The sequence below is a fragment of the Streptopelia decaocto genome (assembly GCF_964273445.1).
Source record: "Streptopelia decaocto genome assembly, chromosome: 12".
Classification (NCBI taxonomy): Eukaryota; Metazoa; Chordata; class Aves; order Columbiformes; family Columbidae; genus Streptopelia; species Streptopelia decaocto.
This window is the reverse complement of record NC_138667.1, coordinates 5,907,270-6,049,928: the sequence shown is the minus strand read 5'-3', so window position 1 is coordinate 6,049,928 and position 142,659 is coordinate 5,907,270. Positions and strand designations below refer to the sequence as shown.

The following is a 142,659-nucleotide window of genomic DNA, read 5'->3' as shown; positions in this document are numbered from 1 at the left end:
AAATGGATTTGGAGCCAGACCCATCAATTCACTTTTCTGGGAGAATGAAACAGTTGCAAACTCATCTGTTCAAAGGAGCAGAGCCAGGCAGCCAGAGCATCCCTGCTAAGCTGGCCACACCGGCCCAAACCAACTTCCAGCCCAAGAAAACCTTCAACCCAAGATGAAAAATAGGAGATCATGTGGTGTAAACACAGACCCTTCTGTACAAAATCACTCTGGCTGGACTTAACCAAAAATGTGTGGTTTTCTCCTGTCAGCACCACGCCAGCAGGCAGGGCTGGGCAGGGATGCTGGCTCTGGCAGCCAGGTTGGGACCCCACTGGTCCCCAAGACCTGCTGTGCTGCTGGGGCTGCCAGCAGATCAGTCATTGCTGGGTAGCTGATGTCGGAGCGACAGCTTGCATGGACAGTGTGTTCAATCCACACTGTTTAGTTTCCATGTCTTTTTGACGCTGTCAAAACACAAGACGCTCCTGCTGCTTCTGCAGCCTTGCTAATTGGCTGCAAAGAGCAGATTTCTATTCAAAATTGCAGCTACTTTTGAACTCCGGACTTGCCTTTAAAATACAATTCCTACGTGGTTCCCGCTTTCCCCTCCTAAACACAGCTCTACTCCTGCTCGCAGCACTGCCACACAGCACAAGCGGCATCGCACTCCCATAGCCCTCCCTGGAGGATCAAGGGCAGGTCACACGCTCTGCAGGGACCTCACAAGGGCTTTTCTACTCCTTTGCTCATTGCTCTGGGCTCCCCCAACCTCTGGGGCCTCTGGAAATAGAGATGGCTGCAAGCAAGACCCTTCCTGGGGAACATCTCTTGGGCCAAACCTCCAGCAGATGCTGCGGTGTCTCCAGCACTTTGTGCACCATCCTCATGGCTCTGTTCTCCCTGCTCCAGTGGCTGTTTATTCCTCCAACAAGCCTCTTCGATGGCATAGGCGTGGGATAAGACTGTGTGTTGGGTGCTGTGTGAAGCACCTGCATGAGTCACAGCAATAACTGCACTCTGTGCGGGTCCTCCGCCCACACCCCAGCTCAGTCACCTCTGCAATCCAGATTTTTCAGCTCCTCTGAAGCCAGTGCCGGTTTGAACTGCACACAGGGCTGGAGCCTTCCTATTGCCACACTGCTGGTGGGCTCTGGTTTTCCTTCGCTGGGGCCAAACGGGAGCTCTGGAAAAGCCCGAGTGAATCCAGAAGCAGCCTTTGAAGTGTTGCTGAGCTGAGACATCTCCAGGCTCAAAGGCAATCTTCTCCAGGGAGACTGGGAAAATCCTATTACAAGGCTGGCCCAAGCCCAGACCCTCAGCACCAGCAACACAAGGAGGAATGGAGGAGATGAACAAAATCCCCTGAGCCCTCTTTGGTCATCCCGCAGTCTGTGCTAATGAAAACCTGGGTGATGTTCACGTATGCAATGCCAGGGGGGACTTGTAAGGTAAGTAGTTGTGCCAGGGGAGGTTTAGATTGGATATTAGGAAAAAATTCTTCCCGGAAGGGGTTGTCAGGCATTGGAACAGGCTGCCCAGGGCAGTGGTGGAGTCACTGTGGGAGTTTAAAAGGCGTTTAAACAAGGTGCTTATGGACATGGTTTAGTGCTAGAGTTTGGTTAGGTTATGGTTGGACTCGATGATCCTGAGGATCTCTTCTAGCTGAAATTATTTTATGATTCTAAAGGTCAGTGGGGAGGACAAACGTTCGGGGATGGCATCTGCACTAACACACACACACGTGAAACACTTGCCAAGACCCTGTTGCTCAGGAAACAGCCTGAAGCTCGCAAGGAGCTACTTGAAAAGCAGAAAAGGTTCATCTCCAGCACATCCTTCTCTCAACAGACGTGTTTCAGGTCCTGCTAAGCTGTAAGGAGACTGGCCAAGAGTCCCCAGTAGGTGCAGATGGGCTTAGCTCCATTAGCCGTCATTAACTGGCCAAAATGCATTGTCCATCACAGGCCACAAAACCAACCTGCTGGAGGCAGCCGTGACCAGATCCAGCCCTGGAGTCTGCTGGACACAGGGGATGAGAAGCTGGACTTGCACAAAAAGTCATGGTGAAAGCACAGTCAGTGGGAGCAGCTGGAGCAACTCTTTGGGGTTCCTACATTACTTGATAATTTCAGATCACAGATGGAAATATCCAAGAGAAGCATCTCGTAAATCACACGGTCTATGGTTTTTCCCTTTTTCCTTGCTGTGTTATGATGGAAAATTGCAGCTGGTGTTTCCAAAAGCCATGAAATACCATGCAGGCCCTGGCAAGTTCCCATCCAGCTGAAGCAAACTCCAGCTTGTGGCTCGCCTTTGGAAAGGTCATGGAACCCAACAGCTTCATTTTGCTGAGTGTAATTTGCACCTTTCCCTGAGCTCATCTGGCTGCTCTGACACCTTTCACATCAGCTTTGATTCAACGTTGTTCTCACATGAGCTTTGCACCCCTGGAACACAACTGCAACCAGTGGATTTCTGAAAGGAAACATGGAAAAGGGCAAGCAAAAAGGGATTTTTTTGATATGATTCTCCAACAAAAAGAGAAAAGACAGAGGCTTTGCTAAAAGTTACCATGCTGTATCTAGCAAGATGCTTGGGCTAAGAGGACCTTCTCTGCGGCTGCCTTCTTCTGTGACCCGGTGACAGCACAGTGAGCGCTGTGGCAGACACTTCCCAGCACCTGGCACCTCAGCTTTGCCTTCAAAACCATGTTCTCCATCTCCAGCAGTGCAGAAGTAAATTGTCACCGTCCTTTCCCCAGTGCTGCCCCGGCTGCCCTCACACCCCTGTGCCTGCGGGCTGCCCCACTTTACCCTCAGGGCTCTTGGCGAGCATTGTTCAGTCAACTGGGAGCAGCAACAGCTTGGTGTTGCAGCCCAGGGCATGCTGGGGTCCAGGATCTGGCCCCCTGATTACCCTGGAGCTATGCTAATGGCTTTCTATTTTAATTACATGGAAGTCTAAACGTGCTGCAGGGTCTGGGTAATTCTGCACAGCACAGAGGAAGGCCTCTGCATCATCCGGCAGCTTATTTTTTTGCATAATAAATGTAAAGTGACACGGGGGACTTGTGCCTTTTATGGTCCGACGTCAGCCATCTGCGGGTCCGGAGAGCTGCGAGCGGGAGGGGAGAGGGGGGGAAGGCAGGCAAAATAAACAGATAAATCCCTGGAACATATGGCTTGTGCTCAGTACCTTTACGCATGAGGCACCCCACTTAATAAAAGTTTAGGATGGAAAAGCCAAATAAAATTGATAATCTGCCCAGGGAGGGTGATTCAGATGAAGTAAGCACGTTACAAGGGGGTGACTGATTTACAGTTTTCTTCTATTTGCAGTTTTATGACTATTACAGTTATTCTTGTGAATATAATTCATTACCATGCTATTATTCCCAGAAGTGAAAATCAAAGGTTTATCAGCTGACACCAGGAAGCATAAAGTACTGCCCTAACATGCAGCTCTACACTGAAATCAAAACTCCAAACCACCCAAGGAGGCAGGAGCCGAGTGCTCACCTCTCCCCATCCCCAAGTCCCTTCCCGGGATGCGGGCAGGGGCAGGCAGCCCAAACCCAGCAGCATCTCCCAGCTGGGCAAGGAGGAGATGGTGAACCAAACTCTGTGGCAGCCCTAGCCCAAAGGCACAGCCCTCCCCAGCTGTATCCCATGGCCTGTCAGGCTTTGTCACTTTTGCACAACAGCCTCAGCCGTGAAAACCAAGACAAATATCTTCCAGCCTCTCTTTGCTCCTCTTTTCAACAAGTTTTTGTCTGCATAGCCACCTCCTTCTTTCCCCTGTTTGACTCCATGATGGATCCTCATCCCAAATGCTTTTTTGCAGTGCTCCAGATACTCCTGCCATCCTGCTCCAATGCTGACAGATATCAGCTCTTGATTTAAAAAAAAAACTCCAGAGGTTAATGGCAAAGGGAGCCCTGCACAGCATGGAGACCCTGCAATAATGGCCTGTAAATAGAGGAGAAGGAGCCCAAGATCATCATGTCTGGGTCAGACCAAGGTCCCCTTCAGCCCAGCATCCTAGTGCTGGTCCTGGCCAAGAGCAGGTGTAACAGAGAGAGCAGGAGGCATCAGGTAGATCTGAGGGACACTTCCCTGGCGTCTACTGATACGGGTCCCAGAGCTTGTCTTGGTACATAATAGCTCTTGATGGATTTTTTTTTTCTTCCTAGAATTTGTCTAATCACTCTCCAAAGCCTTGCAAAGTTTTGGCATTCTCAGTATCTTCTAGTAATAAGTCTCTGGCTGAAGGGCACGTTGCAGGAGGTCTGTGTGCTTTAAAAGGCTCGGTCCGTGGTGCTGGGATCTAAGTCACGTATGAGGATGTGAAACATGAACTCAGAGGCAAAGAGTTTACTGCTCATCACTGCAAAGTGCCACAGTGGGAACAGAATCTCTGAAGTCTGAATTGCTCAAAAGGAAATAAAACTGTCCCCAGCTGCATTGCCAGAGTCTGTCCTCAGCCCTCTGCTCTGCCTGGGGCCCTAGAAATGGCACATCCCAGAGCAGCCAAAAACAAGCCACCAGGATGAGTCGCAATTGATGTTTATCAGCTTTAGACCAGGAAAAAAACAAACAACAAAACATTTAAACAAACATGCCCATAGCACTGAAGTGAGCTGAGCCTCTGCCCACATTCACAGTGAAGAATGTCTCAGCTCTGCTGAGAAAGGGTGGTTTGATGAAGCCAAGAGCTGTGATAGAGGGATGTGACCAGACCAGCAAAGGCTCAGCCCAATGACAGCCCCTCCTGCAGCCCCTCAGACTGGCAGAGCCATCTCAGGACACTCGTCCCTATCCCACCAGTCTGGGGCCATCCTCGGCTTCCCCAGTGCTGCCGGCACGGTGGCTTCCAGCCAGTGTTTCGTGCAGCTCCAGCTGGACATGTGCAAAATAAATCCTATTAGGCTGCAAACAGCATGAAGTAAAGGCAAATCAGCTGCAGCAATAACCAAGTACTTTCCCTGCCAGAGTCTGGGGACAAGGGGCAGTGGGGACCTGAAAGTGCCGAGTGAGGACATAGCTCCAGACTGAGCTAATGGCACATATGTGGCCGAGAGGCTTTAGCATCACAGTTAATTGTGATGAGGAATAAAATTCCAGCTGGGGATGAAGGTCCCAACGCCTGCCAATTAGTCCTGGCATCCTGAAGACAGACTGTAATGGGATTATTGAACTGGTCCTATTATGTACTAAAGTGTTCAGGGAACCTCGCCACTGTGCCGCTGCTGAGCTGACGAGAGCGATGTGCACACCAGCACACACTGGGAAGGGCTGTGCAGGGAGCCAGGATGGAAACCAGGCACCCTCCCAGCCCCTACCACAAAAAATAAACAGTTTCCTGACTAAAGCACTCATCATGCCAAAGGCGTTTGAGTTGACAAGCAAGCGGTAAAGCTGGGCAGTGACCAAGATTTTGCTGTTTAAGATCAAAATGGATTTGTTTTCTCTCTTGAAAGACAGACTCAAAGAAGCTGCATCAGCCCCCAGCTGAGAATATTTAAAAGGTAGTGCTGATGCAAGAAGCTGTTTGCTTGGCCATCTTACTATAACGGCAGGTATTTGTGAGTTGGAGCTTTTTCCTTGGCAGCCCTGCTGAGATTTTGTGTGTAGAACATGACAGGGCATTTCAAAAAGATGGACTAGGTTTCAAATGTATAGTGATTTCAAATTGGGTCCATATTTTTGAAACACCCTGCACAATTAAGGGCAGGAGGGTGGGCTCAGCCCGCCAAAAGAGCCACTGCCCTCCCAGGCTCACAGGTGACATTTGGAGCTGGAGGGTTCACCGTGGCAGACGATGGAGAGAGCATCATGCAGGCTCCTCCAGGACCTGGGGACAGGAGCTCAGGCATGTTGGGGACGGTGCCTGCCCCAGGGGAGCACCACAGCCATGGCAGCTTCACAGACAGATGATAGAATTGAATCAGATGCCATTTATTAAAATGGCAGACTAAGTGGAAAACAGGGGAGGTGGTAGGGGATGGGGTCTGGGCTGTGTCTGCAGGAGACATGGCTTACAGGGATGAAAAGCCATTTGATTACTAGAGCAACATTTAGTGGCTGTGGCTGCAGGAGAGGAAATGCTGCTGCTTTTCCCCCTGGTCAGCGCAGCTCAGAGCCAGGACTCACCCAGCCGTGCCCGAGGGCTGCAGTAAGGTGGAGGAGAGCAGCCCCCACAGCCAAGGCTGTGCCGTGATCCACGGAAAGGTCAGCTGCCGAAGCAAGAATGCTCTGCCCACGCTGGGCTGCAGTCAGTTTCTCATACAAAAGCATTGCAAATGTCTGAATTATATATCCAATCCATAAAGAGCTTTGCTTTTCTACCTGGGAGCCTGGTGTGAGGTGCCTCAAGGTGGGGATTCATTTCACCTTTATCATCCAGGCAGATGCCCCCAGGCTCTTAGGAAGGTTCTGCCAAGGTGATCTGCACATCTCAGAGCCCAGGGGGTTGTAAGAAAATGCCCTGAGAGCCACCTGGGGCACACAACCTTCCCTGCTGTCCCCAAGAGGCCAAGTGACACTGACAGCAAACAGCCACACTCCGAATCTACTCTGAACCCATCTTTTCCACTGCATTAATTTCTACTTATTATTGATCACCTTGTAACACACTAGGACCATGCTGTGCTCCACCAACCATGAGTTATGAGCCCATCAATATCTGGCCATGGTAAATGGTGTATGTGCCCTTAGGAGCCACCCTCCCCTCACCATATGGAGAGGACAGGCCAGCAGCCAGGATTTATCCTGTGTTAGAAGAGAGCACCCATACACTGCATTCGGTTTGCCTGGGGCCAATTTGCCACTGGTGCGACTCAGACCCACATACTGGAGCCACTTCTCAGCCCCTGGTTGTGTCCCAGAAGCCACACCAGCATTGCCCCAGCCACAAGGACTAAAAAGCACACAAAAAACTCTGGAGCTCCTTTTGCAGATTGGTGCTGTGACCTCTTCCCAAGGATGAGTTTGATTTATTTACTGTACAAATTTTCCTGCAGTCCCCAAGGCAGGAGAAGGCTCCGGTCAGGCAGAAGCAGGAGCAGGAGTTTTGCCGGGAGCAGCAGCTGCAGGGCAGGGGCGTCATGAGCAAATGAGCAGGTGCCAGACTGGTCACCATGAGCATCCGGATAAAACCCGCTGCTCATTTATCCCATGGTGAAGCAGGGGCTTACGACACATGGGAGCACCCTGCAATCCCACTTTGGCACCCAGCCGCTGCCTCCAGCCCTGCTCACCCCACAGTACCCTGTGGGGTCTCCTTACCACACTCAGCAGCCTTTGCACCTGCTCCTTAATGAGACATGCAGGCAGCAAGGGGAGAGGGGGGAGGCTTGGTGCTGCAGGGTCTCCCAAAAGCAAACAGTACATTAATTTGTTAAAAATTAGATGCTCAAGGGCTCAGTTCACATTTGGGACTTGGGTACAAGAGCCATGTGCATGCTGTGAACAAGTGGGCACCTGCAACAGGGGAAAGTGCCCTCAGGGCAGCCTCTGCAGATATTGGAGGTAGGTGTAATGTCAGAGGAGGGGGTTTGTTGCTCATGTTGCAGGGCAGGGGTTGGGTGACAGCAGAAACTGTGCCCCTCAGCAGCACCTTGTGTGATCAGTTGCATTAAAGCACAGAGCAGCTGCAGCATCAGCTGCCTTGGAGATGCTGGGAAGGAGGGATGGAGCATTGATCTGTTCTCTAATGATGGTTTCTGTGACCAGCAGCAGCAATTAAAGCAACTCCATGGAGGATGTGGAGCCACCACAGAGCACAACCGACAGCAGTAGAGGCAAGACAGGACTCGGTCCCGGTCATGCTGGTGATGCTGCAAGCTCACAGCTTCATGCCCAGGGGATCTGAAGTGTGCACCAGGAGCCCCAGGGCTGTCACTTGTGTCCCATGGCACCAGGATGGCTCCTGACCCAGAGCAGAGCACACCAGGATGTCTCCAGCTCACTAATGGGGTCCCTGCACGGGGGAGAGGAAGGGAGAGCTGGTGGCCTCCCCCAGGACAGGCAGGAGAGGAGTGGAGGTTGCACTCAGGATAAGGGCAAGATCAAATTGCTCAAGCAGGCAGTGAGCAGCAGCATTTCCTCCCACTGAATTTGTTCTCATTTGGCTTTGAGTTCCCCTTTTACCCTTTCTGCTGCCCTGAAGGGCTTTATGCGCACAGGAGGGAGCTCTTCCCAAAGCCCTTACCTTGAAATACTGTGTTATTGATCCTCCCAGCATGTCAAGACACCATCTCCCTGCCACACCACAGCAATCACAAGATCAGCCTGAATTTGAAGAGGAATGGCACACAATGTCTGAGTGCACAAGGGAGCGAAGGGACATCAGACGTGGACAGCCAAAACAGGGACACCCAGGGAGAGAAGGAGCTTGAGTAAGGTCCCCAGAAAGCATTGGGAATTGCAATGTTGTCTGCACAGACACATTGGTTTGAGAGGGGTGATGGGTTTCTTTACCTTACAAGAGCTAACATACCTTCAGATGACCTGCTGCAAGCTGGGAGATGAGGGACAGGAGGGCTGGGTCTCCTGGCTCTGGGACCAGCACAGCCCCGTAACACTGCTCCTCCTGCCAAGCTCATACCCGGCTCAGCGGCTGGTCCAGCACCAGCCAAAGCTGCTCATGCCTTTGGAAACCTAAGCTTATCCTCCAGAAAAGCAGAAATCCCCTGGTGTGGGACACCGTGCTGATGGCATGGCTGCACACACCAGCTTCCTATAGGCTATATTAATAATTTTTGTTGTTATGAGCTGCAGATTTGGAAATTCTAGTTTTTTGCCTTTGTCAAAAACCAGAGCAGGTCTACATAGATATTAAAACCCAGCACATGCGATTTATCTCAGATCACCTGAACTTCTTGTTCTGTTATTTTATCTGCCAGCATCCACCCTGGGAAGCGTTATATGGCTCTGCATGGACCCCCACTGCATCAGAGCCTCGCTGATTTAGATCATGTTTCCTCAATAAGACATAAGCTGTTGGAAAAAAAGAGCAAACACACCACAAAAATGACAGGGAGCCTGTGAGCACATATGGAGAAAAGACAAAGCAAGTTTTGGGTTTCCCATCCATGTTCTCTAGAGTGTCCTATTAAATTGCAAACCAACTGGAGGCAGAATGATCCAAAGCCCAGCTGTTCCGTAGCCGTGCAGCGGGAATTGCTTTCAGCCCCATGCTGCAGTTTGTCAAATGACATTTTTATCTTTAGAGGCTCTTAATTAGTCCCTTCATCATTCACTAAAAATCTCCTTGGTTTTGCAGCCTGCACATTGAAATGGAGTGATACTGAGTACAGGATCCCAGCATCCTGGATTACGCCGCCCTATTCCCACAGGACCATTCCAGTTCCCTCTATAACCTCTATGGAAATGCACAGCAGCACGTCCCTCCAGCCCCCCCAATATTTTTTCCAAGCACTTTATTTATAAGAAAATTAGAAATAGGCTTAAACCCCTCCTTTTTAGCTCTGTTACTCTAGAGCACCAATGCTATAAACAAATGTCAACAGCCTCAAACCTCTGGGCAGGGGTTTCTCCCTTGGGGGTGACCTCTTCTGAACCAGGCTGCTCCTCGGGGCTGTGATGCTGCTCCCCAAAAAGAGCATGGGGCAGCCACAGAGCTCCAGGGAGGCTCAGAGGGGGCTGTGTTGTGCCCACATCCTCTGCCAGCCCGTGTAAGAGGGGGGACCATGATGTCCCCTTCCCACCAACCTCCAGCTGAGGAGGGAAAGTTCAGGACGAAGCAGGATGAAGCAGGACCTAAAGCATTGTGGGGCTCCTAAGTGATTCAGAGGAGGAGCAGCGAAACAGCGCTCCCTTTATTGATTTATTTATAGAGAATGAGATATTAATGCAAGACCTGTTGTTTGAACTGGTTTCTTCTCGTCGTGCTGGGAGAGAAGCCCTGCAGTGCCTGGGGGTGTGTGTGTGCACGCGTGCAGGCGTGTGCAGTGTGCTAATCCCTGCCCGGTCCCCTCCTTGCTCCATCTGTTCCTTCAGATGATTCGCTTCGACTTCTACACTTCTGTTCCCTTTCCACACCCTGAGCAGGGAGCGGCTGGCAATTAAAATACTAGCAGGGGGGAAACGTTTCATAATGCACATGATTATTCCTTAGTCCAAGGAATTTTAATTAGCTGAAAATACAGAAGAACAAGTTTTGCAGGTTGGACCCTGCAGCCTGGTGGTGAGACCTCACTGGCTGCTTTCTCCTGCCCACAATGTGCCTTGGATGGTCCATTATTACTCGGTCAGAGCTTGTGCCTCCAGATTTTCCTTCAGCTTTATTGTCTTTTTTATTACCTGAGTTTTATAATAGACAGGCTTTACAGCAGGGTATATTTTGTGATGGGTTTTTATCTTGGTTTTGGTTTTTGCTCAGTGGCATAATGAGATGATGGGATTTATGGGCAGCTCTGGGTTTTTTGTTACAGCTTTTCTTAGCAACATCATCACTTTTGTCACTATCCTTGCTGGCCTTCCTCTCTGGCGTTGGTGGTCCCCAAGAGACGCAGCCCACATTAGTCTCCAGCTGTTGTTCAAGCAACACAAACAGTGATCACACAGGAGCTGTCGTAGCTAAATAAAAGTTTCAAGAACAGAAGGGTTTTAAAAATGTTCTGAGATTTTTCTTCTGTCATCCGTTAACATCAACTTGGGCAAAGCCCCAGTTTTAGGGGACAGCAGCAAAAAGTATCTGGAAGGCTGAGGACTGATGGAGCAGTCTCAAACAACCCACCAGGGACTGAGAAAGCATTCGAGCGCTGCAGCAAAGCCAGGACCTATAAACTGGCAAAGGGGTAAAAAACAACAGGGATGTTATTTCTTAACGATGCCGAACTCAGGACCCAGGGGGGGAAGGTGTGAGCCAGCTCCAGCATGTGCCCAAGCTGCTCCAGGATGAGCTGCCTTGTGGCCCAGGAAGCAAAGGCTCTGCCCAGCCACCAAGTTGGAGCTGTGATTTTGAGTGCAGTGGCTGTGAAGGCTGAGAGATCCCCAGAGGGCATAAGCCTTCCTGCAGTTTTGTGATGAAGGGAGAACAAAGATCACTCTTCAGCTGAGATTGTGGTAAGAATTTGGAAAAGCCCCCGCTGGGCAGCCAGCAGCCTTTGCAGACTGGGTCTCAGTCCAGCCCCATCTCAGAAGCAGGGATCTCAACACACAGCATCGACAGGGTTTTAGCTCAAGTGGGCTAATGAGATTCACTCGTTAAAAAACCCTCCAGCTCACCCACACATCCAGCAAGAGTGTGAGGATAAAGATCCAGCAAAAATCTTCTCCGCCTTGATTTTGTGGGGTTAACACTTGAGTCTTGTGATTTCCTTTAGCTGGTGCCCCAGAGTAGGCACCGAATGGCAAAGGGATGCTGGTAACACAGGCTTGCTCCTTCAGCATCTCTCAAGGAAGGACAACATCAACATTCCCCTCCTTGCCACTCAAAAAAAATTTAAAAGGAGGAATTTCTAGCAGATCTGACTGCCTCAGCATAGAAAGCCTTTCCCATAGCAGGAGCTCTCCTCTCCTTGTCTCTGCATCAGCCAGGGCATAACAGGGCTGAATCTGCCCTCTGGCAAGATGAGAAATTGCTCATCAGGTGGTGCAAATATTTCAGCCATGTCTCTCCCAAGTTTAAGTGCCCTGTCCACTCCTGCAGACTTGTTGCTAATTGCCTGGGGACCTATGCAGAAGTAAAACTGAGCCCCCAGCCCTGAAATGAATGCAACCAAATCGTCACCAGTTTTCAAGGAAACGTGAAGAAAAGGTGAGTTCGTTCATGCTTTACATGTTCTAAAGCTGTGATGGCTGTGATTTGCTCAGCTCTGCATGAGGCTGAGGCCAAGCTGGGACAAATTGAAGTGAACACAAGCCAGGATAAAGTGACCAGCTGAGTGGCACTTTGCTCTGATCCAGCCCCAGAGGCATGGCCAAGGTGATGTGTTCAGACTCTTGATCTGTGCAGCACCAGAGAGATGGACCTTCGGCGACATCATAGACCCGTGTCCCTGGGGATGGCCACCATAGACTCTCATGGCTATCCATCATCAGAGGGTGCCTGGGGCTGGCAGCAGCACAAAGCATCGCCCACACGCTGCCCTGTGGGACCTCCCAGTGGCCAAGGGCTGTTAGAAACCACTGCAGGGACACACACAGCCTTGGTGGGCTGGAGGCACTTGCCCACAGCCCCTGGGCAAAAGAAAACCAAAACAGCTCAGCCTGGAACAGAGGAGGTTGAGAGAAGATGCTGGGGTGTGTGTCCCAGCTCCAAGGGTAGCACAGATGGAGGAGGATCAGGAGTAGGGGAGACCAATATAAATCAGAAATGGCATTCTTAGAGCTGGTCCTGCCCCAGAGATGAGAGAGGATCTAGTGATCCTTTCCTATGAAATCTGCCTGTGAAAAATAAAAATAACGATACTCATCCGAGATTCACCAGTGACATATAACCTACAGCAACAAAGCATTACCACTGCTTTAGCAAAGCCTCCCTCCCTGGCACTGCCAGGCCTGCAAGACATTTATATTAAGACATCCATTCTATTTGGGAATGAGATAGATGAGAATCTTGTATGGCTTCCCTGCAAGAGACAAAGCAAATAGGGACGGTTTCTTTGGCAGAGCCGCAGAAGTCAGAGGAGAGGTCGGGCTTTGCAGACACTGGGTGATGTGGGGAGGTGGTGAGGGATGCTGATGGTGCATGGCCAGGGCCATCTCCTCCCCAAGCTGGGCATCTGCGGGACACAGCTGCTGCAGGAGCAGAGCCAGGCTGGGCTGGTGCTACACAACCCCAACCCAATCTGTTAAGCAGGGAGAAATTATACCAGCAAAATGACATTTCCAGCTTTAGGAGAGAGAGTGTGTTTGACAGGAGGAGTTAGCAGAGAGACAAGATGCTCAAAGGGGTGCTTGCTATCAGCAAGCAATTAATAAAAAGCGGGGGGGAGAGGATGTGGGGTAAAAGCAGAGTTGCAGATGCTGATAAAAGAAATCTCTGTCAGAGGCACAGATCAGTATTCATCTTTCTCAGACTGCTGAAGGACTCAGGCTGACCTGGGCATCTCTATCTCCATCCCACAGGAGACTGGTAGCAGCTCCAGGAGGAACAACGCTTGTCCTCAGCAGCCTGTGGTCAAAATAATTATAAAAAGAGGAGGCAGAAGACAAATGAAGCCCAGGAGGGTGAGGTGAATTTAACACCAGGTAGGAATTTCCCAGGAGACCAGTTTGCTGACTGAAAACGCCACTCTCACAAAAATGAAAATTTTTCCTTTGGGAAAATCTCAAGATTGACGACAAATTATGAGTTTCTTCTGGGGGAAAGGGTGGGAGAACCGGAGACATTTGCTTAGTCCCATGTCTGCCTTCAGGGAGAAAACAAAATTAATGGGCACTGGTTGACCAGTCACGCGTCAAGCCAAGAAACCCCACTGAGCTCTCCTAAAGCTTTTTCCACTCATTCTGAATATCTCCTCCTATGAAAAAAAATAAATCTTATACTGCATTTTGACCCAATTCAGGTCAAAAAATGGCTTAAAAATCACATTCTTGAGTATGGTATGGGATTTCATTTTCCAGCTGGCAGCAGTGAACCTGCATCAGCGAAACCTGTGCTCTATGAGGCATGCTCTTCCCGGCCTGCCCCAGTGTCACCAGTTTAATTAGCAGCCATCCCCAGTGCCTGCGGCTCAGCTTAACCTCATGTGAACAACCCCGCTGTGCTGGCTGAGCTGGACTCCTGTTCGCACCAGGGAGAAATCAGTGCCTTTCTCCCCCTTTTTTTCCCCAAAACTTCATACCTGGCAGAAATCAAAACTTGGAAGATGACCCCAGGTGGATTCATACCTGCCTCAGTCACTCAGTCTTTTATCTGAGGAGGTAAATAGGATAAAGGGACCTAAGGGAAATGAATCCTTCACCAAGCCTTGATGTGCGACTTGCCAGGCTGCTGGTGCCTGTCTGGGAGTGGGATTAACACCCATCATGGGCACTCATGGAGGTGAAGAGCATCCTCACCAGATATGGGAAGGTGCAGAGAGGGGCCAGGAGGGCTGTGTGGAGGTAGAAAACACAAAGACAGGCTGGCAAAACTGGGCTTTAGCCTCAAAAAGAGCAGGTTGTAACAAAGCAATAATGGGAAAAGTGATGGCAAGGAAGGTAGGTGTTGGTTCTTCATCCTCTGCTGGGTAGGACAAGGTGTGATGGGATGAAGCATCAGCAAGAACATTTGGGGTTAAACATCAGGGAAACCATTTAAGGGCAACAATGAATTGTGGGGCAAGCTGGTCAGGGTGAAGACAGACATGCTGTTATGGTGAAGAACACACCAGAGGCACATCCCTTTGGAAAGATGCAGGTGGAGCTTGTCCAGCCTGGATGCAGTGCTCTGGGCTGGACAAATTGCTGAGGTTTCTGCTGCTCCATTTTCCACTGGTCCAGCCCAGGGTCTGACCCTGCCCGACTGCCCAGGGGGATCAGTTTACAGCCACTTTTTGTCACTTTAGCACTTGTTTTCCCAAATGAGAGCAGCACCCACCGATGGCTTGGGCTCCCAGGTGGGATGCCATGGAGGGAATTGGCTTTACAGAGCTTCAGGGTAAACTGTGCATCCCCGTGTGAGCCGAGGGGGCTGGCAGCACTCACAACTGGACACAGCGAGTGAGGACAAGGACATCCACTTGCAAATTTTGCAAGTGGACTTGGAAAATACCTCGGACAGGTTGGTTGAAGAGAGTTTTTTCTTGGTTGTCTCCATTGACTGGATCAGGAACCTACGACTTGTATCTCAAAGCACTAAAGTTATCACTTGTCCTTTGGATACATGATCAGGGGCTTCTCCAAATAGATAGTAGAGGATGGCTGGGATATTTTCTCCCAAAAAAAAAGAAGCAGTGCTGGTGGGCAGGACTGCATCTAACCAGGCTGACCTGCATTGCATCTCACAGCTGTGTCCTGCTCCTTCCCCCGTGGCTCAGCCACCAGATAAACCATCCATGCCAAAACCATCTCCCCATGGCAATGAGCAGCGGTGCATGCAGGGACAGGGCCTTATCTCCCTCTTGGGGTAGAAGAGGGGAGCGGGAGGGGATGCACAGGAGGGGGTAACCCTGCTGCTACCGAGTTTACCAGCCTTTTATGGTGCCTGATTTTTGTCATCTGCAAAGCTATCAGCTGAAAACGTCAAATTAGTGCTGTTATTCCACTGCGTGGCTCTTATCTGCGCCTCTCAGGATGGAAGACACTTTAAGATGATTATTGTTCCCCACTGCTCCTGAAATGAAATCGGCCCTCCTGGAGCACTAAAAGGGGACTGAGAAATTGTTTGCCTGAATTTGCATGAAAAGCCTTGGAGACATAATGGAAGGGGGTGACAGGCCCAGTGTCACCTTCTATCAGCTAAACGACAGAAGAAAAATTTTCCTTTGCATTTCTGCTTTATTTTAGGGTCCCTTTCCCCCACCCACCCCTGAACTCCTCATCCCTGCACATCTGCCCACCCTGTGACTGCCATGGGGGCTGCCTGCTTTGGAGCCTGGGTGAGATTTTGCCACTCAAAGAAGGATGGTCTGTCCCTCACAGAGACACGGACCCTGTTCCCAGCACCACAACAACGCCTGTGTGCCCAGGGACCAGCTCTCCCACCTTCACCCCAGGGGCAAAATTGCTCTAATTTTTCCCAGATTTAGGACATCTGTAGACTGGAAAGGGGTGCAGTGACACAAATTCAAGTTCCAGCCACTCCATCATTGCAGCTTAATATTTTTCTTTTGATGCACTCACTTGACTGTGAGTGAGAAACACTGACACCAGCTCACAGGACAGACAGACATCTGTGTGCTTCCAGGGCTCCTCCTGATTGCCATGGGATCATCAACCCAAACCTGCAACACCCTGTATGGACAAAGAGCTTTCCTGGTGAAACACAGAGGATGCGAACATCCTCTGCCATGGGGCTGTGTTCAGAATGTTTAATCTTGGTACCTCACTGGTTGTGGCTTTGTAAGGGACCCAGCTGGGTCTGCCAGCCCTCATATGTCCCATTTCCCCACCTTCCTGCCCAGCTGGAATTTGTGCCTCAACCTTCCCTTGGGTTTGGGGAGCTCTGAAAGGGCTTTAAAGCACAGCAGCACCTCCCCAGCCGCAGTGAGGGGTTTGCAGGGCTGGCCTGCGGATGCATTGTGGCAATAAGAGGGATGGGCCAGCACTCGTGTTACATTGCACTGTTCCTGGGGAAGGGATTCCATCCACAGCAGGGCTCCAAGTGACAAAACACAAGGGAGCAGACAGCATGTGCTGGGGCATCCCTGCGGGAGGAGAGCCGATACAGGGCTCTCACCACCGGGACCCCATGGGACAACACCGCGTCCGTCATTCTCCCACAGCCCAACACATCTGTCCCAGCCCCAGCAGGGCAGCACCATCCCCTTTTCCCAGCTAGACACCTCCTGTGTGCAACATAGGCAGCAGCTGTAGCAGACACAAAGTCCCATAGGATGTTTCCTCCATGTCTCTGCCTGCTTTGGAATCCCTGCAACAGTTTTTGCCTCCCTTCACAGGGACCAGGAGCCCACAGCCCATCTGTGCCGGCAGCATCCGCCCCACGCAGGGTCACAGGCAGCCTGAGGAGCATCTGCACACAGGAGAAAATACAACCGGAGTCACGTGAGTGTCCTCATGCTGCTGCCTGGAGAAACCGTGCTGGCACATTCTTCCCCTTCCTTATTTTTTCTGCCTCCAGCAGTGCAGTGGGAGTTTTCTTGCTGCTTCAACTCCCGCAGCCAAATGAAGGTGGGATGTTGCGTAATGGGCACCCCCAGGAAGGGAAACTGAGTCACAGCGTGGGGTTCATGGTCCATCCCCTCACTTTGCTGGAAGGGGACAAGGGAGGGCAGTGAGTGAGCCCGCGGCTACACGGCCAGAGGACCCAACCCCGACGCGGGGCTGGGGCACAGCAGCTGCCCCCCGGCAGCAAACCCTGTTGCTATGGTGGGGAATAAACCTGCCTGGAGCAAGAGAGAGGAGAATATGTAAACAGTCATCATATCCCCGGGAAGGCTGGTACGCTGCTGCTGGCTGTGGGGGGAGAAACTCAGATGGAAAAATATATGGCTAGGAATTAAGAGGGAGCTTTCAGAGTCAAACAGAGGGATCAAAAAGCCTGGCTAGAGAGTCAGAGAAGGAAACGATTAAAACACTTGTGGTTCAATGGTGAAATGAAAGCAGCTATTACAATGGAAAAATGTATATATAGCCGAGGAAAACCAGATAGTGGTTCTTATGGTATGGATGATGTGAAATGTTAAGAATGCAAAAAGCAAGAAAATGTCAGGGAAAAACCATGCCTGTAAGGGCTAAAGGCAATAAGAAAGGAGGTTTTTTTCATTATATTTGTATTATTACAGACAAATGCTTTATAGAGATGGCAAAATTGCTAATGATGATACATAACAGGCAGAGACAGGCAGCAAATATTTCTGTTTGGTATTTGGAAATGAGCAGACAGCTATATTTGTCTCACATTGGGCTGCTGAAGCACTTTCTAGTTCATTAATGATGTGACCTTAATAAATATCATCTGCCAGGAATAAACACTGGAGAAGTGGTAGGCTGGGGTGGCTCAGCTCTGTCCCCTGCCCGAGCCGGGTCCTGGGGCAAAGCCCAGAGCCAGAGGTGCTGCAGGAGGTAAAGGGGGTGGTAAAGGTGAGTTGACTCTCAGAGAGGGGATGTGGGGTGACACAGATTGGTGCTGCCAGCTCAGCTTTGCCTTTAATCCTGGTAAAAATAAAAGAGAAGCTGATGTAAGATTCAATTAATAAAGAATTAAAGGATAGAAATCTAATTAATGCCAGTCCACGTGGTTTATGGAAAACAACATCTTGTCAAACAAAGCTGGTTGGTTCCATGACGGGTGATGAGTCGCGTTAGCAGACGTGACTGCATGATGTACCAGCACTGGCTCTGAACCAGAGGGTATCCTGGTCCCCCCAAACTGGTGCAATGCCTGTTAGCAAAAGGCACATGGCTGGGATGAAATCTGGGCTATGAGGAGCTCACAGCATCGCAGGGATTCTTGCCCTGCACAGCTGGGACCGGCCTGCAGCTGCAGCGGGCACATGGGGACCTGCTCAGGGACTGCTGCTCCGCCAGCATAAAGGTCGGAATTTCCGTGCTAATTGAGGCAGAATAAGACCCTTGGCGGCTGTCCTGCCTGGTAGGATATACACTTGCTGTCCCCCTTGACGGTGAGTGAGACAAAATGACCTCTATCACCTCCTGCTCTTTGCACAGTCAACACACCAGCTCATTTCCCCCTTTCCTTTTTCTCATTATTCCCATACTGACTGATTCCCCACCCACCTCCACCCTCCTCCCCCGCTTTTGTTTAATCAATAGCTTCTTGGGGTCAGATTTTGGAAGCAAACTGAATATTGTGGGTGCCTGTCCCAGGGGAAGGGGCTGTGTGTATATCAAGGCCAGAAGGATGAGTTCAGCCCTGCGAAAAGAAGGCTTAGGAGAAACCTCGCCACCATGTTCCTTTATTTAAAGGGTGGTGACAAGACGGAGACTCGATTTACAAAGAACCACATAGAAAAGATGAGGGGCAATGGGTACAAGTTACTCCTGGGGAAATTTCAATTGGACACGAGAGGGGACATTTTTCATGTTGAGAAAACATCAGCCATAGGAATAATCTCCCTAGGGAACTGATGGATTCCCCAACATTGGGCACTTTTAAGATTCAGCTGGACAGGGGGCTGGGCCAGCTTGTCCAGAATGTGCTTTTGCCAAGACCCTTCTAATCTGGTATTCTATGATTCCATGACTTCACAATTCTACTGCCCCCACTGGGGTGTGCAGGAGGATTTGGGGGGCTGGAGGGGAGCACTCCTTCTCTGCATGAAGAGCTGGGCTGCAAACAGGTTCTGTCTGCAGGGATGTGGGCTGTGACACTGGTGGCAGAGATGCCTGTCCACAGGCAGCGGTCAGTCCGTCCTCTCTCCTTGCCCCACTGACACACGCATCCATTTGCAAGGGACTGCACATTTCTGGCACTCTGCACGTCACTATGCTTCACTCTGGAGGAGGAATTATCCTTACAGGAAAATACAAAGATATGCTATACCAGCTGGTCCAAATACAGCTGGCACATCACCTTGAGGCGCAGCACCGGAGGGGGACTGTGAGAGCTGCTTGTAGAGCAGTGCAGGCTAGAAAAGTCTCTTTATTGATGGGAAGGGAATGGAGAGAAGAGCTTCTGTTCAAGGCATGTGAGCGGAGGAGAAGAGGGAAACATCGTGGAGGTCCCAGTACACCTGGGAGCATCCTGGTGCCATGAGCCCAGCCGGCCGTGAGCTCCGTGAGACGCTGTCCCCATAAGCCTGTCGCCTCTGGGGGAGCCATGTCCCCAGGTGGGGAGCACAGAGATACATCTGTGTTGGTTTTATCTGCGCTCCAAAGCTCAGCCCATTTCAGCTTCATTGCAATTCCATGTCCTCATGGCATCTCCTGACACTGGATCATTTACAACGCCCAGGAGGCAAATACAATGAGTCATTATTATTAGTTAATGAAGCATCCAAGCACTAAACCCACAGTCTGCCGAACGGATAAAGAGCCCAGGCTGAATCCGATTTATCACACATCTCGCTGGCTCCTCTGGCAGCAGCAGAGGTGTTGCCCTCTGCAGCTCCCCAGCCCATTCCCCACCACTGGGAATGCAGGCAGGAGCCTGGCGCTGGCAGGGAGTGGGGCTGGGAGCATCCATCCCACTGTTGGAGCTGGTGAGTGGTGCTGGCTGTCCCCACTGTGTCACCTTGCAGACCAGGGACCACCAGTAAGGCGCTGGTATCTCACCTCCTGCAGTGCCATGCGCTTACAGGGACAAAGTCCTGACACAGCACTGGGGATAAGGAACCCCAGGGGACGAGGGACCCCAAGGGGCAAGGGACGCCACTCTGCATTTCACACCTGCACCAAGGGGGCCAGGGAATAAGGGCAGGGGGAGATGTGAAGGACACAGCACGTCCTTGGCTGGCCGCATGGATAACACAGAATCTCTCAGGCAGCTTCTCCCTTCCCAGAAGGATAAATATTTGATAATAAATTACTTTGAAGATAATCCACTTAATCCTTTGCCATGTCTCCAGGTTTCACTGTAATTAAAGTGTGATTAATTTTCTAAAGAAAAGCTAAAACTCCATGCGTCTCCTCGCTCCCCCTCCCCAGGGCACAAGGGATGGGCTCAGCTCTGTGACAGCGACGATGGGGTCTTGCCGAGCCCACTGCTGGTAGGCCAGCAAAGCCTGGAGTTGGACCCGCACACATTCTGCACGGTTCAAACCAGGCCCTTGCAGCTGGGGCATGAGAAAAAGTCATTCCTCTGGCATCAGGAAGGGCTGACACAGGCACACAGCCCCCAGGACCTGCTCACCCACATGTGTCCCTTGACTGGAAAAGCACTTTTGACCCCATGTCAGCTCCCTCCAAAGTCTTTCCCCAGCCCCTCAGCTCCCTTAGCCCTTGTCACCTTCCCAGACCAGATGATGTCCCACTGGTGTCCCAGTTTTAAGGCTGCGGTCTGTAGGGTTGGTAGGATACCCACCGCATGCTCTTCTGCATCTCCCAAGGGCCGGTGCAGCTCTGCACTGGGCGTTTCAGATGCTCAGCCCTTTAACCCCCCAATTCAGAGAGGCAAATGTATTATAGTGGGTTTGCTCGTGGTGGGGAGCTGCTGATGCAGAGCTGGTGTGGGCTGGGAGTAAGGCAGAGGGGAGGTGTGTGGGTTGTGCTTCGCTGATGGAGCAGCATCACCTTTCCACTCCTTGAGCACCAAACCCAGGGTTGACTCAGCTGATCAAAAATAGAGAGTGAGGGGAGGTGTGAAAGCCAGAAAAAAAACAACAAAAAAAATTCAGCTAACCTGACTAAGGCAATTTGCATCAGGCTTCACCTCCTCCAGGGTTCTGGAGCCTGGGGAGGGGGACTTGGCTTGTGTTGGGGTATTTCTGAGCTGAGTGATACATCTGGGGAGCCATGCTGATGCCCCTGGCTGCGGCAGTGCTGGTCCCCATGGGGGTCCCTCTCTCCCAGGAGCATCCCTCGTTCCCAGCTGTGTCTCTTGTTCAGGAGGCAGCAAAACCAGGTTGGGTTTTCTGGCTTTTTCCTGGTTGCTGTTAAGTGAAGCGACCCAGGAACCCTGAGCTTCCCTACAGACCACTGCTGCCTGAGATTCGAGCAGTGTCCCTGGGGCAGCCCCAGCCCCATGCATGTCCTGTGGCCCTGCTGTCCCCTGCCACTGGGGCAGAGCAGAGGAGAGGACAGAAGCAGCCCTGGCTCCTGGCACTTAAATATTCCCCTTCCCTGGGGCAGAGCAGATTTCCCGCCAACACTGGGGGAATGGACTTTGCTGCATGCAACTCTGACTCTTTCTCCTGCATGAGTGGTGTCACCACCTCCCTGTCCCCAGGGAATTTCCTGGGGAAATGTGCTGGGCCAACTCCTTTCAGCCCAGGGTTTGAAGCTCGATGCCCTGAATTGTTCCCAGCCCCAGCACAGGCCAAGAGGAGACAGACAAGCAGCCAGGAGGGGTTTTGATGGGAGCTACCCCTGCTTGGGAACATCACAGCACAACACGAGCATGAAGCCACAACCCCTGGTTCCAGGCAAGCCAAGCTGTCTGTGCTAGCCAGGGGAAAGTTAATTTGCTTTGCCCATATATAATGAGGACATGAATCCTGGCTAAAATTAACACCATGCCTTCATTGCATGCATCTGGGGAAGGGCTTTCCTCACTATCTGTCCCAGGATAGCTGGGTCTTCAGATCAACCCTGTGAAGAGAATCTTTGGAGCTCAAGACAATTTATCTTAGAGTAAAACCCCTCTGAGCACAGGGAGCGTGGGAGAGCATCAAAGAGCCGCACTTACCAGATACTTCAGCCCAGCACCGTCTCTAAGGACGCAGGTAAAGCTGCATTATTCATAATATCAGGTTTTGCTATTGAATCCCAATAGCTGGCCAGAGCTTTTGAAGCAGCAGAGTGGACACCTCACTTCAAGTCGGTTGTTGCCCTGGAGCTGCTTCTGCAGCAGGCACGTGTGCATGGACGTGAAAATTTGCTGAAGAGCGGGAGCCAGTTGGCGAAGGCTGCCAAATTGTCAATGAAAAAAGAGTTACACCGCTGAAGGCTCAGTTATTCAACAGAGATGGCAGCTTCATTGCTGGGATGAATCAAAGAGCCGTGGCAGCCCATGGCAGGGCGACTCTGTGCAGCTGCTGGGGTATGTGCTGCTGGAGCAGAGAGTTTTTCCAATAACACACCACTAGCTTTTGCATCACGAGGTCTGGGGTTTTCATTAAATTATAACACTAAGGAACAAAACTCAGCACATTCCCAGTTTTTCAGCACGGTGCAGTCTGCAAGGCAAGCGAGCTCTGTGCTGTGGACTTTGCCTTTGCTGTACCCCAGGGAAGCCCTGAGAAAGGGAAGAAACAACTGCTTTCACAAGCTTTCCTGCCTTCCTCTTTGCTCCTCTCCTTCCCCCCGCGGAATTCAGATTCCCAAGCAAAACCAGGGAAAGAAGCTCCCATGATGGTCACTCCCTTCCCCCGGCCGCAGCAAGGAGCTGTATTTTAGGAGCATCCCGCTGGGCTTTTTGCGTTTTTCTCTCGCCTTACAGCACCTGGACAAGCCTGCAAAAGACCATGGGAAAAGGAGTTGAAATCACCATCTGCCTCAACCAGCACCTCCAAAAGCCACTCAGCAGCACAGGAACCCCAAAAGCCCTTCCCTGGTGACATGCAGGGGACAGGCTGAGCGTCCCCGCTGTCCCCTGAGTCCTGTGATGCCCCCGAGGGCTGTGCCCATGCTGAGGCACATCAGGGTCCACCCGAGGCAACACCAGCCAGCAAGTTTTGTGTTTATTTCCCTCGAAAACATCTCCTTAACAGGCACTTAACATTATGCTTAAGTGACAACGAATTGCACATTTTATTTAAGAGTAGGCACAGGGAACAGCGTAATTCCCTGTAGACTAATGGTGCATTTCTCCTCACAGACAGCCAATTAAATATTTAATCAGCAAAATAGCCAGTTAAGTATTGTATATGGGCATAAATACAACCCAATACATTTCCACGCCACATTAAGTTGAAGCTTGTAGACACTTTTCTCCCCAGCATCAGGCATGACAACTTGGCCAATACATCCTTCAAAAGCAGATTCTATTTATTTTCTGTCATATTAAGTAGGCATCATTTCTATCCTGTCCCAGCCAAGTAAATTAACTCTTCAGCAGCACTATACGAATAATCTGCATCAAATTGTGGATTAGAGGAAGATTGTTGCCGTCCTGTTCAGCAGCTATCTGTGAGCTGACTACAAATTTACACTAATAATTTCTCTTTGGGTCGCATATTGGAGTTGCAGCAGTGGCTGGAGAGCCATTGTGCTCCACGGTCCTCAGATGCTTTAGAAGAGACGGAAGATTTAGCGATTACAGACACAAGCTAGAGAAAAGGGGAAAAGAAAAGGATTCTGCTTCTTCTCATTCAATGGAGAGGGTTGAGGTTAACAAGGCATTAAAAATCAGGTTTTCAGAGAGGACATGACTACAAGGAGGGAGGGACAGGGCTTACTACACCCTGCAGGGACACACTGGGGCTCCCAGCACAGGGTGACGGAGCAGCACGGGCTGTGGCTGTGGGACAAGTGGGGTTTCCCGTGAGGAGCACCCCAAGACCCAAAGAGGAGGCAGCGCTGGATCCATGCATGCAAGGCTATGCCGACTGCAATGTACAGAGAGAAACACTCATTCTGTTTTCCAACCACCTAGGATATGTATTCATTCCACGAGTGTCTTCTTTCAGGCTTGATTTCTGTTCGGCTTTCTTTCACAGCCTCCACTTTCCAAGCTCTCATCGGCTCGATTATCACTGTAAAAATAAATCTATTTACGGCGCATTGTTGCAAAGTGAATCAATAAACCCAAAGCAAACACAAATCCTCAACAGCTCGAGTGGGCAGCTTTGTGTTGGCTGCAGTGGGTGCTGCCTCCCGCATCTCCCCTGCATTTCTCAGGATCTTTCCTGGTACAGAAAGTTAAGCACAATGGATAATTGACAGCTGATTTTCTCTCCTGGTTTCTGAGTGATTTCAGATATGAATCAAAATCCTCTTCTGAGTTCTGCAAGCCATGGTGATCAGTGCTGTTAAAGTACACGGAGCAATATGAGACCCTGCTTGCAGAGATAAGCTACTCTTGGAATAAGGGTCTTTGCTTCATTTCAAGCACATAACACAAGGCATGCAGTGATACAGCACCTAAACACAGCAAAGACCGAGCAAGAATGGGATATAGTGTTAGACAGCACCTTCCCTGCTCAGGGCATTTCTAGGGCTTTGCAAAGCACCAAGCTGGCAAAATGCTGGAGGTGGAAGCAGATGCCGACTGCTGGCACTAGGATGGAGCTCCCAAACACCAGAGATCATCTAACTAGAGGGGTACAGGGTAAATCCTGCAATATGTCCATGTAAAAAGGCTTTTCAAGATTTGTGAGTTGCATTTTGGAGAACTAGAGACTGTGAAAGGGTGGTATGGAGGGAAAGATTAAGCTACAGGAGGGACACCAGTTTTTGGTTAATTTTTATCTTAGAATAGTTTTTATAGAAATCTGTTACATTACAGACAGGTTTTGGGAAAGCGAAGGCTGTGTGTCTTGCCGGAGACCAATGAACAGACTGAGCAGCTCAGAACCAGTCTGGCCCCATAACCAGCACTGGTGGGCTTGGCTGGGCTGAGCAGGTTCACACCTTCCCAGTGAGATGTCATGGCCAGACGGGGCCATGACTACGGGCTTCATGACCTCACGGTGCTTTAATCTGACATGTTATTCCACCCTTGGCCAGGCTATGAGCATGCTTCTGCCAATTACATCATCTCGGCTGAAGCACGGTAAGGCTTTAAGCCACATGAATGCCCTCACTTCTGCGCTCATTGCCTTAATTACAACCTGTATTTCCTCAAAGGTTTATTTGATCCTAGACCTGGGGAGCAATGCAGCTGGGAATCTGCCTCCAGTACCCCCAGCCACCTCCATTGTCTTCCTACTAATAAATCTCCTCTATTAGGAAGCAATAGGCAAGTGCTAAGGGTGGTTTCCACTTTTCTGTCTCTGTTGCTCTTAGTTCAACCTCTGTAACAGCTGCCAGGAGTCATAAATCACTGAGCAAAATCCTGGAGCTGGAGATCACTGTCTTGTAAAACAAATATCTTCCAGATTTTGTAGTGCCTGATGCTGGTTACAAGCTGTTGGTTGTCAGGTTCTTCCTCTTCTCTTCCATTTATTTCCCAGCCCCGCGTCTCTGCTACTTCTTCTCTGCTATATATTTCCTGTTTATTGTTATTTCTTTCCCCCCTTTGTTTTAATAACTCTTTTACTGTGGATTCTTGTAAAAACAGCTGCTCTAGCCAGTAAAAAAAAATATTATAATATCTGGAAACAGATGCCCTGGCATTGCTTCAGCTGTAATCTTCTAGATTTATAATTCCTCTTCAGTTCAATATTGATTCAGAATAAAGCAAGTCAAAACACACTGGCAGCTCACAGCTTTTTGTAGTTGTCTTCTATATTTCTTTTTCTCTGCCGTGACATTTCTTTTCTCTTCCTCCACACAACTAAAACATACGGAGGAATGCAAGCTGACATGGGACACCCAGGTGCCTATAGAGAACAGGGTTTATGTCTGTGGAAGCTCAAAGAAATGTTGTCAGCTCATTTTTTATTGTTTTAATGTACTTTCCTCTTGTTTGGCACTATCTACCTCTTCTCAGCATCCTCCCTTAAGTCACTCCCCTGTGTTTACAGGGTCCCTAAGGCTCACAGGGAGGTGATGGCAGCCCAGCAGCCCTGAGACAGGACATGGCATCTGCCATAGGATGTGGTTGTGTCCGTCTCCCTCAGGTTCTGGGTGCGGGACCCTGGGGACTTGGTTCTGCGGCTCCTTCTCAGCCCGCCTGCTGCTGAATGGCAGTGCAGGGGTTAGCGAGCCCCTCGAAAACACGTAGAAATTGAAATAATAGCATTTCCCTTTGGTAAAGAGCCCTCAGAGAAGAGCAGGAGAAAGTTATTAGCACACTCCTTTTGGGTCTAAAAAACCCATTTAGGGTGCATGTAGTAAATATGTACTTATATCCCCACCAGCAAGCACAGGCACCAGGAATGCCTGCAGCCTGCCTGTAAGTGGCTCGAAGGCCATACCAATCATCCACCAGTGTACAGACATCTTCTGACCTACCCTGTGCCGATGAGACTGCACCTGAGTGCAGAGCAAAAGGCTTTTTTGGAGTGTAAAGGAGGAATCTGCTCCTTTGAACATTTTCCCGCACATCAGAGGGTGCCATCACTCTTCAATGTCTCAGTTTCTCTCAGGGCTATCTAGTTTGAAAGGCTGGGGCTATTTATGCCCAGTTCTTTTCTTCCAAGCCCAGTCCCCCATTGCTTTCTCCTGACAAAGACTCTGCCAGACCTACAAGTGGTGTCTTCCCGGCAGAGCTCTCATTTGGGTACTGTAAATTAGCCTTATTGATTTCTCCTTCAGCAGAGGAGGTAGCCTGGGCTCTCTTTAGCTTGCAAAACCCCAGGTGGTCTCCAGTTATCACACCTTGCCCAGACACAGTACCATCTGCACTCTCCAAGGTCAGCATAGCCCTTTGGGTTCCTTCCAGGTCCACCCCCAAACTCTGTCTGCCTTCACCTCTGAGGAGAAGGGACCAGCTCAAGGACAGCACACAAAAGCCAGCAGCCACATATCTCAGTGCTCACCTAAAGCCAGGCACTAAGAGGCACAAATTTAGGAAGTGGAAGCAAAGGATTGGTCCTACGATAGGCTGAGAAACATCACTTCTAGCAGAACTACACTGTTGCGGGCCATCTAATTTGGGGAAACAAGCTCCAGCCCTCTCAGCCAACAGCCAGGCTGGCTGCCTCAGTTAAGAAAGAAGTTCATCAATTCCCTGGGCTCTGCCACAAGTCAGCCAGGAACTGGGAAACCGTCAAGTGATCGTTTACTTCGCTGAGCCCAGAACGGCAGAGATGCTCTGTGAGATGCTCTCAGAGATCCTCCCAGAGGCTCCACATCAGCAGAACAGCTGCTCTTCATGCTGTCTGCCTGTGGACAGGGGTGTCCTGTCCTACTCCATGACGAGTGGGGCAGCATGGGGAGGGTTTGTACACCCCCATAGCTGCCGTGCCAGGAGCTGGCAGACCTGCTGCCAACCAATATGGGGTTGTCCTAACTTGAAACATGATTTCCCAGCTGAGAGCATCTCTTCTCCGGTGCAGGACACATTTACTGTGTGTTGATGAGGTCCTGCTTAATCGGCAGCAGCTAAAACACTCTCCAGAGGAAGGAAGGGCAGATCTCTCCAGCTCTGTGTCAGCAGGAGTGAGCAGTGCTGGGGCTCTGCCAGGAGCTGGCAGGGACCCAGAGTGGCTCTTGAACCTTAGTAAATCATGGCAACTCTTCTCCCTTCTCAGACAGCCCAGCAGCAAAGCAAGATGTGGCTCTCTGAACTCTGGTTCACCTGGTTCTACCCTCACTTGCTCACCTGAGCAAACCCATGTGTCAGCTCCAGGTTGAAAAACAGGAGTTCCAGAACTGAGCTTTTTTTGTTGTTGTTTCTTACTTTTTTTTTTTTTTTTTTTTTTTTTTTTTTCCCAGTTTCCAACAAATTTATCAAGCAAACACCAGATTTGCAGCTGGGTGTGCTGGGGCAGCACAGACCATGAATGCCTCCCCTTTGTCTCTACCTTCCTAATAGGGGGACCCTTCCGACCCTGGCCAGCCATGATGGTGACCACACGGCTCAGGCCAAGGGGCTTCTGTGGCTGCTGTTTCCCCTCTGTTCCCTATCCATGACACAGGCAGGGCTCAGCCTCGGGTTTTCCTGGAAAGATGAATTTTCCTGACTTCTCTGAAGCTTTAAGGTGTGTTTCCCAGGAGGGAGAGTCTGAGGGAACCCCAAGGGAAGCGCTTTGTCTTGCAGTGCTATGTACTGCAAGATGATGGTTATTAGCACACTCGAAGAAGCTGCCAGTTATCTTTCATCCTGCTGTATCTCCTGGGAATAAGACAGAAACCTCTGCACAGCACCTCGCTCAATAGGCTCGAATATTAACCACAGGGCTGCTGAATTACAAATCCTCAGCAACAGTACAGCGATGTGATACAACAGCCACAGCCTGGGATGTCTCTGGTGTCTCACGTCAGCCCTGCAGACTCACCTTCTAAGTAACACAGCTATGGGATATGCAGAGTTTCACTTCCCAGGCTTTCTCCAAAGGCAGCATCATCCCTCCTCCCTTCCTAGCCTCTCCCCAGCCCAGCACTGGTGCCTCCATGTTCTCCTCCCTGCAGAAGGAGCCCAGGCAGCGCAGGCACATCACCTGCACTGAGAGATTGTCACAGCGAGTTTTCCTGATGGCCTCAGGTTAATCCCTGTCTCTCACGCAGTCACTCAAGGTTGTTCTTTGTTGCCACAGGAGACTTGTGACCAGCTGGGCTACATCATAGGGCAGAAGGAGAGGAAGGAGAAGGAGGAATATGGGAGGGATAGACTGCAGAATGCAGGAGGAGGAGAAGAAAGGATGTTTGGGACCTTCAGGATGAAGGCAGCACTCTGCATGCTGAGCTTCAGCTCTCCAAGTGTGAACGTCTCCAACTAAGCCATCGTGACATCTTCTGTAGTCAAAAAAGGAAAAAAAACACTTCAAAGGAGCATCTGGCTGTTAGAAATACCTGTCAGGACAGCATCTGCCAGGGAGACGACCGCCTCTTCATTGACATCCAGATAGTCTGTGTGTACTTCCATATATTGGAGTTAAAGAACAATGGGATTTCAGTTGAACTATAAGGTTCAGCTGATGGGAGGGGAGCTGTATAATTCCTTACTCAATGCCTTTGTGTGTCTCAGAGGCCAGAAGCACTGAAAGGCTCTGAAGCAACAGAAAGGACGAAAGCAACCCTGGGGACACTGGGCAGGAGAAAGGAAACAGGACGGTATCCAAACCTGTGGCTTTATGATATGAGTTCATTTCTAAAAGATAAAAAAATGGGAAAAAACACCAAGTGGCTGAGCAACTCCATCACTCCCCGATGGTTACCTAAAGCCACACAACAGGCTGGAGGGAGACATGAAGCTCCTTGAAGATGAGGAGGACCATGTCTTTGAGACATAACAGTAGTGCTGACCTGACATGGTACAAGTGATCCCGTGGGCCAGGGCAGCGAGGTCCTGGTGACACAGAGCTCTCGGCTCTCCTGGTGCATCGCCACGGGTCAGCACTGCAACACCGGCAGACGCCTGCCCTCACAATCTCATCTTCTCGTCCCATCCTGCACTGCGTCTGCCTTGCTTTTCTGCTTCTCAACCACTGTTTTTTCAGCCTTTCATTTTAAAGACAGAAAATAAAGGACAAAGGACCTGGTTTCCTTCTGGCTCTTGAACACAAGAGCCCTTGGAGAGGATGTATTTTAAGAAAGGAGAGCCTTCCCCCCGCTGGAAAAGCAGCTCAGCAAGGGTAGGCTCAGCGCCGTGGGCACTTGAGACACCTGCTAGCAGCCACTTCAGCCGCCAGACGCTCATCCAGCAGAAATCAATGTCTGCAAGACGTGCTCCATCAGGATTCATGCGTAAGGTGGGGAGATTCATGTCCTGGGGAGAAGCCCTCCCCACATCCCCCCTGCACCGGTTCACTGCTCAAGTGACATCAATGTCACCTCCTCCCTGGGGTGGGCATCCCATGGGCCATGGGCAAGGGCACCTGCTGGATGGTTTGAACCCCCTCCAAGGCTGAACCTCTCATGCTTTCAATACATGGAGCTGAAAAAGCAGGAGGTTCCTATGAGAAGAGCTGCCCAGGTTCCCCTTGCAGCTGGCAGTCATTTTTTTGTTCAGTATGAAAAATCCTGAAGCTGATTTTATGGCTAATGTAGAAGGCAGGATTCCACAGGGGCCATTTGGCGCATCTCACTCTGTGCTTCACCTCAGGCTTGTGCTCCAGGGACACAGCTCACCTTGGAAAGCTCTGGTGTGACTGCTCCAGCCTTGCCTGGCAGGTCATTCCCTGTGATTTTGATTCTCCAATGGGGAAGGTGCTTCTTGACATCTGTTCTGAATTTGATTCTCCTCTATTTACATTTTATAGCCCTTGCACCTCTCCACTTGGTGGAGCTGAGTGCAGTAACTCGAGATGATTTTACCTGTATCACTTAAGCTTTTATGCACTTCACTTAAATTTTCTCATAACCAGATTTATTTTTCCCTTTCTCCCAGCTGTCTTCAGCACTAGATACTATAGTGCTAGGTTAAGCACCTTTATCCTTCTTTCCCCTTTCCATAAGGTTATTTTTCAATCTTACGAGCAGAGTTTATCACACTTAGCAAATACCTTGTTAAAGGAAATTTTGAGCACATAAGTGTTCTTGATTTGTTGCAGAAGAAGACCTTGGACCCAAGTGGTGCTCCTCTCATCCCAGGCTGCATCTAGTGAGCTGGCAGAAAAGCAGACCTTTCCTCCAGGTTCAGCTTGGTAATGCACAGACTATTCATGTTCATAGCAAAGCTGCAAACCCTCCTCAAAATCAGCTCTATGTTGCTCTCATATGTGCATTGGAGAATCTGCTTTAAGTTTTGCCTTGCTAAAACCACGCAAGCTCATGGCAAGCACAATTTGAAAGCTGATACCTGTTCCAAGTGCTAATGGCTGCTATGGGAAATAGTCAGAAACATAAGGCTGAAGGCTAAGGTGTTCAAAGCTGCCTTTATTAGAGCGTGAGCTTCCAAACCCCTTGAGAAGAGCAGAAATTGTTGGCCTCAAAATCCATGGTGTGCTCAGGCAAGTGGGAGCCAGGGAGTTTTGGGGACATCTTGACTGCAGTCTGCCTGGCTGGCTCCACCGGACTTGGAATCAGTCCGATTCATTGCAGCAGCTCTGAGTTCAGAGCAGAGGGAGCAGACAAGGCTCATTGCCTATTCCAGCCAGAAAGACTGCAACAACATTTGCCGTTTTCATTCTTTTTAAGTAAGGTTCCTTGAACAGATGGCCAGCAGTAGCCCCTCTGTCACCTCATCCCCAAACGGAGCCCCGCTGATAATTGAGCTCAAACTATGAGGGCTGCTTCAGGAAAACACTGCTAGAACTAAAGCGTCCTGATGTGGTTTTGTGCAAGGGCTTGCAAGGAGAATTGGGGTCCCTGCCGACCACCAAAGCCCAGGGGGCAGAGCAGGGACCATTCCAACCCTGCAAAGTGCAGCAAGGGCTTTTTCTCCTCAGCCACTGATGGTTCTGGCCCAGAGATGGGCAAGGGAGTCAGGCTGATCCTTGGGAAGAAGCACATTCCCATGTCAAGCGCATCTCTGGATATGTTGGTGCAACTGCTTGCAATGTGGAATGCATGAGGCTCATATCCCTCCTTGCTTCACATTCTGTTCCAGTATATATCCTCGCAGCAAGCCCCCGCTAGCTCATCCTCCAGGACTGTGCTTCAACTTAGACATCAGCAATTTCCCCTGCCACAGACCATCAGTGAAATTACCCACCTGATTTGAGGCCAGGGGAGTTAAGAGAGTGTTACACTCTGGGAAACTCTGCCAACAGCTTGGTTGCTTTTGCACCCCTCCAGGGTACAGATGTACCCAGCTGCTCCTTCCAACTTTGCACCAGGCTGGAGGAGCGACCACCAGCAACGGCACCACTTTCCAAGCAAGGCCCTGGGCATCCTCCACCAGCATCCAACTTCAGCCGCCTTCTCCTACCCCACACTGCTGGGCTCTGTCCGAAGCAAATGCAGGCAGATTTCCCTGTTGACTGTGAGGATTTTGCTTGCTGAGGTAGATCCACTGGGAATATCAGCATTTTAATTTTATTTATTTTCCTGCTAAAAACTGTGCATAGGTCTGTCCTATGCAGATAAACTCCGTGGTCAGTCACAACACAAATAACTCCCTGTCTTGCTTTCCAGCCAGGGGACAAGGATTCATAGATGTTGGTGCTGTCTCTCTATCCCTGACAGACACAAGAACACGGTTGGATGCCCTCCTGCAGTGCCAGGGCTTGCAATTTCTTTTTAAAAGCCTGTAATCATCCTCACTTCTGTGAGCTATTTAAGCATTTGCATTGTTTCACAGCATCTCAAGTGCCAGCCAGAAGCAGATCCCAGTTTTGGGGGAGCCCAGCAGGATTGCTGGGGGGGCCATGCCAGCAGACACCCCCCGCCAAGCAGCAGAGGAGGGTTGTGCTCCTGCCAACAGGGGAGCCAGGTCCTGGGCATTGCTTTTTATCGGGAAAGAAAAATAGAGGAAAAAAAAAAAACAACAAATCAATTATGTCCACATGATATTTGAGCTGAACTTCAACCAATAAACACTGCAGGATAAAGAAATGCTGTGGAAAAATAAGTTCTGTTGTGACACAGCCACAGCTGAGGCTCATTCATTTTTTAAAGATTGTTTTTGTTTTTCCCCTCCTGGTCAAAAATGAGATTTAGAGAAAAGAGAAAGCATCAACAGCATACACACATCTGTCCAAAAATCCACCCAAAGTGTAAGTGGAGGAGTTGACTTCCCCTACGGGTGCAGCCATCGGACACAGGGCACAGTGTGAACACAGAAACCTGGACCAGAGTTTCCCACTGCATCCCCTGTAGCAGCAACATGTATCTGTGGTATCCACAAACCCAAGAAGAAACATAACAGGCTCTCATGTGGTAGTTTAGTTCCCATTTGCCCCTTGCTATTAGAGGCAAATATGTCCTCCCTCCAGCCATGTCTTCCCGCCCTGCCAACCCATGTCATTAGGCTGGCACAGCAGCTGGGGGCATGCAAGGCCAGGTCTTGTCTCACTCATGAGCACTTAGCAGGAGAGAGGGGATCCCATAACTGTTCAGCTCTCTTGCAGGGATGGAAAGGACCCACTGCTTTCCATTACCCACCCCTGCAGGAGTCCCAAGGTCAGAATCTGGTCCTTCTCACAAATCAGTCCTTGCCCTGAGGAACTGAAGACAGAGGCACCAGAAGGCAGGAGAGCTCTGATTCCCGACGTCTTTTCATGCTGTCGTGCCATCTGTGGGCTTCATCTCAGGAACTCCTGTCACATCCACTCCTGTTAGCATTTTGCAATGCTCTCTTGCCCTCCTAAGCATCTGCTGACCAAGTGCCCCTGGCCACCCCTGTTCCTCATCCTTCATCCAAGGCTTCATCACACCGCTACCCACTTTTGCTGCACTCTGCCCTGCAGCATCTCAACACATGAGCTGCAAAACAGGCAACCCAGCTTTCTAGCAAAGAGCTTCCAAGTGGGGATTGAGATGCTATTAATTTATCCTATGTTTGTTTTGAAAAAATGCCTGGGAAAGGTACACCATTTCCCTTTCCAGTTAGAGGCTTAACAGCCACAGGCTTTCTTTGTTCTCAGAAACATAAATCCGTATTTATTTTGCATGTACCAAATTAATACCCAAGGCATTGCATCCAACAGGCCAAAATCAGAGCTTCGTCTCTACCAGAACACTTCAGGAGAAAGAGGAGAGGGAAAACTGCTGGAGCTCTAATAGAAGAAACATTTATTTATTTAGGACTGAGGCAGCTCACGGGGTATAAACTATTTTACTGGGTGACACCAACAGGATTCAATTAATCTTAAAATGTGTAGGAAGGACCTGGAGCATCCATTTCCAGCATGATCACCAAGAAGTAGCCAGACTTTAATTCTTACAAGGCTCTTCAGAGAGTTTGATTGTTGAGGCTGTTCTCAGATACGAAATACTGGTCTACCTGCAGCATCGGCCATATTCTGTTCGCAGTTAAAACTTGTGCACCTCCGCTGAAGTCAATTTACGAGGCAAACATTTAATTTAGCAAGCAGGCTCACAATCCTAAATTTAAACATATGTCAAGCCAGCTAGTAGCTTTGTTTTAATTAACTCTCAAACTTTGTGGCTGTCATTTCTTTATATAAATGAGTATATTCTGCCAAGAGCAGACTGTAATCCTATGTGCATACCTACAAAACCTCCTGCTATTTCACAACCACTTCTCAAAGAGCTCTAGCAGAGGCAAGAGGATGTGCGTGTTATTACAAGGGTCCATATGGCAGCACGTTGGCACTGCAGTATTAAATCAGAGATATTGTAGCTTTCCAGCCTAGATTCTCACAGTACCAGGTAATGTATATGTAGCTTTATTGTTGTACAATTTAGTGGCTATGCATTATTCAACAGCGGCCAGAGTCTATGCTGGCAGAGGCGATTCAGTGATGATAAAGGGAATACGTTTTGCTCTAAAGGCACGAGCAAAGGGGTTTCACAGGTCAGTATCTTCTCCACCCACAGAGGAACAATGAGAGCACTAACATTTCTAGTAAATAAATCAGCTGCTGACAAATTCTCATGGATAATCAAAATTAAATTACAAGCTGCCTTAACATGTAGTTAGACATAGGAACTGGAACCTGCTCTCTAAATTAAATGCTTTCCTTGATAATTTGGCTCTCGAAGCCAGCACTGAAATCTGCTGGAAGATGCCATCTAGTGGGTTATGGAAGTTTATTTAAGTTTAAATTCACTCGCTGATGCGGGGCAAGAGTGGCAACAACTGCGAAAACTAGCATGTGTAATGCTTCTCATAGACGTTCTGTTGTTGTTTTTCTAGGAAATAAAAATTTCCCTGCGGGGGTTTACATTGGAAGAAACCTAATATTTATTTTGCCAGTTTCCCCAGCAGGAGACTGGATTGTCACAGCTTTGCTGCTGGCAGTAGCCGAGCTACATGGCTGTTCCCCTGGCAGGGCATCCTCTAATCACTAGGGATGTTCGCTCTTCTTTTAAGAAGTTAATCCACTCCTCATTTCTTTTTGGAAAAACTGTAACACTGTTTTTTCCTTCCTAAAAAAACCGAACCAAAACCAAAAAACAGCAAAAAACAAACACAACATCCCGTGCCTATAAGTCATCTAGTTTATGGTACAGTAGAAACCACTTAATCGGTACCCAAATGAATAGCATTCCTTGCTAATGGGACCCATCGCTGGGGAATGGATTGGGAACAATCCCGCCCGCGGGTAAGGCCAGAGGAGACCGATGGCATCGCCATCCACTGAGCCTTGTCCCCCCAGTTGCCGTGTGTCCGTGGGGCGAGCTGCAGCCCCTTGGGGAGCATCCACAGCCCTTCACGTTGCTCTGACCCCCACGCCAGTGCCCGACCCCGGGCCCCGTTTAACCCCGGGTGTCGATCCACTCTCGCCGCCGGTTCCCTGCGGTGCCAGCCCCTCCCAACGTGCTTTGTAAACCGTTGATGTTTTTAGGGAGAGCATGAACCAGCGCTGGGGCCCGGGCAGCCCCCACCGCAGAGGCCAGCGCTCAACGGCCGCGGGTACCGCCGCCGGGCCGCTAATTGCCGGGCCGCTAATTGCCGAGCCGCTAATTGCCGAGACTCCCCCAAGCAATTAACCACCTGCGTTCTCCCACCGACGGCCGCTTCGGAACCCGCTCCCTGCCGGTTCCCGCGGCGCCCACCCAGACCCCCGCCGGTGGCACGGCATCCTCTGAGAGCCGTTATTAGAGAGTCATTAAGGGAAAGTCATTAGCGGGGAGGGGAAGCGGAGGAGGGGTCGGGCCGCCCCCCCGGCTGCGGTGGGCGTGGCCGCGAAGGCCCCGCCTCCCCCCTCGCGCGGAGCGGAGCGGAAGTGCCGGAGTTGCCGCCCGGCGCTGCCGCCGAGCGCGGGGGAAAGTTGGGCTCCCTCAGCGCGGCGGGGGCGGCCGGGCCGCGCTCCCTTCTTCGCCGCTCCACCGTTTCCTCCTCCCCGGCGCCGGCTCCGATGCGGCGGAAGCAGAAGCGGCTGCTGCAGGCGGTGGGGCTGGCGCTGGCCGCCCTCGTCTTCTTGCCCAACGTGGGGCTCTGGTCCCTTTACCGTGAGCGGCAGTTGGAGGGCGGCGGGGCGGCCGGCGGGGAAGGAGCCGCCGCGGGTCTGCCGGGGGCAGCGGCCGGCGAAGCGCCGGTGAGTGGCGGCGGGGGGGGATGCGGGCACGGGATGTGGATGTTCCCCGTCTGCATGCGGGGAGCGGGAGGTGCCGCGTGGCGGGGCCGGAGGGGGTGTCCCCTGCTCCCGTGTCACAAGAGCGAAGCCTCGGCGGAGGCTGGGGCGGGGGGCGAGGAGCAGCAGCCACCCGGTTGCAGAGGAAGGCTGGGGGTGGCCTTCTGTGCCCCTCTTCTCCGGCGTGTGTTGGGTGCAGGGGGAACGCGAGCACTTTCTTGGCGGTTTGGAGATGCAGGCGCTGGAGGGGCTGCTTGCCTCTTTTCTTCTTGGCTGAGCTTGGGAAGAGAATAAAGCGAGGTTTTGCCCCTTGCTCCAAGGAGTAAGGAAGGGGAGCTTGTCCCATCCTTGCGAAGAAACTGACAGTAATTCTGTCTCCCAAGGGTGTGCCTTCTGTGCCATTTCTCTTTACCTGCCTTGGAAAGGTACAGGGAAGGAATAAACATCACCCATTACCTCTGGGTCCTTGCAGAGCCTAAGGCCAGGGCTGGCAGAAGGTACCAGGGAGAGCCTGAAGATTATGTCTGTGTGCTGATTGTCCTTTGGGAAAAGAGGAGTGGAGAGCTCTCCTGAAGAGAGGCAGAGGATGCCTGCTGGATACGTGGCCTGACTGGGGTTGCAGCACATGACCATGCTCCTTTCTCATCCCACTGGTGTAGTGGTACATTTACAGACAAACCATCTGGTTAGTGTGTGAGACAGGAAGGTTAGATCACCTAAATTAGAAGCTCAGTTTAGCCGTGTTTACTTTTGTCTACATAATTGCTTTATCCCCTTCTGGGTTTGGCTTTGTACCATTAAGAATGATTGGGACTTGAAAGCCTGAAATGTCAGCTGTTGGTTCAGCTGCCACTCTACAAGGCTCTGCTTGTTCAAAACCACTTAAAACTCTTAGTTGTCTAATTCTTTCCCTCCATGGAGACTTGCGGCTATGAATGCACCATAAAGGTGGAGAAATGTACTGTGGTGATTTCTGCTCGAAGGGAGAGAAGGCTCTCAAAAAGAGGTGTAGTCTAAGGCTGAGCTCTTCCTTCCCTGAGGAAATGTTTTCTTTTCCAAATTCAAGCATTAGTGCAAGTCTAGGTGTAAACATGATCATATCCTTGTAATGTCTCATGCTGGTAGGCAAAGAGGTCAGCTGTTATCTGCCATAACACATACATTTGTAGCAGATCCTTAACCTGCCCAGAAATCCTTTAATATACACAGTGATCGTTACGTGCCTGGAGTTCCTAATGTTACTGCCTTTTGCTTGTATTTTTCGGTTGGATGCAGTGAATCTATTTTCCACGATTGATAAAAATCAAGCCCTTTAGTCCACTGCTCCACAGCTTCACATGGTAGGATGTTATGGTGAAGTAAAGACCATGGTAAAATCACGTGTCTTTCAGAGGTTATAAGGAGAAAGTTGGTGAATATCCTTAGGATGCTTAGAAGTTCCTTGCTGTAAGGAGCAGTTAATTCTGATTAAATCTATAAAGCATGGAAAAACAGTGACAAGCTGACTTTTAAATTTTGGTCTTCCAAAATTGTCCTTGTTCTGTGAGCTTTGGGCAGCTGTAAGCCAGGTAGTTCCTGCGGTGCAGTGCATTACTGCTGATTTCTGTGTATGTTCAGTGTTCTCAGTGTTTAGGTATCCTATATTGCCCATGTTGTACAAAATGTTGACTCTATTTTTCTATCTGTTTAAAGTATGGCAGGTGTCAGTAAAGTGAGATCTGCTTTTGTTTCGATGGTGCGTTGAGCTGGGCAGGAAACCTCTGTGCAACTTGCAGGAGAATTTGCAATAAAACCTCTCTGCACTTGTGTAAATCAAAGTTACGCGGTTTGAGGCTGAAGGCTTCATTTTCCAGTCTAATTAACGTGGAGTTATGGGACACAGTGGATCTGGGAGTGAAGATATGCTTGTATCATATGCCTATTTTTTTTGAAGGATTGGGCACTGAAATGATAGCTCCTGTTACACTGAGCAAGGGAAAACATACCCTAAAGGACAACTGGCTGTCTCGATAGAATTAATTTCAGATGAAGCAGAATACAAACCAAATGTTTTTGTGGTGTGTGTGGGGGGTTTTGGTTTTGTGTGTTTGGGGGGTGGTTTTGGTCTCATTTTGTTTGTGGGTTTTGTGTATGTGGTGTTGGTTTTTGTTTGTTTGTGGTTTTTTGTTTGTTTGGGTTGTGTTTTACTGTTGTCATAGAGTTACCTGCCAGCTGACTGCAGAGAGTTTTTTGGGCATCCTCACATTCAGTGTTTCCAGCCTCTCTTCCTTGGTCCTGACAAGCATTCATGAATTTTGTATTTAATAATCAACTTCCAGCTTGTAAATGAACGTGCTGTTTGTCTGCTTGTTCACAAAGCCATTTGGAAGAGCTAACCTCTTAATACCAAAACTCTGGATGATAGGAGGCTATATCATATAAAATTATGTTCATAGTAGTCAGAAAATATTTTCTTCTGTTTCTGGCTTTAATTTGCCTTTTTGTGCAGGCTGATCTTTGAATTGGGGACATTTCGAATGTGCTGCAGAATTGAGCTTTTCAATGAAACCTCTGTCCAGGCTCATTCTTTCTTTTTCAATGATGCCTGCTGTTTCAATCAGTAATTTTATCTTTCAGAGTAACAGCAAGAAAAGGGGAAAAGGGTTTTAAGAAACAGCTGAATTAAAGCTATAAAGCAATTCCTAGAATAGAGAGTTGTGATGCTAAAATGTTGAAGTTTAAAACCTGCTAGGAGTTTGTTTCGTTGTCTATCTTGTGCTGTGTGTTACCTTTGAAATGGCAATATATCAGTGTAGATGATTTTGCCTTGTTTAATCTTTCTAGTGCCTGAAACAAATGTGTCAGAAAATTAAGCAATCAGAAGCCGTATAAATATATTCCAGGAAAGATTATGCTAAATGATTTTTGCAGAAATGCTTAGGCAGCTAATTGCTTCTGTATTTACACGTTCAGGGGAAACATTACGCTAGCAGGAAATGTATTGCTTTAATAAGGTGGATTCGGTCTGTGTTCTTTCCTTCTGCCTCTGGGTTTGTTCTTTTGCAGCTCCATTGGGTGCTTCTTGCTCTGCAGAGGAGTGAATGGCCTAAAGTCATCGAGGTCTTGGCCTCAAGGTCATGCTGCGGATCTCTTTAGAAAAGCTGATGCACTGAGTTACTCCTCACTACAGCTGCACACTCACAATTGTCCTTCATCCGCGTGTATAGTTGCTCAGCTGGGAAGTCCTTTTTTCATGCTGTGGGTAACAGGTTTGGCTGGTGTCCTGGCTTTAAATGGGGATGACGGTGTCAAGGTACTGAAGTGTTTCTGCTGGTAGCAAAAGTATTAGCTTAGAAGCTTCTTATACTTCATGATTGTACTTTTTTTGCTCACCAGCGTGCCTGTTATCTGGATGCTCATGTAATGCACATTGACTTATGCATAGTTTAATCTTTTTCTAACAAGTATTCAATAGGTAAAACCATATGATCTGTAGGTGTGGAAGCAGGAAAAAGCAGGAGAAATGTAGCTATTCCTGTTGTCTCTTGAATCTCTGCCGTCTGCCTCGGGGGCTGCTGGGCATCCTCAGCCCAAATGTTTAATTGATGTGTAGTTCTGCAGTACGTAAAACACAGATGAGTTAATTTGTGGGCTGGTGGTTTATGCTCGGACTAAAGCAAGGATTTCTGTGACTTGTGATGCTCTGCAGAGATACTGCTCTGGAGATGCACTCTCTGCTTGATACCTGGTGGTGTGGGAATGTGGTGCTTGAACTTGGAGACATACTGAGCTTGAACATGTCTATCTTTGGATTGCTGGCTAGAGGCATTGTAGCAAATTAGCTGTCTTTCATTGCTTGTGTTTCTATCCGATATGATGCATGCTTTATGTAGTCACCCTGTAGCTTGTTGTAGTAGTAATTTGTGCTCTATAAATTCACTTGCAAGCATGATGGAAGCATATAAATCACATAGGTGATGGTGTGGTGCCCTCTGCTGCCAGCTGGCTGGAGTGAAGGGGGGGGTACCTGCTGGTAGGTTGGGAATGAGAAACCAGCTGCAAACCTGTGATTAAAAATAGTTTGCGAGAATGGTCCTGTTGGAAAGTTTGGGCTTGTAAATGTTGCCTTTAGTGCAATTAAACTTGAAGTTTCCAGCCCATGTTGCTGAAAATGTAGCCCTAATGGTGAGCTTGAGTGGGCAGCGATCCTGTGCTGCCTTCCAGACCACTGCTCGTGTCCTCCTCAGCAGAGGAAGATGATCGGCTTTGCCATTCTGACCCGGGGGCAGCTATGAAGCTGTCAAGGATTGTCAGCTTCATGTTGCAGCTGGTGAAAGTTAAGAAGGAAGAGGATGGTTTAGCAGCCTCTGTGCTGCCAAGGCTGGGGAGGGTGGAGAGGGGCTTGGGAAAAGTGAGAGGAAAACCTTTCTGCTCTCTGGCAGCTAGAGGTGAATGAACAGCTGACTCACTGTCCTTCCTAGGCCTGTTTCTTCAGCAATTAGGCTGGTTGTGCCCTAGACCTTGTGGCTGCCGTTGAACTCTGGAACCTGTCTCCTCGCAGGCCTCTTGGAGACATCTGTGCAGGCAGTTGTATTTGCTACTCACTCATCAGCTGGTGGAAAAGAAAACTTTGAAAACCTTATTTTGGTAAGCATAGTGTAAACCAATTGGCATCTAAGGACTGACGTGGAAGTGCTAGAGCTGAACAAGCCTGTTTTAGTGTAAGAGTGACTGATTTCCAGTCTAGGCTACTCAAGTCTGTCACTTCAGTGCGCTTGTGAAACAAGGTTTTCCTGGACTAGATAAGTGTGGACCACACTTGTGATCAGCAAAGTGAGCTGAAGTGAACATGAAGTGGCTGAACCATCTCACAGCTGTGAAATGCGAAGTAAAATTTGGAAGAAGCGTTTCTTAAGGAACTGGAGTTTTCAGAGGTCTTCACTGAGGGCCTCGTTATTCCCTCTGGTGATCTTCACTGCAACGGCAACACAGAGCTGAAGGAACAAATGGGCTGTGTTCTAGGTCTCCTGTGCTGTGTGAAAATAAAAGGTTTATTATATTTACTGTTCTCTGTTATCAGATAAGTGATTCTGTGTTTCACCATTCCAACATCCTGCGTGCAGCTCTTAGCTGCAATGGTACCTTTCTTCACGGAAGGAAGATTTCAGTGGGAAAACTTTTTGGCTCCTGGCATTTAGGCTACTTTTTAGGTCACCAGTGAAAACTATAATCATACTGTGATCTCCAGAGCTGTGTGTGTTTTTTCCGGTATGAATATGGATCAAATTCTGACAGGCAGTGAGATTTAAGAGCAACTGTATTTATTGATTTCATGGTGGATAACTGCCATGCATCTGAGTGAACTGAGAAACTAATGGACACCAGTGAGGAGTGTTGGTGAAACTCGGCAGAACAATGCTATCTACCAGACTTTGTTATATTGTATCATCTTATCTCCCTGTTTAAATAGTTACAGGCATCGCTATAAAAAGGTAAAGAACTGCGGTTAACCTTCCTGTCACTTTTGTATTTGCTTCCCTGTGGAGCCAACTGTAACCTTGCTTATGTTAGATAAGAGCAGACCTTGTCTAACTGAAACTTTGAGGAAATGGTTATCCAGGTGTAAGAGCAATCTGTACTCTGCTCCTGTTCCTTTGCCACCTTCTCCTACACCAGGTATCACAGGCAGGGAGCCGTCAGCTTCCTTCTGGAAAGTGAAGAGCTGGTGGGGTGTGTTAGGAGTTTGTAGGAGGTATTCCACTGTGTGCTTGAAATATCACTAGGGAAAAAGAATTTTCAGCCTACTGGCTCGGTATCATGTTGGCTTTAGCAGAGGTGTGGTTGGCAGGCTTTGATGGAGTGCCCCGTGCTGAGTTCCATGGCACTTCAGGATGCTGTAAATGCCATGTCAACAAAGCTGCTGGGCTATTTACCCTTGGAGGACACTCCTCCTCTCCAGTGTCCATCATGCTTCCTCTTTGCCATCCTGTTAACTCCATAGAGTAACCTCTTGAGTTCTGCTGCTTTAAATTGTTTTATAGTAGCGTGAATAGTGCACGATGCTGTGTGGACACAGGGAGAGAGGTGGCTTCAGTGACTTTGTGCATGTGAAATCTTTTAATAGTAAGAGGTACTCTCAGGTTCAGTGACCTGAGCGTATGTGTAGTTTTTCTTCTGGATCACCTTTACTAGAAAACTGGAAAGGGATTTTTCCATGGCTGAATGGATTAAAAACTGATGGGACATTGTGATGGCAAGCAGACATTGATGATTATTTAAATAATCATTCATTTAAATATTATTTAAATATTACTTCAATCAGACTGAGGTAGATTGAGTTAAGGCTGAGTAGTTGCTTTTTTGTTTAACTTTTTATCTGTCTATTCCTGATCTGGAATCAAATTTGGAGCAATCTTTTTGCCCTGCAGTTGCACTTTGTCTTATCCTGAGCTCATGTCCCCGGACAGAAAGTTCCAGTCGGTCCTGGTGCAGTTTGGCCATCCATGTGTTCTTCCTAGATAGAGCTTGGCCTGGAGTACAAAAGACACTCTGACTTGACCTCAGGTCCCAGGTGGTTTGCAAAACTGATAGCTGTTGGGGATTTTTAGCAGTTAACAGAGTGTGTGAATCTGTTTGTTTGATTTCACAGACTCCTGAACAGATCCTGACGCTCGAGTCACTTCCAGCATAACAGCATGATACTTTATTTCCAAATCCAGGGTTAATAGCCTCAGCTTTCTGATTTAAAATTTTTACGTTCTACATTTTGACTGCCTTCCCTCTTGTTTGCGATGAATAGGCTTTCAAATTCCCTGTTATCTCTTTAAAAGTCTACTTGTGGTTTTAGCTTCACATCTGGCATGCTGCTTATGACTTCTTACAACCCAGGGAGTGAGGAAGTGTTGCTGGTCTTGCTTTATTTGACATGAAGCACAGCCTCTCAGTGGTAATGGTATCTTTTCTATCAGTGTAACCGACACTTGTGGTCCTTCCTGCATTTTGTGTTACCCTGGCTAGATGATGGGTAGCTAACAAGAATGGAAGTGTTTATCTACACAGCTTTGTTAAGGATATAAGCAGTACTGGATATCAAATTATGGCTGACTTGTCAGACTGGGCCTCTTTTGTTAGATTTAAAGGGTCTGGCAAAGGATTGGAGAAAACTACAGATAAGTAAATCAATATGTAGCACAGTAAGTTGCCAGTCAGCCCCTCCTGTTCAAATGCCTGGGTAGAAGAGTTACTTTTACTGTGTCTGAGATCTCCTGGCAGCTCAGCATCTAAAGTCCTGTGCACCCCCTAAAATATGAGAAATATGTCACTTGGCATGTCTCCTTATTGTTCATAAACGTGGTAGAGCTTTAAATCACAGCTTCAAAGAAAGGAGGGCTACCATTTCTTGGTCCTCAAGTTTGCTTTTCTTTCTAAATAACTACCTCTCTTCTCTGCCCTTTTGCAGTTCCTCCATTTTCTCTAATCTTAGCTCCAGGGTTAGAAGAGAACTCTCTAGAGCATGTATCTATAATTAAGGCTTTTTAACCACAGTTATGGTGGAGTACAAGCAGTGTTCCAGTGGTGCTGTTACCCAGGGAGAAACTTGCTTCAGTGTAAAAGCCGGTGCTGTTGTTATAACAGAACTCTCTGCTATCGCAGTCATGGAGTGACCTCTGATACTTTGTGCCTTCCTGCTCTGATAAGTTATCTTTCTAGGGCTGGTGACCATTAATGGCACATCTTCTGTAGCTCACAAGAATAAAAATATTTATTCTGCCTGGCATTTTCCTGGAAACACAGCCTGCCAGCTATGGTGAGTAGTGTCACTCATGAGTGTATTTAGAAAGCTTGAGGAAATGTCATCCAGCTAGTTTCGAAGGTCTGACTTCTTTGGGTGTTTCTGCAACTCTCTCCAGGCATCTGAACTAAAACACAGCTTTCACTGACTGTCCTGATGGTTGGTGGCGTTCAGCAGACTTTCTTCTTTAGAAGGTCATTATATAAACACATGAATGTGTTGCCACTGATGTGAGTCAGGGATGAAATTCCTCACTTAGCCCCTTGCTCTGGGAGGTCTTACAACTACAGTGGCCAAGAGCAGACTTAGAGGCAAGGACTGAACAGTAGCCGATGGCTTAAATTTGCACCCTACAAAACTGGGTTTCTATTACTACATCCTTTGCTTTCTGGTATTACTGAGTTAAACTGTAATGATAAGCAGTTTAAACATATTAAGGGTTTAAAATGGAAACCCTATTTTAGGTAAGTCGGTGTAACTCTTGTGGGTATTATGATTCTTTCCTTGGCCAGAAATAGAAAGCAAAGGAAGGAGGGTGGAGTTAGTGAAGGTTTGACTATGTAGCACTGCAAACCTGGTAGAGAAATGCACTCTTCATGTTTATTTGGTGACTGTGTTTAGCAGTCTTCACTCCTTATTAATTTTTCAGCTGTAATACTTTTTTTCTTCCCAATTAGCACAAGTAGCAGAAAACAACTTCTAAAATCTGTCTTTCAAAACAGGGGATGCTGCCATCCTTCCCTGTTATGCTGAGCATTGCCTCTGCAGCAAGGTAACTAATTTTGGTTCAAAGTGTCTCCCCTGAACACTAATATGTACTTCTCACATGTATGTTGTGTAGCTGATGTAGCAGTGACCTGACACGTTTCCCTGATGTAGCTTTCAAATATTCCATGTGGTTGTGGTTTGTACGGTGACTGCTGAAGCCAAACTTCCAAAAGACATTGCAGAGTATTTTAATGCACAGAAACTGCAGCTGTTTGTTGCAATAATGACCAGCCAAAGGGTTAAATTTCAAACAAATGTTGAAAGGTGGTTTTCCAGGTGCAAATGTTTGAACTTGTGTCTTAAATTTGGATGTCTGTAAATGAGCTCTGTGTTCCTGCTGTAGAGCTACTTGGTCATAAAAATAAAGGATTTGCAGAATAACAGTAAATCAGTCTGTCTCCTGCAAGAACTTTCTGCATGAATGAAATCTACCTTGTTGGTTAACTACTCTCCCTTTCCAAAAATCTTTGTTAGTCTAAGTCTTGTGGTGTTTTAGGCATTTATCAGATCTTATCTGGAAACAGTGTCAGCTGTCCCTCCTACATGTAGAACTGCTTTGCTTCTGGCCTCTTGAACAACTGTTTCGACAAGATTAAGTTGTTATGAAAAGTTCTGCTCTGCTTGATCTCTAGAGCCTGAAATTATTTGCTTGCAGTTACATGTGCAAGCTAAGGTGACTTTTCAAGGACAGTTCATCCTCTTCTCCATCTTCGGTTCTGATTATTTGGAAGATCTAACATTTAAAACCTCTAGTAGCCGATCTTGCTTTTTTTCAGTAGAAGATTGCATAGGCTTGTCTTTGTATAAATGACCTTTACTTGTGTTCACATTCATTTGAGAAGCTACTTTTACCTGGTTCATGACATTAGCAACAAAACAGTTTTTCTCCATGATGGAAAAGAGGTAGTTTTTTCTTTCTTGAGCTTACCTAACATTTCTCAGTCTTCAGATGAAGCCCAAACAAGAAATTGTCACAGGGACTTGGAAATACGAGCTGTTGCTTAATAAATAAAAAAGGTGAAACAGACTGTGAGTGTTTTTAATGTTTAGACCAAAGTTTTCTAACACATTTTAGAGTATGATGTTCCTTTGAAAAAGAAAAGTCTTAATGACTTTGACCTAGGGTATGATACAAAAATAGCCACATAACCAGGTCTGGCATCCCGCAAGCTTTTTTTTTTCTCTTTTTTTATATTATTATTTTTAAAAGAGTGTGCAACTCCTTCACTTCTGCTCAGACTGGCTTTAATCTTAACTCTGCTTCCTTGAAAGTGGTTCTCTTGGAGACTCTGCTTTCAGCTCAGAGAAGCAAAAGCAAAGTACATTCCTTCACTAAAGAAAATCAGAACCCCAAAAGCTAGATAAATACAGGCATAACTATGTTGTAAGGGCTTCAGTTCAGCGAGTAAGTTATTTTCTCTAACATTACGGAGGGTCACTTAAATTTAGCCCCACTGTCGGTTCATCTTAGCCACTACATAACAGGATTATTCTGGATCTCAAAAAGAAGTGAACCCTGTGATTATCTTCTGTCTTCTCATTTATCTTCCAGGTGGCCTGTTGCCAGGGTTTTGTGTATGATAGCCACGTAATCAAGTATAACCAATTTTTTCCACTCCTGCATATGTTAGTTTTGCTGATCCACCCAGTTCACTCTGCACTGGCACTTCTCTTTGATTCTCAGGCTGCAGTTTACTGTGTTGGAATTAGCTAAAACCCCTATGGATGTTTTAATGTTGTGTGCTGCCTTTTTTATTTGTGTCTGTTTTGGAATCTGATTCAAGGTACTAACTTAACCTGGGGGAAGAAAACAATTCTCCCTTTGGAAAACTGGCATCTGTTCCTAGTGGCAAATAAGTTATATTGGTACAATTAAAGTGTTTGGAATGAGACTTCTCAAAATTATTTTGCCTGCTTCTCAGGGCACAGAAGTAAGCTGCAAAACCATCTGCAAAGTATTGGAAGAACTGGGATTTTGTTATAGAAACGGGCAGAAAGGTGTTTGGATATATGTATGGAGGCCAGAGGACTATCCAAGTCATCATGGTTGCCATTCCCCTGCTATTTCTGCTGATCTTTCAGAAATGTGGTTCTTTCCCCATTCTGCCCCAGATGGTTTCTGATCTTCAGCTGCAGGTTATATGCTCCGTGAATGGGAACGTGGAAGATCGGAAAAGTCTTATCTGCAACGTGCAAAGGTCCTACTTGTGTTGTCCTTGATTTTTTTTATTGCTTAGTATCTGTGTATAAAACACAATAGGTTTTCTTTCACCGCAGTTGCATATTTTCCGCAAACAGGAACTTGAGCCAGCTGATTACAGAGAGAGAGTCCTTGGCAAAGCAATTACAAACTAACAAGAAAGTGTCAATTCCCAGGCTGTGCCAAGACTCTCTTCCTCATATTTTGGCCAAAGCTGTAGTCAGCATAAAGTTATACTGGTTACCATGGGTGAAAGGCCCAGGCTCTAGAAACAAGTGATGTCTTGTGACTTCCTTAGTGCTGATATTTTTATAGTAGAAATGCATCTGAGAAGCTGTGAATTGATGCACATGAGCAGGGAGCGCTGGTGTGGCCAATCGATCAGCTGGGAATCGTCAGTCATGTAAAAGAAATCGCATATCGGCTTAACCTGAAAATGTTAAATGAAATATAAAAACTACAGATTTTCTCTGCGGATATTTGAAAACAATAACAAGTCATCTGAAAACTTGTTGTTTTTTTTTTTTTTTAAATTATTTCTAGAGGGTGTGAGTTTTCAAGCCTAATGCGGTGCGGTCTATTTTTATAGTCCTTGAAAACAAAACCTGACAGAGCATATTTGCCAGCACTGACATTGCTCTGGTGACAGCGCTTCTTTTTAAAGTGTGCCAGAGGAAACGCTCCGTGCTGGAGCATATGGCAGTGATTAGTGGGACCAGCGCTGCAGGATGAAGTGGGAGAACTATGATTGTGCGTAGAAAAAGCTGAATGGACAGAACATGAGAAATGTAGTGGTTTATGGGTTGGTTTTACAGTAGGAATGGAAAAGAGTTATTTTTAGGGTTGCCTGTAACTGAGATGCTGTCTTCCACATCAGTGGAGGTTTAACTGAGAGGACAACTGGTGCCTTTCTATGTATATTTCCCTTAATTTCCTCTGTTTGCCCTTTGTATCTATCTCTGTTTATATAATGCAGATATTTGCACGGGCTGTTTGTGCCAGAGTGGACTGAAAGCCCTAGGAAGTGAGAGGCTTTGGTACCCAACTCTTTCTGTGGATTTAGGCCTAAGGGGCTTTAAGGGTGGAGGGCGATCCTCAGAAACCAGCCGATCCTCTCCACATCTGGCACCCTCGGTCCAGGGCTCTGGTCAGTCAAACCCCTGGGGTGCGTGTGCTCGTGTTTTGCTTCTAGTATCTCTTGCCGCCTCCTTTTCCTCCTTGCTGCCCAGCTGCTGTCCTGAGCATTGACAATCTCTTGTCAAGGACGCAGCTCAGGGACCTGAGTTCTGCACAAGCCGCGTGGGACTCCAGGTACTTGCATTTGAAAGGCTGGGGTGGAGAAGAGGGGAGGATGGTGTCCTGCTGCCCCTCCACAAGGAGCGTTGATGGCTTTTACTCGAGGGTTGCAGTGCAGTAGCTACATCACTCAGTCGAGTTGGCCTTCCTGCTTTGGCCACGCTAAATAACACCCTGTTCCCTGTTTTAAAGGAGCAGCTCAGGCATCAAAGCATGGTATGAGTGATTCTTACAGTGGCCACCTTGTATGTAAGGACCGTGTAGCCAAGACCTGGAGAAATCACAGGTCAAAATCCTGCCTTACCCAGTTGTTTTGAATTTGATCCTGAAGGTGCCTACAGAACCTTGCTCAAGGACACAGACCCCGCTGTGGGAGTCGCAAAGCTGGAAGTTGAGCTGCGAGATGCACATCACTGTGATGTCAACGTTTCTTGTAGATTTAGCCCTCGACATCATAGGTAGTCATCATTTAAGTGCTGTAAAAGGTGTTCTCCTGCCTTACCCTGTGCTTCATATTTCATCAATTATGTTGGAGTCTGCCAATTTTTTTTTATTCAATACAGGCAGGAGCAAAATGAAAATGCCCTGCTCCATTTATCACATTTGATGTCTGTATTTGTCAGTGGTTTTTTTATGAAAACTGCTTGTTTTCCCCTCTGAAATCTTCTTGTCAGAGCAGCTCAATACATCTTGGACTAAGGAAAGTCACAAGATGTTAGAGAATCCCTGAAAATTGGAGGAATGTATCAGACTGCTGCATACCATCACCCTCCTAGGATCAAAATTGGACTGCTATTTTTTGTAGAGTGACATTTAGATATTAATATTTAAAGAAATAATGTAAGAGGCCAAGTTATTTCCAATTAAATCCAAGTTATGAAATCATTGTCTTGAGCTCACTACAGCTGTGACTTGCCTGTTTTATGCTTATTTGTTGTGTGTAGCATTTTTCCTCATATTTAAGAGTTTTTAAAGCTATTTTAAAATTTTAGGTCTGTTTTTTGCTGTCTTTTAAAGTTCTTGCTTTTGCTTAACTCTTGAGATAATTAAGAAGCCAGAATTAAATTCTTTGTGCCCGTTAGGAGAAAGGGATGGCTTCATGAGGATTGATTTGTTTGTATTTCTATGGCATGGAGGAATCCTAGTCAGAAATCTGGAAGGAGAATGGGACAGCTGGATTTTCACTGATGACTGAATCCGGTGTTTGAAATTTTTGGGCATTTTTAGTCTTTTGTCTGTCTAAGTTTTGTAATTGCTTTGTACTAGAGTCTGCTGGCTCAGGCATGAGACTTCTGGATCCAGCTGCTTCTTCCTTAGCTTGTCAGACTTGCAAAAGGATCTGACTTTGAAACCTTGATTATTTTAAATCTCTTTTTAATTCCTTACAGCTCTTAAAGGTCTAAACATTTAACTCTCTGTGTAACAGTGAATTTCCTGCAAAAGATCTTAAGAAATAACTAATACTTGAAAAAGCAGGGAGGGAGAGGCAGCAGTTCCAAAGGTATCCCCTGGTTTCTTGAAGATCCTCAAGTTTATTCTGTGGTTCAAAGCAATCTTGGCTTTGTCTTACGTTATGTAAATTTCCTCCGTACTAGTCTGCAGAATGGCTTGGACAACCTACAGTGAGTATGGAAGAGATTACTGGGATTTGCAGCCAAAATGGTGGAAGCATTAAACAACCTCTTTAGCAAAAGAAGTGTAGAATGGCTTTCCAAAGGGATTTATTGCAGCTCAACCAGTAGCCACAAATGCTGGCTTGCGTCCCCGGAATGCTGAATGTTTGAGAAATGGCAGAGTTTGCAGCAGGAGTTAGTCAAGATTTAGTTTGGGTATGTCCCTACCCCGTAATGCTGTGCCATTGCTTCAGTCAATCCTGCAGTATTACAGGTTTTAGCTTCTTTGCTGTTGGCTTCTGCTTATCAGCACTGCCTGTGCTGAGAGGTGACACGGAGAGAACACAAGGAAGGCTGCTGAGCTGGTTATCCTCCGATCGCTGCACACAAGATCTTCTTAATTCATACATTCAGGGGTGAAAGTATGGGCAGGGAAGGTTGTGTTATTCCTTGAATAGTCAAACTGTTAGTTTTCCTCTTACACCCTTCACGTATAGCTGTGTGTGCAGTCTGAAATGGGATGCCACCTTAGTGATTATTGCTCTTCATGGTGGTTTATGTTCAAGCCCAACATCAACCAGTAAGAGAACTGATGTAGTTCTTGTTGGTTGCACCTTCCTTGACACAGGAACTGTGCCCTGTTCCACCTGCATAGGCTGATGTGGGAATGAGACTGAATGTGCTTCTCTGGAGTAGTGGACTTCAAGAGAAGGGGAAGCAAATGTCCATTTCTTTGTCTTGTCCTCAGACAACATTCTATCCCAAACCCAGCTGGCAGAATGGGCTGCACTAGGCAAAACACTTGGCACTAACTCTGGCAAGGCTGGTGGTTTTGTAGCACTAGACAGCTGGCATCCCAGCTGTGATGTGACAGCCGACACGGTGCTTGACATAACTATTAATCTATGATAATGAGATTGCCTGAATGGCCTTTATTTTTCATTGTGGTGTCAGCTGGGTGGATGCTTCAAGTCTGTGGGACTGAATATGAGCTGCTGAGGCACCCACCCAGCTCCAGGCTGGGAAGCGTGTTCTGGTGCAGCAGGTCGATGTGCGGCTGCTGCAGGAGCAGCTTACGCCAAAGCAACGGGCTTGGAGCTGGTGGGACTGTGTGTCCTCTTTATGTGTCACAATAGTCCTGCTTTTCCTAGTGGTCTGCAGCTTGAGATTGAAAGGAAATATCTATTGTGTAAACACTCTTGTGTATATACAACAAAGTGTAAATGTTAAGGTGTTCTGGTATCTTGCAGTGTAATGTACCATCTAGAAACAGAGTGACATTGGTGGGATGGACAGCTTTCAGAAAGAGAAAAAGGTGTCTCTGCTGCAAATTTGCTGATGCATTTTTGAGTTTCTGTTGCTAGAAGGAGACCCGCTGTACTTTGGACAGGTTATAATTGAAAGAAGTTAAAAACCAGCACCCCAGCAGGGTATAATTGCCTCAAAGTAATCTCTTGGGAACTGTGCGTACTTGATGGACACTTCAAGGCATAAGCCTTCTCTAAAAGTAAAGGAAAGTTCATTGGTATCCAGACAAAGACCCTTTAGGCACCTGGACTTGACTTAGATGTTGTGTGCTGCTTGCTTGTGGATGAGGAGCTGCTGTCTGAGCTGTGGATACAAGGTGCTATGCAACATATTTTAGTAGCATTTAAACTCCCTTGACCTAATTCTCTTGCTTTTTTACTGGAGCACGGATTAGCAGTGGCTTGCTAGTGTAAAAGTAAGCAGCAATTAATTCTTGTAAGTCAAGTCCTGTATGACTGTAACTCGGGTAATACCATCTTTCTGGAAAAAATGGGGCAAACTCCTTGAATGAATATAATAAAGGATAGGCGGGGGGCCGATCCTGGTGCCAAATATTGACATGACAGGCAAACTGTGTGTTAAAACTTGGATGGTGTTTGCTGCTTCCTACTGCTGCTTTCCTTCCCTCAGTCAGGACTGATCTCAGCCCTTGGCCAGCGCCAGCTTCCTTGGAGGCCTTAACACATTCCACAGGATTCCAGATTGTTCGGAAAGTACTTTCTAAATGCTGTCTTAATTAAAGACTTCTTTAAGTCAGAATTAAGTTATTAAAATGTTCCAGGCATTTTCTAGAAGTCTTTGAAAGCTGACTGTACATTCCTTTCAAAGTTGATTCTGTTATGGATTACAAAGTAAGATTGTGCTGCTCGTGGGTTACGGATAAGTTCAAGTAAGCATATGATGATTTTTTTTTTCTTGCAGCAGTTTGGCTTTTTGTGAACTGACACTGCCATTGAATCGCTCTTCAGGATTTAGCAGTTGTGTAGTTGTGGTCCTTTAGCAGTGATGCAAGAAAATGTCCAGTGTTCTTGCGAGGGCATTTCCAAAATCCCTGCGGGTGTCAGACTAGATAGTGCTGTGTAAGACAATAGACTAACAGCCATCTAAACCGCTTTCGTTTTGTTTTGCAGAACCTGTGGCTTCTTCTAAAACACTTGGTAATGATATGTGATAGGGTTTGTACTTTACAGAAAAATTGCACTGTGTGGAGTTGTTGGAAGGTCACACAGCTGTGGTGCTGCAAGTATTTAATATGATGTTTAGGTGACTTGAAGATAACGAGTGCTTAGGGAGATGTGCCTTTAAAGACAAACTGTCCCTACCAAGATCTGTGAGATTCTCTGCCATTAAAATAGTGATTAGAGCCTCAAGCCTCAACTGTGTGGTACCAACATGGATTGAATGCTTCTGTTGGACTGTGCTGCTGGTTTGCAGTTTTAATTAAAGGTTTAGGATTTTAAAGGCAGACTTTAACTAGATGTATTCTGTGTATTTAACAGAACAGGCTATGTTGGAGGGAAGTGAATTTCTGTAACAGTAAAGCAGTTAGCTTAAAAGATGTGTTTGTAAGAGAGCCTTGGGGCTGCTATCTTACCAAACCCATGCTCTGCAGAGATGATGTTCTTCCTTGCATTTTACAGGTAGTTTGGAGCAGATAGTGGCTTCAGAGGAGTTGCCACCTTTTTGTGGCACGTGCATGTAATTTCTGCAGAAGATGATATTCAGTCTCCCCTTATTCAACCAGCATTAGGAAAACTCGGCTGCTGGTTTGAAGGTGAAGCCGGCGCAGAGGTGTCTTTCTGAGCTTGTAGTTGGCCTTTGACATTTTGCTGCTCAGTTCTATAAAGTTGCAAAACGTTTAAAATAATAAAATCACGAAATTGTCAGTTTATGTTGCTTCTGCTGGCACCCATGATCAGCTGTGAAACTGCTTATCAAGTTGATGTTCAGATTCTGACTGGAAATTGTAAAAGCATGTCAGACTAGAACTGAGTGCCGAAACAAATGTGTGGTTATAGGCTTGCTATTGTCATGTATGTCATCCCAAGACTTTTTTTACAAAAAGTGAAATGTTAATTCATTTCTATTTGCTTTGAAATCTTCTGATGTATCAAAAGCCATGTAATTTTCTGTTTTTATTAAAGGTTCTGCCATGGGAATGGATGACTCTGCCTCCACATTTGCTGTGCAATTACTGTTAAGTAAGAGGAAAGCCTGCTAAGCGGTCAATCAGCAAGAGCATTACTGGGAAACTACGTGGCTATTGAGCACTTAAAAGCTGAAGAAGTGTTGAAATTTTGAAGTGTCTTTTGTATCCTGCAAGAAGGATGGGAGGCAGTTTATATGAACTTTGCGCTCTGATCAGCGACTAAGCAGCAAAGGCAATAAGTGAGAGCACTAATCTGTGGGGCTGAGAAAAAACCATTTTCTTCCTAAGGGAGATAAACAGCCCCGTCATACTTTGTTCTCTTAAGTTTCTCAGGAGATGTGAACCCAAAATATGTTGCGCTCAGCCTCTTCTATCACTGTACTAGATAATTTCTTTGGAAAGCATCTTACCCAGAGAGATCAGTTTTCTAGCACAAGCCTTGCTCCTCTGTCCCTCTTCTGTCCTTGAAAGCACTTTGCAGATTTGCCCTGTTTGCGAGTGGTCCTTCCTCTGGAGCAGCATGGGTAAAAAGTGATTGAGAGCTGCTTGCATTAAAAGGAGACAGCAATAACATAGTTGTGCGACAGCTGCTTCTGTCTGACCCACAAAACAACAAATATTGGGAAGGTGTGGCTGGGCAAGGTTCACGTAGTTTTTGAACTGCTTTACTGCAATCTGCAGCGCAGGTTCTGTGTTTATTCCGGGGGTTTCCATGTGCAGTAAATCGCTCTCCCTGTGGTGGATCTGGCCGCTGTGCCGACCTCAGGGTGTTGGGGCTCTTTGCCACCAGACCATGAGGTTGTGCCGAACATTTGCTCTTTGCTTGGAGCTGAACACACTTGCCCGCCTTTTGGGCAAGTTGTTTCAGATGGCTCCAGCCTTCCCATACAGGAATGCCTGTTTGGGCCGTAGCAATATCTGAAATAGCTGCTTTTCTGGAATGTTTTGCTTGAGCTGTCCCTAAAGCCAAAACCATGGAAGGGTTCTTAATGCAGTAATTTGGCATGAGTGAATGTAAAGTTAGGCAAAGCGTATTGAGTTGGTGGCAGCTGAGGGCTCGTACAGAAGTGCCATGTGAAGGAACGGTGAAGCTTTTCAGAGTGGCTGGTTGCGTATGCAGAGCAGGGAACCTTGGCTGGTTGCAGTGCTGGGAGTGAGTCCGCAGCCCAGCAGGTCTCACCTGGCCCTGTGATGCACGTTGCTGTGCTTCTCCAGCCTTGGTGTCTGTGCACCGTATCTCCGCACTGACCTATAGAACCTTTGGAGCAGGAAAACACTCGCCTTGTTTGAATGGTGTTCGTTCAGAGGGAGTGAAAAACCTGGGATGGAGCTGAGTTTCTGGCTGGATTAAAACCCCTGCGCTCATTCACTTCATTTGGAGCCGTAAGCCACTATTTATTTGAAATGGAGTTTAAATGTAAAAACCACAATGTAAATTACTCAGGGATGTAATTTTGTGCACCTGTGGTGGTGGTAGCTTGGCTAAAACAATCACAGGAAACTTATTTCTGGCAGGTATTCTCTGGGCATGGCACTTCTGTGATAACTTCTAGAGCTTATGCCTCTTACCAGAAGTATTTTGGATGTTTGACTCGTACAATCAAAACCAGCTGAATTACGGGAATTTGAAGGGCTTTTTTTTTAAAAAAAAAAAAAGCATTTTTTAAAAAGCCCAAGAAGTCCAATTAGTAGAATTCAATTCATAGTAGTTTAAAAATGCATGGTAAGTTACCTTATAAAATATAGATCATTTGAGACTAAACTAAGAGCAGGCATATGGTTTTGATTTTTTCTCTTTTTTTCCCCTCAAACACTGGCACAGTACTGAGTCCAGACAACTTCATTTTTCTGATGCATTATAACCAGCTGCAGATGTTTTAGATATTATCGCTTCTAAATGGGCTTTGACAAATGTCTCCTGGAAGCCAGCAGCTCTAAATAGTCCATGCAGTGTGTTCTGAGGAAATGTCGAAAATAAAGTTTTAGGAATTAAATGTTCAATGTCTGAATCAAGAAAATTTACTTTATGCCTTTGTCTCAGGGGATTTCCTAGCTGGAAACATTCTTTTGCAAGACACGCACAGGTGTTAGTTGGGACACATATGGAGACTGGCATAAATATTGCCACGGATGGTCTTGCCTGGTATGTTATTTACTGGCCCTCTACTGATAATACTGAAGGGTGGACACTTACTTGACAGGGTACTTCAACATGAGTCTAAATGCTGGACTGAAATTTATAACAGGTATGCAACTCTTTGGCATTAAGGCAAAAAAATTGAAGCATGCATTTAAACATATGGAAACATTATGTTTTGTTTCAGCATGGCCCTCTACTACAGAAACTTTGGTGATATTTCAATTACTCTGTTCAGGATTAAAAGTCTTTTTGTGCTTTTTGTCTTGGCTGCGTAGCTTTGAGTTGTACACTTGCCCAGAAGGGCATCTTCATATACACATATATATATATATATATATGACAAAAATGTTGCTTGCGTATTCAAATGTATAGCTCTGGGCTAAAGAGGGCCTCTGTGATTATTGACATGGGAATTGCATCAGGTGTCCTTGACTTCCAAAATTTAGACAGCTTGATTCATCACTACATAACTGATTCACTCATTTTTCCATATCCTGAGAGAGGCTTGGAAAATACTTGTGCTTTGCTGTAGACGCTTCATTAAAAATGGGATTTAGTGTGCAGCACCCTGAGTTCTTGGTCTGGTCAATGCAGGAGGAGAGAAGAGATGTCCTGAGAGAATGGGACAGGCTGAAGGCTCAAACCTAGAGAGTAGAAATACCACCTTAGGGATATGCAAAACAGGCAATATGTCTGATAAGGATTGTTCATATGTTGATATGTTCATATCAAGTAATGGTGGTCCTAATTGTGTGAAATTGTTGGGGGTTTGGTCAGAAATATTTGTAGAGAGTTTTAAAGGGAAGTAAGGTTTGCTTAAGTGTTATCAGTAGCTGCTTGTGCAAGGACTTCCTTGGTAAAAAGGTATTTCAGGACAAGGGATGTGTACCTTTATATATAAAGGTTAACGATGCATCTAATTCGTATCACTAAGAGGAATCTCCTTGCCCATCTGTATTACCTATAAAGAGCCTTCCTCCAGCTTTGGACCAGTTTAAATATAATCCAGCTCATGCTCATTGAAATCCCCAGAGTCTGCCTGGCACTGGGGAGCAATTCCAAGAGAAGATTAGAGGTGGAAACATCAACGGGGAACTGCTTGAACAGGACCTGCGTGCTTTGCTGGCAGGGCCATGGCACACTGCCCTGCAGCGGGGAGCCCAGTCGAGCAAATGCAGGTCTAATGATTTGGATTTTGCTACTTCACATTAGTGTTTAAAACTGCTTAGATATAATCCTCCTAGTAAATCTCTCCATGCTTTGAGATGGCGAACATTCACGGCTGCACACTGATTTTTAAGTATGAACTGGTTATACTGAATTCTTGTGCAGCTGAACAAAAGCTCTCACTGATGCCTGGCGAAGAGAAGTTTTCATGTTTGATTCTGTTTGTACAGGAGCATAAAATGGTTCTTTGTATCAACGGGCTATAACAAATGAAACATTCAGCCAAAGGTTTGGTTTTGATGCTTCCCAGTTGTGTAGTGACTCTGGAAAATGCATACAGCAAATACTTGGGGGGGGTAGAATTCTGCCAAGTTACTGTAGAACTACTGGTTGCATGGGTTTAGTTGGGTGTGTTTTCTTGTCTTACAAATTACTATGAAAGTTTACTTTGAAGTTTGCTGTTCATAATATCGATCTTTTCTTAGTGGTTGCTCACCTGAGCCACAAAGAATTCTTTTTCCCAGTCACCCAGGATATTTCTGCTGCCTTTAGATTTGTTCTGGTTTCTTGCTGTGATTACATCAGAAAAATCTCATAGATCGTGTGTGCCCCTCAGCTGCAGCCATCTTAATGGATTTACTCAGAGGTCCCTTGTCTATACAGTGTATGGATCCCAAAGTGCTCACACGTCTCATTAACAGACAAGCCACAGTTCGTTTTCTGAAACATCAATCAGAAGCATGTAGTATTTTTATGCTCACTTGGAAGATTGATGAGAATACTTTGAAATTGGTGGTAGCTATGAACTTTGGCTTGCATCTTCTTGTAAGGAAAAGAAAATGATCCTACCTTTAATGGAAACTAGCAGAAAGTTGGCTTCTATTTCACTTTAAGGAATTTGGGATGGTTTCTCCTCCCTGTGGTTGAAGTGGAATATCTTGGCTTGTCTGAAACAACTGCTGCTTTTTGGAAATGTGGAGGTTAAAGTATTTGGTTTTCCCACATGTACTATAGTTTCTTCATACTTTCCCTTCTTGGGTGAAATGTTTAGCTTACTGTGTAGTGAGAGCTGCTACATAGATTGTTCCAGATGGTCAGACTAGTTCTTCCTGAGGATGGAACATTAAGTGATGAAGGCTTTTAGCTACATAAGCGTTGGGTTTTTTGCATGCAGTGATCTTTCTGAAGGTTGCAAAGAAGATTACTGAAATAGACCGGTGTTGCTGTGAAGTTGTAGTGGTTTAATTGGGATCTGCTTTAGCTGTCACTAGATTAAAACGTTAGCATGGGACTGCTGCAGTTCTGAAGACTAAAGCAAGTGCCTTGTAAAAGTTTTATATGGGGAAGATGGGTTTAAATTGCTGCAACCAATTAGATTCACCTGTCTGGAGATGTTAAAACTAGGTGTATTAAGCAGCCAAACATGTGTTGAATTTACCCCCTGCTAGTAAGAATTTATTGATTCCTTTAAGGCTGGCACTGAGGTTTCCCTTCGTTTTTTACATAAGCAGCTTATTACTTGGAAAGATTTTAAACTCTTTGGTTCAATAAGCCTGAAATTTGGGGGAAAGCGGAGATTGATGCATGTTCCTGTATTAGACAGTAGCAATTTGAGTTGATGAGTGGTAGAGATAGCAGGAAGAATAGTAAATAAATTGCCTGAATATGCTCTCCTGCCTGACAAATAAGGATCCAGTAATGATACAGGGTGTGTTACGAAGGGCTTTGACACAAGTCGACTTGGTAATAGAGGCGATTTCATGATCTTGCCCCCATTTTGCATCTCCAGTGTGGTGGTGCATGCAGCTCTGGATGGGCACCTACTGTAAACCACATCGATGAGACGAGCTGCGTTTGAAACACAAAAAAAGGCTTTTAATCGAGCTTTGCTCCCAAAGATTATGAATATAAAACAGCAGGGTAATTCAGCAAACTATTTTTGCAGATCTGTGTAGAGGAAAGAGGCTGTTGTTCTCACCTTTTCAAAGCATTTGCAAGGATTTACTTCAGACCATGGACAACAGTGTCAGGATTTATCAGTCTAAGGTTAGTTTTACTTCAAAGTACGTAGAGCAGCCTTGATTTCATTTGTTTTGTTAAGCAAATTGGAAAGCAATTCCACTAAGTTGCATGTATTAAGAATCTTTTGGCAAGATTGACATCTCGTCGTTACCGTCGTGTTACGGTCCTTCCTCTTCCTCAGGTAACTGGTGAAAATCCAGTCCTACACAGGCTGCTTCTGAGCAGCTGTCCCAAATGGAATTACTGAAACGCTGACATTTTTCTGAGCTTTTTACTTTTATAATTAATAATAGCCTACTGCTCTGGCTTATGCTTTTTGGGATGGTGAACTTGTCTTGCCTCTCTGCACAGCGGTAAATTTATGGAAATACATAAATATTTCTTAGTCTGGGAGCGTCATATGGACACTTAAATCTCAAATTCTCTTTTCTTGTTACTTCAAGTTTCAAGAGATGTTCTTAGAAGTGAAAAGAACTAGTTCACTTAATGTGTGGCCCCTAGAGTGTTTTATATCAGGAGGCACAGGAAAATAGGCCTGGTTGGAGGCATCTGTGAAGTGATACTGAGAGAGAAGTAAAAGCTTGAGGGGGGGTGAAAGAATTTCATTGCTCCGTATGCATTTTGAAGTGAATTCAGATGAATCTGGAAGACCACTCTGCTTGGCAACTTGCTGTGCAATATCAGGTTGACTTTTACTATGTTTAGATATGAATTATTAAGTGATCTGAGTCCATATTCAGTGTGCATCTCTTAATGGCATAAAATTATTCAAAGCTGAGTTGTTTCCTAGCATTAAATGCCTGGCATATTTATGATTCTTGTGCCTTTCTAGCAAAAGTGGTGACTTTCACGTGTAGCATTTTCAGCAGGCAGCTGCTTTTCTATATTGCCTTAAAATATTTAGCTTGTCTCCCAGCCATCTCACATGTGCCAGCATCCAGAACTACAACTGTATGTATTTAATGGGTTTAGTTTGGGATTCAGGCTAATATGTTGGGGCAGGGGGGAAAAAAGCTTGCCATGTAGTGTCATATTCCATGGTCTAATAGAGAGAGATTGTTCACAGGTTTAGGTGTGGCTGATTTGGGGTTAAATAATCTGCCTACTTTTTACTGCTAGTTTGGGTAAAAAACGTGATGAGTTTGTGGGTTTTTTCCCTGAAGCTTGACAACCATGTGGTTCCACTTATGAAATCATCTTTCTAACCACAGCCTCTATCTTCTGTGCATCCTTTCCCTAAGCGTAGCACCGCAGAGATGATACTTTCCACAACAGATCAGTTGATTAAATGTTACGACAAATTACAGCTACCTGAAAAGAGTTGCTTTTGTCGTTCATTTCACAGTGTCAAGTCACTCTGTTTTAAGTAAGTGCCAAAACTCTCCATGTCCCTTTTGTAGAGCTCATTTGATGTGTCTCACCTCTAAATTTGTCATCCCCAAAAGCTCTCTCCTGTATGGTGGGGAAAACAGATGTCTCTACCTCCCAGAAGATGCTTCAGACACTTGCTGCAGGAGATGGTCACGGGGCTGTCAAAAGCAATCTTTATGGGCAGGCTGGTCTTTCACAAGGAGATGTGTTTATAGAGCATGAAATCAACAGTTTTGCACAAAGGCAAATAATTACTTACGATGTAGACTTTAGTAGCAGATTTCAAGCTTCAATGATTATTAGTAAGGTCAGATGGAGCACATAGTGATGTCCACCTCTTGAGCAAAGTCATTCAGAACTTTTTAGCTGTTCATTTATGCTGAAAGGTTTTAAGGTGATGTAATGTTCACGCCATGAGCTTGTCACTTCTGATAAGAATGTGTAACAAGCTGTTTTGCTGTATCTGTGTATGTGGTATGGTTCCTCAAAATCATTCTTGAATGGAAAACCCTTTTTTGACTTGCAGAAAGAGGGAGCGAAACCCCATTCCCATTATCTTAGTCTTGAATCATTATCTTGTAGTTCTCTAATGATAGCAGGGTTTTTAAGAGACTTTGCATGAAGAGTCTGTAAAATAGGCCATTGTCACAAACAAGAGGGTTCTGTGAAATCTTTCTGTGCTCAGGATGTGGGGCTGAAGGGCAAATAGGGCTCTGGTGGTGCTGGCTGTCCGAACTGCGCTGGTTAATGCTCCCACTCCTCAGGTCAGGGCTTTTTCTTGGGCAACGGTGAAAAACTGTTTCCAAAGAATGGATATTGGCAATATTAATCAGATTGATTCTTCACTTATGACACAGATTAAGTCTTGAACTTCAGTCTTCTATGGTAATAAGACCAGTTCATCATCACTAATTGCATCTGTTCATTCCTGATTTTCTTGGCCTGCTTACTCCCTCAAGGTGACTTCCCCACTCACCAAGTGTGTATGTCTGACAGAACGTGTAAAAACCACTGAGCCTGAAGTAGATGAACTTTTTGTAAAAGAAATTCGGTTCCATTGCAGTTAACCACGTCACAGAATTTATTAAGTCTGACTAATGTTCAATGTGTCTCATCAAACCCCACAGTGGAGGCAGTTTTTCCTCTCTGCACACCAGTTGTAAATGGTTCTCAAGGCTTGGAGCCCTCAGTCTTCAAAACATCTGTTGTTCTTCAGGGATGTGGAAGGACAGACAGGTGTGGAGCTCAGTGTTTCTGCGCCATTGCGTAAGCGGTGAAGTAGCAGTTCTGCCAGTGCTGTTGTTGCCATGAGGCGTTAACACCATGTGCTGTCAGAGGGCAGAACGTTCATACAATTAATTACTCAGAGGGTCTGTAACAAGACCTGCTAATCGCCTGCCCTCTTTGAAGTAGTCCTAGCAGTGTAAACTTTTTTTCTTGCTGTTTTATAGGACTTGGTGGAACAAGCACCTAAGCAAATTGGAGGAGTTTGTATTAGTCATTCTGTTCTGTATTTTATGAACAACCATGCATTTTATTTCTTCATTGATTTTTCTTTTTTCGTCAATGCTTAAGCAGTATTCTTTTCATATGAAGTGAGACTCATAAAAATACTGGATATAAGATGTTCAAGTCAAATTGGGTACTTCTTTATTCTGGTACGACAAGCTTGAAAATCTCTTTCAGAGAATGTCCAGCTCTGCAGCAATTTTTCTCGGTCCTATGGAGCTTCATTATAGCGAGGTCAGACTATGTGTCATAGAGAAGAGAATTTATATTTTATCATAGGGCTAACTGCTGTGCGCTTGTAATGACCCCAAAGGACAGCAAATGCTCCAAATAATTCAGTTTATTTGGAATATAGTTCTGCTGTTTTATAGGAGCTGGAGTAGATCTAGGAAAATACAGAACATTTTGGTATATTTTAATGTGATTCCTACTGGATGCTTGTGAGACTGTTCAGACCCCATAGCCCTTACTTATTTTAAGCTTCCAGAAAGTGGACAGTGAAGATTTCTGGAATTCAATGTTTTCAGTGCGCTCCCAAGTTAGAGACCTCCCTGAAGAGCCTTGTGGTAAAATGAGACTCAAAGTCTAATTGCCTCTTGGCCCAAGATGGAACTTATTAATTTCTCATATAGTTGAAAAGCCTTTTCCATAATTTCATGTGTTGTGCCTTTAATTTTGTGTCTTTTTGTTTTCTTCTTTGCAGCAGTGTGGAAAAGTGTGAGGACTATTTGTAATACTTGCCCTTCCTTTCTGCCCTGTCATCCCTAGGCTGGTCAGCACCCATTATTTTGCATTTTTCTGTATACGATGTTTCTGTAAATATCACAGGATGAAACTTGTTTTTCAAACAGTAGGACACAGATTTGTACCGTCTGTGATCTGTCATCACCCAGAAATTATGATAAACCAGCTGCTGAACACCTGCATAAAAAGTCACTCGAGTCTCTCATTTGTACAGTTAATGCCGCCTTTGCTCACCCTGTTGAATTGTATCCCAGGTTCTGTTGTCAGGACCACTTCTAAATTTTAATCCTGTTCTCCACTTAACTGGCAACATCAGCAGATTTAACAAGCACGCTTTTCACTGCAGTACTGAAATCAATAGAATTTACAAGGTCTAGAAAGATTCAGATAAAGATCATTTTTACATGACCTGAATGTTTGCATCAAAATGTGAAAGTTTTGATTAGATTTGAGTGAACTGCAATTTGGATATTAACAAGACGTGGTACACTCAGGTTTGTGTTATTGAGTGGAGCAATGATGCATCTTCTCTCTCATGTCTGCCCCGTTGTTACTTGTCTCAGAAGCTGCTTGTTTCATAGTTTTTAATCCTGACACTGCTGTAGTTAATAGCACTTTGTCACTTTTAAGGTGACAACTAAAAGTGATTTGTCACCTTGTAGGCATGTGCGATGTTTTGCTATCTACATCCCCAGCCTTGCTTTCCCTCAATTGCCCAGAGGTGTTTGTCATCTTTCAGTTATTGGAAATTTCATCTGTATTCCACAGGTATTTGGAGATAATGACCCTGAGACCATCAACCAGCTTCTTCCCTGACCCAACCAATTTATTGTACCAGTTCCTGTTTTTCCCTGTTGTACCCTAACCAGGCATAGTGTTCCCTCTTGCTACACTGTCACTACGAGGTAGTTTCTTGCCATACTACAACTTGCAGCTGCCCATGTCAAGTGGTGATCACTACCGGAGAGTATCTCTAGGAGGGACCAATGTACCTACACAGGATCAAGCCTCTAGATTCAGCATTTCAATGTCAATTACTTTATCTCTTCCTGGCCTTGGGTCCTCATCTCAGCCCAGGGTGGGGGCATGGACAATTAAAAACCTTGGGTTGGCATGAAGATGTGTGATGTTGACAGTTTCATGCTGTATTCCAGAGGGGCAGATGTGGACCCATTGAGGAGCTTGCTTAGAAGAGGAGTATTAAACCTGGGAAGTGTGACCAGCTGGCACATACGGTGCACACAAGTATGCAGGGAGTTCTGCCAATGCTTCCCTGTGGAGGGAGGAGTGGCGACAAACTGGTAGACGTTCTCTTACTGTGTATGTACACTTGGCACTTCAGCTCTTAGCTGGTGAGAAGTCTCTATCTGTTATTGTGAGCACAATAAATTTTTAAGGTTCCAAATGCTTTCCATGGGATAACCTTCCCCATACGGTTCATGGTGGGGTTTTAGTCCTTAGTCGTGTGGTGTGAACGTTCTGCAAGTCATCTTTGCAACCCATCTGTGGCTTGGTTTCCTAGAAGAGGTTGAAGACTAAAGCTGGGGTTTTTGTGCTTGGCTTTTTGTTCCTGGTGGGGAAAACGCAGCTTGTGGCCGGTCTCAAGGAGCAGCTCATGCTTCCTGGTGAGAACTGCTTATGGGAATACCATAGTGACACAAGAGTCTCCTCCAGCTGTTGCCCAGCTGTTGTGCACTCCTCGCCACCGAGGGCAGGAATTGTGCGTGCTGCTTGCTGTACTGGGAGAATCCAGAGGTGCAAACGAAGCACGAGTACATCAAATGAGCTGACAGGGTAAACGTGGGGAAATTGGAGGTAGCATGGCTCTGGTGTTTTTTTGAGTAGCTGGAGTAATAGCAGTACGTCTGATTCTGAGAGGAAAGTAATTAATCCTGGCGTAGATCTGTGTGCTTACTATTGCTTGGTGCTATGTACTGCTTGTCTGAGCAGCAGTTAAATAACTTCTTGGGAAGAAGTGACGTGTTAAATGTTGCTTTTTAGTGCTGATGTTTTCAGTTTAACATAACACTGTCAAGAAGCATCAAGGCTGATAGGAAGTTGGTAGAGAATTTACTTTAAAAATCCTTAAAATAGCTAAAAGGAAGATGGTGGTATTTCATTGCTGAAAAACAGGAAAATGTGGTTTTGCTGCATCGCTGCTAAGAAAAAGCTGTGCTGAGACTGACGTGAATAGTGTGAACCGGGAATCAAAGCAAAAGGTCAGCTCCTTCAGAGCTCCACCTGAAGTAATTGTAAATGTCTTATTGAAAACAATGATTTTTCAAAAGCTGTCATGGTGATTGTTACGGGTACTGTTGGTTGCCCAGTGACTGGGAGGCAAACAAGAAGTTTCAGCACTGAAGAACGGAGTGAAGAGTGTGGAAAATAAAATAGAAAAATGCTCGTGATTCTCTTTGCTTTATTGGAGTTAGCAGGAACTATTTTGCTCAAGCAATGTTTAAGTATTACATGAGCATGGTATTGTTCCTGGTAACAGGAGACAACTGGGGGAAAATAACCTCTGAAAATACCTGTAAGCCTCTTAAGTTGTCCCTACAATCCTTTTGGCCTGAGTCACCGGCCACACTTCAGGGACAGGATGTTAAACCGCAGCTGTGATGTGAGCCACAGTGTGTCTGGGGACCAGGTCCTGTCCTGGCAGGTGAATGCCACTGGGACATGATTTGACATCAGTAGGTCTGATTTTTTTGGCAGGTGACATTGTCCTTCTTGGTCAGATTGTGCCGGCTTTCAAACTTCAGATAGGTGAGATTTCTGTAATTTTATGTGTAGCTTCTAATGATGGATAAGGGCTCAAGAGAAAAGCTAAAATACAGAGGTTATTTTCCTGTATCTTTCAAAACTCATTGGTGAAAAAGCAATTTCTAAGTTTGATGTGCAGCTTGCTGTGGGAAGCTGTCTGCTGACATAAAACACAACATCTCAGTACCTGGCACACAACTAAATGGGAATTATGGTTTTTATTTTGGTTTTTGAGTCATATCTGTCACATAGCTCGTCTGTGGATTGTATATAGTTTTCAGTAGCAGTAAATGTTGTGGGTGTTTTACCTTTTTGGAGCATCTTGGAATAGTGGTATTGACCTTTCTGAAGTCAGTGCTTTTCCAGGCAAAACCCATATCACTTCTGTTAGCTATTACGAACTGTAACTCTTGGCAAGATTTCAAACTGCCTTGCTCATCCTACCTCAGAAAACATAATGCAGTCTCTTGTCTTGTGCCTTTCTCTATCACAAAGTGCAAGGAGTCCTTGTCGGATAGTTTGCACGTTGGAAAGTTCTAAAGTAGAGTGGTTTTCTCTTAATTTGTCAATCTTATGGAAAATGTTTAGGCTTTTTCCTTCGGGTATCTGGCAGGTGGGTTTTGTCCTGCCCTCACCTCAAAGACTGTTGCAGCATTAGCCGCCATCCCCTATTTTATACCAGTTACACCAGCTTGTACCACGAGTTACATCAGGGTTTCCTAAGGACCCAGTGCCCATCCAGGTAGGTTCCATTTTATGGAGCGTGCAAATTGTTGTAGGTCTTTCATAATGCAAATCATTACAAATGCTGTTTTTTTGTTTGTTTGTCTGGTTTTTGTTTCTTTGTTGTTTTTTTGTGAACTAAACAAAGTCAAATTTGCAGTCACACATTTGCCAGGTCCACCTGTGTGCAGCACCAAGCTGTCGTGATCTTGTCCTGGTTGTCTAAGTGCTGTGAATGTCACTCTGTGTAGTATTTTTGCGTTGAGGATATATGGGATTTCTGTCGTTTATCTTTAATGAGGTTTCTGAATTTTTGCTAGTATGGCCAGTATTCGAACTATTTGGAAGTTGTGCTCAGCTGAGCAATCCTTGATTGGCTTAACATTCCTATAATCTGATCAAGAGTTTGTAGTTTGAGTACAGGGAGTTCATGGAAATGATGGAATTACTAGGTTTTGTATCCTGAATTTTTATTAAACCTTAATGCAGATTAGTCAAGTGTTGCTGAATATGCAGCATAATCTGTAAATCTAATTGGTAAATCAGATTTCAGAAATGGTGTTGTGAAGTGTGTCCTTATAGGAAACCACTACAGCTTGTGTGCGTTTGCTCCTGTTAAATGGAGCGTGGATACATGCAGACACCTGGAAGGTTCTGTATTAAATGTCTGTTTCTCAAATTGATCTCCAAACGAGCCTGTTCGCTCTTCTTTCATTGAACCTAAGGCTGCTTGTACTTAAGACAGGTTCAGATAGCACTGGATGCTGTGGAAAACAATGTCCACCTCTATGGATTTTGTCCTCGGAGCTTCCACCAGGAGCTGCAGTCAAAAACCAGCTCTTGGAGCCACGATAAAATGCCACATGTACGCTGGTTCCTCAGGAAAGTTCACCTGGTTTTAAGTTTCCAGAAAGTATGTGAAGCAGATAGGAAAGGTGGGAGGGGTGGGAAATCTTTAATCTCGTTTGGAATGGCAGTTCAGAGATGACTTTTGCCTACATTTTCCTACCTGATGTATCTGATGTCAAAGCCTCAGTCCGGATGAGTAACAGGTTGTGTCTCCCGTCCTGACCCAAGGGCAGCCCAGGGGGTGATGTTTTGTCTAGGAATTGTATAACGCTTTGCTGTATGTTAAAGCAAGCTCAAAGAAACACGCCTGTCGCTTGAGAGGGAGCACAAGGAGGTTTCTGATGCAACTAAATGCCTTCAGGAGCTTATTCCACTGCTTTCTGCAGATCCCTGAGACACGCTGCTGTGTGGGAAATGGAGCATTTCTGATGGGAAGGGCTGTGAGCATTTTGGTGAACAGAAAAAATGAGAAAGCTGTTGTGGGCAAATTAAAGCAATGGCTCCTGTCCTGAAGTCTGAAACGAGACCAGCTGGGTTTTTAACCGCTGAAAGAAGAGACCAGAGCTGCTGTGCTATCAAGGTGTGTGAAAACCCCAGGAAGAACTCACTGCTTGGTGCTTGTGCCAAGACTTTGGAAAGACGCTGTGCATTTGGAGGCCTGGATTGAATTAGTTGAACAGTAGGTTCAGAACAGCAAACAGCAAACACTGAAAGACCGTAATATTATTTCCAAGGGAAAGTGAAGAAAAAAGTGTGAGGTGTTTGGTAGATACTGATGACCAAGCTGGATGTCACGTTGCTGTCCTCAGCTGATGTCTTCAGGCTTTAATTGGCTGATCTACCAGGATAAAATTGTGCTACGGGTTTTTCAGCAAATGAGGTTGAATTAAACTTGTTAGCTCAACGAATTTAAAGAGGGGTAGAAAAGCTTCAGTTGAAGCACTGCTCTAGCACTTGATACAAAAAGCTTTCTGCGTTAAGAAGTACACAGCCAGGTAAAATCTCTTAAATGCTTAAGCGGTAGGTTGTCCTGTCCACCAAGGAGCTGCATGCCTGACGTTCTGCAGGGAACATATTTGTTCAGTCTCTCTACAAGCAGCTGCCAAGTGTCCCTGGGTGTCCTGCAGAAAAGGCTCTGCATTGTGTCTGTACATGCTGCCCTGTTCAGCTGGTTCTGGTCTAGCTGTGGGTTAATGGTCTAGCTGTGGGTTAATGGTCTAGCTGTGGGTTAATGGTCTAGCTGTGGGTTAATGGTCTTCCACGGGGTAAGGACTGATCCAGAAGTGCCCACAGTACTTGTGGCTCTTTCTGAAGGAAGTGGGCAGATTATTTCCTTGCCCCAATCTGTGGTTTTCTCATAGAAATAAAAGCACAAATCTGAACACGTGGATTTCAATGCCACTCGTGTTCCAGGTGGGAAAGAAGAGGATGATGACCAAATGGTAACATCATGGCATTGTGCAGGAGACCTTTAGGTCTGGTTCGAACCTGTTGTTTGGATCTGAGTCACAACACAGCTTTGAAGACATACTTGGCTTTTTTTGTCTTTGAAAGCACTTAATCATTCCACATGATGTGCTGCCATTTAGTCCTGTGTTGCCTTTTAATAGTTCCTGAAATGCTGAAGGTATGGATTATGCTAATGTAGCTTTTAAATTTTTGATGGGCTAAAATAGCTTAAAAAATTAACCTTTTGAAAACATTTGGGTAGATCGCATGACAAGGCTTTAGCAGCTTGCTTTTTATAGTAGTACGCTATCTCCTGTTCCAGTAAATGAAGTGCTTTGCCCAACCCAGGTTATGCTCATCTTCCTGGCCTGGGTCAAATGCCTCCAGCTGATGTTTTTCATTAGGTCATCTGAAAGTCTCAGCTGTTTTCATGCCTGTACGAAGGATGGAGGCTGTTTGCACTGTGTGGCTGTTGTACCAATTTGTTGTTCAACACATGCTAATAGAGCTCTGATAAACCATGGTGCAATAGGACTTGATATCTATTTATTTATGGAGGGGTTATCTACATTTACCATGGATGGTCCCACCATCATTAAAACCTGGGCTTCTTGCTGCAGTGAGAGGGGTGATTCCTCCCAATTTCTGCCAGACTTGGCTTCTCTCACATGTTCTGCCTTCTGAAACCTCTCATGTGCTCTAGATTTTGGAAGGTTGAAGAGAAGCTGGTTATATATACATTTCTTATTTCTGCTTTGCTGTGGCACTGATTGTGACAATGAGGTTGCACCCAAAGTGCACACACTGGAGGCTTCCACTGAGAACACCTAATAAATAGAGGAATGGTTTCTATTTGCTGTGTCTCTTCCTGTTGTTTTTCTGGATTGATTTGTCATCTTTGGCAACTCACTGTAGGATATAAATGCAAGATATACTTGCTGAGGTGCTGGGGTAAATGAAGAGACCTAGGATGGAACAGATGCCCCCTATTAACAGTCTCCAAAGGCCATAGCTTCTTGGGTCTGATTATAACACCTTAGTTTTTGTTGTTTTGGTTTGTTTTGGTTTTTTAAAGTGTTTGAAATGTGTACAGCATTATGATTAGTGTATGCACTTCAGCAAATCTTTTTGACTTGAGTACAGAAAACTCTTGGCTTACATCTCCATCCGTTCTTTTATTCTGGCTGGAGCCAGGCACGCTAAATAGTGATTAAACAAAAGATTAAAATTCCATTTTTGTGCATTTGGCATTTGAATGCTGATCAATTGCTTTGGCGGCGTGTTAAGTAACAGCATGGTAGACAACAGAAGGGGCTTGTTTACAGCAATCTGTCTAAATCTATTTTTGATGTATTGCTTAATATGCCTTTCTACTTTAATTCATTTTCAGTTTTTAGAAAATGAAGGATGGAAACAGACAGGCGATTAGTTTAAGATATTGCTGGGGAAGTAATCACTCCTTAGTGGTAAACAACTTCCAGTTCTTGAGGAAAAGAAACTGTGCGTGAGCTGAAATAGAACTCATGGGCTTGCTGTAGAATTTAATGGATAAGATTCAATGGCTCGTGTGCTTTCATAGCTTGACTAAGTAATCATGATGAATTCTTCATGCTTTGAAATCTCCTTTTGGCATTGTTTTTTACAACTGTCCATTTCAAAAAGTGAAGAACTTTTTGCAAAATGAGAAGCAAAGGTAGAGCAAAACAGAAAATTGCAAAGGCAATAGCCATGCTGACCTGTTTTGTAGGGACAGAAATCCAGATCTCTAATGCAAATTTACCCCAACAATGTGGTGTTGATAACTGCGCTGTTCAAACAGTGGTCACCTTATTCCACAGTTAAAACACAGACAAGGGAGGGTGCGCTGGTGAGGTTTGGAGAAGAATGTTGTGCCTCCTGCTATACAACTAGAATTATTAAGAAATTAGCATTGAAGTGCAAATTGACATGCAGTACAGCATCACAGGTAAGACGTAGCTCCCCACAATGAGATGCTTATTTAATAGTTAAAGTCAGTCCTAGGAAACTTGCTGTGTTTGGCAGATTGAGATATCCCAGTCTAGAGCATCTGTTGAAGGGGTATCATCAAGTTAAGCAATTTGCATAATTGAGTCAAATCCCATGCAGCATCCCTGAAGGAAACCACTAAAAAAAGCAACATTCTGGTCCCTGTGTGCTGTGTCTGGATTCCTAGAGCTCAGACATCTTTTACAAAGAGGGAAAAACTGACATCAATGTCATCAGCCTGCCCATTTTCCCAGTGAGAGAGACTTTGGGCGCTGAGATGCGCATCTTCCCTCTGCCCGTGATGGCAAGCTCCCCACAAATTTACACACTGCTCCGCTAATAGTGATGACATGAGCATAAAAATTGCAGTCGGGAGGGAGGAGGCGATGTTTTGTCATTCGCGCTGACTGTTTTTGGTGGTCTGCTGGAATTATGCTGGTCTTGAGAGTGTGATTCTTAGCAAGAAATGTGATGCTAATCAGCCTGCTGCTGCTGCACCTTCCCTTCGGGGCCGTGCAGATCGGGGGTGCTGGCAAGGTCACTGAAGCAAAGACGCTGATATTAATTTTCTAGCACTGAAAGTCCCTTCAGAATTAACATTCAGACATTGCTGTTAGAACCTGTCAGTGACTCAGAGCAGACTTGTCAGATGTGTTTTAATAGCGACCTGCAAAACCAATATAAGTGTTAAAAGTTTGCTTGCAAAGGATGCAATTAGAAATACTCAACCTCCTTAACATTTACCCAGGTTGAATTAAGTTTAATGGAACATTTCTGAATTGGATTGACTAATATAACTTCGCTACCAAAGCCCAAAAAAGCTCCAGAATGCAGCATGTCTGTCATGACCATCTGCAGCAACATCTAGCCTTCAGGATTTTAAAAATCATTTAACAAGAGGTATGTCGATCCAATGGAGATTAATGTTGTGCTTATCTTGTGTGAATCTTGTTTGGTTTTAGTTGTACAGGGCAGTAGCATCACGAGCATTGCAGGCAGAGGAACAGATAAGTCACCCTACGCAGTCCTCATTTTACTTTGCCAGTGCAAACATGAAGAAAAGTCGGTCTTTTTAAGTCTCCAGGACTGACAGCTAAGGAAGAGGCTCTTTACAGGACTTAGGGATCAATAACTCATATTCTGTGTGCATCCGAAGTCCAACACTACAGTTTGGAAAGGTCTGGATAACTGATGCGTGTACTCCATAGTTGCCCCTCTTGCTTAGTTTAAAGTTTACACATGACTGAATTCTTTCTTTTGATGTGTGTGCTGGGTTCCTGCGTGTAGAGTGGGTGTCGTGAGCCTTTGAGTCCCAATGTGTATGTCTCTTTTTTACACCTAGCCCCTAGACACTCTTACAACCCTCATCTTCAGTGCTGGGTGGGATTTCTGCAGTAACTGCTGGTAAGGTGTTCACATGTGTCAAATCACAGCAAATAGCAGAAGTGATAATGGTGTTGTAAACGGTTCTGGTGTGCTCATTCAGTCCAGAATGCTATAAACAGGAGACAAAAGAGACTTCAAATATTGAGGTTTCAGATTTGCCAGCTGTTCCTGTGCCCAGTATGACACTTGTGCACAAGCCTAGTGCTCAGAAAGTTGGCAAAACTCTTCTGGCAAGGGGATGCTTGGTCTGCAAGGGCTTTCCAGGACTTTTCCTGGCAGGGGAGTATCCTGGAGAGGAAACTGGCTGGTGAGCAGGCCTGGCAAAGTGGGGACCTTGCAAAACAGAGGCAAAACATCTCACAGAATAGTAGTGTGCTCTGTGGGTTATTTAGTGGGGAAGATTGGGAGGGTGGCTTGTTGTCTGAAAAATTAGAAACCACTGTGGTGGCCAAATAAGTAGAGGTGTTGGACTGTCACAGCAGCACAGGGCGGCTGCTTCGTGGGGCTGAAAATTTGATCCATTTTACATCAAAAATAACCAAGCTGCTGCTTCTACTGTCTGTCATGCAGCTGTCAGACCTGCTCACAGAGCTGGCAGAAGTCAGACTTTGCATAAATTACTCATGCAAGCATTCGGCCGGAGCCACAGGTGGACGCTGGACTTGGTTTGCCTGCCCCTCGCCCACCCCGTGCCCAAGGGCGCCTCTCAAACCACCGCTGCTCGCACCCGCTATGCAGAAGCAGCGGCAGCCTCCTGCGGTGGAGCAAACATGAGCTTTCTGGCTGGTGCTGGCATATCCCTGGTATGTTTTTCAAGGTGCTCTGTGGTCTTCTTGCTGACACCAGCCTCAGGTTTGCTCCAGAAGTGCTGCTGCCTGCTATGTTCAGTTTGCCCTCCCAGTGCCTTCTTGCACATTTAGTTCCTGACTCACACACTCATCTTGACACTTAAATGTACTTTTGCGTTATCAGCAGGTAGAAATTAATGTAAGAACAGTGGTGTTTAATGGAATGGCTAGAAAATCACAAGGCAGGATAAGCAATTTAGGCTGGTATTTATATCTGTTGAGTTCAGGGGTGGTCAGGAGCCTCTCCAGAGAAGGGGAGAGTGATTCTTCACCCCAGCTCTGCTGCTCTGGAGCTGAACTTGCCTGTTCCTTCATGATGGGAATCTCAAGACTTTTGCAGGGCCTCTCATGAAACCTCTTTCCCTCAGCAACTGCAGGTCTTCAACACACGCGGTCAGAGGTGGACTGAAGACATTGGATCGCTTGCGGCAATCTTCATTTTATGTCCTAATTCTTGTAGAGTGAAATTCAGGATGGTACACTGCCAGTTTCTGTATTTGAACAAAAGGATTCAGAGGAGTTCATGGGCTGAAGGGACAGTAACTAACAACATAAAAATGAGTTATTGCTTTTGATTCATATAACTTCATCAGGGTAGAAAATAAAAGAACAGATAATGAAGAAAATTAAGGACCCATGAGGTAAATGAAAGAAATAAAGTACACCATCAAAATATAGCTCTGCTGAGGTTTTTCTTAAAGTAATCACTCTTTTCCTGGGTCTAACTGTCCTTTCCTGTTAACCAGCCTTTTCTGGTGGTTATCTGGTTCTTACCACTGTTAATCACATTCCATAGTGTAGTCCTGCCCTTCCCCTGCCACCCTGAGAGTTCCTTCCCCTCCTTCTTCCTACATCATAAGTATTTTTTAGAGAACATCCCTGTTAGCTGCAGGTGGCATAAATGGAAATTTGTTAATACTTGTTCAGATCATGAACTAGCTGTGTGACTTGTGACTGATTTCTTGTCTATCCCGAGTGCCCATCAGCTCTCCTTCAGTGAAAATAGAATTACATGGCACGGAGCAGGAAGGGGAGTGCTCTGAGTATGGATGGTAGTTAACTGAAATGTGTAACTGAGCGTCTGGTTTCATGGATGAAACTTGACTTCTGCCAGGTACGTTACTATCTGCAAAGTGCCAAGAAGCCAAGTGTAAATCATTTTATGATCCATGTTTGAAAGGATCTAGATTGATTTAAAATCTCTTATGTAAGACAATAGTCCTAATAGTTCACAAGCCAGCTTTTAGTCAGATGGAGCTCTATTAGCTTTAGACCACTGGTTTACACTTTGGCATGGTAGTAACCAGCACAACTCCAGGTTTTCATGCAGTTCCTTTGCTGAGGGTCACCACCCATAACAGCATCGGAGCACGTACTTGCGTTCAGCTGCTCTAGTTCAGTTGGACATCTCAGCCGAAACCTGTCGGCACTGATGGTTTGGGAAGGTAAGACACAGGGCTCCCTTCCTGCTGGCTGCTTTAGAAGGGGGTGATGGGGTGAGGATAACCTGCAAAACCTTCCCAGCGAGGTTCGCCAGAGCTCACCTGTCGGGCTGCAGCCAACTGTGTCAGCCTGAAGTCTGGTGCCTTGGAATAACAAGAAAAATGTCTGAATGTCCTATTTTCCCAAGACAAATCTAGGCATGAAAATGAGTTTGTAATTTAACTAGTCAGGCAAATGATGTCTGTGTCCCAGATGCTAAAGATGCTTGATAACCTTGCAAGGTTACTATGCCAACCATTGCTTTTTGGTGGTTGTTTGGTTTGATTGACCCATTACTGAGACTTTAAATGTCTTGCCCTCCAAGGAGCAAAAGCTTATTTTTGGTTTCTAGGAAGTTCTAGCCTGTGGAGTTCTCTCTGCAGGTCATGAGGAATTAAAAGGGAAAAACCTCTCTGTTCTTTGTAATGCTACAAACGACTTGCATTTAAACTCTACCAGCATATTGCAACATAATTGAAAACTCCTTCTCAGAGAAGATGTTATTTTCTTGACCCTAAAACCTACTTATATATTTATATTTTCCCTTGGATTTTGGGCATGTCAGTGTTTGAAATGTATGATGGTTTTCTTTCCACACACCATAGTCTCTTTGATCCCGAATTCACCTCATCTTTCGTTTGCTAGCTTGTTCCCAAAGCACCCATTGCTTTTGAATTTAGGAACAACATCATGAAAAGAGGAGCTCTAATTGGGTTCAGAGCAGACTCATGCCTTGTGTAAAATTTGCTTTTAAGTTGAGCAGCAAGAGTCTTAACAAATGACCTTTTAAATCTTATTTTGATTTTATTCAGGTATAGTAGTGTGCTCATTAATAATGATCCTGCAATAAGTCTCCCATTACAGCTTTATTGTTAATTAAATAGGATGTGAGTTGTATTGGATGTTTTCAAAATGAAAATGGGAGTTTTTAATAGATTCCCTGATTAAGATACTGGTCTGCATACAAGATGGTGCTCTGAAAAATATATCACTTAACAGCTATAGATAAAGTACTGTTCTGGGCAAGCAAACCTTGCTTCCTCCTCACCCCTTCCAGGGTAGAACTACTTGCTTGTCTTACCATAAAGAAGATGCTTAATCTCCTCTAACAGGAAGGGGAGGCTGTTAAGGAAAGGTTTCATGTGTTCTATATTTAATATATCCAATCTTTTGTTTAAAAGGTATCATACGTGAGGCAAAAGAAAGACCCTTACTTTGGTGATGGACAAAGGATAAAGGACTGGCATAACAAAGAAGCTATAAGGAGGGACTCCGAGCGTGTAGGTACGTGACATTCCTAGGAAAATGTTTTAATACAGATTGTAATTTACTTTGAATTTATTTGGTAGACTGAGTGCAGAACAGTGTGTTCAACTTTCAGGGTCAAGATGATGTTCTTGATATGATGCAACAGTTATTGCAGTTATTGTTTGTTAATCCCAATTAAAGCCTTCCTCCTCAAATCCACATTAACCATTTTGGGGTGAAAATATGTTGGTAACATCTTAGTAATTTTAGAATAGGTGCAGTATTGATATTTTATTTTAACTTGCAAAACCCCACATACCTGTACCTCTCCCAAAACCAGGAGATCCAGAGGATAAGAAAAATGTTCTAGACTATAACAAACATGAAAGTTTTATTCCATAGTTCTGGATTTTTCCCTTGAGTCACATAAAAGGGCTCATTTTGAACATCGCAGCTTTACACTGGTGTGTCTGCAAGGGCTCTACCTCCTCTGTTCAAGAGCTCACATTGTTCAATATACATGTCCATCTGTGCTGAAAAAAGCAACAGTGATGAGGTGTCCACGTTTATTCTTCCTGCAGTGAAACAAAAAATGCTCTATAGATCCTCCACAGTGTTGCCATAGCCCCTTCATCCGTTTCTGATGTTAGAAGGAAGACTTTTAACTTCTACAATTTACACAGCTGAGTGTTTTGTAGCAAAACTGCTTATCAAATAAAGTTGTTAGGTTGACATGGTTGACCCTCTGCTAAATATGACATAGAGTACAAAACTAATGAAGGGATTTTCAAATGGCTATAAGATGACTGCTGTTCTTCTGATATGTGGATTAGTTTCTGGCCAGTTAAGTACCAATTAGTAGTAATGATGCATGTTTACTTTCTGTCTATCCACAGGAAATGGAGAACAGGGAAAACCTTACCCAATGACTGATGCAGAGCGAGTGGACCAAGCATACAGGGAAAATGGCTTTAATATCTTTGTGAGTGATAAAATTTCTCTGAATCGTTCCCTTCCAGACATCAGACATCCAAAGTGAGTATCTAGTTTGCAATTCTATGAGTGAAAGTTCACAAGTGCTAAATTACCACATCTACAGGAGTGTGCTCTCTTTTTATTATGGACTCTTGTAACTTTGTTCATCAAACACAGTCCTTTCACAGCTGGGTCCTGCTGTCTCCTTAATAAAGGACAGTGTATAGTAATTGCAATGGGAAACACAGGGGACTAAAACTGTGGAAAAAAAACAAAACGAAACAAACTTCTGATTCTGAAAGACTTAAAATTACCAAAAACTTGCAGCCTTGTGCAGAAGAGATCTGGAACTTACCCTAGAGCTGGCTGCTTCCTTCAGCTCTCCCAATGTGACCATTCAATTCCTGAGCCCACTGACACAGCCAGCAGCTTTGAGCACCTAATGAGGCGGAGCTGGTTCTTTCTGTAGTGGAAAATGATGTAAATGTCCGGTGATGACTGTGTCACTGAACACTCTGTCCAGTTCTCATGTGGGCTGCTGGCAGGAAATGAGCATGAAATGCTCAGGAGCAGAACAAGATTTGAGGGCCTCCACTCAACTGTGTATGAAGAGTTCTATCAGAAGTCTTTCTGATTTATGGATTAGTTTCTTAGACCCTCTTCTTCATAAAAACTTCATCAGGTTTTAAGAGTACAAACTAGTTCCAATTGAGTGCTGGGTTTTGAGTTCATCTGGTTTTGGACATTATCCCTTTGGATGGTGTCAAACTGGATTTTGTGCAAACCAGGAGTTTTTCATTAGTGAAAGTGCTTCAGTTGGGACTTAACCCTTGTTTATACAAAGCTGAGAGTTTTTTTTGGATACTATTTGTGCAGTTCTTAATCTGAAAGCATCGTTAGATATTGGAACAGAAACTTGGTTTGTGTAAAGCCATTTTTATGACAATTTAGTGAATCTGAATTCAACATCCACTTTATTCATGAGAGATTTCCAGTATTCAGGTTTTATAATTTGTTAGCTGCACATTTGAGAGAATCTCTTCAGCTGTCACAGCAAACTAATCAAATACTCTGCCTTGACACCTTTCCTCAATATATGCTTATGAACCAGAACAGTGTGTATGGCTCCATAAATATTTTAGGCATGCAGTTGAAATGTTTAAACGTAGAGATAAATCAGGTAACTGAAGATGCTTGTGGATCAGCGCATGCTCAAGTTGTAGGAAACACAGTTTGAGCTGGCTAACTGAAATTACACCTGGCCTCCATTTGCAGGGGCTGCTGTGGGCACTGAGAATTTAAACATCAGGCAATGCCAGTATTTCCTTGAGTATTTGTTACACCACATTCCCCATTGTTTCCCAAAGCTGCTGACTCCTCATTGCTAATTCTGCTATGTAAACTTTTTTAAAATGTGAAACTTCTAACTCCAGTCCCCAGTTAAAATTAATAAGTCAAGTGTCTGGGTCGTCAACAGCTTAAGCTGTGATTAATGATGCAGCTGGTTTGTTTGTTGCTTGACACATCCTTTCCCCCACTGCAGAGAGTCATAATGGTGGGGGTCTCAAGGAAAGGATAAACAGCGTGTGTATAATGGATGCTGGGATTAGCTGGGCAGAGAGTGGAGTTACATATAGTGGAGATTTGCAGTAAAGGAACTCATGGCTGAAAAGGTCTGTTGTTCATTCCTGGTGCCTATTAAAAGAGAAATACTTGAAATGGTATGGTTTTTGTCATTTAGGAGGTTGATGAGGACAATTTGTAATGAAGTTAGGCTGAGACGAAACCCATAAAGAGCATTCTAGAAAGGAGCTGTGTTTCAGGGCACTTACTTTACCCATCCTTTTACATACGGGAAGAGATAGTGGAGATGATGTCGTTTGTTGATGTGCCTGCAGACAGCACAGAGTGTAAGGAGAAGGTGAATTGGGGAAAAACACAGCAGCTGTCCTGTCCTAAGCTTTGGGGCTATAGCTGCAGTTCTCCCCAACAGCTGGCCTGGGTGGGGAAGGGCAGAAAAGCTGCCAGCGTGTTTGCTCACTGCTGAGATGGTTTGTGTGGACCTTTATATAGCAAACAGTGTCACCTCTGCTTTCTGTTAACTGTGGGAGTCGAGAGGCTGGGGCAGCGCAGGTACTGGATCTGCCTGGTGCACACATACAACACTTTAACAGTCATGTCTTTCCCTGCTAACATTTCTAAGTGCTTCTGGGTTTTTTAATATTAAATACTAATTTTGCAGGTCTTGTAAAGCAATTGTAGATGTGGTAGCTAGAGGGAAACAATTTCTCTCCATGCTTAATGGTTAAACTTAATAGCTAAAGTTTCATACTTGTTAAAGTTAGTCGTAAAATGAGAATTTCAGTTTAAGAAGAGTTAGAAGAGATTTGGAGGCTCTTGTTTCATATTGGAACAGAATTATCTTGGAAGAAGGTTAAGATTGCAATGCCAAGGGCTGGATGAAAGCAGCCCTTGCAGCTTAATTTTGCATCTTGCATCTGTGTGTTGCAGCCAGAGCCTGCAAGCTCTTGGCAGCACCCCAAGACAATTCATTAGACTCAGAATAAGCTACTGTCCTTTCACGCAGGCACCAGAGTAACTTCCTGTAGCCACGGATTTATTGAGCTTGTACAACATCAGTGCATCCTTCTCCATTCCCTGGGAAAGGTACTGGGAAAAAGCCTGCCGCTGCCAAAGCCGCTTTCCGTTCCCATCAGCCCTTCCGGAGAACAGGGGGGAATTAAAGCACATACGTGTGCGTGCTCTGCGCTGTGCACGTAGCAAAAGCCTCACTGGGTGCTGGCAGGAGAACATCTGCAAATGGGCTCTGGTGCAGGCTGGGCAAGGGGTTTGGTGTTGGGCAGGGGACGCAGCCTGCCCTGCTGGCAGCATCATCAATGTGTTCTAACAATCTTTGTTCATGCAGCCGCTTCTGTTCTGCACTGAGTATGCGGAGCTCTAGGAGTAGAATAGATTTTTGCCCAGTGGTGAACAGCTACTGGGTGTTTTTTAGCCACAGTTGTTTGCTGCATGGCCTGAGTTGTTACCTGTTTAACAAGGTTCAAACTCCACCTGAGGCCACACCTGCAGGAAAATAAATACTGCGCTTATTGCTGCAGTTCCTATTTTCTTCACCAAGCTACCTTGAAAACACACCCACAATGCAACTAAGCAAAATCAAGGATATGAATGCTGTAGGGAAATACTCTCAAATTCAAGGGGTGTCGATGGGGTCTCTGCAGGCCTATCTCCCCAGCTCAATCCAGGTTCTGTGGTGCTTTGTGTTCCAAGCCCAGCCTTCTTCCCTTCTGCCTGCAGAACTGATCCCAGGTGTCAAACCAGTCCTGCTGAAAAAATGAGGAAGACAAGATTGATTGTTTAGGAAAAGTCTGGTTTAAATAATTGTCCAGCATGACAAAGGAACCCTTTGATAGAGGTTGATCTGTTACTGAGACAGGTGCGTTTCTTTATTGAGCAGTCCTTACCATGGAATGATCCTGTCTCTTCAGCATATTGTTCCCAACGTCTTGAACTTCTGGGACTGTTTAGGGAAGGTGCCGTCGCACAAAATCCTTACTTCCTGCACCTTTTGTTTAAAAATATTTGGACAACAGTTATACATGTGATTAGAGTGGTTTGCTTCTCTGAAAACTGAGAATAAGTGAGCTAAACCAATGTACTGATAATGCCTAGATTAGATACGTTTAACTTCTGAAACAACTTTGTAGAAAATCTTCTTCCTACTGACCTTTTGGGAATAAGGACAGGGGAAACAAGTATTTTAGAGACTTTTGTATCTTAAGCTATGAATGGAGTTTCCTTTAAAAGCAGCTTCAACATCTAACATATCCTTCTGTCTTTCTATGTTGCTAAGTGTCACTGGCCATTAAGAGTCCTCCTTTCATTTGGAGGTGTTTTTTGCCCGGTAGACCAGATCAGGGAAACACTGGCCTAATAAGACCTGGAAGTTGATGTTTTTTTTTTTTTTTTTTTGAGGGGGGGCACTTTGCATCAATTTGAGGAGTAAAGAATGAACTAAGTTACTTGATGATAATTAATATGGAAGTGCTGGTGGGTTTGGGGGCACTGCCTTTTGACTTACTCTGTCTATGTCCAGCTGCAAGAATAAGCTGTACCTGGAGAAGCTGCCGAACACGAGTGTGATAATACCGTTCCACAACGAAGGATGGTCCTCTCTCCTCCGGACAGTGCACAGCGTCCTCAACCGCTCCCCTCCCGAGCTGATAGCAGAGATAGTGCTGGTGGATGACTTCAGTGACAGAGGTATGATCATTTGTATATAACATCTCCACCATGTTTACCTACCTAAGGGATCAATGAACTTGTAAATATGGATGTAATGACTTTATTATAAAGTTTTTTACTTGCCAACAGCAGAGCTCAGGTGAACCTTGCTCCAGTACATTTGAAAGGCCAAAAGTCTGGCAGAAAACTCATGTTCCACATTCAGTTTGTGCTGGTTTAGCCGCTGATGGCATGGGCTGTCCTGCACTTTGGATGATGTGGATAAACAGAAAAGCTGGTTTTAATGTGCTAAGGGCCTACACAGGCCATTTAACCCCAAGGTTAAATGTTTGATGCTCGGAATACCAAAAAAAAAAAGTGGAGGGAATTGCTCACTCCTCGTGTCCTGGATATTTTTTTGTTCTAGATACAGAAAATGGTAAAAGAAGCCTTGATAAAAGGTTTCCACCTCGGACTGGCTATGATTTGCCTTACTGTTCTTCTGAAGTTTGTGCTCCTGAAAAGTAAATCTGTGACATCCAAAGCTTCGACTGCTCTCGCTTGCTGACTTGCTTGCAACTACACTCCTCATTTTGTACTGCATTGCCAGGAGTAGCCATCTGGGATTCGGTTTAAGTGCTACACACAAAGATGTGTTGTCGCAGGCATAACGTATCACCACAAATGGAAAAACCTCTTGTAATTGCAGCCGCCATGTGTAGATGTAGTTGCCGAATTTACTTGTTCTATAGCAGAAAGGCAAGGGATCTTTTTCTCTGAACCATTTAAATGCTATGTGATATAAATTAAGCTAGAGTTTGTCTTGTAGTTTGCACCCTTGCTATAGTGGTAAAGGCTATCAAGGAAAGGAGAAATTAATGTCTCTATCCTGTAGACATTCCATAGCTACGAGGATTACATGGAGAGTCCTCTACTGTTCTCCTGTGTTGAAGAGGGTACAGTGACTTCAATGCGTTACATCAGATCTAGCAACTCTATTTTCTCCTTTAAAATTACTGAGACTATTTAGCTTTATCAGCTGCAGAGTTCAAGTCCTGCCACTGAAATTACTCAAATGGGGAAAAGAGATCTCTACATGGGTACTGAGGGATACACCTCCAAAACTCTGACATGTAGGAAGCTCCTGAAATGAATGTGGAAAAAAGCTTGTGAGTATTTAGTGTTCTGACCCATACTGATTTTCAAATAAGCACTATCCAACAACTATAGTATTTGTTCTAAAGTACATCTTTAATTAGTTTGCAAGCAAGGCATGTCGGTTTGAACAAATCAATGTTAAAAGAAATAAGTATTTCTTTAGAGGATTTTTCAAACTAAGCTGGGGAGGAAAAAAAAAACACCCAGCATCCCAACAAGGTCTCTTTATTGCTCCTCAGTATAGAAGCAAATTAGACAAGCTCAGACTGTAACCACAGCTGAGTTGTACAAACAAGTTTCTTTTGAGAGAAGTGGAAGTAATGAAATCTGGTTTCCTGTGGATCTGTTTTCCTTGTTCTCTAGATGTGCCCTTCTGACCAGATTAAAGCGAGCGCTGCTGGCTCCCCACCCCGTTCCTCGTCAGCTCCTACACGTGCTGTTTGTCCAGCTCACTCTTGCTCCATTCCACCTGCCTCTGATAAGATGCAAGCTCTTCTCCATCAGTCATCCATCTTGCATAGAAAGGTTGCAAGAAGTAGATAAGATTAATTTGTGTGCAGCGTCTATTTATAGATGAATATAACAGACTAGTGGTGTTGGACAGTGAGCTAAATTGTCAAGGAGAACGACACACAGGCAAAAAGTGCTAATAAATTAAAAAAAGAAAAATAAAAGAAGAAACCACAGTTTTCCTGCTATGTCACTTGATCTATGCATGTTAGGACAACTACTGATTGGGATAAAACATCTTTTCACTGCCATCAGCTCTGTACCTGCGCTGTAGCCTTTCCTGTTGGCTGCTGCTCCTTTTCCAGCAGTCAGCATTCATCCTTCACCACACTGGGCTTGGCTGGGTTTACATAGATCCTTAGTCTTCAGGAGGCTGTTAAGCCCTAAACATGTAATCTTGACTTGAAATGCTGCTGGTTACAAAGTTCTGGTTTTAATTTATCCATTGTATGTAATTAAAAAAAGCCCGGTATCTGGGAATTGATTATTTAATGCATCAAACTGAACTGCATGAAGGCGTTGGAAGCTCCAGGAAAACTTTTCTTTACATTTTGTGTGTTTGGATTTGGACTGTTAGGCCACTGCTCTGGTTGTTTGTTTCTCGTTATTAAATTAGGCAGGTAATAAAAGCTCCGTGTCTGAGCTGATGATCGTCAAGACTGTGCCACAGAACCAATGAGCAGTAAAAAGAATGAGGACAGTTTTCTTGTGGGTTTTGTTTTTAATTGTATGTTATTATACTAGTCCTTTGTCTGCGAGGTGAAATGCTGTGCATCTGCTTCAAATGCTAGTCCTACGAATTTGTAACAGCATCTTCTAAAATTCCAGAATCGCTGTTGGACGTAGTGATAGTAGAGACCACATCTGAGATCAGAGAGGCATAGTGTGAACAGTAAATGTCAGCTTCTTCCCCAAAGAGGTCAGTAAATAGTCATCATAAACTCCACTGAAAAGAAAAGATGAAAAGGATAATTGCTCAATAAAAATCTATTATTTTTTTTATCGAGCGGTTACCCTGACAAGATAAAATATCAGATATATTCCACTGTACCTCATGATGGCCTTTCGCTTGAGGGTTGTCTAAACAGACCTCTAGCACTTCAGTAACTCTTTAAAAAGAGTAACCTTCAAGAACTTGCCTTTCCCTGGCAAGGAAACTGTATCCCTGTTGCTGGCATTTCTTGTGTACTGACCTGTGTGGGGGTTAAACATACTGGGCTTTGCCAAGTTCCCCTTGAGGTCCTGTCAGCGTTGTGCTCTCGTTCTGCTGTTGCACTGGTTTCTGTAGATGGTGATGTTTGTGCCAATCCATCAGCTTCTTTCATCCCTGCATCTCATCCATGGAGAATCTTTGCTTCACATGCAGCAAAGAGGACTTTGCTAATAATAAATAGTAAGTCTGGAAACCTGGCTACTGTGCACATCAATGATTTCTCTGACAGATGTTACTTTCATATGTTTTTCATCTGTTTTTAAGCTTGAGAAGTAAGAGGGTTTTGGTGTGACTATGAAGAGGGCTGAGAAGTTAGATAACAAAGTGACAGGAGAGTGAAGATGGATTCTGGGTTAGTTGGTGGCTGCTGTGGCCTGCAGTGCACCGGAGAGGCAGCTGTGCTGCTTTGCATTATTGGAGCTCTCGGACAGATGAATCAGCATCTGGAAGTGTCAACTGCCATTTATTTCTTAATTTGTTTGAGAGAGACAATTCTGTGACCTCTAGCAATAAACATTTTTCAACCAGAAGGGGCTGTCCTGATGACAGCAAATCTTAATGGTGAGAAGCAAAAGCTCTACTAATTGTGTTTTTGAAGTGTTTCCTTTGTTTTGCATTTGAAAAGAGTCACAGAATGGTTGGGGTTGGAAAGGACCTCAAGATTATCTGATCCAAATTGAAATGTGCTGGAACAACTTGCTGCCTGGAATTTTTTTTCATGCCTGTAGTATAATGCAAGTTATCAAAATGTAGCTTTAGTTCAAACAATTTTAGTGCTGGATTCCCCATTGGCCACAGAACTCTGGGAAAGGCATCAATCTGATGCAGGACAGTGGTGGCATCCAGTTTGCCTTGAGGTGAGGACCATACTGTCACCTCCAGCTGCCATCACTTAAATCTTTGCTGACACTTGAATCTTTCTTTGTGGTGATTCCCTTGTTAGGCTGGATTAGCGTAAAAGAAGCTGCTTTCCAGCGTGTGCCATTGGTCACAACAGGGTAAATCTTGTGGGGCTGTTTTCCCCTTTCTCTACTAGTCGTCTCTGTTCTCAACATCATGTTCCCATTAAGACTGCTGTCATAGCCTGTGGTTTTTTGTCCCCACAAACTTAGTTGGAATGTCCATAATATAAGGACTTTCTTCTCCTGACCAGAAGCATTTCAAAGTAATTGTAGGGATTTAATGTGCAGAAGAACATAGGTTATGTTGAAGAGGGAGGCACCAGTTCAGCAGACTTGTTGGAGAATAAGAATTAACCTGCCTGGTGTTGTCTGCCCCTTCCTGCACAGTACGGAAAACTGCTAAAGACCCACAGATGCTACAGATTAACCTCAGCTATTCCAGGGTGGTCTGAAATAGCGCCTACCCCTCTGGATAAGCAGATATCAGAATGCAATACATGCAAATTATGACTTTAGAATTCCTGATCATAAAAACACTTAGCTGTGGCAGTCCTGTGTGGATTTGTAGCTTCGGTTTTAATTTCTATAGCTGTTCTTTAGTTCTGATCTCAGTTAAATTAAGCCTTTTCATATGCTGGCTTGCAGGGTACTAATTATATCCCTCTGAGCTTGTTGTTACCAGAATGGCCCTAAGTAAACTAAAATGCTTTTTTCATGTATATCACTTTTCTCCTGGGGACTGTCAGATGTGAAATTTGTTTGCTTTTTGATTATTTAATTACAATACTGCTGAGTGGTAACTGGGTTCTGTTATATTATAGAAATGGGAGGAGAGGAAGAGCAGTTGAAATGCAGATCCAGTCTGTAACACTGCAGGTTTTTGTGTCGGCTCTGATGGCATTTTATTATTGATAGCAGGCAACGAATACCGGGCAGTTCATGATTCTTCAGGGTCTGCTTCGGTCCTTACACCTACAGTCTGAATCTGGCTGTGGTTGTTAATCTTTAGTCTGTCTTGTACAAAGTGGATTGTTAGTCTCCATCTAATTCTTGTAGCTTGTGGACACCTCTGCTGTCCAGGCTATCTCCACTTCTCCATCTACTTATCTGGCCCAGATTTCATCAGTTTGTCCATTAGGATGTTATAGGAGGCGGTGATGAAAGTCAAGATGCCTTTTGTAGGTAATAAAAACTTAAGAATGAGGGATTCCAAACATATCGGAAGGGTAGAGCTAATAACGTGGGCTGTGTGAGCATCCTGTATGCCCCAGTGCCCTTATTCCCTTGTTGAGTCACCAAAAGGTGTAACTAGGGAACACTAATACCTCTTAAATCTAAACTAATTGTTTGCGTTTGTATGTTTATCTGGAACAAACCAATATGATGTATTTTTCAGCCCTTTCTTTACTGTAAAACAGGGTAGGGTTTTTACCTTTTCACCCATTGCAGCAATTGAAAATTTTGAATTGTTCAAGACACTGTAAACTTACTGTGTGCTAGAAGGCTGTGACTTAAGTGCTGATTGTCATTTAAAAGAAACACCTTGCCCTGTACTTGGGGCTAGCTCTGTATGGAGAGGAAAACATACATGTCACGCAGGTAGTTCAGAATTACTTTGAGTTTATCTTATTTATGGCTTAGTTTGACAGAAATCAGTGATTCCGGCTAGGTGTTTAAATTTTGTATAAAAGTCACATTTCAGCATTCGGTTATTTGCATATTGACTGACAGCCTGTTCTTACACATTTTTGAAACTACTTTTGTCTAAATGACAGTGTTTTAGAACAAGCGTTGTCCCTTGTTGAAGAATGAGGGCCGCAGCATCAGACAGCTCTGAAGCATCTCTTGCATGCAAAGCACTGTGTTGATACAGTAATAAAGTCAAATGTGGCAGCACTGAAAATACTGCAGTCTCCCAACATCAGGATTGATCTGGAAACATTAACCCTTCCAGCACCGTGTGTCTGTGCAGTGGCAACACATGGAGACTTTACATCCCTCTTACAGTAACCAGTCAAAATCTGCACCTGTGACCGGGAGGCAGCAACAGGTTCAGCTGAAGTACTTGAATATATTTAACCCAATATGACAGTGACATTCACAAAGTCAACATTCTGGCTTTTAGATTAAACATGGTATATTTTAGGGTGTGGTTATCCAAGAGACATGCATACTTGGCTAGATTTGCTTATAACAAAATTTTCTCCTCAAAATCAAAGCGTATGGGATCTCATTTTCCCTTGGGGGGTAGTTAGGGAGGTTCTGGATTTTGGCTCCATCTTTCTTCCAAGACTACCCTGTATCCTTGAGCCTTATTTTAATTCATGAAAATTGTATTTCTTTAGGATTCCTGAAATTATTTATTTGTTCAGCCATTTTTGATTTTTTTTTCATATTCTTTCTCCACTTTTACTCCTTTTCTTAGTTGTCTGTTTTCAGCAGGACTTTGAGCTGCTCTTTGATGTTTGAGAGACAGTGAAACACGATGAGCCCCGACTCTGGCATGTGGCTACTGCTCATCTCTGAAAGGCCACATGAAGCTTTTAAGCCTTTTATTAAAGGAGACCAAGGAGTATTCTCCCCAGGTAGTGTTGTCTCAGTCTTTGGTTTTGACCAACTTTGTTGGCCTGTTGACCCTTTGTTTGCCCTCTCCCCTCACGGAGGACCAGTCAGATCCCTTTGCTTTGCACCGTCGTGCCATCCCTGCACCATCCTGTACCTCGCTTGAACATTTACTGCCGGGGGTCTCAGAGCCACCGAGTGTCAAAGGGAGCAACAGCCAAATCCTCCTTTTCCCCGTTTAAAGATAAATCCCTGTGACTTTTTAAACCTCTCTTTATATTGCAGTACATGTAAATCTGGAAGTAGCCATATGGTGTCATCTGAATGGAAAAACAAATGTGGGTAAGGCCACTTGGCTGAACCACGAGCAGCGTAATTTGGTGTGAAGGGCAGAAGTCGCTAAGTGGTGTGCGAAGGGAGAAGGCGAGGGGTGATTAATGTGTCATTGGTGCAACATCAGGTATGTAGCAAGTACAGCTCTGTTCCAGTAACCACATCTGCCAGGCTCTAATTGAAAGAAATCATGTTCTTATTATCTGAAATAGAAAAGGGTTTAATACTTGAATTTTTTGATCTTTAACAGTAAAGGATTTATGCAGCTAGAGAGATAATATTTTCATCTTCAGGTGCATGCATTGTAAAAGTCTTTTTTCTCTTAAATGTGCTCAAGTGCATCGGGTTAGTACATCTCTGAATATGGAGTGACTGTGCCTAGGACAAAGTGGTGGCAGTTTTTCTTACTGAATTTTGAATAAGATTCCTTTAAAGCTTTTTAACTTGTTTAAACAAAAAAAGAAAGTCACGCTTTTCTTAGGTAAATATGCTTTTCCACAACCTTTTCTCAAATGTTGCTTTCAAGGTCTCATGTAGAAGTTATGGTAGCTATTGTCTCAAACAACCAATTAAAAGATTATTTTTGTAAATAAAGAGACAGAATAAAGAGGTTTTTTCTTTGCTGTTAGAATTCTTGTCAGACCATCTCAGATCTGTTTAGACTGTCGTGAATAGTGGGCAGCAAGATCTCCCCTTGGGTAAGTGAGAGTAGGTTAATTCTTATAGGTGGAGAGACTTGAAAGTCAGAGAAAACAAATGTACTCTTTGCTTTCAATAGAATGAAATTCTCTGTCATAAAGCTTACTCCTTTTGATGTTTTTATCCCATTAAATGTCAGGCTCTTGCTGATGCTCAGTTTGTGGGTCTGGTCATCAAGTCACGCTGAGCAGTTCTCAGGCTATGGTCAAGTTCTAAGAATTTCACTATTAAAATGCTTCTGACGGAAGCCAACACCGATGTCATTTTGGGGAGTAGGAAGTGACTTGGCTTTGGTGAATATCACTGATTCTGGTAGTGGCAAAAATATTACAAAGTGAAATAGGCTTCAAAGGCACTTAAGTGGTTGTGACCCACAGTCTGGGTGTGAAGTTTGATACCCAGACTCCAGTGTGATGTCCAGGGAGCACAGCAGGACATGTTGACTGGTGTAAGAGTGGAGCAATAAAACAAAACCTGATGCAGGTGTCTGATTTGAGTTTATTAAGACAGTAACTTGTTATTCTCTGTTTCTGGCAGTGTCTTGTGGCTGTGCGATACTTTAGACAACTGTTAGTGGCAGAGCCTGCTTTGGATCCGTGGTGGAATGTGGATGGGATTCGATTTTGTTTTCCTTTTTTGAGTATTCATTTTTAATGTATCTGTAATCACTATTTTTGTACTTGTGTATTCCCATCATGAAGGGATATCTAAAACCTGCATTGCTCATTAGGCAATGGCTGGAGAGTATTAAAAGTATATTCTCTAGTGTTTTAAGGGACCTGAGGGCCCATTGTAGTTGTTTACTTCAGCTTTTTCTGTGACAGCCTAAATTAACTAGTTTGCTTTTCATCATGTTATATTTATTACTTTAAGAGCAGTTGCTACGGCTGAAGGATTCTTCTAGAAAGGAGATGAGGTGGCTTGGAAAGATCCAGTTTACTGTGACCTTTTTCTAAGCTAATTATTGTGTAGGGAAGGATGTCTGGCAAACTAAAGTTTAAAAAACATAAATAATTGAGGAGCAGAGCTTCTATTACAGCTCATTAAATAAATCTAGCTGCATTGCCTGCTACTAAGAAACCCTATGCATGTAGCATCTATTAGTGGGAGTTTGCAGGAAAACAGCTTTTATTTTATTCACCTTGAAGTCTGTGTCATCACCTGCTGGGAGTCAAAAATCGAGATATCTGCCAGCTGCAGTGCAAATCAGCATTTTAATGCTTTACAGCTGCTTCTCTATAGAAGTTAATTAGAAATGTGATCCAAACACCCTCTGCCAGTACTCATATATACCTATTATTGGTAATCATAGTTTCTGCTGTTTAAGCATGCGTTTTGGGTGCTATTCACAAAGCAGCTATTCTAACATAGGAACCTGGAGAAAGGTGGAAACTTCTTCACTATGAGAAAGTTGGAAGGTAGAGCTGCTGCAATTTATAAATTGGATAATCTAAAACGTTTCTTTTCTATAAGTTTTAATTGCAGTGATATTTTCTTAATAAAGAAATGCTACATTCTCTCACCGTAGCATCTATTAGTAAATGTCACGAGGACCACTGTTACCAGTAACTATGTATGCGGTGATGCGTCTACTGGAACACGGTATTTTACCATATTGAATGGTGGAAGCCAAGGCTCCAGATTTAGAAGCAGGGCACCTTCAGCTGTTGGCACTACCCTCTCCCCTCCATCAACCAACTAAAATGAATGTGTCAGGTGAGACCAGTATTGTCCATGAGAAGTTTTAATTTCGGTATCAGCACAGCTGTGAGCCGTCCTGGATTTGTGCTTCAGGATTGAATAAGATTTATTGACATTTCTGGCAGGTGTCAGTGACTTGTTGTAATAGTTGCATGGCTTGCCAATAAACTAAATGAGCATTGGGAACTTACAGTGAAGAGGTCTTGAAGAGTAAAGTGTAAGTTGTAGAATATACTTCTCACATGCCAGAGTGTGTTTCTACAAGTCAAATGTGTCTGTGTCCAGCAGCTCTACTGGTAACTTTTGTGTTTGCCAAGTACTTCATTTTCTGTTCTCTAACACAGACTACAAGACAAATGTTTTTGCTTTGTCATTCATGGTTATCAACATATGAGAATCATTATGGGAATGAACGATTATCAGTTGGTTTTCCAATATTGCACTAGGCTGCAACCCCAAAGCAAAATTTTTATTAGTCTGCACTGTTAATTTTAGGCTCCATAGTTGTTCTTCCTCACTTAGATACTTGAGCTCAAAACCTTTGGACTCCAAAGGGCTGCATTCCTACCAAGTCAAAGCAACTTCTCCATGGGTTAAATCTTGGGCCTAATGGTGTATTCACTAACAAGACAAAAGTCCAGAGTAGAATTTTCTGTTAATTCTTGTACTCTTTCTAGAATCTTCCCTTTTTTGTTGTTTTGCACAGAGCAAATACTTTCAGGCCAAGAAGTTCTTTGTAGGTGAATGCTGCTGATGAAGGCAAAACTGAATCTCGGAGGACTAGATTGTTTGGCCTCTTTTAATTTTAATTTTTAATCCGGTCTCTCACGATTTTTAACTCTAGTATGGGAAGCACAGTAAAAATATGCAGGATCCTGGACCAGTGTGTGGTGTATCAGCCTCAGAGTGCTGGAGGTGGTGATGCCATTGATGGGCTTGCTTGGCTTCATGGTTTTCAGTGTTTTCACCTGCCCGTAGTGTTTATTGATTTAGTAGAAGGGTGTTGTTACAGCCTCGAGGAGGAGTGCTGACATTCCCTTCGTTAAACAACTGGATAACCAAAACCATTTATTTGGCCTTAAGATGAGGACACAGATTCCCCGTGTAGAAGGGCAGCATTTGGGACAGTAATACCCTTCCTACCAGTCACCATGGCTACATCAAACTCGAGCGGAATATTAAGTGTGCTGCAAGGAGTTTGCTCCTGTTTCAGCAGCTACAAAGGCCAAACCCCGCAGCTGTCTAGTCTGTATGTCAGCAAAGCTTTCTCTCTGATGTTTAAAAGCAACCGGCAAGGAAATGACTGAGAGTCACAAAATCACCTTGTTAGATCAAATGTAGATGTCAGAAGAGGAAAAAATCTAAATGGGTCCTTTAATCTTGATACATATTTAAAGAAATGAGAAGGGAGAAGAGTAAACGAATGAGAATGACTGTTCCTCCTGGGAAAGATGAATTATGGCCCAGGAGGAAAAATTGATGTTGTTGATTGACCAGGGGGTCAATGCAGGATTTAAGAACTGATGCACACACTACAGGTTGGCCTCAGTGCTCCTTATGCACAAAAGATGCTTACGCTTTACAGCACGAAGGAAGGATGAGTAAATGGATTCTTTGGATTCCCTTGGGAAGAAACAGTTGGAATAGACTTTCTTTACAGATGAACTTTCCTGAGAGATTAAGAGGTTATGCTGTAACTAAGATGATTATTCCCTGTGTATTTCCCTGCTTGGAAATGCAGCCTACTAAACTGTCCCTAGGGTCTGGGTGCATTTATATGCTAATGCCAGTAAATGTGAATTTTCTCATTTGAACATTACACCTTTGTATTCAGTACTGGTATCTCCTGAAGCTATAAGTGAGTGGGGTTTGGATGTCTGCTGTAGGATGGAGACAGCTATGAGAAAGTTCCCTTTGCAAGTTCAGGAAGTAATTGATGATACAGGCAAGACAGCAGAAGTTTTTGCGCTTGAGTTTACAGAAGTGCACAGCACAGGCTCGCCCAAGTGCGCTTTGCCCAGCAACTTGCGGCCTGGCTTGTTTCTTAGGTCACACACTTTGAGTTTTGTGCACTTCATTGCACCTAAAACGTAAGCGTGGTTTTAAAACATTTAGAAAGTGAACAAAGTCAATAAGCATTCCAGAAACCTATTTCTTTTAATCTTTGTTACAGTCTAAACAATGATGACTGCTGCATTATTAACAGCAAGTGGGGTGGTACACTGTCAGCTCTTGTCCAATGCACAGAAACCCTTTTTCCCCCCCAGTTTTTGTATGTAAAGATGTGCTGAGACTCAACACTGATGGAGAATGAGCAGCGGAAGCTGAGCCTCCCCTCCTTTAAGAGTCTACCACAGAACTGTAATCAGTGAAGCAACAGATATTAGTTTTCTCCTTTCCCAGGCTGCCTCTTCTTTGTAAGATGATTCAGCTTGGAAGGCTGTGATCAGCTTAATCAGTTTGCTATTATTGGGGCTGGTGTTCACAGTACAATTTATTAAATCAGTTTATTATCCTCCCAACCAACCTCAGTGATCAGAGAGTGAAAACATTGTAAAAAAATTAAAACTAGCGTAAGTGCTGTCTGTTTGGATAACAGCACGTTTTGCTATTTAAAAAGATTACTCATCTGCACCAAAACAGGGCGAGATGGTAATTTCAATGATGTAGAGCTTTCTATTTCAGGGAGGCCTGGCTTGCACATTGTGATAGATCCAGGAGAAGTATAATTCATTCTTAAATTGTTAAACAGCCTGTTAGGGCCAAGTGTCTAAGTAAAGACGAATGGATTCATTTGTAATCTTAAACAAGCACGTCTGCCTGTGGAGGGCAGGGACGGGAGGCTGGGATAACCTGTAAATAGATGCCAGCTGAACAGTTGCACTTCAGGTCCTAGTGGTTGGACATGATCCAAAACAACCTGCAGGGAAGGGAAACCAGCCCTACCTTCTTGAAAGGGAATTCTGCAGATCCTCCTGTCCTCTGCTCCTGTGCCATCTGCCCTTCAGCAGGAGCGGTCCCTGAATTTCCAGAGTGCAGTGGCTCTCCCGTCTTCACGTTATCTTCACCTTCCTGAGTGTGAACTGGAGCAAAACACCTCGGCAGGAGTCAGGATGCTGTGGGGCAGAGGGAACTTTGGTTTTGCTGGTGGCATCTGAGTAACATGGGAAGGTGTCTGTGAGTGGTTCTGCAGCGCTGTTCATTCTGCATTGGGTTGATGGTTCTCATGAGCAGGGAGACGAGAGTTGCAGATGTGCTTTACGGTGTAAAATTCAGAAACCAAAGGTGATAGGGTCTAAAGTAACACATGAAACATTTCCCCTGTCCTACTTGTGCAATGTTTGCCACCTAATTCTTTCTCTGGACATAAATCTGTACTGTAGTTTCAAGTCCTGACTGGTACTTAAAATTAGTTAATTTTTTTTTCTCTCCCAAGATCACAAAGGTTGGTTCTCCCTTCCCTGCCAAATACTGCAGAGATGCTACAGGGACATACATAAAAAGGCTTTATGTCAACAATGTTATTGCCAAACAAACTGTGAGTCCTAAAAGCCTTACCCTGTCCTCCTCTGTGGAGGACAGTTTGCCTGAGTTTGCTTGCAGCTCCTTTGAGTTCAAACATCTGTGAAAATAAAGGTTCCATGGGATCAGTTAATGACCCTGACAGCTCAAAAGCCTGAGCAATGGCCACATGGCTCAAAACATCCAACTTGAGTCCTTCAAAGTACAGAAAGCAAATGTGTGGTGAGCACCCCTCAGTGGCAGCTGCCCACGATTCACTGCACCCCGAGGTGGACGTTGTGTTAATCATCTGAGCTCTGAAGAGTCCCAAAGTGCCACCAGAACATGGGTCTGCTCTAAAAGAGCCCAGTGACTTCCTCAAAACGACCCCCATCTTTGCATCTCAGGAGAGAATGACCTGAGTCATCAGTTCCACGTCTTTTAAGCCGCATCTCCTGCTTAAAAACAAAACAAACTCTCAAGTTCTCAGCAGACCTGATGCAACCACTTTTCTTTAACTCACCCAACCCCCTGGGAAGCAGCCTGGCATGGGCATCCAGTTTGCCCGGGAAGGGAGGTGCACACTGATTGCACATAGCAGTGGCTTTTATAGGTGTTTGTGGGGAAGGTGAACCACCCTATACGCAGTTACCTCTTAGCAGGTGCTTCAGGTCTTGGCATGTGATTTGGGGGAGAGAAAGGGACACCAACCGGGCCAGGCTTGAGCTGCGTGCCTCCCGTGGCCTGCGGCTCTGCAAAACTGAGCTCGGCAAGCTCGACAGGAGGAGGTTCCTCTCTACTGCAGAGCAGCTCTTGAGAGGAATAGCTGTTGAACTTAAAGCAGGCAGGCGAGACGTTATTTAAAAACATGTCAGAAACTTGAGAATTGCTGGTTCTCTTCCACTGTGAGAAAATGACTTAGGTTTGTAGCATGTTTTGAATTGATTTGGCTCTGACCACTTGGTGATTTTGCAGAAGCCTCAGTGAAAACGTGGTGGAGCCGACGGGATGTGAAAGACGGGCAGGATCCGAGCGGTTTGCATTGAGTGACTTTGACTTCAACAGCCGAGTCCCATGGACCCTGCGACTGCAGTGCCATTTAATCTGCTCTGGCTCTGCAGATCCACATCTAAGTTGTCTTGTTTCTTGTGTATTTGCCTCTTTAAGCTCTAAAAAAAATATCCATCCCAGGAATTCAGCCTAGGGATAAAAAAAAAGTATTATTTTGGAAATATTTGGGATTGCTTATGTTCAGCAGCCCTGCTCTTGAAGCTTCTCTGCTATCTTTACACAGTTTTATTTACAGCTCAAATTAAAGAAAGCAGTAGTTTTTAACTGGTACTGTTAATGTAAATGCTGTATATCAAGTTTATCGCTAAGTCTGTTAGCAAGCTACTAGTCTAGTTTTTAATTTGCAGATAATCCTTCTCTCATTTATATGTTTGGGCTGTATTACTTTGCCCAGGGTAGGCACAGCCATTGGAATCCATCCAGCTCACCTAACAACTTTCATTAAAGAAAATTGCCCTTGTGATAAAAATTACTTGGTGTGACAAGATTCCGTAATGTATTTTTTTAAAGCCTCATAAAATTTTGTAGCAGTTAAGGCCACTTGTTTGTTTTTTTCAGATTTGCTTTTAAAAGCAAAAATTGACTTAATTGTGACGATATTTGTAATAGAGTGAATAAATATTTTCTGTTTGGGTGTGTAGGGGCCAGGCTGGTTGGCAGGAATAGCACAGGGATGAGGAGACAAGAAAACCTTGTCTTTGAAAAGTAGATTTCACTGTGTTTTGTATGCTGTTTGTGAGATTGCATGGAAATCTGTGATTCTTCAGTAAGGGAAAGGAGATGCAATGAAGTCTGCTCACTTGCAGTTCATGATACATAAGTCTTAACCTTACAAACTACAGTAATAGAGTGTGGATCTTTCTGCAGCAATTAGGAACAGTGTGTCTTAGCATCATCCCTTCTGGCTGCCAGGACAGCGCTTGGTACGTGTGTCCCCGTGGCAGCACCTGTGGCTTTTCCTTTCTTCTGTTTGGGAATAACACAGCCCAGAGGAATCGGCTGGGCTGCCTTCAGCTGTCACCATATGTGAAATTGCACGAGACACCAGCAGAGTTCAGAAAGGTGTTATGATGCCAAAATGTAGAAGGACCATCACACAGGTGGAAGACAAACCTCTGGGATCTTTCACAGTCTCATCTTCATGTTTCTATCAAAATAAATCAGTTACAGAAAGTCTATATATTTTTTTCCATTGTTTTGGAGTGTTTGGGATTTTTTTTAAGACTTTCCAGTGCTGTGTAGGTCTGGTTTACATAATATAAGTATTGTGGGGTCTGATCTTGCAAGTGCTACAGTATGTGTGGCTGCTGCTCGGGGAGTCGGACCCAGAGCTTCTGTCTGACAGTCACCTCCTTTATTATAACAAGCAGCCATGCTCATGTTTATCTTGTCTTGGGTAGATTAACTAAGCTGTGCCTCCTGCCTTGGGCTTGGCTGATTTGTGCTTGAAGCGAGGATTGATTGTTCTCTTTTCTGATGAACTAATCTTTTGTGATAAACTAACAATGGCAAAGGATGAGCTGTGATGTTAAACAGTGGTGGGTTTTCTTTTCTTCTTTTTCTCCTCTTTTTTGTTGGCTTTTCAAGTCTACCCACTGCCTCGGGAGGAAGGCAGCTGCACTGATAATATATCTAGTCTCTATGGAAGGCCCTTATTTGAAAAATCTGTAATTGAGTGGACGAAATTTCTGGTTGCTTGAGAGAATCTATTCAGAAGAGACTTGAAAAGGATGAGGGAAAAGCGTGCTAGACAGCAAGAAGTACTAAAGGCTCTATTGAGCAGGGAAACATATGTAGATATTGTGGGACAATTAGACTTGTCAGGCAAAACACTAAAATGCGTTTGTGAGCAAAAAATCCTGGGGAATGTTAAATAAAGCTTTGAAAAGGGCACAGTGCTTGCTAGGAATACCTTAAAAGCGAAGAAGTTGGTTTGGGTGATCTTTGGAGGAAGGCAGGTGATGGCTGCTTCAAAGAGAAGGTGCAGAACGTGTATTAGTCATCGGGGTTTTGCCCATTTTTTAACTCCAGTGGCTAAAACCCTGAAGCACAATTGCTGGGTCAGCAGCATGGGGGTGAGCTCATCACTTAGATAATTTACCCCTATGCTCTTTTTAGACAATTATTCCAATACCCAGCTTCCCTGGTGCCCTGTTCAGGGCACTTTCACACTGTTCACCTTTTCAGCCCCTGCCTTTCCTGCCTGCTTTGGAAACCGAGGAAGACTCTGCTACACAGAACGTGGTGGATGTGTTCCCGATAGTCAAATCAAATAAACCCATGAGGTTGTTGGTATTTGAGTGACTGCCTCTATTCGAGTTTTGTTGTGTGAGATTTTAAGATCAGTTAATTGCTTAATTTGACAAACCAGCTTTTGTCTAGAGAGGCTTGTTTCCTCGAAGGTTGCTGATGGCGGTGGATCACAGTGCGTTAATGAGCAGTCCCCGGCATGCTCTGAGTGGGGTTTGCTGTCAAGTAGGTCAAAACTTCAGATGCCTAAAGATCAACCTGCTAGGGATTAAGCCAGCGTCAGCTCTTTGCTTATTTTTAGGTTTTTCTTTGGTGTAAAGACAGCTTTGTGCCCCTCACTCTTTATATAGACCAAGCTTTCTACATCCGTATCTGAACAATCTATCCACTGTTTTGATCACTGCAGCTCTCCTGTTTGAATTCTTGTTAATCATGCTGACTACAAGTGTCTGTGCTAATTATTCAGATGTGGCTTCAGTCCATATTCAGTAGCACAAATATTTCAGTATTTAATTGCAAATATCTCCTCTGATAAGCATTTAACATAGGCATCCAAATGTACACAGTGGCTGTGTTGGCCTTGCCGGCTTGAAGCGATGTCTGCCGAGGCTTTTTGCTCTTTTTTATTTAGGTATGAGTGGATGGTCACATTATGTGGTTTGAAGAAAACAAACACAAACGCACTGAGCGCATTTTACTTCTGAAAGTAAATTGTGCCGTGTCTCTTCTGAGCGTCCCTGGTTTTCCACAAAAGTGTCCAAGAATCCCTGCCCTGATCAAGTTCTCCCATAGGTCTGCCAGCTGACTTTTGATTCCTTCTGCTCTTTCTCTGCTGTTTTCTTCCCTCCTCCGTCTTCTCCTAGTTCCTGCTTTTCTATTCTTTCTAAGGTTTTAGAACATCTTCAAAAGTCTTGGTTAAGCAGTTTATGTTTAAACCCTGGATATAAAATAAATTATTCTTGCTTCCTTTTTCCTGTTATTGCATTGTTAACTGTTCAGGACGTACTTCCAAAGCCATCTCCTTCTGGTAAAAAAGGAGCAGCGTTTTTAAGAAACCAGTTGTTACAGTGTTTAAATTTCTCATTTTCATACAGAACACCTGAAGAAACGCCTGGAAGATTATATGGCCCAGTTCCCAAACGTAAGAATCCTCCGAACCAAAAAGAGAGAAGGGCTGATAAGGACGCGGATGCTGGGGGCCTCTGTGGCCATAGGGGACGTCATCACCTTCTTGGATTCCCATTGCGAGGCCAATGTGAACTGGCTGCCTCCTCTGCTGGGTGAGTTCTGGTGCTGGACGTGGCTGAGGGCTGAACGGCTAAAGAGCTGCCAACAGGTGTTGGTGTTGAATTGGTTTTACTTGCACCTGCTGCTTTCCCCTCACGCTGTAAATGGACAAAAGGAAGATGAAATGTCTTAAAAGGGAAAACAAACAAAGACAGACCAAACCAAACAAACCAAATAAACAAACATGTGGCTGTGTCCTTCTATTCTGCTTCTGGTGATGGTCACTGTCGCGTGAGTGCCTGGTGTTTCTGCCTCAATAGTTTTAGCTTGAATTAATATAAATTGGAACATCTGCCTGAAAAGGAATGAATGGGAAGAATGAGTGTCGGTCTTAGACAACTTCATGTTTTGATGCTCTTTTCTGTAATTTCATGGTCAACGAAACCAGCAGGTTCAGGTTTTCTAACATGTTTCTCCAATCTTCAGATCGCATTGCCCGAAACCGCAAGACTATCGTTTGCCCTATGATTGATGTTATTGATCACGACCACTTTGGATATGAGACTCAGGCTGGAGACGCAATGCGAGGTGCATTTGACTGGGAGATGTATTACAAGCGGATCCCTATTCCTCCTGAGTTACAGAAACTTGATCCCAGTGATCCCTTTGAGTAAGTTACTGAAATGCAGCATGGTAAAGGCTGGCTAACAAAACACCCTGTTACAGGGTTGGTTTACATCTCAGTGTAGTAAAAGTCAGAAGCTGGTGTTAAGCTACTTGCTTTTTGGCAGTTTGCTTTGTTGGTTTAAAAGAAATGTGTCATGTAGTAGCTGTGAACACTCTCCTTTTCACTGCTATTTTTTGCCACCTTGATTCCCGCAGAAGTTAACATTTTATTTAAAACTGGTATGTAACACTTAATGTGGTCATTTATTACCAAGATCTTTCAGACATAACTTAGTATCCCTAATGCTCTGCTGAAAACAAGAAACCAATGGCAACTTATATGTCATTCCCAGGTGGGAGAAGAAGAAAACCTAGCAGAATAATTAGAGCAATTTTGATGATTGCAGTGCATTGCAGAAGTAAATCTGTGGTTGTTATGTTCTGCTGTTGCTGTGTTTGCCAACATTGAGACAGTTCTGCTGTCCTTTACTTCTGCCGTGCTCAAAAATAACCCAACAAAACACTTTTTGAGATCAAGCTCCATGACTTGATTGGACTACTGAGACAGAGCATCCCCTGTGCAGCGTATGGGTCCCTCTGGGAGAGGTTTCGTCCTGTCACCTAATGGTGACTCTTTTTTCCAGTTTGGAGGAGGGACATTGACTGCTTCTGAAGGGAGCCTAGTCTGGTCCTTCTCATTTGCAAGTGGGAAATTAGTAGATAATGCAAAACCAACTGTTCAATGCTCAACAGGGCTGCAAACACACTGGGAACACTGGGTGGTGAAAATATTTGTCAAATCTTGCTTTGTTTTTTAAATGTTTAGCTAGAGATCTGTATCTATGAATGTGTTTGTAATATGGAGTCTGGTTTTTCCTTAAGGTCTCCTGTAATGGCTGGAGGACTGTTTGCAGTCGATAGAAAGTGGTTCTGGGAGCTGGGAGGGTATGATGCAGGTCTGGAGATATGGGGAGGAGAGCAGTATGAAATATCCTTTAAGGTGAGCTATGTTCTCTGGAAATTACTTTTGTTTTGAAAACTAAAAATTGTTCCGAGGAACAGAATGTGAATGATCTATCTTGTCCTTGCTTTTGCGTGTGACTAAAGGTGAAAGAGCTGGGAGTAGTTTGATAGCACACCGAAGAAACAGTGATGATGTGACCAGTCATTTGTGAGGGTCAGTTTTGGAGCATGATTAGCTGGGGTGTCCCCTGATCTGTGGTCACAGCTTCAGATCCATACGCTCTTCCCAGCAAGGGTAAGTCAGCTCGTGTGCAGCTCTCTGACTGTCAGGCTGCTTAGTCCTCGCCCTGGTAAGATGATGAAATACTCTCCTGCTTGAAGGAAGGAGGATTCAGGCAGCTCAGTATTTGCTCAGTCGAGTATGTCAGTCCTGAGTTTGAGTTCCCAGAGATGAGAGTAACTTACTGTCTGCAGTCGATCCATCTGACTCCTGGCTGCAAGGAACTGAGACGATTAATTACCCTGTAAGAAATCCTCAACAATTGGAATAATAACGCTGTTGCTGGCAATGACTTCAGATCATTATCTGCCTGGCTTGGGGACAATTCTGTTACTCATTGCGCAAGCTGTTCAGTTGAGGGCTTTAAAATAAGAGTTAGCCAGCCGACCAGAAATGCATACTAATAGTCATGAGTCACTGTGACCTACAAAGATCACTGGTACCTGGGTTATCTTGGAATATGACAAACTGAAATCAGTTCTAGGAAACCCACTGGCATGTCCCAGACCCCACTGACAGTTGGTGGCTTGTCTTGTGTTCAGTGGTGGGAATCATTTCCATAGCCTGGAGCAAATTGAGTAAAGATTTCTACATTAAACTCTGTTTGGACCACCACACAGTTTCTCTTTCAGAGGTTGCATATTTAATGTTATAGGTGTTTGGATGCCACTGAACTAAGCCAGTTGACCTTAGCACAGGGTGAGAAGATGGTAGTGATGCTAATGTACTGCAGTTTAGCTTCAGCATCTGAAATTCCTCATGTCTCCCCTGATAAACCAGGTTATGGCTGATCTCTTACAAAACATTCCTAAATCTCAATGCCTCTATGCATGTAAAACTAGATTCAGCAAGCCATGTTACTGTACAGACGCACCATGTACTCCTGTACAGCAAACAGTGGAAGAAAAGATGTTGTTTTCAAGACAATGTATTTTTTCTTCCATTGTTTGCTCACCAACCCCCCCAAACAAACCACAAAACCAATACTAATCATGTCATATTGGAGGTCCCTTATCCTCTGTAATGGTGGCAGGAAGGGGTGGGGGGGGGGGGGGTCACCCTTTTTGGAGATGCCATTGTGATTAGAGCCATTTATTTTTGTGTTGCATGTAATGAAATGGTGTAACAACGTCATTCTTTGCAGGAGGGGCAGGGGCTGTGTTCAGCCTCTTTGCCTTGGCCCTTTTGGAAAGCGCTGATTTCCAAGAGCAATGACAGCGGCTGGGCAAGCCCTTTGTCTCTAATGCCACAGCAGACAGTCGCACTGCTTGATCTGCAGGAAATACGACGACTGCATTCAGCTGTTTGCTTATCCTCTCTGAAACACACTGTGGTTTATTTCAGTCCAGAGATGGTAATTTATGGAGGGATAAATTTGCTTTAATTAATCTCTGCAAAGACCCTTTTTTTCTTTCATTGTGCAACAGAAAAATGAAGTTTTGACTGAAAGAGGCTCAGTGTATTTTCAGAAATTAAGATAAATTGATACATTCATCTGTGGCTGATAGATTTAATAATTCTGCTGGAATTGCAAGAATAGAAGGTTTGTTCATAGAATTTATGAAGCTATGACATTTCCTGGCGAGCTTAGAGCTGCATTTTTACCTTTAGAAGCAAACTGAGATTTTTTGAAGTTAAAGGGGCACTGTCAAATAATTTAAAGTTCTGGTTTGAGATTTGGGGTAGCTGTTTTCACATTATTTATTATCTAATGGGAGTTCAGGTTTTAAGTGTGTCAAATGCACAGCCTGCCCTTGACAAGGGATCCCTTCCTGTGCCTGGGGGCTGTGGGTGCAGGTGCTCTTTGTGCTGCTGGTTTTGATCCATTCCATCAGATCTGGCCTCCTCAAGCCTCACCAGGAGCAGATTTTTTCTTTCATTTTTCTTTTTTCCTTAAGCACATTCTTTTTTTGGCCACATATGTGCTTTACAGTTTTTTCGCCTTTATTTTAAAATCCAGGGCTCTGTTGCTGAGAGACTGGGAATAAACAAGTTTATTTAGGAGCCTCTTGCCTTTCTGTTTTGAGATGGTACGTATTTCTGTCATCAGCTGGCTCTGCTTCCTTCTGTGAAGAAACTTCCAGGCGGAAGACAAGCCAACAGAGAAACCATCAGTGTTTAGCACCTCAGAAAACATTTAGCTGGAGGATCGAACTCTATTAATAGCCTTGCTCCTTGTATAAAAGATGTACACCAAACATCACTAGAAAACATAGCATGCTGGAGGGACAAAAAGTGTAGGTGAACTTTAAATTAGAAACAAACTTTCTAACCCAAACTACTGTTTCTGGGTCTTCTCAATCTCTTAAAACAGGAATTTCTAGACTAGAAATGGAGTCCATCTATCCCTTCCATATTGAAACAGAAAACACACTCTGCTTCTTTTTCTTACTTGTGTACACCCAGAATAGCTCAGCCTGTAACCAAGGACATCTACAGGTCAGGGATCTTCCTATTTCAGGTCATCATCCAACACAACGGGAAGGTTACGGGCTTGAGTCTGAGTCGCAGGTGTTATGCTTGTTCAAATGAGCCTCGCTGCTTCAGGAACCCTGTTTGCAGAACGCGCCAGGCAAACCGCGCTGTGAATCCACATGGTGTGAGAACCGTGGTGCAAGAACCGTTCTCCTCCCTCTCGGTGGGGGTGCTGACCTCGGAGTGCATTCCTGGGTTTTGGAGAAAGGGCCGACAAGCACACACAGCTGTTTGTGTGTGGCACTTGTTACCGTTCCGTTCTGCTGCCCCTAACTACAACCACTTCCATACCTCTTCTTTTCTACAGTTTTTCCTGTGTTTTTTATCTTTCTGCAATGATGAGAACAAAACTTAATACTTTACCCAAAGTGACAATGTGTCTTTTCTAACCACAACTTCATAGCTCTGATTTTCTGAATGCTCCTGCCTACTCCACAAATACCAACATTCTGCTGCCTCCATAACCACTTCATTTTCTTTGAGATTAATATATTTAATTTGGAGCATTACATAGGAAGCATTTAAACTGTTCCTTTCTGCAAATGCTACTTTATACAGCACTTATCTACGCTCAGTTTTATTTGCAATTATGGTGCCTCTTTTCCAGTATTTTTGTGGCTTCTGTTCTGTTTGGCTTATGTCATCTTCACTAAACTTCTTCAAGCCTCTCTTCCATAAATATATAGTCTCTGATTTTTTGGATATGGGGGAACAGAAGAGGAAAAATTATGTCTCTGACTTGTATAGGCATAAATATAGATGTACTCTGTACCTCAGATCTTGAGTGGTGTGGTTCTCAATCTTTTAATTGTATGTTGCACTTCAAGAGCAAAGAATGAGAATCTGGAGTGTCTCTCACTAGGTGATAGATCATTTCAGTTTTAGAAATGTTCGTCTTGTAATTTAGAGATTGTAACACCTTTATAAAATTCAAAGGGCTTGGTGCAAGCAAGCCATATTGACAGGTGCCCTGAAAAGAACAAGTAATGAGGGGAAAAGGGATGGGTAGTACTCATTGTCTTTACTCCTTGCTTCAGCAATAAGAAACATCCACTGCACTTATTCTGGTGATCGTAGATCACTGCATTATTCCAGATCCTTTTCCCAAAGTATCGACATGGGTTGCTTCTCCTGATTTCCATAGCTGAAAGCACGTTGCGTGTTTTCCTACAAACCCAAGTGCCCCGTAGCTTCTCTCCGCATATCTAACGCCTGCATCTCCCTTGCCCCACGTCGGCAGCAGATTTGATTCACGTTTTGCAGCGGCCTCCTGGCAGGTGCTCGGTTAGGGCGCAGCTGCCAAGGCTTCGCTTCTGACAGCAGTCACTGGAGTTAGTGCTGACGGGAGCCTCCGCTGCTCATTCCGGGCACATCCCCACACCACTTTCCAGCAGCTCACGTTTGCCCACACTGAAACAGGCCAGGCATTCTGCTGCTTTTTTTGTGGTTTGTGTTTTGGTTTGTTTATTTTGTTTCTAAGCCAGCACATGCTGCTTAATTCTCAGGCTCTCGGCTGCAGTACAGGGTGGCTTCTTCCTCCATCAGGTTCAGCCCATTGACTTGAATTTTTGGCCTCTGTTCACGCTGGTGTGCTTGGTTCAGGTTCTGGAGTAGCCTCCCACCAAGCAGCAGCAGGAAAGTGGAGCCTGAAATGTGATTTTTTTGGAAAGTGCTATCATTCCTCTGAAGTGCCCCAGACAGTAAGGAGGGGCTGTGCTGGTGTATGTTGTACGAGCGAAGGTGTTGTGCAAACACACAGATCCCAGTGCTTTTTGAGCTACTTTAATCTTTTATAGAGCAGTAAGTCCCAGCTGCAACAGCAGCTGATGCTTACAATACAAAGGATTATGATTTCCCTGAATTATTGGTTGTCCTTGCTTCTATCCTCTCACCTTGTTATGCAGAGAACCCCCTTAACTTCCCCACTGTGTCCTTCCCACCTTTCAGTGTGTGCTCAGACAACCAGCCAGCTTCTCTCCATTGGTCTAACCCACGGTCTTTATCTTTGTTGTGGCTTGCAGAACCAGCTTTCTTTTCAAGCCTTGACTCTTTCCTTTGTGTTGTTTGTCTTTTTCCCCTCTTGGGAAGCATGGGCTCGATAAGGTTGCAGTCTTTGGAAACCATAAACCTTGTACACCCAGATAATTTGTGTTCAGACACCAACCACAGTATTGTATTATGTGTTTGAGAGGAGAGGTTCAGCTGTCTTACGTGACATTGTTTTCTGAAATAGCGGAGAGGGAATTGGATCAGCATAACATTCCCATGTAGAGAATAGGTGACATATTATCTTGTGCTTTTCTAGCACACTGGCTGAGTCAAAGGCTCTGGAGTTGCTTTATGAACAGGGAGTTACAGGTCTCCAGGCCACTGAGAAGATGGAAGTAATATCACCAGTGGTGTTGTTTTACTTCTTTTTGCATATGGTTTTATTATTAGGATGAGATTATGGCCTTAGAAAAATCTCCCGCGGTATCACTTCAGTGTAGCCAAGATCTGTCAGCTGCTAGGTGCCTCGCTCAAAATGTAGATTGGTAAAATTGTGCCTGAGGAAGAAGAGAAATTTCCTGTTCTCTCCTAATGAGATCTGATTAGATCATTGTATAAAGCACCGCCTGCCTGACCAGCTTTAATTCTTGTTCTCACGGTGTTTTAGTAAACGGCTGATTGAAATTAAGTGCGTCAGGCTCAAGCTCTGATGTTTACTGTCATGTCAGGGAGATGAGGCACCGTCTCACCCTTCCGTAAAACAAGAAGAAAGCGGCTCTCCAGGCCTAAGGAGAACCCAGCAAGTGACAGCCGGTGTAATGTGAAGGCACGAGGTGCTGCCCTACGGAACAGCACCGGTTCAGCTGTTTGACAGCGCTGTATTTTTAGCAGCGTAAGTTCTGGCGTGTCATGCCTGCTAACTGTACCCTTGTTTAAAAACAACCAAATACTGCTCACTGAGTGGAAGCATTCTCTCAGCTAGCTGGCACACAGCTATTTTGGGTTTGCTTCACTTGCAGTTATTCTTTGACAGACCCTTGGATGTGATTCCCCTGACCTTTAACTTTCTAAAGCTTTTGTTGGCAGTGTTTTACCAATGCATGTCATGCACTTTCCCTCTCCCCCTTCTTCCAGTTTTATAGATAAGGACTGGTAATTGTCTTTATGGAGGTTGTAATGAGTTCTGTCACCACACAAAGCAGCTCACTAATAAAATAAATCAAAGCAGCAATGAATGAAAGGAAAGCATGCTTTTAAAATTAGATTTGTACTGCAAGTGCCACACTGTCACTTGCAGCATGAGACAATATTAAAAAGGCACTGAGTTGGCAAAGTACCTTGAAAGGGTCACTGAGCTCTGCTAGCAGGGATTAGGAAGCTTTCCCTTGCCTCCACACAGCACTGGTAATTGAAGCATCGTTTGGGAGTAAATATTTAAAGCATGATTAGGAATAGAGCCTGCAAAGCTGATCTTAGATTTTTACTTGTTCAGTAAGTCAGTTAAGTAGCTTTTCTTATCATATCATTACATGAGTTTCTGTAACATCTCCTGTGCCTGGAGTCTTGTACCAGCTTGGAGCTCTTGTCCCAGCGTATCATCTCTCTGGGCTCCCACACCCCCATGCTGTGCTGTCCCCATTGCCGCCCCGCGAGCTCCGCAGTGCCGGGGCAGCGCTGTCCTCCTTTCTCGGGTCATTTAGGAAAGTTGTGTTTTCAGAAGAGACATGTTCCCGGAGGCCTGTTCGAAAGCCTTTCCTTAGGCATAGGGCAGGTGAGGCATCCTGTGGGTGGGCAGCAAAAACCTGCTGTTTTCATTCAGGCTTGTGTTGCACTAAAACGCAGCTGCTTGTGGACAGACGGGGCATAGGTGCTGCAGGGTCAGAATTTGGCTTGTTGAGCGTGTGTGCCCCAGCAACTGAGCTCTCAGCTTCTTCAGCTCTTCCTACAGTTTTTTGTAGTTCCAAGAACTGTTGCAGCTCTCACAGCCTTGCACAAACCGTTTGTGTCATAGAAACACAAAACATCCCCAACTTCTTGTTTTCTCAGCCTACCTGTTAATTTCCTAGCAGAGAAATCATTCTGTGGCCCTCTGCAGCAAAAAGCACAGCAGCTACGGAATAAGCAGCATTTCTAATTCCACTAGAAACATCACAAGCTGAGTGCTAGTTTCTTCTTTCATCTTCATGTCTTCTGTACCAGCCTCTCAAGACACAGCTGGGACAAAAAGATTGAAATTCTGTGGAAGGAGTGTTTGTCAACTTTCTTCTTGTCTCTCTCACCATAAGGACATGTAATTAAGGACCTTGAACTGTAGAAGTTGCCTGTGAAAAATATTCCTCTAACTGAGAGCAACTAACCTCCATTAAGTTATACGCAGTCAGCAAATGACTGTAATTGTAAGGGCCAGTAGACAGAGCTGAAACTCCAGAGGACTTTCATGTCAGAGCTAATAATTATGCAGCAGCCTTGGCCAAATATTTCTATTCCGAGCTAAGTATTTAATATTGTCGCTGTAGAATATTAATGGAATTGCCCGCTATGTGTGAAGCTGTTGACTAAGCTAATTGTACAGTGAACTGCGGTGGCTCAAATTAGCCACAGTGAATGGAGAGATCAAGACCACTGCAGCAGGCAGGAGCGCCAGCGGAGCTGCTTAAATACTGCTGCCTTTGGGGCGTTAACGTCAGATCTAGGGACAAAATGAAGGGCAAGACAGTGTCGTGCTTAGAGAGCTCAGAAAGTCATTTGTCTTGCATGCTGAAGGATACTTCTGTAAGTATTGATTAGATATATCTGGGAAGCACATATGAATCTATTTCTTAAACCTAATGAAGTAGATTGGCTGGTTTGGAAAACGTCTCCTTTGGTTTCACTTGGACAAAACTATTACATCCATGCTATAAATAAAGGATAAAAGAAAGTTGTGGCAGAGTGTTGGCACAAAGTGAAATCTTTCCAGATGGGGAAAGAAACGTCTGGTCCTCATCTCGACATGAACCAAGGCTTGAGGTAGTCTTCTTCAACCAGCAGTGTGTTCCAGTGACTTTCTGAGGGCTTTTTTAGAGCTAATTATGCTGCCACCAGGCAGGGATTTCTACTGAAGTTGTAAGGCTGCAAAAGCGATGAGTGCTTGTCAGCAATGAAAGTACATGAGAGCGGTGATAACCGCGGGGAAAAAGTAGCAGTTTCTTCTGGTTTCTGGCACTTGAACAGGCTCCTGAGTTCCCTGGAGTGTTTTGTGTCACAGATGACCAGTGCTACAGAGATGCGTTCCCTTTTACAGCAACATTACACAACCTACACCCAGGTCTTTTATGGCAGTGCAGTTTAACTATTGAGGTTACTATTGCTGTAGTAACATATATCAATTTAAAATGTGTCATGTGCTGTTCTCTGGGTGCTTGGATGGGTTTTTTTCCTGTTCTTTTCTCTAAAGAAGGCAAAATTGAACTGTTTAGCCATTGGTCTTGATAACACTGGTGCTAAATCAAGGCTTGCTGCATGGCTTGAAGTGGAGAGTTATAGGATTTGAGACTAAGGCAAGGAGGGGAGGGTGTTACAGAGAGAGTGTACTTTAAAGTAAAAGATCTGGTTTAAACTTTTTCATGACTTGAAAGTCTTTCTTTTCTTTTTTCTTCTTCATTTTTCTCCACATAACCAAGAGTGAACCTGTATCTCTGCTGTTGCACAGGTATGGATGTGTGGAGGTCGCATGGAGGACATCCCGTGCTCTAGAGTTGGTCATATCTACAGAAAATATGTTCCATACAAGGTTCCAACAGGAGTCAGCCTGGCAAGAGTAAGTGGCAATGACATTCCACACGACAGACGTCTGACTGCAACGTGACCATGCTGTTGTCTCCTCTCACCCCACAATGGGAGGCAAATGTAGGCTTTGTAGTCAATAAATTGTACTTGTGCAGTGCTCACATGTGCAGTTTTGCGGTGGTGGATGTGTAGCACAAAGTGAAGAGAGCCCAGGGGAGCTGCGGACTCACGCAAACAGCTGCCGTGCTCCAGACATCAGCCATTCTCGGTGCTGGGAAGGGGCTTTGTGATCAGGCGCTGGCTATGGAATCACCAATAAAAACAAGATATGGCTTTATTTGTCCAATACTCCAGTCATTTTATGGCTGTGCTGTCCAAGAGCAGCAGGCTTTGGCATGGTGATTGTGTTTTGGTGATTGAAAGACCTCTCAGCTTCAAGCATCACAGACCACCGAATGAGTGAGCTGTAATTTTCCACAATGTAATGTTCTGTGCCATCTTATTTCTCAATCTAGTGCAGCTGAAAGAGGAAAGAGCTTTTGCCTTTCATGCACTAGCTTTCTCCAGTTAATTTCTAAACTGAGAAGGGATTGCATTGCCCTCTGGTGGGAGAAAAAAAAATCATAAGAGTAGGAAGGCTGCAAAACTGAAAAAACCAAAACAAAACACAAAAAGTACCCTGCTGTTCTGCAGCCTTATGGCTTGCACAGTGTTAAGATGTTTCCTGGTTCAGTAGCATCACCCTAGTCATAGATTTGGATTTATTACTCAGCCAAACAATGACCTGTCAGAGCGATAGAGTGCTCTCCTATCTATGCCGTTGCTTCAGGAAGGAGCTTTATTTCTTGTGATTCGGTATTTGGCTCTCACGCACTCCCACAGTGCTGGAAGGAGATGGTGAACAGGTGTAGGGAAGGCTGTTACTTGGCATCTAAGATAGTGCAGCACCTTGAGATGAACACCTGCTCTCATCGTGTGCCAATTGCATTTGAAGCAGGGTCAGCACCCTGCTCATTCTTAACGTCGTCATTGGTTTTGGTAGTAAATGACCCCTGCTGGACTGACCATCTCTGTGCAACGTGGGCTGTGCTGTTGAGTCACTGCAGTGGTGACTGCATGAGACAACACATTACTGTGTGACACCAAGAATGTACCTGAAGTTACCAGAGAACAGTCCAAGGTCTGACGGTCTCTGGAGTGTGTTGGGACAGGCGGTGGGCCGGGTGTCTCCAGAGCGGGCTGTTCTTTGCTGTCTTGGAATTGCACAGTGGATTAAGCTTTACAGTGATAGGTAAAATATACTGCTGCCATGAAGGAAACCCTTTGCTTCTATTCTGAAAGGTCGTCACCTGAAAGTTCTGTATTGCTGTGGTATCTGAGAGTTTCTTTTGAACAGCTTTTTTTAGCCAAAAAGAATAGAAAAATAGTGGCAAGAAAGCATATTGTAAGCTGAAGCTTTCCAGAGGGAGTACTGCAGATCCCATTCCTAGATGGGTATAAAAGATGCAATAAGAAGGATTTAAGAAAGCGCCTTTTTGTCAGGGACCTTTCAATGTCCAGTGGTATTTACCGGTATCATTTTCTGACTAGCTTCTTTGCAGAAGAGAAAAAAAGGGGGGGGGGAGGTTGGAACCGCACAACAACTTTTGATTAATGTTGTTTTTCTTAGCCACAAGGAGCTAGATATAATGGCCAAGTGCCAGGATTCTGTTTTGACCTCAACTGAAAATATCTTTCTAAAAGTCCCTTGGAACTGGAGAATAATAAAAATAATCTTTGTGCTAAAGCTGGAGAGAAAGAGTGGATGTGAATGAAAATCCGTTCTGAGCAAAAACATGAGAGCTGTTCTGCATGCTAATGTCGGTAGTTTGTGCAGAGGGTTCTGACGTGATTTTTCTGGCACGTTCTCACATGCCGCTATTACCCACACAGAACTTGAAGCGTGTGGCCGAGGTGTGGATGGATGAGTACGCAGAGTACATCTACCAGCGCAGACCGGAGTACCGGCATCTTTCTGCAGGGGACGTCGCGGCTCAGAAGGAGCTTCGCAACAACCTCAACTGCAAGAGCTTCAAGTGGTTCATGAACGAGGTCGCCTGGGACTTGCCGAAGTTTTACCCACCAGTGGAGCCTCCGGCAGCTGCCTGGGGAGAGGCAAGTGTGTGCTCGAAATCTGCAGTGAGCAAACAGGCTGCGGTTTGGCTTTTTAAAGTTGCCTGAGCCATGTGCTCCACCACTGGTTTGCTGTAAGGTGGGCAAACAGAGTTTAAAGATCCTGTTTGCTATGTTTCAGAACACCTCTACCATTATATTGGCCTGATAAAAGGCAGCCACTAGGCAGATGTAGTGAATTTAATAGAAGGCAGAACATGCCAGCAGGGAGGACTAGGGAGAGGTGGCAGCTGAGCAGTAGTAGAAATCTTGTCTTTCCAAAGGGCTACACAACTGTGGTGAGCTATTCTGCTCCTTAGCTTTTCCATACAAAAGCCAGGAAAACCAACCCTGGTTTTGAAGTCAGCTGTGTTCTGGGAGAAGAATCGCCCTGGGGCGAAGCCGTGGATTGTTAGACACTACAACGTAGTGGGCTATGGGTTTTTCTGTGTCCTGGGGGCTGTTGTACAGCTGGTGATGGTTCCCATGCTCTTTCTTGGCTGTTGTCTACCAGCTGAGATGCATAGTTTAGTGAGGAATCATAAAATTGTTTTCAAATGAGTAGTGCCACTACTTGAGGCAGCTTAAGCCTTCTTTTCTATCGCTTGGTAATAGTAGGAGATTCAGCGACTAATTTACTATTTCAGATACGCAATGTAGGAACTGGACTGTGTGTGGATACTAAGCATGGTGCCCTGGGATCCCCACTGAGGCTGGAAAACTGCGTGAAGGACAGAGGAGAGGCAGCATGGAACAACGTGCAGGTAACTGTCCCTCGGTAGATTATTGGCCCCTGAATAAATCCGCAGAGGAAGAAGTTATAAGCACAACTGTTTGAGAAGGAAGGCTGCTGCACAACTCTGGCAGGTGAACAGAAGGTGCTGTGCACTCCAAGGCTCGTGTGCTAATTATATTTGATGGGCTTGTAGCAGGATGTGGCTTTTGCTCGTAACGAGGTCTGGAGCCTGGCAGACTTGGTGCTGAGCTTTTACCTCCGCTTTGAAGTTCTCAGAGCAACAAAAGAAAGCGGAAGAAAACAATGTGCCAAAATAATAAAAGAAACCAGAAACAAGGCAGCTGTAATATGTAACAAAGTGAATATTAACTTCAAAGGTTGTGCTGAAAGAAGTGATGGAGGAACATCATGCATATTAATGAACCTGCAGGAGCATTCAATAACCATTTACTATCATCCCTGTGACAGGAGGCAAATGCATTATAAACACCCAACTATTGCTGGAGAGAGATGAAACTGGCCAGGCTATAAATTCACCCTCTCAACATATAAGGTGCCAGAAATGACAGCTTTATTGTAACAGAAGGGAGGGAAATATTAGTTTGTCTAAACTGTAGCAGCTGAGCTGAGAAAAGATCAAGAAAACAATGCCTCTATTACAGAGCCATGCATAACTCTTCAGGGGAATGGCTTCAGTGGTAGGAGACAGAAGGCTGTTGCATATCAATTTTGATGCATGAAAACTAGAAACAAAACCAATTTACTCAGGCACAGTCCAAAACTAAGCCTTTGTTGCTTCAGGAGGATCTTAAGCAATTAGTGTTGGCTTATGTTTAGGAGGAGAATGTGTTTTGAACTTCTATGTAGCATTGAGCCTAAACAATTGCAATAATTTCTCTCGCAAGAGAGGTTTAGAAGAGAGACGGGAACAAAGTAGCTTCTTTGTGCAAAAGTTTTTGGCCATGCTGCTTCAAATAGTAGCACCCTGCTCGTTACTGGTCTTCCTTACTGTTCCATGAGATCTCTCTGGAGAGAGGACCGTTCCTCCCCCTGGCTCCAAAAGGAGTCCCCAGAGCAGCCCTTCCCTTCGGGGACTGAGAGGCACGTGTGCTGGCTGTAGCCCTGCAGAACCACGCTGGCTAGTGCTGGTCACAGAGGACACTTGCAACCTTGCCAGAGGTGCTGTTCTTGTCAAAGCAGAAAGCAAAAGCTGGACACAAGTGCCTGCCTTTAAACCAGTTTGTGTTTTGTGACATTTGGTCCTACAGTGCTTAAAACATGTCATAAGCCAAGCTCTGATCATCAGGCTGACGATGCAGCTGGATCACGCGACCATCTCAAGCTGTGGCCAAAACCAAATGCCAACAGGGCAGGGCAAGGAACAGAGCATGCGTGTGGTGGTAGTTCCTCCAACTTTTCTACCGTGGTCCAACCTGGTGGTTCAGGGTTTCCAGGCCACATGTCCTCGCATCTGGTGGTGTTGTGGTTTAACCCCAACTGGAACCTAAGCACCTCGCAGCCGATTGCTCCCTCCCCGTGGGATGGGGGAATCAGAACAGTAAAAGTGAGAAAACTTGTGGGCTGAGATAAAGACAGTTTAACAGGTAAAGCAAAAGCTGTGTGCACAATCAAAGCAAAGCAAGGGATTCATTCACCACTTCCCACGGGCAGGCAGGTGTTCAGCCCTCCCCAGGAGAGCCGGGCTCTGTCACATAAAGGTTGCTTTGGAGGATGAACACCATCGCTCTGAATGTCCCTGTGTTCCTCCTTCTTCCCCCAAAATACAGACTGAGCATGACACCATGTGATGCAGAGCATCCCTTTGGCCAGTTTGGGTCTGCTGTCCCAGCTGTGGCTGCTCCCACCCTTCCCAATGGTAGGGCCATGTGAGGAGCTGCAAAGTCCTTCACTACTATTTAGCAATAACTAAAACATCAGTGTGTTATCGACATTATTTTCCTTCTAGATCAAAAACGCGGCACTCTACCAGCTAGTAGGAAGAAAATTAACTCTATCCCAGCTGAAACCGGGACAGGCGGCTTTCATCAAGGCCACAGCATTGTCAGGCATAGGTTGTGCCTGGTTACTAGAGCTAAAATCCTTTCTATTTTTTCTTTTTGGTAGTATCCTTCCCTTCATTTCACCTGAAAGTGCTGAGAAATCACTGCAGGGTCAGTAGGAGAGCGCTCCAGGAAGCATTTCCCCCATGTTTGTCCTTCTGACACTCCTGTGAGTGGGGTGGGGAGCTGTGGGCTCCTGTCCCAGAGGTGTGGGACACACTCTTCCCAGGGTGGCTGCAGGCAGACCCATGTGGTGACCGCCGGCGTTAACTCAGAGCTCCTGTAGCATTCTGCCTTTTTTGCTACCTGTGAAGTGCTGTAATTGGTCAGCTGCTCACTTAATCCGCGATGTGTGTCTGCATTGCAGAGACATTCACAGCTGCTATCAGTACCTGAGATAACCAGCACGGCTGTTTGCAGCAGCACACTCATTTAGCGGTGCAGCAGCCTGTGGAGTGGCTGGTACAGACCCCCCTGGTCAGCAGTCACTGTCCCCAGAGGTATTTCTCTAGAAGATGTCATTTCCCTGAAGCCATCCCCACCCTGTGGGCAAAGAAGGGAACGTCGTTGTGCTGGTGAAAGCACCACGTGCGGTGCCAGCCATCCTGAGGGTCCTGTTTGTCCTGGCAGGTGTTCACGTTCAGTTGGAGAGAAGACATCCGTCCTGGGGATCCTCAGCATACCAAGAAGTTTTGTTTTGATGCCATTTCCCACAGCAGTCCTGTGACCCTCTATGACTGTCACGGAATGAAGGGGAACCAGCTCTGGAGATACCGAAAAGTGAGTCTGCATGTGTGCGCATGCATGTGCGTGTGCTCGTTGAAGGTGCCAAACTGCCTGTAGGCGTTCAAGTTTCCTTGAAATGTCACCGCTCACGTTTTATTCCTCTGTTCATGTAGCGGCGCTAAGAGAATCCGCAGGCAGTCTGTTATCATTGTGCCATTAATTACTCTTGATCAGAAAGAGGCGACTCCCTCTTCTCCCCTCTTCCACTGGTTAGAAATGGTGACAACTGCTTCTCCAGGGCTTGCTAAGCAGAAGGACACTCTCCTTGCGGCTCTGTCCGCAGCTGGCACTGAGGTGATGCAAAACGCTTGCAAAACCCGTTTGCAGAAAGGTGTGGTGTGTCTGTTAGTTTCTTCTAAGCACTAGAAGTTATGCCAAAAGTAGATAAGGATTTATTTATCTTCCTCCTAAGCTATCCTTCCTTCTGTGGGCAACAGGAAGTGAATTCTTGACTAAATGTCCTGTCCAAGTCCCTGCAATCTGCATGCAGGTGCAGCGGGATGAGAGCCTGGTGGCTGGAGAACCTGGCTTTAGATGTAGCTTTCCAGCTTCCCTGTGCAGATGGGAGGATTGGGCTGGGTTCTGTTGCAAGGGGTGGGAATGGACCCTGTCACTTGCCAGCCAACAACTTCCTCACACACGTCCCAGTGACAAAACAGCTTGCCTTGTTTTTTAAGACTTCTTTCTGATGGTTTTAGAACAGCTTTGCTTCTCTGCTTAGCAACCTCACGTCAAATTTCTCTTCTCCAGGACAAGACCCTCTTCCATCCAGTAAGCAGCAGCTGTATGGACTGCAGTGAGAGTGACCGAAAGATCTTTATGAACAGCTGCAATCCTTCATCTCCAACACAGCAGTGGATATTTGAACATACAAACTCAACCGTCTTGGAAAAATTTAACAGAAACCTTGATCTTTAAAAGACTGAGAAAACATATATATTTTACAATTATAGTTTTTACTGGGGAGGGTTACAAAAGATTTTTTTAAGAATACTTTTTTTTAAACAGTTAATGAAGGTAAAAGGGAGAATCTCAGGAGAAGGTTAACTAGCAGGCCAGTCTTTATTGTGAAGATGCTGCATCCTTCTCTTCTGAGGATGGTGAAATTTCAAAGGCTTTGCCAGAGCCACTTCTGTGCTGAGACTGGAGCAGAAACTCTGTTTTTAGAGGAGTCTGAATGTGATTCAAACTGCTTTTTGTCTTTTTTTTTTTTTTCACTGTTGTTTTTCCCACCTGGGTCTGCTGTTAAATGATTTTCTTATCCAGGAGCCTCCAGGACGTTCTGTAGCTGCTATACCACCCGCTGAAGTGTTCCCACATACGTGTTTTATCTCCCAAAGTCCACATAAGTAAAATCTTGAACGTGAGATTTAGTCCTTTGATAAAAAAAAAAAGGCCATCAAAATGTAAAACAAAGTGAATTTTTTTTTTTCCCTAAACAAAGAAGTATTTAAAACAGATTGAATATTATTACTTTCCCAATCGTAGCTCTGATAAAGGAATGAGCTCTAGTGGAAGTGCAGCCAAGTGTTGGGAATATTGCTGTAGTTGTTAGTGATGAGAAATCTGAGTTTCTGGTCCCTTCACTTTACAGTCAGTTTGTCGCTCACTGTTGACTCTTCAAGGTGAAAGGTGAGCAGAGGGTTTTTAACTAAGCATGGTGAAGATTTTTGCTAAGAGCCTTTGGATATCAGGTTCTAAATTGGCCTCTTATTCAGAATCTTTCTAACACGGACACCTCTAGGGTTTCTCAGAGTTAAATCTACTACATGAAGTCAACTTCCATTTTTTCCTTTAGAGTTTTAAAGGCTAACTTAATTTACAGCTGGTGTGAGCAGATTAATTCAGAATAATTAAGTCAGGGTTGAGATTAGCCATTGGTCTTTCCCCATTAGTCCGTCAGTCTGTAGTTTGCTGCGGTCACGAGTCCTGTGGTCAGTAGTATTCTAGGCTTGTGGGAATGTGCTGTTAATCTCTCCTTTTTTCCCCAACATCCACAGCACTGTACAGTTTACTGTGACTGGAATCTGTCTGCTCAGGCACAGATGTGGGATTGATGGGCCCATTTCACTGGTGCCCTGTCCTGTGTGTAGTCAGTTAGCAATGCCAAGGTGTTACCCTTCTGGTTTGGCTGCAGGATCTGCCAGACACTGAACCAGAGTTGTCTCTGGAAAAAAGTACTGCCACTGAAGAATGAATGGAGGACCCTTGGTTTTGAGCCTGAGCGAGTGTTTAAAAAAGAAAACCCACACTGTTTTAAAATGGAGTTGTTGTAAAAACAGATTTACTAGTTCATCTGACTTAGTCTTAAGCTGAAAGCTCAGTGGCATTTTTTAGTAAAAGCTGTGAATGACGGTGCAGTTAACTATTTGCAAAGATGCTGCGTAAATCAGTAAAACTGGTCTTTTTTGGTAATTGCCCGGTTCCGCGGTCTGTCCCATTGCCCATGCGGGAGTGTTGCAGGGGTAGGTGGAGTGCAGGCAGCTCTGGGGTGCCAGGCTGAAACACTCTGGGGGGAGCGGGACACCCCTCTGGTGAGAGCTGGAGCTGTTCAGTCTGGAGAAGAGAAGCTGAGAGGGGATCTTATCAATGCTTACAAGTATCTCAAGGGTGTGTGTCAAGAGGATGGACCAGACTCTTTTCAGTGGTGCCCAACAACAGGATGAGGGGCAATGGGCACAGGCTGAAACACAGGAGGTTCCATCTGAATATAAAGAGAAACTTCTTTCCTTTGAGGTGCCAGAGCCCTGGACCAGGCTGCCCAGAGAGGTTGTGGAGTCTCCTTCTCTGGAGACATTCAAACCCACCTGGACATGACCCTGTGAGATCTGCTTTGGTGAAGCTGCTTTAGCAGGTGGGTTGGACTGGATGATCTCCAGAGGTCCCTTCCCACTCCAACCACTCTGTGATTCTGTGAGTCTGGTGTTTTTGAGGGTGTGTAGGGCTGTGTCTGTAAACCAAGAGCAGACTGGGGCATGACCAGCTGCCTCTCAGGTCTGATGTATTGACTATGAAGTTCAAAATCATTAGCAAGTCGCTCATCCTCACAGCTCAGGCCATGCCTGACCATTTCTGCCAACTTCCCTGGCCCATGCAGTCACGAAGCAGAGGAAACACGAGCGCTGTGTTGCAGCTGGGAACCAGGCTTGCCAAATGTGTTTGGTGTCTAATATTTTGGGAGTGAAGAAAGCTGTAGGCTTTGCTTGTGACAGTTTTGCAGCAGTATTGCTATGGAAGTGAGACCAGTGTCAGACAGAGTTGACATTTTATGTTCTCTGTACCTACAATATGTCTGTCATTAGGATCCCTTTTCATTCCTATGGGAGGCAGAGCCACCTTCCAGTGTTTTGTGTCTGGCTGTTGCTTTCCTTAAGTTATTAATGCTCTCATTAGCCTAGTAGTGCTGACAGTGGATTGCTTGATGGCCTGACCAGATGTCTTTATGAATGTTTCAATACCTGTGGAACAAGAAGCTGTTTGTCCATGAACAGTGCTAGTTTTTTACAGTTGGGACACAATCAGCAAACGATATAAATGGACTGTAGGTCGTTCTGCTTGCAGCTTGCAACTTTGTGTGTCTTAGTTTTCTAATGAGAGGATTAACTTCCATTTCTAAAATGCATGGCTTGCTTTGTACTTGGGCTCACCTTGTGAAGAGAGCCCTCGCTGCTCGGCTTGCTGGACGCTTGCTTCAGAGAGAACTGCAGTAACGAACAGGTCTTTTACCACTTAGTGATCTTAATTTGGAGAGAATGGACGACTCTTAGCAGTTTGTACCAAAAGACAGGTAACGGTTGAGGCGACTCCTGTTTGACAACCAACCACCAGTACATGGAAGCTGGAGCTTTAGTGTGAGTGGTCCTACTGGATCCTTCTCAGTATGGTTGATCTGATCTGTTTTCTGAAGGTCTGGGATCTGAGTGTGATAAGTGCCCCACAAATTCTGTACACTTCCGACTGGCTCACTGGGCCTCGAGCTGTTAATTTATTTGCATCAATCATACTTTTCAATACCCTAGAGGCTTTGCTGACTAATGAGAAGACTTAATATAGCCAACCATCCACTGATTGAGAAACAGAAGCTGTATTTCATCATCTACATCTTTAATTGAGCCTTTGCTGCGCAATTTGGTTAATTATTCCAATTACTTTTGGTTATTTGTAAGCAAAATTGCCAAAGCATGAATACATAAGCAAATCTTCACATCTGCATGCAAGTCAAGACTGGAGATTAAATACCAGTGATTATCTAATGCAAAATAAATGTTTTCATCTTTTTCCCCAAGAGTATTCAAACCACCCCTCTCTCTGTGGCTGCATCAATTCTGCTGCTTTTAAGTATCAGAATCCCAGACAACAGGGGGATCCCTGGACGTGTGTTATGTGGCAAAATAATACTTTGATTTGCTCGTGTGGCTGTTGTTGATTTATACTGGTGCTAATTTCTAAGGCCTGCGGACAGAGTAATAGGTTTGGGGCTCTTACCTGCGCACGGTGTCTTTTTTTCATGCCTGGGAAATTAACTTTATTTTCCACACCACAAGAGAAGCGCGGTGAGCCTTACTGAAGGGGGAGTACAGCATCATTCAAATAAAGATGTGCCTTTTTACATGTAAATGTACAGCAAATGCTTAAACTTGAACCATTTCCTAGTGCCTTGCTGGACAAGAGAGAAGAGGGGAAGGGGTTGGGAGATAAGGATTTGAGAGGAAGCTTGACTTGTGCAGTGTTTGTGTGTGTTTCTTAAAATATCTGACTTCTAAGTGCAAAACTTGTGTGAACAGCTAGTTCAGAAGCTCCTGGGTTTTCCGTGTTAAATCAATAGTGTTAATGACGCTGGGAGGGTATGTCACTCAAAGGCTGGCAGGTTCCTCCTGGTCCTCTGTAGCAACTAAAGCTGGATCAGAGGATGTCTCTGTTTGCTGTTGCACGTTTCACCTCATGGTGAAGGCTCCTGCATTTCACTGGCATGCAAGATCCTGCATTTTGTTTTCTAAGTATCCAAATCAGAACTCAGAAATAGTCCCAAAGGGATATAAAATCTGCAGCAGCAGTGTCTTGCAGAAAGTCGATGCCTTCCATCACTGGGAAACTTCTAAAGGATGCGTTCAAATTTCTCATACAGAAGTAGCAAGAAAGCAATTTTTCAGCTCAACTTCAGTCCCAGTTTGGTTTACAATAGTCTGTGCACAGGGCTTTGCTTTACTGGAGAGTTCCAGTCAGCAAACTTTCCTCATCACTGCTGCACTGAGACATCAATGTATGGAAAGTCAAGCAGGCACCACCAACAACCAGCACTGCAGAACACAGTGCTAGTGTAGGATCATCACAGTAGCTATAATAGCTTGATGTATTGAGGAGAGCAGAGGCATCTCCTAAAAGTCATATTGGGCAATCATGCTGGGTAAAAAGAGAGAAGCTTTTATTTTACATGGTCTTTCAAGATCTGGGCAGATACTTGAATGGTTTTGACTGGCGAGGACAGCTGCTGGCAGTCAGCCTGTCACGCTTTCAGGCAAAAGTGCTCTGGTAAAGTCATGTCTGAAACAGTCTGGCTCTGCTAGGACAAGGGATTCAAGCATACTTTGCATCCCATGTCCACTCCCAGCTGCTGCCCTTCATGTTCCTACTCACCTGCTTACAACAAAGAGCCTGGTGGTGCCTCCATCAGTCCTTATCTGACAAGCAGCAACCTAGGTTTCCATTTCAACAGCCATTTAGCATGAAAAGCTTCTTAAATAGTTAGGAAACTGATGCCAAAATGGTGAGTAGGTTAATGTCAGAGTCTGGAGGGGTAGGATTAAAAAAGATCCTTCACAGGATACATACTGAAGGGGGAGCTGGACCGGGAGTCGGGAGCACTGGGTGCTGCTCCCAGTCTACCAGTGGCCTATTACTTGATCTTGAGGAAGGCAAGTCTGCTCCAATTTCCCAGCCTGTGTAAGATTTCCAGGGCTTTATTTGCTGACCTCATGAGTGTTGAGTCCATATTTTAAAAAGAGCTGCAAATCCTCGCCTAGTTTGAGTGGAGAGGAGAGATGCAGTGGGTGGAGAATGGGAAAGCTGAGATCTGAAGTTTCCATCAGCATTCAACACACAGTTGTCAGTTCATTTCATATTCCTTGTTAACCAGTCCAATTGATTTATTCATGTTATAAATTTAAAGCGTAACTGAAATAAACTCACCTCCTCTGATTGTTCCTTTGTAGTGTCATGCTCTAACTTGGAGGTCTGTGTATGAAGGTAGGCAATGATAGATTATGGAAATGCTAATAAAAATAATATGTCTGTTTTTTGACTCTGCCTCTGCCAGCTGACCATGTTCCTTTATTTGCTGCATTTGAGCTTTCTTGATGCTTCTGTATGACCCAAAAGGCTTCAATGATTCCAGCAGATGTGAGGGATTTGGGAGTTTTATATAAACCCACTGGATCTATGTGGTCTTAAATCTACTAGTTCAACTTTAGGAAAAAAGGAATCCAAATTAGTGAGCGAGCAAATGTGAACTTCAACACCAAACAAGATAAAAACTGATCAAGCGAATAGACTAAAATGTTATCCTTTATGACAACAATAACAAATAGCTTTAGCCTCTAGGGTGGAGAAGGGAATTGGTTTCAAAATGCATTCTCCAGGATCTCGGTGATAAGGTCCAAGTTTGTCTGTTCCTGTACTGCATGCATTTTATCTGTAAAACTGGATGGTGCCTCTTGAATCAGTGTGTATTTATTTCTGTGTATATTAGGACCAACAGCCTAATATCTGGGGGTGGTAAAGGACTTGTAGCACTTTAATGTAGTAGCTTTCATAAACTGGGAATCATTGATAGAATGCCTAGTGTTTTTAAAGTTGAATGGACTTCCTTTTATAATATATTTAAAATAAATTTTTAATGTGTTTTCTGAAACTGTGTATGCAGAAATGCCTGTCCCTGCCTGTTTTGCTCCAGTGATTGATCTCCCTTCTCTCGACTTCTTATAAGAATGAGCTTAGTTTCCCTGGTCTGGTGTTTCCCCGGCAGAGGATTCCTGCTGTGTCAGGCACTGCTCTCCTCCAACCCCTTGGGAAGCGTCTTTCTCGGCTGCTCTTGAGAGGCGTTGGGTATAAATTGCAGGGTTTAGCATGTTCATGCACAAGCAGCCGCCAAGCTCACGCCTGAGCGTTGTATTGGGCCTGCGTGGTAGGTTCAGGCTGTGGGGTCTGCAGAGAATCCTGGGGGCCATGATGGGAGGAGGTACATGAGGAGAAATGTAGCGAGATGTGGACAAAGCTGGAGGAGATGCAAAGGGGGACATGTTTGTGCAAGGAGGTACTCCGTGCCCAAGGATGCAGTCCTGGAGGGCCCATGTAGATGGCTTGTGCTAAGGTAGGACACCCCTGGGGGGTCGCAACCATGGACAATCCTTGTCAACAGGGGACACCAAGAACAACAGAGGAGCTGAGAAAACCCAGTATGGAGATTTGAAGACAGACCCGCTTGACCCTGACCTCCCACACCACCCGTCACCTTGCAGAATGAGCGTGGAGAAACTCTATGAACCGTGGCAAAGGGGAGGTGAGACTCGGAACGACGGGTGTTTGGATGAAATTTAACCAAAGGAAGGAGGAAAAGTGTTTATTTCAGTCTGTGTTTTCTTTTTCTCAATACCCAAATCAGTGATTAGAAGTTTGTGTTAAATGGCAACTGAGTAAGTAAAAATTCCCCAGGTTGGTGCCGTTGCGGATATCCTGCAGCGACTGCCCGGTGCTCACGCTGCAGCTTTCCCCAGGGAGGAGCTTTTGCATGTGTGGTGAGTACTTTGGACGAGGGGCTGGGGTGGGACCCTCGGGCACTCCTGTTCCCGTGACGGAACACGGCGATGCTGTCATGCCTGGATGGTGACCCTCTGCGGTCCCTGGGGCGTGGACCTTGCTGTCCTCAAGAACAGAGCCTTGCGGCTGAGAACCTCCCTTCCCTCCCTGAGTATCACCAGCCACAGGTTCAAAGCAACATAAAAAGCTTTTCTCAAAGGCAGTTTGTGTGTTTACTTCTGAGATACACAGCCATGAGAATAAAATGTTAGAACCACCCTGTACATGCACCTTGCCTGAAATACCTTTTCCCACAGGTTGGGGGAGCTCAGCATCACACAGCTGCTCCCCAGCTTAGGGCAGGGTGAAGCTGTTGCTTTCCTTACTCTGCGTGTCTGCCTTGAGAGCAACTACTGGCAGATCTGTCCTGCTCCTTGGTTTTCAGGTGAGGGTTTTTAACAGCTCGCTGCCCTTTTTGTGTTCCGATTCTTCTGTGGGAAGGGCAAGTCTTTCAACCTAAGACAAGGCAGGTTTATAGGCATTGAGCACAGCCCTACCCCGTGTTCCCATTAGGACCCTCAGCACTTTCTGCTGTCACCGCTTCTTTTGTGGCCTTCCTACCGCTCCTTTTTACTGAACTCCATGGGGTGAAAAACAGTGAAATAAACAGAGGGGAGAGAAACAATAGCATGTGTGAAAATGTACATGTGTGAAGGAATGAAAAGGCTCTTGAGGGAGCAGCTCACAACTGCAAGGCGTGCTCCTAAGGGAAGGCTGCTCTGTGGTTTTTGGTCACGGGAGCATTTCCCAGGGGGAAGATGTGCCAAAAGCTGTGACAGTTGAAGCATTTTAGCACGTTCAGTATGTGCCACCCTAGAAAAATGCTGAGGAGAGTGGGAGTCTGGGGGAAGGCACTAAGGCAGGGTCTCCACTGGCCCCCAGGTACAGAAAATGGAAATGGTCAGATTTCTCACTGGAGGTATTAAAAAAAAAAAAAAAAATAAAAATACCTTATTCCCAGGACATCTTTTGGACCTTTTGGAGAGTAGCATATCTGTCCTGAGAACCCTGAATGGCTCCATTAAAATGTTAAGTTCCAGATGACAGCTGCCTTGCAGACCTCCCTTTAGAGGGTAGTGCTGCTCCAGGTAAGATTTAAAGTCCTGTGCAGGTTCCCCTAATTTGATTAGAAGGCTGACTTGGATGGGCAGGTTATTACAGCTTCCAAGGCACTAAAGCTGCCTGGATGTTGATGGGTTTATGAAACATTGTTTCTCACTTCATTGCAGCTCCCACAAAGAATTATTAGATCAGGTTAGTGATAGATACCTAATAAAGAATGTCTCTATGAGGCAGTTTATTTCACAGCAAGCTAGTTCCAGACTAGCAGACTGTGAAATCTTGAGCTTCCCATGAGGATAAATATGCTGAAAGAAACTGCAATTATATTAACACCTCCATGCATTTTTTTTTCTGAAAGCCTGAAAAAAAGGTGTCATTGTGTTAGCCTGAGCTGAAGGTACTTAGCACTGAACTAGCACCCAGACCGTGAAAAAAGCACGTTTGTTGTTTGTTGTTTTTTTGGTTGTTTTTTTTTCCTCTTAGTGGGCATTGCGAAACAAAATCTTTCCATTTGCATAGGATGACAGTTTGCAGCCAAAGATGAAATACAGTCTGATGGTCAGTACTGACCTGTTCTGGCACTGCTGTTGCCTGTTTCTCCAGCCACTCCCAGCTTCCTGCTTGTTATGATCATGTTCCCTTCACGTTTACCTGCTTGCTGGCAGCTATTAACATGTCCCTGCGCTCTGCGTTTTCAGCTTGCCAAACGGTCAAGATAGTCTTTCTGCAAGATTTCCTCAGCCTGCTCTTCAATTTTTATTTGTAATGTTAAGATAAACCTCAAAAGCTTGCTATGGGGATCTCTGAGAACAATGTCAGCCTTCTGATGTTTCCCTTTCCCAAAACCAGGGGAATATCTGTAAGCTTTTTGCCAGAAGGTTATTACTTCAGGCAGGCAGATCTCAGGCAATTTGGCCCAGGGGCTTTTACAAGCAGTAGCATCTTGCTTTTTAAAATCTCTTTGTTCTTCACTAGCTGCTTGCTTGTTGGTCTGCAGGTAAAGTCATTTGTTTCACCACCTCCCCATGCTGTGGCCGTGTCCCCAGGAGGGTGCTCTGTGGTTCTCCAGGAGTCACACGGACAAACAGGAATTAGTAACAGCCTGAGTGCACCAACAATAAAAGCTGGGACAAGAGGCAAAACTGTTGAGGACGAGTATTAAATCACTGCCCTCCAGATTCATTTGAGACCTGTTTGGTATTGCAGGGACTGCCTGGAAAATACATATTTTAGCATTTCTCAGTCTTCTTGCGGGGATGAGGCAGAACAGGCTCCAAGATGCTTGTGTCAGTGTTGCTGTGGAGCAGCTCAGCTGGTGACCAAGGGCTTTGAGGAGTCTCTTGCAAAGGTATTTCATGTGCGTGGTTCGGTGCAGCTCGTCTCGCAGTAACGCACATTGTTCCGCATGCGGGATTTCAGACTTTGAAGTAGTTTCAGTCTATAGAACCTTTTTTCTGTTTGTGCAAAAAGTCTTTTATTCAGGAAGATGAAATCCTTTTCCATTTACAGCTGCCAAGGTGCCTTTGACAATAGCACATGCTGTCCACTACTTCAGAAGCAAGAGCATTTCCAGAAGTGATCTCTTTTCTCTACAGATCAGTAGGAATTTCTTATTTTTTCCTCCCTTCCCCTGCCTTCATTTTGCCTTTTTTTTTCTTTCTTTCTTCTGAAGAGAAATGAAATGCAAAGCTTGCAGTCAGATTGCTTTGGGAAATGCTTCTCTAGGTCCAATCTTTTCACTCTCCCTGCCTTGTAACCAGGAAAAAAGATAAAAAATCTTTAATATTTCAGCCAGGGACTCCTACTTACACGGCAGCAGGAGCCTGGTGCTGATGTAGCCGAGCAGAGGCAGCTGGGGGCTGTGTGACACGAGTTGTGGGCTATTATTCGAGCGATGCTGGTGTTGGTTTGCTCGGTTGGAGAAACCCGGGCTAGGAGCCCCCGGGCCCGAGCCCCAGGCGGGCGGGTGCGCGGCTGGAGCCTTGTGCTTCGCTCCGCGGGGCTGTGCGGAGCAGAGGCCGCCCGAAGGCCGGCGGGGCCGCGGCAAAGGGAGAGGCCGAGTGCCCGCGGCTCCCGGCACAGGCCGCGGGCCGCACGGCGCTGCCCTGGCAACGGCGCGCGCTCCCCCTCCCCGCGCGCCTCTCTGCCGGCGACCTTCCGGCTGCCGTGCGAAAGCGGAGGCGGGCCGGAGCCGGGCGGTGGCGGCAGACAAGCAGCGCTTCCAGCCAATAGGCGCGCGGAGCGACGCCGGCAAGCCCCGCCCCACGATCCGCGCAACCCAACCAGCGCTCCGTCTGCAGGCGAGGAGGTGGGACTTCCGCTGCCGGGGAGGCGGTTTTGTGTGTGTGTGTGAGCGGTGCGGACGGGGTCCCGGCTCCCCCGCGGGCGGCGGCGCTTGGGGGGCCCGGCCCGGCCTGGCCTCCGTGGGCAGCGCTGAGCGGCGGCGGCGACCCTTCCGGCGGCGCGGCCTCTTCCCCTGGCGCTGAGGGGGGTCCCCCCCTTGAGGGGGCCCCTGCAAGAGTGGGGGGTCCCCGCGGGGGCGGCGGGGTCCCCCCCGGAGGGCGCGGGGCGGCCCGGCAGCGGCGGCAACGGTGGCTGTTTCCCCGGTTCTCGGCTCCCCGGGCGGAGTGAGGGGCGGGCAGGTGGGCGATGAATGGTTTCAGCACCGAGGAGGACAGCCGGGATGGGCCTCCCGCCGCCCCCTTCTACGGCCAGAGCTGCTGCCTCATCGACGATGGGGACCGCTGCGTGCGCCCCGCCGGGAACGCGTCCTTCAGCAAGAGGATCCAGAAGAGCATCTCGCAGAAGAAGCTGAAGCTGGACATCGACAAAAGTGTGAGTTGCGGCCTCCGCCGGTCCTGCCTGCCGCCGCCGGCCCCCCCGCGAGGGCCAGCCGGCCGCTCCGTGTCCTCCCCAGCCCCCGCCGCACTGCGGTGCTTCCCGCGGCCGCGCTCCGGCCGCCTCGGCCCGGCGGAAACTTGCTGATCGGGCAGGCGAGTGGAGCTTCCCGGGGGGTCCCTGAACCCCGACAGGCTGTGGGGAGAGGGGGTGCGTTGGCGATGCTTTGTGTTCCCAGCTCGGTTCCCGCACCGCGTTCGCCGGTGTTCGGTGTCGCTGCGCTGGGGTGAGGGAAGGACGCGGGGTAAAGATGCGGCTGTGCCTCCTGGCGCTGATTAGCTCGTGAGGCTTAATGAGGCGGCACCGAACCCGTGTTTGGGAGGAAAGCTCTGCCGACGGGGGCACAGGAGCCGTCTTGGCTTCGGAGGCAATAGCGCAATTTTAATTTCAGTTTGGGATTGAAAGCCGCTGGGTGAAATCAGCGCCACGGGTTACTGCTTCAGTTTGGGCGGCACTGACGGTACTTTTTGCATTAGTAAGAATTTGTGCTTTAGCAAAACAGATGACTTAAAAATGAACGATTGCATGTAACTCGGAACGTTTGGTGTGCTGCCCTGTGCACAGAGCTCTGGCTTGTTCCCTGGCTGGCACGAAACAGCCTTATTTGCTGCTGACCGCTTAATGATGGTAAGTGACAGCTGTCAGCTCAAGATAGAAATGGGTTGTTTGCCGAGCAACGAAATTGGTAGAGCAGAGCAGCCTGTTGAGATATTACAGAAGGAATTTCTCAGAAGTGACTCGGTCCGCCCTGCATGCTTTTCTTCCCTGATCTTTAAAGATTAAAACCTTTAAAAACAAACAGGCAAACAAAAAGGTGAAGTTTCGAGTCAGCCTGTTTGGCAGCTTCCCCAATTGGGTAGGTTCCTTTTGCATGGCTGAAATCCATCATGTTGCAGGAAGAGAGTGACTCAGTTTGAAATATAATCTTACTCTTAAAACCCAGAGTGTTTCTCCTGCTTGAAGTCCTCAGCAGATTTGTCTAGAAGGATAGTCATTTCTTTCATTTCAGAGATAATTCTTTGTCGCCAGATGAAAGGCTTTACAAATAAAAAAAGGAGATCAGACTAATGAGCTCAAAATGAAGGAAATATATGAAAATGTGAAATGGGCTGCGTAAAGTGAATTCAAATGTAGGGTGTCTGTGTTGTCTGAAGACATTTTTGCTTTACAGATACCAAATAATTTTGATCATTTTTGGACCTTTTTAGTATAGATGCTAATTCTAGTGAGATAACATTTGTTAAAAAGGGAGTTCCATGGCACAATAAGCTATAGGAAAGAGACACTTGCTTTTGCTTTGCTTGTTTTAATTGAAGTAATTAGCCAACTTTTATTTGGTCTAGATTTTGAAACACTTGCATTAATAATGTGTACTGTTCAAATCAGAAAGTTCACAAGAGTGGAACAGAATAATGTTTTCCTTGGTAGTTACCTGGTAGTAAGTCCTGAAGCAAATGCCCTTCCTCCAGACAAGTTGTTTTGGTTTTTTCTTTTGTGATGTGTGATTGCAACTATAAAAAAAATTGTATTATCTGCAGAGGTTCAGGTTCAGCTGGACTTCCTGAGTCGCTCATTTTCCTTGCCTTTAGTCTTTGTAATGTAAATTATCTCAAAGGCAAGAGTATGATATCAGGTCTGGGGTTTAAGATTAGAAATGCCTTGATGTCGTGAGGGATGTGCCCTCTCCTGTGGCTGTCGAACTGGCTGCTGTCAAGTGCTGTTTCTACCGTGCCTGTTTTGATCGCTTTTTTACCACTTCTGCTTCTCAGGTGAGACATCTGTATATTTGCGATTTTCACAAGAACTTCATTCAAAGCGTCCGAAACAAAAGAAAGAGGAAGACAAGCGATGACGGAGGCGACTCTCCTGAGCATGAAACAGATGTGCCAGAGGTTAGTAGGTGCCGAGTGGGTGTAGGCTGCTTTACCAATTTTGAGCATGTTAAAGTTTCACTTGGATGTTTTCACGTATCAGAAAATACTTACATTTTAAATGGCAACTCCACTGAAACTGCTATGGAGTTACTCTCGCTTTTCAGGGGGACTTTTTCTGATGTCTCACGTCCTAATTTTCTTCTTCGTTCCTGTATGAGTTCTTTGCCCATGGAAAGTTTTCTATCAAAAGACGTACAGTGAAGTAACTGTGCAGTTTCATGTATGTACCACTTCCAAACAGAGAGCTGTTAAAACAGGATTTGATACTAAATCTTTTGTAATGGTAAAAATAAATTCTTTTCAGTGGTGACTTTTTTTCCTGTGTTAAGAACTCTAGAACAATCTCTCCTCTGTGCCGTTGTATGCTGTATTTGTTTTGGTGATGCTTCTGGCACTGTTGACACTGCAAAAAGTTGTGCAGAGGTGATGTTTGCAGAAGAGCTGAGTTCTGGCCATGTCAGCAGAGCCCTCTGCTGGAATTGCCACCCGGATTGGCAAAAGGTGAAAAAAACACCAAGAATCATTTTGCCAGCAAAGCTGTGTCTTAACTGCAAAGCTCTGTCCGCACATCTGTGCGGAGGTGTTGAAAGAGCAGTAAGTTTTCACAGGGTTTGGTTGGTTTATTTTTTTAAGGATACCTAACCTTTCATTGTGGCTGCTTGTGTTTCCATTCTACAAGGTTCTCCATCACAACTTTCCTGTTCAGGCTTTGCCTTAGTTGCCAGGATGACTGGTGAAGATCCAGCTGGTATCTATAAAGGGTAGTGCTGTAGAGTGTTCAGGGTATTTGGTGGTTAAAACTGAGGGCTGCACATCACCTGACTGAATAGGGAACTTTGCCGTGTGTCAGTTGTAATGTCGTTTTCTTTTTTGGTTTTCAGCAGGGACTCCTTTTGTCTTTGAAACAGGGCATTTTCCACGTGATCTTCATCTTCCTTCCTGTAATCTCCCCCCTCGCTTGCTTTTGAACTGTGCACTTTTCCATTGAAGCATTTGAATTTCTTTTCTTCTCTGTCCTCTGTTTTATGTCACAAGCCATTTGTTCAGTGCCTGCTAAATTGGTATTTCATGTGTGAGCTTTTTAAACCTTGTGGGAACAAAAGGTTCCCCTTTACTTGGAGGTTGCAGAAGTGTAATTGAGAGCCGAAATTGGCGAGCAATTCTGTTGACAGCATGTGAACCAGAACAAAATTTTGTGTATTTCCCTGAGGCTATTTTGATCCTTTAGCATTAACAAATGCAAAATATACTTAGATTTGTCAGTAAGGCGAGCTGATATGGTTCTGAATGCAGGCAAGGAGCAATCCTGTTGAAGAAGACATAGTTATTTTTAGATGATTCTACATTTCTGCCTAATAGAAGCTAACAGTAGTGCTCATCCCCTCGTCTCTGCATCACTTCCAGGTTGACTTGTTCCAGCTCCAAGTGAACACTTTGCGACGTTACAAGAGACATTATAAGTTGCAGACTAGGCCTGGACTCAACAAGGCTCAGCTAGCAGAAGTAAGTGACGACAGAGGTACTATCATCTCTGCTATTAAAAAAACCTTCTTATCTCCTGTACGGAAGTGCAGATTTCTTGGATGCTGATACCTGTAGCGACTCTCTCACTAGTATGTGCCATGCGTTCTGTGGCAGGTTTCAGGGGATGGCACCCACAGGGCACTGCATGCTTGCTCCACCTGAGGCAGTCACGGAAGATGTGGAAGCTGGCTCTTGAAAGCACGTTTTAGTAACTTGCTTTTCTCTGCCTCCTTTCCCTCCATGTTCATAGTCATGATTCGTTACCTTTAGGGAGCAGAACCAGAACGCAGTTTCCAGAGGCTCAGGCGTGAACTGAAGATGGCTGTTTTACTCAAACTCACACGCTGCTACTCACCTGAAGCGCCTCGCCTCTATTAGTTTTTGTTTCCTCACAGGCACTTGAGCTGGTTGGAATTGCTTATTATTACAGACAAAGTCATTGACCATGACTTCAGATTCCTTATTTCCCTCCCTTGTCCTGATGTCTTATGTATTAAGTCAATAAAAGGCCTTTTCTTTAAGGGCCTCTACTGCTGCTCTCTTACCACATGGGATACTTGTTAAGAAATAACTGCAATTCTTTGTTACTTGGGCTTGTTGTGCTTGGTGTGCATCTGCTCTGCTCTCTTTCCTGACTTGATCTGAAGGCATTTGGTGGGAAAAGTCTTCTCTAAATTTGGAAAAACGGTAGCAGTTATTGAATGGTAACGAGATTGTTTTTCATGCTGAGGCTTTCACAACTGTCTGCCCAAAACTAACGGTTTTGCTTTAAAGAACAACAACCGGCAGACCAAAAAAGACAGCAAAACACGCTGTCTTACTCTCTTTCAAGGTCAACCGGGAAATGAATACACAGAATATAGAGAAAGTGTAGTGTAGCGTGTGTAGGAGTGAGTTGAACCAAGCAGGGTGGGTATATGTCCTCATTAGTAGTTCTGATTTGTCATGTTCTAACTAACCTGTTCATAGTCTCTCAGCTACCTCCTGCCATGAAGAACTTCTTACTTAGGCAATTTACCATCAGTGTGCCCAGGAGGGAAAAAAAAAAAACAAACTACTATGCAAGCGGAAAATAAAGGGAGCCTAACTTAAAGTTGTCACACACTTCCCAGATTTCCTGTGAAGTCTGAGCAGCTTTGACCCTACGCTGGATCCTCGTCCAGCTCCCATGCTTGAATCACTGCTGCCTGAGGCTCTTAGACTCCTGCTGCTACCCCACCGTAAGGAAAACTCAAACTTCCATAAATCTTCTTGGAGTGACTTATTGCTCAGCCTACATCAAAATCCAGTTCTGGAGCTGTGCTGGGTACCATAAAAGAGCTTCTTCCATTTGAGAAGCAAATCTCATCCAGCTCCAACATGTTTTCTACATTTGTTTTCTGAGGAAGAAAAGCAACTAATGGTTCAGGGCTTATGCCGGTGTCAGGGAAGGGTAGCCCTAACCAAATCTGAACTCTCCCATTGCAAGTCCCTTGGTGTTCCTTTCAGTGAAAACTTATCCAGTGTGTTTTCCTTTGGACTCTATAACTTTGCTACATCTGGTTCACACAGCAAAGTGCTTCAGTATTTCTGATACTCTCCTTTAAAATACTGAGATGCAAGGCAAACTTGCTCTCCAAATAATCTCGGCATGAAATGTCACTTAGGAGAGGCTGTGCTGCTTTGGCAGGAGGACGTTCTGGCTTCCAAATTCCGCTTACAGGTTGGCTGCAAATACTGCTGACATAGTCATTCCAGCACTAAAGAGAAAGGGAAATGAGGACTGACAGTTTGAATTGGTGCATGTTTGACTAAAAGTATATTACGCTCAGTGGCCATAAAATTGTTTTTGGAAAGTGAAATCCTGTTCTGATTACTTCTACTTTTTAATTTCCGAATTTCTGTCTCTTTACATGTTGTCCTTCCAGACTGTCAGTCGTCACTTCAGGAATATTCCTGTGAACGAGAAAGAGACGCTGGCATATTTCATCTATATGGTGAAGAACAACAAGAGCAGGCTGGACCAGAAATCAGAAGGTAGCAAGCAACTAGAATGAAGATTAACAAGACTTGGAATAAGAGAGACCTTGAAGGAACAGATGGTATTGTGCATTTTAGGTTTATAAAAACTGTTGAAGTATATTGTAAATTTTTTTTTAAATGCAGTAAGTCTGGATAACAGAAAAAAAAAAAATATAGACATTCTTATCAGGAGTATTTGCAAACATGTGCCCAGCATGTTTCTGAAGACTTCTTCCCCTCATTTCAAAGTCACATTGGAATAAACAAATGAGGATAATGAGGAAACCAAGTAAATCTGTAGGACTGTGGAGTTTGTCATCTTGGTATTTTAAACTATTTTTGGAAATCTGCATCTCAGTGCAATTCAGATCACAGATGGAATTTTTTCACTGAATTCAGACCACATCCCAAACCACCATGCAATTGGCCTTGGCACAGGACTGGAATGGCCTCAGAGATAAAATGCGTTATTGAGGTGCGTGAGCCAGAAGTTTGCTCTGTCTTGCCTTGAGTCAGTGTTTCAAGTCCCAAACTTCTACAAATGTTCCAGCTCACCAAATCTACTCCAGTGAACACGACTTGAACAGTCTGAAATCAATTCATTTTTTTTCAACCATTTTTCATCCCACCCCTTGCAACATGGATGCCAAACAACTCTCTGCAATCTCTTTTTCTAATTTCTTTTATTTAAGAACTCACTAATTAATTGTCTGTAAGAATCTTAAAACTTCTGCATTTCCTCAGAATGTGGTATTAAGGCAAATACAGCTTATTGGCTGGGTTTGATCATGTTGGCTCATTTAATTCACTTGCGCTTATTTGCCTTGTATTCAAGGTTCGGTGATGGCAGGTGAATCAGTGGCTTAAGACATCTGTCTCTTAGTCTCTGTGTCAGATCAGGTATCAATCGCAAGTGGTGTGAATTTTATACTGAAGCTTGTCTTTAGCAAAACTGCTGTGTGGATTAGCGGGCTCGCAGTCTCCATTTAGTATAAAGCAGATTTATGCTGCCATAACCGAGGTAGTGAACTGACTGAAGTAGCATGCGCTTCATCTGTCTCTCCAATGGCAAAACGGTATCAAAGCACTTGCCTTTTTTGAGCGTTACGTGTGCTTTTGTAAGAGCTGTGTGAGGGGTGGGCGGCATGCTGGTCCTCTTTAACTGGCGGCTGCGTGAGGAGATCACTCTGATTTTGGTGTTTAAAGCCAAGGTGTCCTTACAAATAACACAGCGGTTAATTTGGCAAAAGGAGCTTGCAAAAGTCTTGGTCGTGACTGACTGTTATCCAGTGACCTCAAATTCTATTGAAGGGGATGTCATGATTTAAAGCACCACCCCTGTTTCTTTGCTGTCCTGACCAATGTCTCTGTTCTGTTACAAGATGCCAAGACTCCACATAGAGAGTATATTCTCAACAAGCCTTAAGCAACAAACTGAGCGGTAGAATACTTTGGCTAGCATTTTGTCAGTGGCAGGTTTTAATATTCCAAAACTGGATGAAGCTTTGTTGAAGAGCTAAGCACGCAGATCACGACCCCATCTTAGCGCTACGTCGTGTTTTGTAAGGCATGAAGGGTTCATGTAGTGAAGCTCTTTGTGAAGCTCTCCCAGGGTCTCTTTAAAAATCAAGTCACAGTTTAAAGCAAGCTGTTCACATCAGCTCTGAATTGTTCGTTAATACTCCAAAAACCGTGTTCAACAAACTTCAGCATGTCCAAGTCCTGTGTCATAGGCAGAAATACTCTGTTATGGTACATGTCTCGTTTGTGAAGTTTTGGAGGGTGTGACTGTTTCAGCATTTCCTTGTTCATTTCAGTGTGGATTTTAAGAAAATCAGCCAAGAGAGAGGTTCAAGGAATGAGAAGAGAATGTCTTGTGTCGGTATTTCATGAATGTTTAAAAATTTTCTAATTATGCTGGTCCTTTCCTTGTTGAAAGGATGAAGTAATTCCCATATTAGTCAACATGATCTGGCTTCTCTCATTCAGGACAGGTACCTAAAAGGGTATGTTCTTTGACTGCATGTTCATCTTCCAAGTGTTCATGTAATCAGAGGATATTACCAAAGGAAAACGAGTTTCTGAGTTGAGAGGGTTATGCCTCATTGTAACTTCTAGACCAAAACTGTAAAAATGTAGTTTGTTTGGGATTTACTTTTTTGGTTATTGTACTTTGTTTTAATTTCTAAAAGTAAATAAATCTGTTGGGGTGTTTTAGCAGCCAGCAGCAAAATGATTCATTTCAAGGAAATATGGCAGCAGGTTCCATCTGTTCAGGTGTATTCACTGGAATGTTTTTGTGCAGAGGTGGTATCCAGGAAGCTTTTTTTTTTTCTTAGTGAAAATAATCAGTTGATGTGAAATGTGATCCTTGTTGGTTTCACTCTTAAAGCAATTATACTTTTTTGAAACAATTCTTAGTGAAGTATGATGATGAAGAGATGTTTAGCAGCCATTAGCAGTTGTTTATAAGGTGGAAAGCTTGGAGGCAAGACACCAAAGAAATGGAAGAATCTTTGGTTGTCGGACCCCATGGCCTTATAAACCCTTGCAAATGCCTTATTACCTTGTTCTCAACTTAGCTAGAGCAAAACGCCTTGAGCAAAAGAAAGCCCATGTCTTGTTGGAAGGGTCAGCCACTTTACGGCTGCCACGCTATGAACTGAAATCACACGTCAATTCAGTAGCAATATCCATGTTCAGGGTGCCTGTGATTCTTGAAAAGCATTTAGTGTCTAATAACCAGAAAACGCAACAATGCAATTGTCGTTCTGTATAATACCATTCTGTGTATTTGATTCCTTATGCTGCATGCCAATTCAAAAAAGACTTTCCAACTTTTTGTTTTAAACTTCAAAGTAAATGTGTTTGAACCTCACACTTGTGAAGCCATGAGGTGGGACATTTTCTCAGCACTTTTAAGTGGGACTTGTTGGAAAGGTGGAAGATCCAAATCGCTTTGTCTGGTATGATAAGATTTTTTATTTTACATTTTGCTTTTCACAGATGGGCCTTAAATTCTGTCTAGCTTTGAACCATGGAGCACAAGCCTTGGAGGCATGGAGGATGACCAGATGTCATCTTCCATTTATAACAGTGGAAGTTTATTTCTTACAAATGTGCATAGGTGACATTCACCCTGCGGCAGAGGAATCGGCTTTGAAGCCCTCCAGCCATAATAGAGCCTGATTCAATTCTCCTGGAAGAGTTGCATTAACTTCATTAGACTTCTGAAGAGATCCAAGCCATTAGTATGAAATCCAAATAATGCAGAAATGTCTCTTCTGGGGTTAATTTCATCCTGTACAAGGACCCTCTGCTTGCTTTAAGGGAAGAAGAATAACTCGTTGCTGGTAGTTATTGGCTTGAGCTCAGCTCAAGGGAGTTGGAAGCATGCGAAGACTTGGGTTGGTGGCAATCTGATGATTGAAAAGTGCAAATATATGTAGGGAGGCTGTGTTAAAATGCAGTTTGTTTGGTTTTTAATTTCTGCATCTTAAAGAATATTGTATATCAACCTGAAGTAAACAATTGCATTAGAAGCTAATGTTTCTTTTGCCAGGCACTTTAGATGCTCAGCCTGAGAAAAGCAGAGGGGGCAGATTTGTACCACTTGTCTCCAGCACTCTGATGTCTCAGTTTTTGGCTGTAAACCACTAGATACCCTGGTGTGCAAGACTTGACCAAAACCTACCAAGTTTGATGTTTAAAGTTAGTCTGAAGTGCAAGCTGACTTCAGAGAGGCTTCAAAATCAAGAGCGAAAATAATGCACAGTAAGTGTGAGCTTTCAAGTGGGCTGTGATGGCACAGAGAAGATGAAAGAGGACACAGCCCAGAGAGAGACTGATCAAAACACGCTTCCACGGTTAGTGACATGGAGGAGGATTTGTTCAGTGTTAGCTCTTGTAACGGGTGTTTTCTGAGAGGGGAAGCAGGGGGGAGCTGTGCACTTTACGTCTTTTGGCTGAGCCAAATGTAAATACCAATGGGAGATCTTCAGTTGGGGAGGAGAGAAATGATCTGCTGGGGGCCTGTTTGTTTAAATTCTTCCCCAGAGCACTAGAATCACTTTGCCTCTACAGTTTAAAAAAGTGGGTGATACAAGGTAGCCTCCAGTACAAAAAAGTCCTTGTACTGCCCAGAGTATTGAATGAAGAGTCCCAAAGGTGAAGGAATGTTATTGATGCCTCACTCCTCTTGTCACTGATGCCCTTTAGTCATCTCTAGCTTTTTCGAGTTAGGGAGTCTTCGTTTTCCACTTCCAAAGTGCAAACGAACTGTTAGGATGTAAGATACTCCTTGCACTTTTCACAGCTATCCCTGGTCTTGCGTTTTTGACTTGCTTGTATGGAATGAATTAAATGCTTGAAGAAAGTGGGGGAAGAACTGGGAGGAGGGCTCCTGCCTTAAACCTGAACTTCCCTTGCAAGCAGCTCTGCAGCCAACCCCGGACATCAGCAGGTTCCAGGAGCCTCTGCCAAGCTGGGTTTGCTCCTGTCCCAGCTGCAGCTGGAGCGCAGGCGAGGGGGACAGCAGGTAACGTGCAGAATGGCTTGGAGTCCTTCAGCGGGTTTATTGGGAGAGAAAAACTCTGTTCTCTCCTCCGTTTCTGGCCTCCATGTGTTGTGCTGATCTTATGCCAAATGTTTTGGACACCTTGTATTTTTAACTGTGTAATATAGCTGTGTATTGTTAAAGCAACTTAGTAACTTATAGCAAAAACTGTAGAACTCATTTCTCTGAGGTGTAGGAAATGTCCTGCTTCCACTGTGTATGAGACTTTAACTCTGTACTGTCTGACAAAGATAAAATGCTGAATTTCACTTTAATAAACGATCTATCTAGCAATGAGGCCTACATTCCCTTCTGTTTGCCTTTCTGCCTTTAGCACTTTAGCTCCGGAGCTGGTGGAGTTTTGCTTTGCATGGACATTTTGTGCCAGGCTTCTCTGATTCACTGTCATTTCCCACCCACCTCCCCGGGGCTGAAAATATTGCAGGCGTGGAGGGGGGAATGGCACTGCTGACTAAGATGGGTCAAGCCTGAAGCAGAAAACTCAGGTGGTGGGATATTTTGCGACAAACCTGCGTGGGCTGCATGAATGTAAATGATGGAGTATTTTGAATGCAACAAGAAAGATGGAATCGGTTGGAGAGCCACGTGACCTTGCATTTTGGGGAGTGTTGGGCTTTTCTATGATGGAGGTATTTCCCTCCCCCCGATAATGAACAGTCGCATCTCATTTGATTCATGTTTCCTAATCAATCTTCTTTATGTTTAGTTCAACCCCGTGCTTCTGCTTCCTTCTCCAGTACACCCTTGGCTACACCTCACGCATGACTTGTAGCTCCTGTCCTGCAGAGTGGAAGCTGCGTGCCGCCCTGACCAGGTGGGTGCTGCTCCGGAGCAACACTGACATGTAGCATCCCGATGTTCAATCAGTCAGTCTGCAAGATCCTTTTCCATTTAGTGTTTTGTTCATTTCCCATATTGCTTTTCCTCCTGACTATCAGCCTTATAGACAAAGATTCCTCACTTTTTTTTCTGCAGTGAGGAAGTGGGTGATGCCAGATACCAGAGCTTGAACACTTCTTTTCCTGAACCCAGTCGTGGTGTTTCCTAAGGCTCTGCTGGCGCTGTCTCCGGCATGCTCTAGCCTTGATTTTTAGCCAAGGAAGAGGTTGTAGTGTAGCTTTTCAGACACAGTGGATGGTAAGGTGTTGAGAGCTTTACACTCAAATTACATGACCTGAATTTATCGTTGCGCTGTTGATGTGCAGTAAAGATTTGCACAGATAATTGTCTCCAAAACAATCGCACAACACCTATACCCTTACTCCTTGGTGCTGTCCTACAGCCACCTGACCTGTCTCCTCATCACCATTTAATTCATGACAAGGGCTAAAACGCTTTCTGGGAGGAAGGTGGGAACTTGTGTTGCTGCTGTGTGGTGACTTCCAGCCGTGCAGAACCTGCCCATTGACGCTGCTGGGGCTGCATCCAGGAGGTGCTTGGTCCTCCTGGTCCTACATCCCAGGGTATGAGCTTTCACTAGAGAGAGGGAGTGGGGACTGCAGGGAAGAGACCTTCAAGAACTGGTTGTGTTGGTGCTTTATTAAGCTGTGAGAAACAATCAGCGATCACTGATTGTTTGAGCCTAATCTTTTAGCTAAAAACTGACCTCGGTGTGTTTGAGAGCTGAGGGACACTGAGCGGGCGCAGCAGAGACATCCCCGTGTCCTCTGTGCCTGCTTTTGTGGATGTGTCTGGAGGCCTTTGCGATGAACCAGGATCTTTTTGTGCGAGGCAACGTGCTGCCATGCTGCAGGAGTATTATACCTGTCTCGAGGAGCTCGCAGCTGAAGAAGGCAAGAGCAGAGGTGACACAGGTGGGCACCACAAAACAAGGAGCAAGAGTGGGTGACTTCACAGGGGCGTCACCTGCATGTTGTCAAGTTTTTTTAGAAGGTATGGGGGAAAAGTCTTCAGGTGAGGACAAAGGCAGTGTACCCTAGTGGAAAGGGAAAAGCCGTGTTGTTCACATTCTCAAACTGGTGGGTGTGGGCTCTTCTGCCAGCACGGTGGGGATGTGTCCTGCCCGGGGACCAAAGGCTGAAGGAGGACAGCTGTAAGCAGCAACCTGTTGTGCAAGTGCTGGTTTTGGCATGAGAGGGTACACTAGAAACTCCAGCAATACAAACAACCTCTGCTGGTTAATCTGTTATTTGCGTAGACTAATGAATAAGGCTGCTTAATCTCAGGTTTGCTCCCTGCCGAGAAACTCGCAGAAGATTTTAGGCTTAAAACCAAGCAAGAATCTGCTCAGTCTTTTTAAGGTCTTCACGCTGAGAAACTGAGCAAGCAGCAGACTGATCTGATGGGCCCAAGGCCACCGGTCCCTCTCTGGGCTCCCTGCCGCCGTGCGAGGGCAGTGTTAGCTCGGGAACCGGGCTGGGTGCTCTGCAGCTGCACCTCGGAGCCTCTGGGCAGCTGGCGGAGGGACCGGAGCTGCTTTCCCGTCCCCAAGAAGCCTCCTCGGCAGGAGCTGGCCGTGCTTGTCAGATACCGGAAGCGGGATCGTGCTGCAGTGGGATGTAGAGATCATAAAAGTGGTTTGTTTGCATTTTTTTTTTTCCTGGTTGGACATTGAAGTTGAACACATCCAATTCCCTGCGTGAGCTGTCCTACAGCCTCCTCGCAACACTGATGGAAACCAGGCTTCGTTCCTCTGCTCCCCAGCAGAAAGGGCAGCGCAGAGGACTGGGGAAAAATGTGAATTTAATGGTTTTATGTTTTAGAAATGTGGCTGAGCAGGCTGAGTGTGCAGGGAGAGCATTAGGGCTTGCTTTTCTTTTTCCTTTTATTTTCCCTGTATCCAATGAGGGATGACTGCATGGCTCTGCCAGCACTTAATCTCACTTTGCCAGGAGCTGGAGCCCATTTCACATCTCTTATCCTTGCAGGTAGTGTTGGCCTCTTCCCTAAGTACTTCAAAGCCCCCTAATATGCTTTTGTGTTTTTGGAGCTTTCTCCAAGATCTGTTCCCTTTCCGTGTGGCAGGAAGCACTTATTGATCACTGCAGCATCCTCCACGGGGAGCGCTGTGCTGCCCCAAAACAGGACTGTTCAGCTCTCCTCTGTGCTGGAAGGATCCCTGTACCCTGCAGGTTGAGGTTCCCATTGTTCCACACCCACCCTCCCAATGGAACCGTGTTATTGTTTTTCCTGGAATTTCCACTGGTTTACTGGCCATTAACCCTGACACTCATGAAAAAAGCAGAGCCCTTGATGCGCTGCTGCTGGCCTCAACTCACCTTAGCCCTCTGTGTCTGTTTGCCTGGGTGTAAAAAGCAGTTCGAAGGCTCTTCATTGGCACAGTGATAGCACTGGGTGCGGACAGGGCTTTTCTTATTAGACTAGCACAAACCACAGCGCTGGAGAGCTGCTGTCCCTCAGCATTCCTTGTCCTCTTCCCTTCTCTCCTTTTCCCGATCCTGTTTTTCCCCCTATTCCCTGCTGCTCATCTTCTCCACATCCTTCATGCGCTCCCCAAGGCAGCCCAGTAAAGGTATGTCCACAAGGGCCTTCCCGCCCCTATTTGTCACGTTCCTAGAAACAGGAACCTGAAAGGGCATCGGGTGTAAGATTGCATGCGTTCAGCCCAATGCAGCTGGATGTTTTGCAGGGTGAGCTGCTGAACGCAGCAGCCCAGGCTCCGGTTTGAGTCAGGCTGATGAGCTCCAGTGCAAACCCTGCCCTTCTGCTCTCCATCAGACACGGCACCGAAGTGGGAGCTCAACAGTGAGGGTGAGCAGAGGAGGCAGTTTCAGGGCTGACACAAGCTTTGTGCACTAGTTCAGAATCATAACTCCTTCCAGCTTTTCAGTTTGGGAAGGAGCTCCTGGCTGACGCAATTAAAGCAGCCTGCTCTGGCCCCTGCACCCCCCCGGCTGCTCCTGCGAGACAGTTACAGGCCATGAGAATTGTGTCAAGGTAGCTGCAGTCTAAGGCAAAAAAAAAAATCCCTTTTCCTCTCAATTCCTCAGCTTTCAGCCACTGGTGACGCCATAAATTCCCCTACTTCTCTGGTTACTGTAAAGTCTTTCAGGGTGGTCAGGACCCAAATTCCTCACGCAAGAGAATAAGCACGGAAAAAGGAAACTTTGCAAGGAAGGACGTTCCCCGCTTCAGGGATCCGTCGCAAGGAGTCGGCGAGGCTCCAAGCCTGTGCTCTTGCCTTGCAGTCCCTTGGCTCGAGCCTCTTCGGTTGCTGCCAGTCCCGCTCTCTTCTCAGCAGTAAATACTCTCCTACCAGCCTGCGCTTCCCGCTTGGGCTCCAGCAGGTCTGGCTGGAGCTGCAGCAGCTCCAGCTTTGCTATTGCACTTCAGCTTTGGAGTAACCAGGAGAGACAGAGCTTGTTCAGCGTCACGCAGGGATGGAGACGGCACAGAGTCCTGCTGAGCAAAGCGCACGGCTGTTTTTACCCCCTGCCCTGAGCCGTGCAGCACTGATCCTCCACCCGAAAGCCCCAGCTCTCAGCCTGGACCTTAAATCCAGCTGCTGTGTGGGGCACAAGCGGGCTGCTGTGCCACACACATCATCCGGCTTCACCTGAGGGCTGTGCTGAGATGCCGTGGGAGAAGATCAGCGGGAAATTGGCAGCAAAGCATCATTGCTGCAGGAGAAGATGCTTGCTGATGGGATTGCTCCACCACTGAGCAGGACAAGGACTCTGCAGGAAGCCAAGATGAGCACCTTTGCTAACTCCACACCAAGCACAGGAGTCTTGGGAAGAAGCACTTTCTCCCAACACCCCGTGCTGGGGAAAGGGCCTTGGTTGAGTGGACCAACAAAGGTGAGTTTTGGAGAGGTAGGGGCATGGGGTGGATGGTGAGTTTGTCAGCTGTTGGAAGGATGATTTTGGGAAGGTTGGCCCACAGCGCAGTGCTCTTGGTCTTCTCCCAGTGCAGGCAGTTCCATGGAGAAATACGCCCTGGGGAAGAGCTCAGTGCTAGCAGACCCACGCAGGGACAGCCAGAGGGGAGAAAACCCAGAGAGTTTGGATTTGTTTAAAAAACAAAAAATAAAAGAAGGAAAAATAAATGTTGGAGCCTTCATTTGCCTTGGGGCTCCAGAGTCTTTCTGAGCTTGGATGTTGTTTCCGTAGCTGCAGGTGGGTCTCACAATCGCATTACCCCAGAAACACGGAGATTTGAGGATGAACTATTGCATGACATGAACTTTGCAACCGAGGGGGCCTCTGTTGGACAGAAAACCTTCCCACCTGAGCAGTACTCCCAGGAGACAGTCTGACTTGGGAACCAGCAACTGGACTGAGAGGCTCCGAGTGTTGGGAGAGGATCAAAAAGCTCCCCTGGCAGTAAATCTTTCACCTGCCATGTTACTCACTGGGGCTTGTGGCTATTCCTCCAAGGTCGGCCTCAGGTCAGGATTTCTCCTGTCTCTTTAGCCCCCAAACCTGGAGATTTTTGTCTTATCTTTGACGCCATCTTGACACAGAAAACGAATTATGACCCAATTACCCTTACTGCGAGGGGCTGGGGCTACCTTAAATGGCCAGAACTATCAGGCGCTTCCTTAAGAGCAGATAATTAGAGTGGGGTGCAGGGTGGGGAGAGGGGCAGGAACTGTGGGGGACCCCTGGCATGGCGCTGCCCCTGCCTCCCTGCTTGGCCTGGCAGGAGGGGACATCCCATCCCACCCCATCCGTCCTGTCGCACTCACTCTGGCCCAGCCGAGCTGCACCCTTGGGTTCTGCAGGGGCCGGAGCAGAGATATGGGGCTCCCCGCTGCTCCCCAGCAGCGAGGTGTCAAGGGTCCCCCTGCCCCACGCCACCCCCAGCGCTGTGTCACCAGCTGGGGCCAGGCCAGAGAGGCCCCATGTCGGGAGGCGGCTGCCCTGGCCGTGACCTTCGGGGTGACCTTGAGCGAGTCCCTGGTGCAGCTGGGGACCGGCTGTGCCTCTCGCACCATGGGGACGGGACGTTGCCGTGCTCACCCCGAGGAAAGAGCAGACAGCAGCCTCACAGCTGAGCTGCTGTGACAACTAACCTGAAACTTTAAAAATTCCTTTTTCTTTCCCTCTTTCAGTGACATCCAAACTTGTTCTCCCCTGCTGTGTGCCTGGGCATTTCTTGCCCGGGGTTGTGCTGTCCCTCTGAAGCCAGCAGCTGTTTTTTGGGGGCTAAAACATGCTGAGCTGCATCTCAACCCACAGCCTGGACCGTGCTCATCTGGGATCCACTGCCCGAGTGTCTCTGTCCAGGCAAACGGTGTCAGGAGCGAGCGGAGCCGCGTTCCCCTCCAGGATCCAGCCCAGGGAGCAGGGAAGTGGAGCTGTACAAAAATACGGGATGCTCCCCTGGCCTTGCAGGTTTGCTCCAGGTATCTGCGCACTCCTGGGTGACTGGGGCTGGGTGTTTCTTTCCCTTTTTTTTTTTAATCTTTTTTTGTCAGATTGGTATTTTATTTGGCTCCATACTGTCTACCAAGCTGTCCAGTGTAACCCTTCCCTTGCTGCTTCTGAGATAAGAATAGGCTCCCCCGAGATCAGATAAACAGGCCCATAAATACCTACAGCAACAAGAAGCAGGGTCTAGGCTTGGCAGGAAGGGAGAAGTATGCAAAAGCAAAAGAAGAACCATTTCTCCTCACGCCAAACCCCAGGGGTGCAGAGCACGGGCTGGGAAGCGCCTGACAGCCCCTCTGCCCCCAGCACTTGCCCCCTTGGCCAGGCAGGGGAACGAGAGGCCGGGCAGGGCAGGCAGCACGTGGCCAGGTCCCCTCTGCCATCCCCATGGCTGGGTTCCAGCAGCAGAGGACACAGCACGTAGGATGTTGCCCTGGGGCCAAGCAACCCCTGCACACGTGAGCTTCTGTCTGGGCAACCGCAGCCCCGCGCCTGCATGCCGGGGGCATTCTGCTTCCCAGCGGAACCAAGTCACAACAGGGTTGAGCTGTAGGTGTGTGCAGGAACCTCCCCTGGCCAATGAGCTGAGCTCTGGGCCAAAAATCCAAAACTAGTGGCCAGACTGTTCTTCTTCCACCTAGGTTTGGTGCAGCCGGCACTGGGAGTCGTGCCTCTGCCTGCCAGAGGCTGCTGGGATTCATCTCCCAGCCGCGCAGGTTTGCTGCCTGAGGAAGAGAAGCTGCCCTTGTGTAGGACTCCCAACCCCCCTGCTGCTCCCGTCCCTTTGGGGGTGACCCCATCCTAGGCTGGACCCAGTCCTGAGCTCGGCATCAACACCCCTTCTTGGCCCAGGAGTGGTGGAGCTGCATGTGCAGTGCCAAGGTTGGGATTGAGCTGCTTGCAAATACACCCCCTCCAAAGTGTGCGTTTTGGGGAGCAGTGAAGCCCTGGTGTACAGGAAGCGTTTTGTGCCTTTCTGCCCCCCGGACCCCCCCAAAAAATGCTGAGACAATCTTGCAGGAAAATCCCCTTGCTGGGCAGGGAAACCCTCTGTGGACATGGAAACAGAGATCGTTTTCTCTTGCAAAAATCACGACGGAGTGAAGGGTGCTGGCATGGCAGAGACATTTCCCACAAGTTTGCAGCCAGTAGGTACCACCACCAGAAACTCGTGGTAAGAAAAGCGACAGTCCTGCAGGAGCAGGCAGAGCATCACCCCAGCTGGGGGAGGGTGCCCCCCTCCCAGAAGCAAAGCTGGAAACCCATAAGAGAAAAACATCCAGAGGTTTTTGGTGAAGCAGGGAAAACTCCTCAGGCTGCAGATGA

General features: G+C 45.5%; 2 protein-coding genes across 2 annotated transcripts; both read left to right on the top strand.

Moving 5' to 3' along the window:
* The first annotated feature begins 35,743 nt into the window (after positions 1-35,743).
* Positions 35,744-120,038, top strand: GALNT10 (polypeptide N-acetylgalactosaminyltransferase 10). The gene is made up of 12 exons (XM_082063582.1): positions 35,744-36,061; positions 74,844-74,946; positions 75,807-75,945; positions 80,003-80,169; positions 97,125-97,310; positions 97,744-97,927; positions 98,806-98,923; positions 107,322-107,429; positions 109,331-109,552; positions 110,197-110,313; positions 112,976-113,125; positions 113,882-120,038. The coding sequence occupies exons 1-12, from the start codon at positions 35,882-35,884 to the stop codon at positions 114,047-114,049; spliced, it is 1,842 nt and encodes a 613-aa protein (XP_081919708.1). The 5' UTR covers positions 35,744-35,881; the 3' UTR covers positions 114,050-120,038.
* Positions 120,039-124,377: 4,339 nt separating this feature from the next.
* Positions 124,378-135,253, top strand: SAP30L (SAP30 like). The gene is made up of 4 exons (XM_082063298.1): positions 124,378-124,879; positions 126,712-126,834; positions 128,281-128,379; positions 130,308-135,253. Exons 1-4 carry the CDS (start codon positions 124,694-124,696, stop codon positions 130,434-130,436), a joined length of 537 nt encoding a protein of 178 aa, XP_081919424.1. The 5' UTR covers positions 124,378-124,693; the 3' UTR covers positions 130,437-135,253.
* The last annotated feature ends 7,406 nt before the right edge of the window (positions 135,254-142,659 follow it).

What these genes read in the sequence shown, in the direction of transcription:
- GALNT10 (XM_082063582.1), top strand. Translation starts at nt 35,882, where the DNA reads ATGCGGCGGAAGCAGAAGCGGCTGCTGCAGGCGGTGGGGCTGGCGCTG. An exon ending in CTGGCTGCCTCCTCTGCTGG is followed by an intron (nt 97,311 to 97,743) that starts GTGAGTTCTGGT and finishes TCCAATCTTCAG; the next exon opens with ATCGCATTGCCCGAAACCGC. An exon ending in AGCTCTGGAGATACCGAAAA is followed by an intron (nt 113,126 to 113,881) that starts GTGAGTCTGCAT and finishes TCTCTTCTCCAG; the next exon opens with GACAAGACCCTCTTCCATCC.
- SAP30L (XM_082063298.1), top strand. Translation starts at nt 124,694, where the DNA reads ATGAATGGTTTCAGCACCGAGGAGGACAGCCGGGATGGGCCTCCCGCC. An exon ending in AGCTGGACATCGACAAAAGT is followed by an intron (nt 124,880 to 126,711) that starts GTGAGTTGCGGC and finishes TCTGCTTCTCAG; the next exon opens with GTGAGACATCTGTATATTTG. An exon ending in ACAAGGCTCAGCTAGCAGAA is followed by an intron (nt 128,380 to 130,307) that starts GTAAGTGACGAC and finishes TTGTCCTTCCAG; the next exon opens with ACTGTCAGTCGTCACTTCAG.